This window comes from Magnolia sinica, chromosome 12, assembly GCF_029962835.1.
Source record: "Magnolia sinica isolate HGM2019 chromosome 12, MsV1, whole genome shotgun sequence".
NCBI lineage: Eukaryota > Viridiplantae > Streptophyta > Magnoliopsida > Magnoliales > Magnoliaceae > Magnolia > Magnolia sinica.
The window spans coordinates 68,583,469-68,698,388 of NC_080584.1; the positions used below are offsets into that span (position 1 = coordinate 68,583,469).

At 39.2% G+C, this 114,920-nt stretch overlaps 3 protein-coding genes, 2 long non-coding RNA genes and 1 pseudogene across 7 annotated transcripts; 4 read left to right on the forward strand and 2 right to left on the reverse strand.

The window, feature by feature from the left end:
• Positions 1-26,466: 26,466 nt before the first annotated feature.
• LOC131220207 (uncharacterized) lies at positions 26,467-26,952 on the reverse strand. The gene has a single exon (XM_058215170.1). The coding sequence runs from the start codon at positions 26,950-26,952 to the stop codon at positions 26,467-26,469; it is 486 nt and encodes a 161-aa protein (XP_058071153.1).
• Positions 26,953-29,674: 2,722 nt separating this feature from the next.
• LOC131220208 (cysteine-rich repeat secretory protein 38-like) lies at positions 29,675-38,119 on the forward strand. The gene is made up of 3 exons (XM_058215171.1): positions 29,675-29,802; positions 37,147-37,872; positions 37,924-38,119. The coding sequence occupies exons 1-3, from the start codon at positions 29,675-29,677 to the stop codon at positions 38,117-38,119; spliced, it is 1,050 nt and encodes a 349-aa protein (XP_058071154.1).
• Positions 38,120-45,302: 7,183 nt separating this feature from the next.
• Positions 45,303-46,391, forward strand: LOC131221587 (uncharacterized). Its single transcript, XM_058216870.1, has 4 exons — positions 45,303-45,380; positions 45,471-45,578; positions 45,674-46,177; positions 46,299-46,391. Exons 1-3 carry the CDS (start codon positions 45,330-45,332, stop codon positions 46,172-46,174), a joined length of 660 nt encoding a protein of 219 aa, XP_058072853.1. The 5' UTR covers positions 45,303-45,329; the 3' UTR covers positions 46,175-46,177; positions 46,299-46,391.
• A 2,672-nt stretch (positions 46,392-49,063) lies between these two features.
• Positions 49,064-50,493, forward strand: LOC131221588 (uncharacterized). 3 transcript variants are annotated; one of them, XR_009159443.1, is made up of 5 exons: positions 49,064-49,094; positions 49,410-49,562; positions 49,703-49,824; positions 49,953-50,057; positions 50,136-50,493. It is a non-coding gene; the product is annotated as an uncharacterized LOC131221588 (long non-coding RNA). The 3 variants fall into 3 exon arrangements; XR_009159442.1 differs by lacking the exon at positions 49,064-49,094 and having other exon boundaries at positions 49,103-49,562; positions 50,136-50,264; positions 50,340-50,493; XR_009159441.1 differs by lacking the exon at positions 49,064-49,094 and having other exon boundaries at positions 49,103-49,562.
• Positions 50,494-51,563: 1,070 nt separating this feature from the next.
• Positions 51,564-107,315, forward strand: LOC131221586 (G-type lectin S-receptor-like serine/threonine-protein kinase B120; annotated as a pseudogene).
• Positions 64,355-65,189, reverse strand: LOC131221590 (uncharacterized). Its single transcript, XR_009159444.1, has 2 exons — positions 65,108-65,189; positions 64,355-65,023 (listed from the first exon to the last, which is right to left on the reverse strand). It is a non-coding gene; the product is annotated as an uncharacterized LOC131221590 (long non-coding RNA).
• Positions 107,316-114,920: the final 7,605 nt, after the last annotated feature.

Sequence of the window (114,920 nt, forward strand, 5' to 3'; positions counted from 1 at the left end):
GATAACCTAGATGGTATCGTGCCCGTGCTGAGTCCTCAGCAAACCTGCGATGAAATCCATCAATATGTGCTCCCATTTCCATTCTGAAACACTCAACAGCTGCAAGGGACTAGGGGTTCAGATGATCGGCCTTAACACGCTGGCAAGCATCACACTCGGCCACGAAACTAGCGACTAGGAAAAAAAAATACTGGCTTGACAACAAAACAAGCCAACAAGCTCAACATCAGCAATACAAAACTATTCAGTGGGCAAGAACATCTCACTAACCAAAATGGAACACGATAATATCATCGGCCTAACACAGCGATCTTTCCAAAAATGTCGATACTGAGAATCCTCTACGGCAGACTCTAATAGCAATCTGATCAAACAAAAGCCCTTGGATACAAAAGGGGTACGATGCACCAAAACACAAGACATACATACAGAGACAAGAAAAATACCCATAACGACTCCCCTAATAATTAAGGGTCCTTCGAAGTCGCGCAAAATCAAGCTTGAGGTGGCTGGGGAGGTGTCTGTCCCCTTTGCATCTGCGGTCTCTGCTGTTGTGGAGGTCTACACTACAGTCTCGGCTGCTGTCGAGGTCTAGGTGGCGGGAGCCACTGTCGCTGCCGCAAGGGAAGAGGGCACTCGCTCCTCTGATGCCCTGTCTGCCCACATCCATAGCAAATGCCAGTAAATGCCCTAGAAGAAGAAGCTGCTGCATGCGATGCTGATGCTCTGGCGGCTCGATAGGCTATGCACCTCTGCTGCTGTCGACGCTGCCGGGAGCTACCGGAGGGGGCCTGCCTCTTCCGGCCTCTCCTCTGATCACGATCCCTCTGCGAACTAGTCCACTTGGCCTCGCCCTGAAGTAGAAATATCGCTAACGGAGCTCGCTGCAGAGTCGAATCTCGCAAAAGGGGACTCACACGCTCCTGTTCTGCCTGACCGGGCATCTCAGGAACGGGTTGACGAGTCTGAAGAACATCAGTGATGACCTGCATCAACTGCTGGAGATGCTCAGCTCCTATAGGAATCGTCAGATAAGCAGGGGTAGCACTAGCCTCTGGCGGAGGCACAGGTATGGCGGGAGCCTCAGGAATAAGTACAATGGGCTCCAGAGGGGAAACATGAATCTCAGGTGGTAGAGCAAAAGTCACTCGGACCGCCGGAGCAGAATGAGAACCATGTCCATGGGCACCACGGCCACGGGCGTCACAATCATGGGCACCTCGACTAGACGACATGGTCTACAGAAAGAACAAAGGTAATGGAAACCTAGGAATTAGAATCCTTGAAGGCTCAAACGGAATGAGGGAAATGCACTCGGGACACTACTTATCCTAAGATTGCAGCAGATATGTGATGTTATCCTTAGTTATTCCAAAATTACTTGCTATGCTCTGATACCAACTCCTGTCACGCCCCAGACTCGGTAACCGGATTCACAAGGAACCAGATGGCCGGTTCTGGCCGCAACAGCCTCCGTAGTACCCCATTCTCGGCTCCTGAAGCAGGTTCCGATCCTGGGATCCTACAAGGAGGATTTCCATAACAATATAACCATTTCCAATACGAGCATACCCAAGATCATAACAAGTAAACCTGAGAATAAAAAAGGCACATATCACAAAATCCACTAAGAATTTGAACTTTTACAAGTTACATAAGGTCCAAAAGGACATACATAAGATAATAAAAGAAAGGAAGGAAGTCTGCAACACTGGGTCCTCAAGCTCAGCTCTAATCCAAACTCTGCCACTGGGACACCTGCCTAGGATCTCCTGCACGCATCAATCGTGCATAAGTTTATAGAAGCTTAGAGGGTGGTGTAAGTGTGTAATAATAGTGCACAGAAGAATAATAGGAGATACAGGAAGGAGACATGCTCAATGAGAATATCACTAGCCTTACCAAGGCTTATCATGAATATGATGCAATGAGTACTGGACGCTATACCAAGGCAATGCATGAAGGGGCTTACATAACCAATACTAATGCGATGCAAGTAATGCCAGTGCTCATAACCAAACCATATGTCAAGTATATTTCCAATCATAAGGAAATCACCGGGGTCCATTACACTGCTGGATGACTGCCGCTCTACAGACCCCGCACAGTCAAACGAGCGTAAGAGACCTCACTACCCGCCTGTGGACAACCAATCACCAGCAAGGCCTGACGGTAGCGGACCCATTCACGAGCTGGTCAGACTCAGCCTAGCAATGCCCTCTTACATCAGGCGAGTAAGGCCACACCCCTATCCAACCGACTACACGACAGTGGGAGTCGCGGCCTAATAGTATAAGGCCCTCGTGCGCTCATATATTCCACTCGGTCACGGCGTTGGAGCAGATCCTTGGTACCATGGAAGTTTTGGGAATTTCACCCATGGGCATCCTATGCACCCAGTATGCTCAAGTAACATTTCCGGTGTCCAAACATGGCCATCCATGATGTATCTATGGAGGCTACAACCCTGATGAAGCAAGGGTGATAATGCTCATATTATGCAATGCCAGATGCATGAATCACACAATCAACTATGCATCAATTCCAAGCATCCAACATGCTCAAGAGGGAATATTACGTCCCTCGGGAAGACAGCATGCAATGCCCAATGGCACAATCATAACCACACACACAGTGTCATCCAAGCATACAATGATGCACATGGGCCATGAAGATGGGTCTAGGCGCATTATGCGGTGATATACAAAGTAAATTACATTCCTCCTATCCAAGAAGGAATCAAGACTAGGTACTTAGACAATATCCATAAGGAATCCCACCTCTAGTGGGGGCCCATTTACCTGGGGTAACCCACAAGACTAAGCATACAACTACGGGTCTAAGTAATATAGAAATGAGCCTAGCAACTGTCTAAGATAAGTATCCAATCACTTTTAAATACAACCGGACCTAGAGGGGTCCATAATGGGGACATTTAACCACCATTCCCCAAAAAGGCATATCTACCATGAACTATATGAATAAAAGGCCCAAGGCCTACATTTAAGATAAAAATAAAAGTAACCACATACATATATTCCTCATAATAGGCCATAAAAAGATATAATACCACTTTTAACAACATGGGCTCTAAGAGGAGAATTAAGGCCCAAGGCCCAATTCCCAATGGCCATAGAATCCATGCATTAAGTTGGACTTGGTGGGCAGCCCGCGTACACAATATACGGCCCAAAAATAGGTTTAAGTTTGGATGAAATGGGCCCCACTACATCAGCCCAATAATTAGTAATTTAAGTAGGCAACCGAGGGCCCAATACTATCCTTACCTCAGCCCACAAGTCTATCAAAATGGTGGAAGTCGGCCCAATGTATGGTTGGGCCAAGCTGGGATGTCCCTGCCCAATCTGGGCTCACTAGATGTCCCAAAATTCTGATCTTAAGATGGGGTCCTCATAAGATCACTAAAAGTGACCCAAAGAATGCACGATTAAGCCCAAGGATTATAAGAAAGCATAAGCATGTAACACGTACACAAGTTCTCAATATGGTGAGCCCCACACCAAATAAAGTTGTAACCATAAAATTGTACATTGAAGGCCCTTTGATAAACTTTTGGCCCGTTTGACTTCTTGGCCTGCTAAGGTCCAGAAATTAGTTGAGTATGTGGAAATAATCTCATGAAGGCCAACTATACTCACCGGGAAACCCCACCAGATGGAGAGTGTGTATATATATCATGAAAAGATCAAGTGGGCCTGCTACTGGATTGTGAGTCCAGCAGCAACCCAAGGCAGAGAGTGCTTCCACAATCGGGCGATCCAAGGCTTGGACGGCCTGGACCAAACATGCATTAAGGTAGGTTCTACATACATGCATATTGAGCCTTAAATAAATAGCCTAAGGTCTATGGCGGGCCTTTAACCACCCATAGAGAAACCTATGAGCTTACCTTAGGATCACCCAGGAGGACATCCAACCTCAACTGGTTTCCAAGAGGTAGCTCACCACTACCCATATAATGAAAGATCTAAGGCTTAAGCAATGTGTGGACTAGTAGGCCATACACCAAGCCCAACTCATAAGCCATATAGTGGGCCCTCAAGTAAGGTTTGGGCCCAACCACAAAGGTCATAATTCCACCTATTGTGGTGGGCTTCATGGGCAGCCTAGTAATTCATTTACATGGGCAAGTTTCACATTTAACACAAGTGAGTTGGGCCTCACTTTTGGCCTAAGTACAGGGTCAGTTTAATGGGCAGCCATGGGCCCAACTTCTTGTGTATCATTGCCCCTAAGCCCATCACAATAGATAGGAGAGTATAGGCTCAAGATCAATGGGCCTATCCAAAAGAACTGAGTCCACAAGGCCTACTTGCTAACACAAACATGCATATACTATATCACATAATGGGCCCTAAAGAAATGGCCCAAAACAAAAGTCATCCAATTCACACATTATGGTGGGCTTGAGGGCAGCCCATAAGCCCAAGAATACACATGGGCAAGGCCTATACTGACAGTGTGGGCCTTGCCACATCAGTCCAAAGACTTAGTAAGGCCCTCCACAATATACATTTATGTGGGCCCCGCAAGTCAGCCCATAATTAAGCATTTCATGAGGGCATCACGGCTAATAAATACACACGGTCAGCCTGTAGACGGCCCGTTGGGCCCGTGAAACAATAAGGTCAGGCCTTACATGATCTTGGGCTCAAGAAATAGGTTTCCAGCCCATTGGGCCTATAAACTACCAAAAATCTGGTTAAGGCTAACCCCCAACATCACCACAAAGGTGGGCCTTAAGAGGAACTAATTACGCCCAAAAATATCTAAGGAAATAAGGCAAGGAGTATGTGCAACACTCCCTTAAATCTGGTGGGCCACAAAAGCTCCAAAACAATCAACTATGGAGCAAATTTGGGCCCCTTGTTGGAATTTCAGCCCACCAACTTCCTGGGCCTGCTGGAATCCAGAAATTTATGTAATTCAGATGGGTTACTAGCCCATGGTGACCCACACATATCATAGTGGGTCCCACCGGATGAGAGGGGAATGCACAACACATATTAGAAGTGGGCCATGCCGCTGGAATACAGGTCCAGCAACAGCCCAAGGTAGGGGCGTCCCGTGATGGGTAGTCCTACGGGCATGAGTATCTGGCCCAAAACTGACCCAAGTTTGCAAGCCACACCACGATCAGTACAGGGGCCCGATGGCCATGAAAATTTACAAGATGGTCCTCCCATAGGTGGACCACGAATCCTCAAAATTTTGTGATTTTTGGACGATCAGAAGTATTTTAATTAATTTAAATAAATCAGACCATCAAGAAAGTCTGGTGAATCGGGACACCTGGACGTGGTGAGCCATTCCAGCACTTGTCACGGTGTACACAGGGCTCCATTGGCCCCAAAAATTTGTAGGTGAGTCCCACCATGGGTGGACCACCTCTCTGTAAATTTTCATGATTTTAGGATACTCAGAAGTATTTAAATTAATTTAAAGAATACAATCTATCCAGGGTGAAATATTGCTGGAATATAACTGTCCTGAATTTGGGCCATCCAATGGGTGGGTTCTGGGCCTCCAAAATTCCTGAAATTTGGACCCAAGGTCCCTCATCAAGCCTAAAACAAGTTGGCATCCACAAATATGGCCCACCTTTTTAGAAATTATTTTTTTAATATTATTTTTATGGGACTATGCTGCTGGACTGCACAGCAGAAATTTCTGGCAGTCCAGTATGTTGGCCCCCCCCTTTTGGATGCCCAAATAGGATTCCTTGGCCCTGAAATTTTGTGGATAGGTCCTACTATGGGTGGGACACCTCCCTACAAAAATTTAAGATTTTTGGGATAGTAAAAATATTTTATTTAACTCATGCAATTTATGGACAGCAAGGTCCAGATTTTTATTTTCCTGCTGTAGCAATGCTGCTGTCCCTGACTTTAGCACCCCATTTGAGTGGGCCCAGGTCTATGTAAGTTTGGAAAAATACAAGGCCAACCTTCCTATACAAGTATACATTAAGTTGGGGTCCACAAAGGTGGCCCAGCATTTCAGAATCAAGCTGATATTTATGAGTTTCCAGCAAACAGTGTAGCTGGACAGTCCAGAAAAATCTGGACCGTCCACCCTCCTTGGCCCACCCTTTTGGGTGATCAAATAGGGACATTTGAAGCTGAGGTTTAGTATACTTTTAGGTGGGGTCCATACCTCAAAGAGAAGTCTAAGAAATCAGGAAAAATGAGACCACAAACAAGGCCTACAACACATACATTACAGCATAAAAATTCCAGCAATCTGGACAGCAACATGTTGCTGTCTAGATCAGCCCAAAATTTTAATAAATGGGAAATAAATCATAGATTTCATAAGGTGGGATCCACCCTGATGTGTCACACAACTCCTAAGCCCAGCACCTCCCCAAGAAAATCCATAAAATCAGGCCCAAAGGCTTTCCAAATCAAGCAGCAAAACTAGGCAGCACAGTTGGGCCTGGGTGTCCAACAACTTGGGCCTGGATGTCCCAAAATTTAAAAATTCTGGTTGCATGGTACATCAGGTGGGCCACACAATCATTACATCCAAACCATAGAAAGTGGAGAAGAGAGGAATAAAGGAAATCTCATCAAGATGGGGTCCATGGAGAATGGCCCCATCAAGATCACATGCATGCAAGTGATGGCTAAAAAGACCTTATCCAAGGAGTGGTGGACCTTCACCATTGATGTGGTGAGTCCTACACTCTCCATATGAAGCAACAAAAGATCTATGACAATAAGAATCATGCAATCTATCCTACATGCTCACCCACTTGTTGGATCTTCAAGATTCTTCAACCACCATGCTCCTTAAGCTACAAGGAAGGAGGTTCAATGGTGATGATGGATCTTTGATGGTTAGATCTAGGGGAGAAGAAGAGGATAGAGGGCTGGAAAAATTCAGCAATGGAGGACATTTGCAAAGAGGAGAAGAGAGAAATGAAGAAAGAGAGAGGGAGATGAGAGAGTTTCTAAGGTTGAAATGATTGCTTTCTTAGAAAAAGATGAATTTTTGAAAAGAGAAATAATCATTGCTCATGGGATAAGGTGGCTCATCATTGCCTAGAGAAGCCAATCTCATCATGGTTTTCTTGAGAAAAGAAGCCATTATTGCTAGCCTAAAGGTGGCTTACATTGGGAATAGTGCACATGGGGAAATGTGCAATCAGGTGGGTCCCACCAAAAATGCAATCAATGGTCCAAATAATGCGCGGCCCATAACTTTTGATGGACACACTGGATTTACGCATGAGACGCGGCACTGGAATCGCGGCGACGATGCGGTCGGAATGGCATAGGTCTTGGGTCAATCCGAGTCGGGTCCATGTGACCAAACTCGAGGGTGACCGCAATCACTATCCGAAGGTCGCGGGTCGCCGAAATTTGACCGGTAGGACCGCGAGACCAAAATACACGAGATGCATACTCACACACACACATGCAAACATGCGAACTCAGGACAGGTCTCACAAATATACATAGCAAAATTTTGTACAAGCATTGTACAAATCAAAATTATAAACATTAGAATGTTTATATACAAAAAGATTGAAGTGAGAGACCTCAGATGTATCATTAGGAGATCAGAAAAAATTGCATCATTTTAGCAAATATCCATGTCTCGATGCATGACCTGGACTTGTTTTTCTATGCTCAATATTTCTAGGCATAGGGATCATCCCTTCCTCTGCCTTTAATGACATAGCAGTGGTTATTTGTGCGACAACCCTTCATCATTGATTTACCTGATAGGTTAAGGATTTCACATTCTTGATTGTTGAATGTAACCACATGCCCATTCTCACATATTTGAGAAATGCTCAGAAGATTTTGTGCTAATCCTTTTATCTAAAAGGCATTCTCATTTTTGAGTGATTTTATTCCTTTGATAATTCCCTGTCCAATTACTCTAGCGGTGATTTCGTCTCCATAGGTGACTATCCCATCATTAAGATCTGAATAGTTTGACAGAAGGGATTTGTCACCCGTGACATGTCTTGAGCAACCGCTATCCAGGTACCACTTAGTATCATTGCCTGTTATAGGATTTGAATGAGTAATAAGGTAATTTTTCTTCTCTCACTACCCATTTTGTGACAGGATTATTAACTACGGTAGATTTAGTTTTCTTGTTTAATTCAGCCACTTGATCACTACTTCATTCTGTTAGTCATTCTAGGTGGTAATGGATTTGTGTTTCTTCTATCCATATTCCTAGGTGGACTCTTGACATTTTGTATTTCTCTGGTTGGTTTGAATTTACCAATATGATTTTGACCAGAGTTATGTTGAGTCCTCCTAGGTGTCAAGCATTAAAACTTATAATGACCCGAATCACTACATAAATGACAAATAGGAGTAGTTCTTATATTACTACCTGAAGTAGCAGATTTTTTAGTTATTGGTGTTGCATTTTTAGTCTTTGTTTTAAATTTATCATATCCTAAGCCGCTCTTGTCCTTTTTAGGTCTTCCCATACCTAAGAGTTTTTCTAACTTCTCACCACTCTAGGAAAACTTATAGTTTAGCTTAGCCATTTTTCTGGATTCTTCTAAATCAAATAGGAGTGTATTATTTTCATTTTGAAGGAACATGTTTTGTCTTTTAATAGCTCAACCTATTTGTTTAGTTTTTCAGACTTGGATTTAAGGAAGGTGTTGATTCTTTTTAGTCTATCATTATCTGAGTGATACTGCTACAGATCATTGATTAGATGTGTATTAATTTCTAAGGTTTTATCCAAACTTTTTACAGCAATTTCTTTTTGTTTTCAGATATACCAAGTCTTTTAACTGTGTTGATGCTATGGATGTAGAGTTGATTGTAAGCATCTTGTAGTTTATTTTGTTGTTCTTCTTCTTCCTTTTCAGTTTTCTCATTGTCTGATGGAAATGATTCAGTGGCTTGTGGTTCTTCCTCGTTCTCAGTTTCAATGAGAATGATTAGGGCAGTGGAGACCATAAGAATTTTCAAAGATTTCTGATCTCCATCGCTCTCTGAGTTGCTAGATTCTGAGTTTGACTCTTTCATATCATCCCATGTGGCAGCCATTGCCTTACCCTTAGTTTTTCTATTTGGGCATTTAGTAGACAGGTGACCAAACTTCTGACAGACATAACATTGTGGTTTTTGGTCTTTTTACCAAATTTACCTGTAGAATGCTTGTTGTCCACCTTTCTTCCGTTAAATGGACGGCCACGATTTTTCTAAAAGAACTTCCTGAATCGTTGCACTAACAAAGCCACTTCTTCATCTTCATTTTCTCTTTCACTTTCAATGTCCTCATTTGTTATATTCTTTGAAGTTTTGAGGATAGTGGTTTTGGATTTAGGGGTTTGTTTGAAGTGTAGTTCAAATGTTTATAGGGAACCTACTAGTTCTTCAACTTTCATTTCATCTATGTTTTTACAGTCTTCAATGGATGTTACTTTTGGATTGAACCGTTCTGGTAACGATCTTAGTATTTTTCTACAGATTTTTTGGACCAGAACTTTCTTACCTAATTCACACATGGAGTTGCAAATGATATTCAGTTTTGTGAAAAACTTCATGAAGGTCTCATGCTCTTCCATTCTGAGACTCTCGAACTGCGATGTCAGGAGTTGTAGTTTAGATCTCTTCACAGTGCTTGTTCCTTCATGGGTTGTTTCCAACAAATCTCATGCTTCTTTGGTTGTCTCACACATACTGATTTGATTGAAAATATCTTGGGACACATCACAGTAGATAGCATTCATAGCTTTAGCCTCAGCAGTTTGGTTTTCTTTATCGAATACTATCCACTTTTCCTTGGATTTTGGTTTGGTGATAGTTATGTCATTTTCAAGTACTATTTGTTCAGATGGTGGTACATATCCTCTTTCAACTATATCTCAAACATCATGATCCAAAGATCTCAGAAATTAGTACATTCTAGCCTTTCAGTATACATAATTTGATCCATTATATACTGGAGGACTAGTAATTGATGAACCCTCTCCTTTAGCCATATTACTAACTTCAGTTAAGATCACTCTCTAGGCGGTGAAGCCCTTTAAGCGAGACCCACTCTGATACCAATTGAAATTGTGGTAATGACTACTTTAGTTGAAGTAGGAACATGCCAATATGTCCTAGAGGGGGGTGAATAGGACTTTTGTAAAATTTTATGGTTTCCTTAAAATCCTATCAAACTTATCTTGAGTAGATATGCATGAATCAGGATTTCTTCAAAATAACTCCAATGGCTTCCAACCCAAATAGAAGATTCAATCATAAAAACTATTTTGAAAGATAAACAAGATGTAAATCAAAGTTAATGATGGATGTGACTGTGTGTAAGATGTGGTCTCAGATAATCAAATATGAAAGAATATAACCACATAAGAATGAAAGATAATAACAATCATAAGCACAATCTTTTTTATAGTGGTTCAAATACTTGTCTACTCCACTCCCGGCAAATGCACTCAACCCTTGAGTGTACTGGATTTCACTAAGGAGGCTTCATAATAGGTTCAGCTCAAACTGGAGGTTTTAAATTAAGTTCACCTCTAACCAATACAACCTACGCCTAAGATGACAGTTTATGCTCCCACGAGCAAGGGTCAACACATAGCACCCGATTTTAGGCATACTGGCCAAGGATCTACTCAAGGAACCTCACTTGTTTATGCTCCCACGAGCAAGAGTCAACACAACGCACCTAACTTTTAGACCATCCTAGTCAAGGACCTACACAAAGGACCTAACGTTTATGCTCTCCACAGAGCAAGGGTCAACACAAAGCACCCACCACGTACACTCCCGCCGGAGGCCTCCTATGAGGGCATGCAAGGGGTGAGAAACACCTTAGACCCAATCCTACAAAGGAATGATCACAAGGGTCCTCTGGACTCTAATAACTTACAGATAAGCAGATGAGTCCCTTTCAGCGCATTGTTGAAGATCTCCTCCTTTGATGAAAAACTTCAGTTTCCTTGATCCATAACTCAAAAGATGTACCAATACATGGCGACGGGTTGGGTCAAGGTTATAATGGAATCCTACTCTATTGAATATTTTCCTATAAGGGAGATAGAGGGATTCCAATTATCTATGCATTTAAGGCATCCCAGCTTAATGATTTTCCATTAAGGTGGTAGCTGGAGGATCCTTCAATGTGGAAGTTCATTCCCCAATCCACTCTATTGAATATCAATGATGAGAGTGGATTGGAGGATGAACTTCCATGAGAGAAAGGGCTTTGGATATATGATCTAAGGTTAAACACTCAAAAGCACTCTCTTCTTTCTCTGCCAGCAACTAAGGCAAGCTCTCTATAAATAGGCAAAAGGTTCTAACAGATATAAAATGGTCACATTTATGACAAAGTTCAATATCATCGAGTAGGGTCGATATCATCGAGCGTATACTCTCAATTGCATCGACTGGCCACTCGATGACACAAACTCAAATGTCAAACGCTTTTGAAACATTTTGTCAACTGGTTGAGGGCATCGAAACATGTGTTGATATCATCAGATTTCAAACTCCGATTGCATCGATACGATGTTCGATTCCTCGACATTTGAAAAATAAGAGAGACTTGCCTTTGAAATATTTCAGGTTAAAAATAATAATCGAGGCACACTCGATATCATCAAAATTTGAATGTCAATGATATCGATAGTCGTGCCGATGCATCGATAAATCTAAAGGATTTTCTAGTGAAGCTTATTGGACAAATTATGTCCATTCTCGATGTCATCGACCCAGCCTCGATATCATCGATATTTAAATATCGATTCTATCGACTGACCCTCGATCCAAGATAGAACAACCTAAAAATATTGTTGGAAAACAGAGTGTCCAAAACCGATATCATTGAAGTGCTTCTGATATCATGGAAATTTGAATTTCGAGGATATCAAGGGGAACTTCGATATATCGAAGATTTTACGATTTTCCTTGGAAAAACAAGGACACATTCAATGTGTTGTCGATTTTATAGAGTCAACTTCGATAGACTTAAGATTCAAAGTTCGATGATATTGATAGGTATATCGATACATAGATAAATTCGTTCAGAAATATATGTGATTGCTGGACATCTTTTGTCCTCATTTCAATGCTATCGATTGGTCATCGAGGACATCGACAGCACTATTCGATTATTTCGAGCAGTCTCTCGATAAATCGATAGAGGAAGAAAACTTAGAGATTTTTCGCAATTTTGAAAAAAAATTTCTAACTCAAAAACCCTATGATATTCTAATCAATTTTAAGGGTTTTAGTTACTGGTGTTTTGGAACATGGGATGTGAGGCTAAGATTTACCTGTGGCGAGTTTAGGCCCACATCCAGTTGAGGCAGATGGTTGATTGATCTTCCTATAGAGCTTCTCTGTCTGGCCAACTCAACACTCACGCTAATTGACAAACCAGGGCACTTTTACTCGGGATCCTATAGATGTCTCTAAGTTCAATCGCTCCCTCGAATGTCTGCGAATATGGCAAGTTCATAATTCACATCCCAATTTAATCCAAACCATTTCTCTGATATCATCTGTAACACCCCAAATTTTCAGGGGCCGTACAGGGACTTAGCTCCCAAATTCCCAGGTGTCATAGGTGCCCTAATGGGTTTCAAACTTTAATTACATTTAGATGATCTCATAAATAATGAATAGTTTAGCAAAGCATGTAGCGTAAGCAAATCATAAAACAGTATTGAGTGCCACTAAATATAAAAGTATCTAAACCACACATCTCAAGTCATCTAAATAGGGAACTAGTCCCACCCAAACATAACCCAAAGTGACTAGAGCCCTGGCCCATACCCCGCGGTAGCCCGAACTCAAACTAAAAGGATCCGCCGAAAGTCTGGAAGCAGGGAAGCTCCTCAACCTCATCCATGCTCACCTCGCTCGGCTCGTCGAGCTCCGCCTCACCTGCATCTAGTAAAGGGTCTGGTTGGTGTTTTAAAACACCATCTCAGAGTGGGAGTGAGTAGCTAACTTAGTGGTTACTATTAGCCTTAAGTTATAACAAGCAGCATTTATATGATGAATTTGATGAAAGGCATATATTCACAGATCTCAAACTAGTTTTGTTAATGCGCGTATATGTATTATAATATGATGCATGACCTCGCAACAACACTCCCTCGAGCGACTTCATTAAAGATCGTGCATGACTAACACTCCCTCATTGCGACCTCCACTTTCGAGTCGCCAAATCCTATTTAATGCGATGCATGAATAATGTTAGCCAATTATTTAGTTAATTTCGCTCATCCAGCAGATTAGAGAAACCAGTACACCCCACGTATCATTGCCTTCAACTGGTTGCGAGGCCAGGACCTCACGATCCTTGATCCCATTGGGTTCCTCATCCCCAATTCAAGCACATGGGGAGTGCTGAGAAGAGGGATCATTCACGGTCACTACAGGGAGACTCGTCACCCTAGCGTAGGCCGACAGCTCGGACACAGTATCCCATTCCACCATGCCCAGCTCTCGAGTCAGTGGATCGATTTCAGATAGTTATCAATGGGCTTCAGTGGTTGAAGTGTGTTTCAGGTTCCATACAGGCGTGAGCAGACATTGTTAATAAATATGGTTGGTCAGTAAATGGACTAGATTGTGCGAGTTTAGGCGAGTACATGACAGACGACATCGGGTACAAGCGACCCACGTAGTCCAACTACTGTCGCCCATTTGCATCTGCCCAAATCCGTTGGTCTAGCCTTAGGATAGTCCTACCAACGAGACCACCTTCTCTCACTTTAGTTTTCTGAGCAACCTAAGGATTTGATGGTATTCAATAATACTTCAACAAATTAGAGTTTATCATCTAACACAAGTGATGTCAAGTAGTCATACATTAAATATATAAATTCAAGTTTCTCTATAAATGTGACTACTAACATTATTACGAAATAAATGTGCAAGTGTGTTGTGTGGGTTAGTAAGGAAGCCAAGAAGTTCACGTATCTCATAATACAAAATACATAAGGGTTAATGCATCATATATGTTATAAGGAAATATTGTACAAAAATCAAGCAAGAAATAAACAAATAATCATCAAATTCATACCCAATCATGTTAAGGAACAACAAACATTCTATAATAATTCTATGTTGATTGAGATACTATAAAATGTAAGGTCTTGCTATCCAAATACATCACCCAATCAAACATAATCACTAGATTCATACTAAAATTGGTGCTAGGCCACCTAAGAATAATAATCTGCACCTTTAAGAAGGAATCTCCGATTTTGAGCTCCTAAGGTTAGGTTTTTAGAGAAAATTGTTGAAAGATCTAAATAAACATACAAGCTTATAAGATTTGGGATAAACAACTATTGAAACCCTAAATTATATTTGAGATTCAACACTTACCTCCAACTATTGTCGGGAAAGCTCCAACGACGACTCCAGATATAGCGAGGCAGCTAAAGAGGGGATGAGAGGGCGGAGGTGCACCAATACCCACACCCCAAGGTCTCTCTCTCCTCATTTCTCCTCTTGTTCTTCTCCCTTTCTCCCTTTTTTTCTCTTGTTCTAGGGCATGAAATTCGTATGGGAGGATGGGGTGCCCAAATAAGGCCTTTATATAGTTTTAGATTTGGTGTAAATGGCCCTAAGGGTTGGGTTTTTGCTATAATAGCCCTATAGGAGGGATTTTCTAGCCTCTAGGGCCCAATATGGGGTATACATATTAATATACATTGTAGGATAGTTAGCCCTAATGATGATATACGTATGGACATGTTCAGCCCGTTATTTGGATGCGTCGATCGACAGATATGGTTAAAAGTCTGTTTAACGGTTACCGATGGTCGATCAAGGGTGTGGATATATAAATATGAGTAAGGAAATATCCTTACTCCATGTGTGAAGTTTGGTCGTAAACTGACGGTTCGAAATCCTCAACTTTGCATGAGAGTGGACGACCCAATTCACTTAAGTTTTAGCCTCTTCCCTTAGGGTATTTGCACTTCTCATGCACTCATCTTTTAGCTCAAATTCAACGGTTCTAGACAATACCCAGGTCTGACTCCCATGATGGACGTCAATCCTAGTAAGATAGACATTATTCTATAGTTTTGGAACTAGTGGCATAACAACGAGCGGTCTAGAGCTTGTTTGGAAAATCGGGGCATTTCTGAAATGAATTAGGTATTGAGATTTCTCGTGGGCAATAATTAGGGTTTGAATTAATTATGTTCATAGTGTGGCCTATTTATAAGTAGTGAAGTAGAGATTTGGTCATGCTTACTCTAAACCATCGATTTTAGGCTAAAAAAGTAACGGGGTTGATTTAGTCTATTAGTCAAGATTCAGGCCTTATCGAACTCGGTTTTGGTTAGATCTTTAATTTAGTTATAATTATCTTGATTAGTTAGTGATGGGTCGGTTAGATTTGGGCCCTACGTGAGTAAATCATGGGGCTAAACTTGATGTTCAAGTGATCGGGCGGATTCGTTGACTTCCTATGGTTGATTAATCGGACTTGTGCTGTTCTTTACTGGTATCACTTATGTATAAACTAACATTGAGTGTCAATGGTCAGTAAGTGATAATATAAGTTAATTACATTACAAAAAAATTTAAGGATTTTTGAAAATCCAAAACAGCGAAAATTCAAAATGTTACACCCGAGTATTGAAAAGTAGGGGGTGTTACAGGAGATGAACCTGCTTCAACTTCAATTATGGGCTCTTGTGGCTCTAGATCGAGTTGTTCTTCCACAAAATTGACCACAGAACTAGCCTTTTCTTATTTGCAAGGCATCTTATTCTATTTAAAAGTGTAATGAACTTCGTTGGGTCCCATTGGGCATGCTAGAAATGTTAATACACTGATTTGTGTACATGTTTTGTCAATCATGTGAGTCCATGTGCCATATAGTTAGTTAAGTCTTTGAAAGATGAAGACCAAAGACATAAGCGGACATGGAGTATCAAGGAGTGAAGAACATATAAAGGAGGTGCAATTGTGACCCTAACCTTATACTCAAAATAACCTTAGCCTTTAGATAATCCTAACATTTATTGATAAACCTTGATTGATTATTGCATAGCTTTATGAGCGAAATTGGAATATGATAATTTAGGCTAAAAGAGGTGCAAAGCTGCTATAAAAATTTCAGCTAAAACAACATTTTTCGAGTAAAGTCAATCCCGGACAGATTGTTGATACCTCTCAAGCAAACCATTAATCAATCGAAGATAAGGGTTCGATCGATTGAACTAAAGGCTCGATCAATCAAAGGTGCCCAGAAATGTCTAGTAACTAAATGCCTATGTTTTAAATTTTCTCGACGACAGCGAAGGCATCATTCGAACATTCGAAGGCATCGTTCAATCAATTAAGAGAGCCGTATTTTGCCCTCCTTTTTTTTTTTAACCATTGGAACTCAGTTCCTTTATATAGGGCATTCAGTTCTTGTTCATTTTAGCAAATTTTCTATGCAAATAGAGCTATGGTGATTCCCTACTCATATCCCACACCCGAACCTCTATACCAAAGAGTTATATGCCATTGTTCTTGTGATTATTCACTCTAATGAGCATTCTTGCTCCATTACGAAGATGTAAATCAACTCTTCCCTTCACTAGAAATTAGACATTAAGCCTATGATAATTCCTTGTCCAAATCACTAAGAAGACTCATCTAAGTGAATCCCTGATAGGAGCTTACTCACACCTTTAGTTATCAGGTATTTCACCATCCTCCCTTGCCTTGGTCACCTTATTCGAACATCATATGCAAGGTACACTTGTAAAAGTTAGAGGTGAACCTGATTTAAAACCTCAAATAGTAAATAGCGGTACACTCGAAGAGAGTGCATCCGTCGGGAGTGGAGTAGGGAAATTGAACCACTATATATGCTTGTGTTTACAATTGTGAATTTTTACAATTCTAATTCATGCTTATATATTTGATTAGTTAAATCACAAGAATGCTTGAATTGAATCATTTCCTAGACACTTAACTTATGAGCACACACAAGCTCACTATTTCTATTATAAACTAGTTGATTAATCGGTATACCATTTGTAGTCGATATTATTGGACCCACTTTAGTTGGAGTGTTAATCGCCTTACTTACGTAAATTGGTAAATTATTTAAGTAGGCATTTGTGTTTTTAATTATAGAATTTTTAAGTGGTCTTATTTATCCCCCACAACTTAGCCATAATTTTATAGATCCATCAAGTTTCTGCATCCACTATATCGTAGACTATTCCATGCAATTTTAAGAAATATTGTTGTACTTAATTCAATGAAATTGAACCATTCATGTGATTGAGGCTCTAGATTTTGCACACGTGTCTGAGTAAGATATGTGGGCGTACTAGAGTTTGCTTAACTAAAGGGTTGATTAAATTGTTAGTGTCCCCTTCTCTGAGATAGACAAATTAGAGATTGGGATCAGAGATCCAAAGTCCTCTTGGCCAATAAAATTGTGCTCTATTTAGATGATTAGTGAAAGGAAAGAAGCTTATTTTTCTGAATGAGTTCTTTTCGCCCTATAACAATAGATGTGAGTCTATGGACATAAGGACCTGTTCTTTCCCAACATTTTAAGTTCAAAATAATTCTTAAATGAACAAAAATACACATTCAAATAAAATAAAATAAAATATTATCAATGTCATTAGATACTGTAGAATAATGTTTATTACAATCGATAACATGCGAGGTAACCAAATGAATAAGTAAAATGAAAAGCGATAATACCTCGTATGCCTATCAGAACAGACGAATCAAGGCAGGCGTGATCAATCAAATCAAAACTTAGGTGATCATGATCTACAACTTAAGGTTGCAAAACGACTATCTTTACTCCTAAGGTACTATAGTGGGAGCCACTAAGCAATAACTATAAATTAAGCTAAGCAATAGTAGGCATGATAAAAGAAAGATAAATAAAAGATAAGTTGATGTGTTTAACATAGGGCTATGAGCACTTCTTCAATTGCTCATTTTATAAATCGTCAAGGTGGCGAAACCCTTCTTAGGGTTTCCTTGTTGCTTCTGAATCCTTTGCACTCACATTCTCATTCTAAATATGTGAATTCTTTGATTACTCTAGAACTGGTGACTTGGATTGGGAAGGACTCCAGTTAGATTCATACTCCCTGACTTCTCAAATTGTCATCCATCGCGGGGTGTCTATAGTCTATCAAGGACCAGGTTAAGATCTATTGAAATCCCTCTAATCAAGATAACCTGATTTGGGGTTGCATTTAAATCAATCTTGACCGCTCTTCATCTCTGATGACGTTCTGCTAAATGGATTTGGCCAGAGGTTACCCAAAGGTGTTGGATAGCTAAGATCAAGCCTCCTCTGGCATTCTCATCATTCACTATGGGGTGGTTTTAGATTGGGAATGATGAATCATTAGGATCCACCACATCCTGACCCCCGGGTTCCTGATCAATATGCGACTCTAGGGGCATTTGGCTACTCTCTCTATCTCTTCATATCCAAATTATCAGGTGGAATGGATCTTGCCTTTCCATCCACCCATTGCCTTTGTCCCAATTGATGGATCGCTTGTGATTATCCAATGAGAATCTATCCACCAATTTAGGTTTGGACCCAAATCAAGTTTGCTTTGACAAGTGTTTAATCTCCATATGTTTGGAAGTTTCCCAATTGCTATTGCTTCTCTAAACGTATGGGAAATCTCATACTTTGGAAGGCCTATGAGAGATGGCCTTGTCGAAGATATCATCACCTAATTCGTAATAGATCCATTCTTTGGTGGGTCTTTTATAAACACTTTCAATACATTTCCCATAAATGGGCACGTTGATTATGGCCATATGACATGCCACGATTCACCCTTTCAAAGAAGTGTGCAAGGGTTTGTAGCATCAACACGGGAAATCGACAGAAGATCTTCTTTGAGTGTGAGTAGCATCAACACATCACACGTGATGACACTAAGGGCGCCGAAAATGATTATAAACACTATGCATTGTAAAAGCTACAGAACTAGCTAATTTACAATGTCTAGCATCAGAGGGGCGCAGACGCGATGGATCCTTGACTGTGGAGCTCACTAGGATGTATGTGACTTATATCCATGCGGTCCATCCATTTTTGATAACTCATTTAAAGGCATGATCCCAAATCTCTGGTGGACCTCACATCAGGAAGCAGATCCAAATCTCAGGTGGACCATTAAATCTTCCAATGGGCTACAAAAGTTTCGGACAATCTGATATTTGTGTGGTCCTTCGTCCAGGTCTATGTGACCATATGGAAAGGTTGGATGGAAACTAAACATTCTGGTGGCGCCTAAGAAGTTTTTAATGGTAGGTTTTCCATCACTATTGTTTCTTTTGGTGCAATCCACCTCAGATTTGGATCTGCTTCATTTTTAGAATCATGCATTAAAATGATCTTCCAAAAGGGCCTGGATGGCATGGATTTATATAAGGCACGTACAACAAGGTAGGCCTGACAGTCACGGATCCACTAAAGCGGCGCCCACATTTGAGAGCGCATCCGATGACAGATCTTGAGAGCTCTGTAAAATCGTGTTTGTAAAGGATTTTCCTCAGGAACGCCGATTGTAAACTGACGCTGCAGCAGCGACCCTTCTTGTGGATGATGCTGTGTGGGCCCCACCATTATGTATGTATTTTATCCATGCCATTCATCATTTTTTTATCATGATGCCAAAAATGAATCAGATCCAATTCTTACAGAAACCACACCACAGGAAAACAGTAAACCATACCATAGGAAAACAGTGGTGATTGAATGCCCACCATTAAGAACTTCCTAGGGTCCGCTTTAATATTTATTTTCCATCCAACCAGTTGATTAGGTCATAAAGATCTGGATGATTTGAAACACAAGTATCAAGTTAATCGAAAAGTTGTGGCCCCATGAAGTTTTTAATGGTGGGCGCCACTTTCTTCTTGTTGTGTGGTCCACCTCAGATTTTGTTCTGCCTAATTTTTTGGATCATGACCTAACATAAACTGGAAAAATGGATGGACGGCATGGATAAAACACATACATCATGGTAGGGTCCACAGAGGACAGTCTCGCTACTGGCAGCGTCAATAGGCAATCTGCATCCCTTGGTCAGTCAACCGCCTGGCTTTTCTCCGGACGATGTGATTACGTAAAAGACTTTTACTAACCTTACGATAGAAATAGGAACGCGGAAATTGAACGCAGACCTTTGCCATACCTGCTTTGCGTATTGTGTGACGTCCATTGAGGGTTCACCTGATAAATATGTAAAATCCACTCCGTCCATCAAATTCCACCCTCGGTTCTAGAATCAACTCAAAAAAACATTCAGCTATATACAAACTCAGGTGGGCCACATAGTAAGGAACAATGGGGATAAGAAGCCAACCATAAGCTTGTGACAGCCAGCCATCATGCCAAAAGATAAAAGGCCAGCATAATGTATACTGATCAGGAGGATCATCCCACGTGAACTGTGAGTTTTTAGCTGCAATTTTACGTTATTTTCATTAGTGTAGCCGATAGGATTTTTCTTCGGGCCAATCTCTTCTATATACGATTAAAATAAGCATTTACAGGTGATGGGCCGAGTGGATTTGGATATAGAACGTGTGGACCTCACAGACTTGGGTGGATTTATTAAGCGGACTTGTGTTATGGGATCAAGCCATACAATAGAGAGCTCGAATGTCATAAAATCTATTTGACATGAGAACTAAGCTTTCGATTTCTGGCCAAATAATAGTCAGAAAAGCCAGCACGTTCAACGAAAATATTTCAAAGATGGTGGCAGGGTCAAGGGACATTTTTGTGGTCCATCCACGATAGCAGTAAATGAAATCCAAACGCTTGTCTTTTTTTCTTTTTTTCTTTTTTTCTTTTTTCCTTTTTGTTTTGGGTGTGTAATTAAGGAGATTGAGGAGAGAGGATAACTCGATTTGTAGTATAACATAGAGCCACCTATAAATAAAGTTTTATACATACTTAACCCGAATAAAGATTTTGAAAATCCAGTGATAGTTTTGGTAAAAATAAAAAATAAAAAATAATATAATATAATGATGATACTTTAAAAATATAATCAGATTTTAAAATATCACAATATTATCATGTTATTTACCTAAAAATACAAAAACAACGGAAGGGATTCGATCGGTCAGGGTTGACAAGAGAAAATAATGGCGGTGGATTCAACATGGTTGGGTGTGGCCAGGTTGGTGCAGTACAGGTGACATGGTAGTGGTTGGTGTTAGTGTACTTATTTGTCAATCACGTGGGTTAGTGTATCAGTGTGAGTTGTTTGAGCACTTGAAAGCTGAAAAGCGTAAAAACATGAAGACATAAGGCATCAATGAGTAAAGGAATAAGTAAATAGAGCTGCCTTGGTGACCCTAACCTTAGACTCAGAACAACCTAACCTCTACATAATCCATTTCTTAATAGGTAAACATGTAATTGATCACCCCTCAACATTAGTAGCTCAATTGGAATATGTTTAGATAGATTATATAGGTTCAAAGCTATTGTAAATTATATAGCCCAAAAACAACAAAACTCTAGGTGAGTTTGATTGATCTTTAATTAATTGAGTGAATCCTTGATCGATCTCGAATGATTGAATTAAATCGATCAAGAATGACTTAAGTCCGACAATATTTCTGGTCAAAATTAAATGAAGTTCGATCAATCGACACATTGATCGATCAATCAAATGTGCCATTTTTCTACCCATTTCATAGTCATTAGAACTTAACATTTTTATAAAGGGCATTAGAACCATGGGCATTTTGATGCATTTTCAGTGCCATTAGAGTTAGGTGTTCCCCACTCTTAATCCCTCTCTTAAGCCTCTAAACCTATGAGATGCAAGTCATCTTCCTTTGCATTACCATTCTAATAAGGATTCTAACATCTATTATGAAGATGTACTTTATCTCCATCATTTTCTAGATATTAGACACTAAACCTATAAGTATATCCTTGTTTATATCCTTTAAAATAAACATATATATAAATCTCTGTTAGGAAACAACTAAAACCATTAGTTATAGGAGATTCAACCCAACTCCCATAACCTTAATTGGTCACATTATAGGTACATCACATGCAAAGTGTTTGATCATGGAGCCGAACTCGACTTCAATGACTATTGGAGTAAATGAAAAGCTTATTCAAGCACACGTGAGTACTAAAGAAGCATCTCAAGAACACACAACAAAAGGTCTCAATCCAGCAAGTAAGTTTTCATTTCAGAGTTTGTACACTCCTTTGTAAAGGATTGATTATAGAGTTTGTGACATAAACTCTTAAATATATTCTTGTGTAAGACCTACGTTCTTGTGTAGGACCGAATGCACCAGACATGGGTACGTACGTGGTAGCCTCCAAAGAGTGTAAATATAGAGACTTGGATTTGGACCGCATTCACCGCACATAGGTGTGTACATGTTAGTCTCTATATGGATCTTTCAGTGAGAGTGTAGGTAGGTTCTTGTATTAGGACCGTAGTGATTGTCAGTTAGTTGATAGAAAATCAAGTCTCTGTGAGAGCGATCGACACTGGTGAAAACATGTTACTCTAACACGGGAGTGTACATGTGTTAGATCCTTGTGTACAGTTGTAAAGGTTAGAAGTGAACCTAATTTAAAACTTTTGAGATAGTAAAATTTAGTATACTTGAGGAGTGTATGTCCGCCAGGAGTGGAGTAAGCAAGTAGTCGAACCATTATATATGCTTATGTTTGTGATTGCCATTTTGTACATATTTTTATTCCCGTTAATGAGTTAAATTGGTTAAATTATATGAATGCTTGAATGAATTTTATGCTAGACATCTAATTGATAGAACACACGTACACACACATGATATCTATCTCATTTATGGGTTAGTTGCTTATATCTATCTATCTATCTATCTATCTATATATATATATATATATATATATATATATATTGTTGCATCTATTGTAGTATATGTGATTGGATCCACTTACCTTGGAAGTTTAAGTGTTATTTTTCTTATTAGCTTAAATTGGTAAATTGTTTAATTAGAAAAATTTCTTAAGTGGTCCTATTCGCCCCAATAGGAATTAGCCATAATTCAAAGCTCTACCAAGCTTCTTTGTGCTGTGGTACACAATTTATGAAATTTCAATTGGTTCAGCATGTATGGCAAGGTTGGGATCAGATGGTGCGACAACGGTGGGTTCAACGGAGGTGGTGCAATAGCGAATGGGGTTGGTGGCCATCTGAGTAGCGACGATTTTGGGCGGAAGGTTACTGCTACATTGCAGGGAAGATTGATGACTAAGGTGTTAAAGTCCCTTGATATACATTAATACACCATCATTTCATAGCTCAAGCTTTTAGAGAAAGTGGTTGTTTGACATGGTGTCAGAGAGGAGGGTCCTAAGAGTAGCAAATATGCCTCTGTAATATATTCTCTCACAAGGGCCAGGAAAAATCAAGTCTGGCCTGAGGACCGAGAAATCAAGCATGACTTGTTTTATATGGTGTGAGTGTTTCTCCACCCTTGCTCAGTATATTCCTATGCGGAGTTCCACCCTGAACATGAGGGGGAGTGTTAAAGTCCCTTGGTATACATTGATACACCATCCACTAATGGCTCGGGCTTTTAGAGAAATAGGTTGTTTGACCCAAATCAAGTCCAACTTATTTTATGGCATGAGTGTTCCTCCACCCTTTCCCAGTATGTTCTCGTGTGAAGCTCTACCCTACACGTGTGGGGGAGTGTAAAAGTCCCGCAATATACATTGATACTCCACCCTTTATCAGCTCGAGCTTTTAGAGAAACTGATGATTTGACATGGTATCAGAGCAAAAGGTCAAGTGTTTGAATATCGAAAGCATTAAATATGCCTACATAATATATTTTTCAATGAGGGGCTAGGAAAAATCAAGTCCAGCATAGGGACAGGGAAAACAAGCCTGACCTATTTATGGTGTATGTATCCCTACACCCTTTCTTAATATGTTCCCGTGTGGAGCTCCACCCCACACGTGTGGTGGAGTATTAAAGTCCCTCAATATACATTAATACTCCATCCTCTAACAACTCAAGCTTCTCAAGGTTACAGTGGTGTTGACGGCCAGAGAAGAAAGAGATGTTGAGAATTTTGGTTAAACTAATCATTTTCAAAATTCAAATGAAATTTCAAATACAATTTTTCAAAATTTTTGTTACATTCCAAACATATTTTGAAATTTTCATAAAAAAATGGTGGTTTTTCATTTGTCCTACATCACTTAGATGTTGAGAGTTTTTTATTTGCTTTATAAGTTATTCTATGATGTGTTTACTTAGGAGAGAGTGAACACGTGCTGGCATTGATAAGGGCAAGGGCATGGGCAATGAGGCAATGTGACTGAGTGGCTATAAGACTGTGATTATATAGGAGCTAGTGATGCAATTTGTACTTCGCACATGCACATTGTATCGCAAGTAATGGCTCCCTCGTGATATTATGCGAGATGGTGTGATCGCAATGTGAGAGGTGCGAAATGAGAAATGGCCAGCTTATATGGGTTTCTACCAAAAGTTAGATTCGCCCATTGTAGAGAACGACTAGAAAATGATGCTGATTAATAACAATAGTTTAAAAACGATTAGCCATTTAGTGATCCAAATGGTCATATTAATGATCCAACATATCCAAATGGTTAGATCATTGATCTAACTATCTGAAACATCTGGATTAATGAACCAATGGTCAAAAATGTATCTTGCAACATTCTGACCACTAATGGCCTCAGATCAACAGTTCACTCGCCTCATCTATATAAACATGGCCTCTCCAAATCCAGAGTATCAGGAAATCAACAAACCAATCATTCCACTTTTATTTTGATAAGCAAGAAATAAATTGAGTTTCGTAACTCATTTTGTTATTGAATCCTAGAATTTACTAAGTCTGTTAGAGACTAACTGTGTTAGCCAAGTTCCTACAGTGGTCCCTTCTTAATACATGCAGGACCAAAGAAGGCTTGTTGTATCCTAAGGATAATTTATCCACAACATGTGGGTGATCTCTAATATGAGAAGAGGGAGCAAATCACGCTTCGAGGACAACGTATCTAATACGTGCTTCAGCCTGATTGTATCAATTTTCTAATTATATTTTTTAGTATCTAAATTATTATTTAAGACTATTTTTCCAATGAGAGAGGGAGGAGAGTGGAGAGGGTAGGGTTACGAGGGGTTAAACTTGCTCTGATACCATGTTTACCATAATTAGGTTAATTATGGTTAGTATTTTTCCACTCCTTTTTATTATTTATATTAGTAAAATATCTGAAAAGAAATAGTAATATGCACCACTCAATGCATAATACTCTCACTTTATAATAATATAAATTTATATTCCAAAATTTTAAATAGTTTATTAATTTATAATAAATATTTTTATTTTTTCCAAATTGATAAAAAAATGTCAAAATCTGAAAATCTCTGGAGAAAATTTCTTGCCAAAAAATTGGTTTGTCATTTTTGGCTTGAGTTCTATGCTTGCTTATGACCGTTAAAAAATGGTGCTGAGTCGAACGGTAGGTATGGCATTGTTGTAAGGCAATTATGACTGTTGATGGATCATCATCCAAAAGTTAAATTAAGAATATAAGAATGACCAGGTCGATGTTGAGAAAAATCTTTGATAGTCCACCAGAGTTCAATGTATGATACATAAATACATAGAAATTAATTAGAAATTACATGTGGCATGCAAGTAAGTGAAATTAAACTAGATCCAAATAATAGGATTTCCAGCTTAAATGTTTCTTGAACCAGAAGTTATTCTCGTTAGATTATTTAATTACCGGAGTACTTGACAGTTATTGGACAGTTAAAAAACAAAATATATCCAATGATCATATTTCAACAAAAAGTGTCCACAAATCAAATGTTAGATTTTATTTTTTTTTAATTTTTTTTTTTCAAATCAATATGATTTTGGAAATTTAAATTAAGCAATAGTGGCTTTTTCCTATCTAATCTGTTGAGTTCGAATAATGATTGCCATGTGTGCAATTTCCTTGGGTATGCCTATCAAGTATCATATGCTGCTTGAATATACTATAACCAGCCTTTCTTTCTTTTTGTTTTTTTTTTTTTTTGCGCAAAATCAAAAAAATAGTTTTCCTCGAGGATTTCATTTAATTCGTCTACATATAGATTCCAATTTTCTATTTCGATATCCACATTTTGGATTCAACCAAAACAAACATGCCCAAACTCAGAATGAAAGCAGGGTAATTCACAACACCCAATTCACATAAAATGACAGGTTGTAGACATCTCTTAAGGTTTTCGGTTTCAATCAAAATGCAACAATAGCAGGGATCTTGACGACAGCTCCAACCAAAACAAAGAACGGGAAGCGGCTACATTTGTCCTCATGCTCTCTCCTTCAGATCGACATCGAATGGTATTGACCCATGGAGCAAAAACGGTCGAAGTGTTCATATGCCCTCCATCAAGCAATATTCTTGATGATATCAGCAATAACTTTGTCCATGTCAAGTGCTCTCATCTTTTCAAAAGACCGTGGCATTGCCAAAAGAGAGAAAAAGGTTTTGCCATTTTCCTCGCGTATCTCGAAGCATCCTCTCCTTGGATTCTCTGGGTTGATTTTCACAATGACTCCAGGGACACCATTTTCCAAACCCTCCTTCACTAGCAAGGCCTTCTTGAATTGAGTGCATTGTTTGCAGGCTTCGACTATGATGGTCTTGGACCCTACAGCATCGGGCACGTCAGCAACAGCAGCAGGTTTCGATGATTCTTTTGACCCATCCTCGGCTTTGGAGGGCTTGGATTTTTTACTCGGGCGCTTATGCACGGGCGCTGCTGCTGCTGGTGCTGGTACTCGGGCGGAGGAGCTTCGGGTCCTCCTCGGAGAGGCCGGAGCTGCTGCCGTCTCCTTCGGAGTTTCAGCTTCCTTTCTTTTCCTCGGCGCCATGAAAACGAGAGAAATGAAAGGAGAGAAGAGTATACTATAACCAGCCTGATTGTTTCCTTCAAATTTGCGTCGAGAATATAATAATAACTAACTAATTTATTGGAAGAGTTCCCAACCAACATGAAAGGACCCAGTATGTGTAACTCTAGCCGATTAGGTGCGGTTCGGTCTCATCCAATGCGGTGCTGCCCACACCATTTGGCCACCTTGATAGATGTATTGTATATCTACACTGTCCATACGGTTTGCCAGCTGCTTTTATGACGTGAGCCCAAAAATGAAGCAGATCCAAATCTCAGGTGGATCATGCCATTGGAAACTATGATGATTGAACTCCCATTAGTATAAGATTCCTAGGGCCCACCATAATGCCCAGCATATTTTATTTTCCTTCCAACCGTTGATAAGGTCACACGGATCTGGATGAAGGGAAAGAAGAAAGAAGAAAAAAAAACACATATCAGCATGTTCCAAACTTTTGTGGCTCACAGGAAGTTTTTACTAGTCAATCACCACCATTTCAAGTGGTGTGGTACGCCTGAGATTTGGATCTGCTTCGCTTTTAGAATATTGTTATAAAATGATCCGGGAAAACGTATGGACAGCATGGATGTACAATATATACATCAAGGGGGGGCCCACGGTCAGGGCCCATACCATTTTGGTGAACAACCAGATAGCTAGTGTCAAAGCTCTGTGGGCCATCATGATGTATGTGTTTTATACACTCAGTTCATACATTTTTGCAGCTCATTTTAGGATTGATCCCAAAAATGAGGCAAATCCAAAGTTCAAGTGGACCACACTGCAGGAAACAATGGGACTGAAGTCTTGCACAACTTTTTGCAGGCCCACCATAATGTTTATTTGCAATCCAACCTGTTCAAAAACTCACATAATCCTAGGTGAAGGGGAAACACAAATTTCAGCTTGATCAAAAACTTCTACAGCCCTAAGAAGTATTCAACGACAAGCATTCAATCCTCACTATTTCATGTGGTGTGGTCCACCTTGCACTTTGTTCTTCCTCACTTTCTGGCTAATGTCTAACCTGAGCTGGTAAAGTAGATGGATGGCATGGATAAAACGCATACATCATGGTGGGGTCCTTGGAGCTCTGGCGCTGGCTATAGCTGATGCTGGGGTCACCGGTCAAACCGTGTCCGCTGGGAGAGGCCCGCGGTCATAAAAATAACGCAGTTACCAGCCAATGCTCCCATGTGGAACACAAGACCTCGAAAAGACTACTAACAATGGAAAGGGACATTTCAAAGAGGTTTGCCAGTCGAACACGCACTTCACAGAATTGGTTACCTGTGTGAATGGACCGGAATAGTCTACCAGGTTGATTTTACACGCCCCTAAAACATCAAGCTCTATGGGACGCACTATGATATATATATGAATTCACTCCGTCCTTCGGGTCAGAATTCTTATGTATCACCATCTGTACAAAAGATAAGGCTTGACCACGCTAATGCCACACAATCTAAAATTGCACTTGAGAACTCCAAATTTCACAAGGTGAGGGATGTTAGGGCTGGGATGAATGTGACGGTCGATCACTATCTTCCTTGAGGGGATAATTACTCTGAATCCATGGAGCTTCTCTAGACTTTTCAAAGAGATTCCTCCCATCCACACCAGAGAAAATAGAAATAAAATTAAGTCATTGAAAAATTGATTGATCGATGATAAAAATGAAATTACAACCATTTAAATAGTGATATCAAACTTAGGAAGAAGTTTCATAATCAAACTCCCTAAAAAGTAAACTTACTACTTATATACAATCATGATTTCTACTAGACTTCATAGTTTTTGGCCAAAAATAGTAAGTGTCCAATTTGACCTAACCATGTTATTCTCATAAAATTTCTAAGCCCTTTCCGTGTTGGGCATCACTTCTAAAGCTCAAAGGATCAAGAGATTTACTTTTTATTTTTACACATGCCCACGCACTCACGCCAATGGGATTTCACCACCTATGGATACTCGAACCCTTGACCGGGTGTTGAAACTCCTAAGACTCTACCACCCGAGCAAGAGTAAGGATCTAGGGATCAAGAGATAAAATCGAACTAAAACTTATTATAAACAGTAAAAATGAAATTAAAATAGACTTTTTGACTGTCAATGTGATTGAATCTCCCAAATTCAGCATCAGCAACTCAGCATAGCGGGGTTGGTTGGCAAAAGTAGTTTCTCTTACCCAAAATCATATATCGTATGCCGAATAACTTATTCTAGTTTGTAAGATATGCCTTGGCTAAAGTAGCTTCTCTTACCCAAAATCATATATTGTATGCTGAATAACTCATTCCAGATTATGAGATAAGCCTGCATTGGTGTTCTGACAGTCCTAATCACTTTCGCCTTCGATCCGGCGCTCTCAGTCCATCTTGGCCATGAAATTGTCCACGACCCACTCTACATCAGATCCCTGAGCCTTGGATCATGCTGATATTTTTTTTTAAGTATACTCTCTACAGCCTATCCCTCACACATGATGAATGGGTTTGATGGAAGATACAAAACATGATGGCCGCACAGAAAAACTTATGGCTGGAGTTCCATAACGCCCATTGTTTCCTGTGGGATTTAGCCTACTTGATTTGTCTATCTGCTGGTTTTTGACATCAGGACTTAGAATTTAGAAATGCAGATCACCTATGTACGAAGTAGATTCCATGATAGTTAGTACCGTTTGTTCTCAATCTAAATGGAAAGGTCTGTATTGCACTACAAGGAGTTTAGCCTAAATTTGGCGGGCATAGCATTGGATGCTTGGCATGGAATTCCTGCAAAAGTGGCATTTTCCGGGAAAGACCTGGTTGGGGACAAGTTATGGTACCATTAAAATTTCCTTGGGGGTTACAAAAGTTTTCGATCAAGCTGACGTTTGTGCTTTTCCTTCATCGTTTTAACCTGTGAACAGGTTAGATCTCAAATAAACATCCTAGTGGCCTTAGGAAGGTTTCAACGGTGGGTGTCATTGGCTCTACTGTTTGCCGTGGTGGGATCCATGTGAGCTTTGAATCTGCATCATTCTTTGGCTCATGCCTTAAAATGTTTGAATTTAGACAGTTGCGCAATGGCACATGCACACATGTTATATGTGTGTGTCTATATATATATATATATATATATATATATATATATATATATATATATATATATATATATATATATTTGAGAACTCATCATACTAGATGTGAGGTCCACATGAAGCAGCACCTTATGAAACCTTTGAACAAACTTCGGTGGGCCATGAAAAATGCAAATAGTTTCTTCCCTTGATTTGAATTTCTCTTTGCTATGGCCCACCAGAATTTTAGATCATGGTGAAAATTCACCTCCTAAGGTTTCATGGGATTCCACATCTTATGGACCATTCGGATTCGACACCTATGACACGTGTGCAAAGGTGCGCACATGTGTAGGTTCCTAGGTGAGCATGCCTCTCTCTCTCTCTCTCTCTCTCTCTCTCTCTCTCTCTCTCTCTCTCTCTCTATATATATATATATATATATATATATATATATATATATATATATATGGTACTATGAGGGTAGACCTCATGGGAACTTCCCATGAGGTCGAGCTGTGTTGGCTCCACCAGGATGTGTGTCGAACATCTACCCCATCAGCCAGATGCACCATTCCATGGTGGGCCATGGGATTAAAAACCAAGTCAATTTATGACTTGGGTGGGCCACACCACATACAAAAGTTTAGAAGGGTAACCCTCCCATTAAAATATTAATAATCATTTATTATGATAGGTGGAAAGTTTAGAAAGAAGTCTCTAGAAGGCCATGTATTGCTGAAATAGTTACAACAACCATAAGAATGTGGGAAGCATATAGAAGGAAAGCAATTAGTGTTAAAGCAGTTATAACAACAATCAGAATACGAGAAGCATCCAGACGATCAACACAAGGCAATAAATAGCACATAAATTCAGCAAGAAAAATCATCTCATATCAAGCCAATCAAACCTAATATATCTTTCAATTATTCGTCATTTACATTTCTTAATGTAATCACTTTGCCTTTGCTGCTAGTCAATTATATTATTTAGTGTAATCATTTAATTTTTGCCTATTGTTTATAGTCCATAGTGTAATCCATAGTGTTAATCAAGTATAACACTTAGTAATTTTAGCTATAATTTAGGTTTATGCTCATACATTAGATTCAATTCTCTATTTAGGAAGGTATTTTGCAATTGCTCTCCACAACCGAGTGTAAGAATTCCTTTCTCGATCTTTTATCTGTATTAAAAAGTCCTTTTATATAAAAGGCAAAGATGTTACCCATCATCATAGGATGAACCCTACCCTCTGAATAATACTTAATCCTATATATTTACATACTAAGCGAGTGGCTGAATAGGTGGCCAATTGCATTTGATCTCAGTTATATGCTACATATCTACCCATCTCAGCGCTTAGGGTCATGGTTGTTCGTTTTGAATTAAACCGCAAATTCAATTCCAACATACCCGCACTTATCATGTGACTAGAATCGAAAGTCAAGCCACAATATCTCTTGGCACACCCGGTAGGACCCTGTCTCTAATTTATCAGCGTGACATTGCCAATTAAAATTATTAATAGCGGGGGTAATCAAATCGTTGGGGTTGAACCATCCACATCAACGGCACCACCTCTGATCGAGGACGTGTTGGTTCAAATGACCCCTGAAATTTTAAATTTAAATAGTATCCTAACACTTAGTATCGGGAGTAAAGAAGGGCTTTGACCTCTTATACCGTTCTTTCGGAAGAAATAACGGTCGTACTCTGATATATACAATCAAGTATCCAACATGTTTAAGAATATGGGAAAGCCCAAGTCGAGCAATTTCGTATTAAAACTGATAATACTAATAGATACATGACTAGTTAGACTAAGGTCATACATTTATTGATGTCTATGATAGCCAAAAGAACACCTGCGGTAACATAGTATAATGTCGAGGGAAGTTCTATTAGTAATGTAGTCTAGCCGTCACCAATGCCTCTTCCACATCGAAACTCAACACCAATTCAATTTAGGAGGTACGAAATACTCCACCACCTATTGAATTTAGACGATCAGAGCAAAAGGCTAGGAATTTCATTCATGAAGTTGGGAATTAGGGTTTATAAAGAGGGCATAATATCTAACATTTCCTTAGGAACCCACTGTTCCAAGAGGGATCAAATTAACCGATTATGTCCTAATCCATCGCCTATGATGGAACCCCTGCGAGTGGATCATGACCAAATCATATAGATGGTTCAGGAAGTGGCAAGCCAAGTGCTTGGCCATAACACTATCCCTGTCTATCATAAGCCATATATCCTGAATGGACTGACCAACAACACCCATTAGATTGGAATACCCTTCCCGTTTCGATATAGGATGGATGGAACACTCCACTGTCCATTGAATTCAAGCGACTAGAGCGAGAGGTCAAGAATTTTATTCTTGAAGAAGGAAGCTAATACACACACACACACACACACACACACACACACACACACACACACCTGGGGTAGCCGTTCCTTAGGTTACTATATGATGGAAGACGAAATTAGGTAGGGCCTGAATCACCTCCAATGGCCGAATCATGTCATGTACATCGTGACCAGATTATTCAAATAATTTAGGAAGTAGCAGACCAAGTTCTTCGCCATATTACTACCTCGGTCAATCATAAGCCTGATTCAGAATGGATTAATAAATAGTTTTCATTGTCACAATCGATTTTTTTAATTTCTAATCAGGGAGGATGAGTTCGACCAGAATGGCCGAATTTACCGTTTTTCGACCAAGACTACTGAGTTTAATTAGGATGATTAAATTTGCCATTTTTTGATCATGATGGCTGAGTTTGACAAAGATGACCGAATTTACTGTTTTTCGATTATGATGATCAAGTTTGACCAAGACAACTGAATTTACTATTTTCTTTTATCATGATACCTGAGTTTGACTAAGATAGTCAAAATTTATGTTTTTACACGACTGCACTATCACATTTATTGCGTCAAATAACAAATTAACATCTCATTTACCTTTTACCAACGGCAAAGTGATGCAAGGACAATGTTATAGCTATGGAAAAATATTGCAGACTAAAGATCTTCAATAATGCTTAGAATACTTTTTACGGAATCGTATTTAATAGGAAACAAGACATGAAACAGCTGAGGGAAATTCAAAAGAAAACCAAGCAACCAGCTAAACGACCGATAGCAATCCAGGAGGTTGGCTAAGTGGTCTATAGTTATCTAGAAGGTAAACAAAGCGGTCGATAGCCATCCAAGAGGTTAGCTAAGCAGCCGATAGTCATCCGGGAGCTCAACCAAGCAGCCGAGTGGAATGCAATCGAGTCAGTAAGGGGGTCTGGAGTGGTTACTCTGACAGGTGGCAAGTTTGGAAGGTAATCTCCAAAAAGCCATATAGTGTTGAAATGGTTATAGAAACTGTTAGAACGTGAGCATCCAGAAGGAAAACAAGTAATGCTATAACCACCATAATGTGGGTAGCATTCAGAAGATCAGCACCATGCTATAAATAGCAAATGAATTTAGCAAGAAAAAATATCTCATACCAACCCAATCAAACCCAATATATCTTTCAATTGTCCATTCAATTTCCCACCATGTCCATTCCTTTGTGTAATCACTTTGTCATTTCTACCAGTTAATTACATTCTTAGTGTAATCATTTACTTTTTGCATGTTGTTTACATTTTGTAGTATAATTCGTAATGTTAATTAAATAGATAGTAATCTTAGCTATAATTTGGATATACACTCATATGTTGGATTCAATTCTCTATCTAAGAAGGTGTTGTGCAGTTGCTCTCCATGACTGTAAGAATTCATCTTTTGATCTTTTATTTTTATTGAAAAGTCCTTTCATACCGAAGGCAAATGTGTAACCCATAATTAGAGGATGAACCCTATTATCTAAATATTTCTTAATTCTATTTATATACTGAGCGAGTGATTGAATAGGTGGCCGATTTCATTTGATCTCTCTCATGTACAATATATCTGGCTATTTCGGTGCTTGGGTCATAGTTGTTCCATTTGAATTGAGCCTCAGATCCAATTATGCTATGCTGGCAATCATTACATGATTAGAACTGAAAAACGAGCCACAACAGGCCATATGGAGCACGCCCAGCCATGTCAGTTAGTGGAGGATTCCCACCATCAATACAAGGGAAGCGGATTGCACCAACCTCAGTAGTGTGTTGAGGTCACCATGTTCTCTGAGCCTCACCAAGATGTGTGTTATATCCACACCAGTCTATACATATTTGGAGATCATTTTAGTTCATGGCCTGGCAAATGAGACAAACTAAAGCTCAAGTGGACCACACCACAAAGCAAGGGGGATTGAACGTCTACCATTGAAAACTTAATTATTGGGACCATCCGAATTTTGGATCAAGCCGATATTTGTGTTTCCCCTCATCCAGGTATGTGTGATGATGCGAATAAGTTAGATGACAGATAAACTTCATGGTGAGCCATATAAAGGTTTCAACTGTGGACGTGATTGCCAAAACTGCTTTCTATGGTGTGGTTCACTTGAACATTGAATCCACCCAATTTTGGTCCATGCTCTAAAATTATCTTTGAAAATGAATGCACATTATAGATACAAAATGTATATCATGGTGGAACCCACAAAACTTGGTGACCTCAACACACTATCAAGGTCAATAATGGATGGCAGACTAGCCAATCGGCCTCCCAATACAAGATCATTTTCCATGGAATAATTGAATGGGGACCATAATCTTACGTGGGCCATACCACAGGAAACAGTAATGATTGAATCTCCACCATTAAAAACTTAATGGTGGGCACTGGAATGTTTATTTTCCATCCAACTGATAAGGTCACAAAGGTAAAGATTTAGATGAAGAGACCACACAAATATCAGCTTGATTCAAAACTTTTATCACCCTAGAGAAGCTTTTAATGGTCAGTGATAACTTTTTCTTGTATTATGGTGCACCTGTGACGTGCATCCGCTTCATTCTTTAGACGGCATGGATGTAGTCATATACATCACAATGGGCTCCACATTCAGGGTCTCACATAGATTTAGATGACACAAATCATGGTGGTTCCCACATAGTTTATTCGGTGCGCTAGGTAGGCAATTCGCTTCCCGCAGGTGCAGCACCCGTGGAGCGAGGTGATGCCCACTGTAATGTACGTGTTTTATCCATGACATTCATCGTTTATCGCATATCATTTTAAGAAATGAACTAAAAGATGAGGCAGGTACAGGTCTTAAGTGGACCACAAAGTGGGGATTGAATGTCCACCATTAAAAACTTCTTGGAAGCTGGAGAAGTTTCGGATCAAGCTGATATTTGTGTTTTCACTTCATCCACGTTTACATGACCTTATTAATAGGTTGGATGGTAAAAAAAACATCACGGTGGCCCTTAGAAAGGTTTCAATGGTGGATGTCATCATCACTGCAGCTTCCTTTGGTGTGGTCCACTAGAGTTGTGAACCTTCTTCATTTTTAGAATCACACTTAAAATGATTTGAGAAAAGGGATGAACGGCTTGGATAAACCACTTACATCACGGTGAGCCTCACAGAGCCCTACACGGACGTAATCGGTCCAGGCGGGGTTAGGACGCAATCCGCGTACGACGAGGAATAGAGAGACAATGTGAAAAGATTCAGAGGTACCGGAATTCTTTTCAACGGACGCGGATTGGGTACTGACAGGTTGAGTAGCGAAACTCTAATGAAGTGACATCACCAAGTTCAGTGGGTCCCACCATGATGCATGTGTTGTATCCACACCGTCCATCCATTTAGAAATATCATTTTAGTGCATGATCCAAAGAATGAGCCAGATCCAAAGCTATATGGACCACACCAAAGAAAATAGTAGAGAGAGTGACACCCACCGATTGAAACCTTCCTAAGGTTCACCGTGATGTTTATTTGAGATCCAGCCTGTTGATAACTTAAAACAGACATTAATGAAGGGAAAAAATAAATATTAGCTTGATCAAAAACTTTTGTGGCCCTTAGAAGTTTTTAATGGTGGGTGTCAATCTCTCTACTGTTTTCTTTGATGGGGTCCACTCGAGCTTTGGATCTGACTCATTCTTTGGATTATGCCTTAAAATGGTCTCTCCAAATGAATGGACGGTGTGAATACAAAACATACATCATGGTGGGACCCACAGAACTGTTCTAGTAGGGAGTCTCGCTACTCAACCTGTCAGTAGCTAGTCCGCGTCCCTTTTCAACAGCTGTTTTATGCATTGTAGGGCCACCATAATGTAAATGCAAATTCTTCGCTGTCCATCAGATTTCTACATTCCATGTGAGCAAGCTCCCTGGTAAAATATCTGCTACATACAAGTTATAGATGAGCCACACCACATGGAATAGTAGGAATGGGACGCCAACCATAAGTTTATCTGTGGACCCACCATATGGTACTTGTTTCGTTAAACCTGTTAAGCAGGCCTAACTCACCAGAATGAAGAGAAGATACACAAATCAGCCTACTCAGATGGGCCATAAAACTTAGTGGTTTTGGTTGTGCGGCCTGTTGATGCAGAAATATGGTTAGTCTTCTCTGAACCGGGGAGTATGCAGGCTCACCGGTCCACAGAGCTCTAACTAGATTTACGCATCAACATGACCCGTGTGAACTTTAATCAAGCTTTTTCTCTATATAGTTTAAATAATGGTGCTTACCAAATGAATGGAGCAAATTTTATATACGTAACATGTTAGATCTTATAATAGTTGAGTATTTTATTTATAAAGCATTTGGCCGCCACATGTGGAGAAGAGGTGAAGTTGGTAAAAGATGTATTAAAAGAAGTCAGAGAAAGCGAGTCCAATCGACGTCATCCATCATGTTGTAAACTCCACTGTTCCTGTTAAGGGACAAGTCTTTACGAAGAAGGTATTTTTATTAACCAATGTGGTGAAAAATAATTACGTGGTGAAAATGTTATATATGATAGAAATGTTAAAATCCCAGGACTTGAAAGTCTCAATGCATTCTTCCTCTTATTTTCTTCTCTCTCAGCATAAACCAGCAAAGAAAAAATGCCAATTTTCACATCCAAAGCCTTGGGTTTCCTTCTCTTTCTCATGATCCAATATCTATTACTCCTGTGTAATCCCAGCAAGGCCGAAGACCCCTTCTACCAATTTTGTGAAAATACAGCTAGTTACGGAGGCAATACCACTTTCCAATCGAACTTGGAAGAAGTCTTCTCTATTCTAACTGCAAATGCTGGTACATCGCCCTTCCTTTATAGGGAGAAAGGTGAAGAGCCAGATATTGCCCATGCCCTCTACCTTTGCAGGGGAGACGTTACTGGGGAAGTTTGCAAGAAGTGCATCCATGAGGCCAGTCAAGAAATCACACGAAGGTGCCCTAACAGGACATCTATTATATGGTACGATTCATGTATGTTACACTACTCAGAAAAGAGGATCTACTCAGTTTACGATCCGACAGATAAATCATTAAAAGGATTTAACACGTCGAATACAGAAAACGTTACAGACCCAAATGGGTTCAATCTGGTCTTGGATGGTTTAATGGCTAAGCTTGTGAGAGATGCAACCGAAATCCCTTGGAGGCCTATGTTCGCGACTGGGGAAGTGAATTTTACAAGCTTTCAGACGATATATGGGCTTGTACAGTGCAGCCAGCATTTGGCGAGAGATGACTGCAAAAATTGCTTACAACATGCTCTCTCTGAGATTCCGTCATGCTGCAATGGGAAGCAAGGTGGAAGACTTTTAGGAGCAAGTTGTAATTTGAGATACGACGTCCAGCGTTTCTACGCAGCTGATGCAGCACTGCCTCCACGGCCTTCTTCCACAACTACTACAACAGGCAAGTTCTTGAGGCCTTTTTCACCTTACTCATGATTTTCTTTACTAAATTGCAGAGATTGGATGTTACCATGCATGACATGTGATGGCCCACCAAATCAACAGTTCCCTGATATTGGAAGGCTCAGGGTAATTGTGTATGGATGGTCGTCTTTGATGCCAGAGGACTGTGATGGTGGTTTCATGAAGAGTAGCTACCATGGTGTCCAACGTGAAGAATCTCCTAGTGGGGTGATTCTCATCTCAACATAGTTTTGTTAAAAAAGATTTTTCTCCTAATTTTTAGTTATTTAGGTGAAGTTTAAGGAAGAAAAAACTTTGATGAATTGGAGTAAGGCAAGAGAGGGCTATTTTAAGTTGAACGTTGATGGCTCCTCGACCGTTTGCAGATCCTCATCCCATAGGTGAGAGTGTTTAGAGATTACAAGGGAAAGTTAGTTTTCTCTTTCTACAATTCTTGTGGAAAGTGTCTTTAACACAACTGCGGAGAGGAGAGCAATTTTGGACGGATTCGTCAAACTATTGGGCTAGAAAATGTAAAGACCAGTCTTACTTAGGGTTCAAGTCATAATTAATTGTGGCTTGCCCTGCTTGGGAATTCAGGTACTAGTGGAGGAATGATCGAGCCGATCTCGGCTCTACTAATGCCAGCATCCAAGATGTGCTCAGGGAATTCAATGAAGTGGCTGACGGACTCCCTGAAATGGCCAAGTGTCTTTTTTGTTTTATTTTATTTTATTTTTTGATTTGGGAGCACACCACCAGCAATATAATAATAGATTTTCGAAAACTTACGTTACACAAAATAAGATCAAATTAGAACCCGGGAGGATAAGGGGATGAGCAATGACCTGACCCTTCTCTGCAACCATTAAAAGCCTATGTGCTGGTCTCCTTCAAAAGGCCAATTTACCCCCTAACAGCCGTGAAAGCGAAACCAGGAGAAAAGAAAAAAAGAACTGCACTGTATAATTCCTTTCAAGATTCCAAATGCCAATATTGTCCATAAACAGTAAAAAAAAGATAGAACGAAGAATGAGGACGATTCCTATCATTGGACCACGTGTACAGACTAGATGCCGTGGGAGAGCAGGCCGGTAATTTGAAGATTTTTTTTTTTTTTTTTTGTCCTTATGTTTTTTAACCAAAAAGGGAGGGAACACATCCACCTGTAATTGTAATTCTGTGAAGTCGTGACATAGGCCAAATGCCTTCCACAATGTTGATGAACATGGAAATGATTCTCTTTATTTGCTTTTCATTATTGAATGTGGACAGCGTCACCTTTTATTTTCTATTCAATTTTGTCCTTTTTCATTCTTGGTCTCTTTTGAAGCGAGGTGTTCTATAGGGAAATAAGTGTGTAGGAACGACCGCGGTGTATATTACATGAGAAGGAAAATGAAACATGCCCGTATAGTAGACGGCTACACTAACCCTTCGAAAAGTAAGCTGAGTGGCACAAAGCCTGGCCCACAATCAATTCCTCACTTGAGTCAGTTAACGATGCCTAGATTATATATCGATGACTATAGTCTGTCTGATGTATAGAGGGTCACAGACACTTTCATGTTTAAGATAGATCAAAGGAGGCCCGATTGGAGGTGGAAGTGATCAGGACTGTCAGAACCTTCAAACAGACATATCTGGCAAACCAGAATGAGTAATTGGACATACCGTATATGATATTGGGTAGGAGAAGCTACTTTAGCTAGCCACTCAACCCTACTACGCCAGGTTGCCCATGCCGAATTTGCGGAATTCCATTAGATCAATGGTCAAAAGTCCTTTTTAATTTCATTTTTACTATTTATAATAAGTTTTATTTTGATTATAACTCTTTATCTTTTGAGCTTTAGGAGTTGTGCCCAACATGAGAAGGGCTTAAAAAATTTAGGAGAATAACGTGGTTAGGCCAAATATGACACTTACTATTTTTGGCTGAAAACTAAGAAGTCTACTAGGAATCATGACCATCTTAGTAAGTCACGAGATTTAGGGAGTTTGAGTTGGAGTTTGATTCCGAAACTTCTTCCTAATTTTGGTCTCACTATTTAAAGATATTTCAATTTGTTTTTATTATCTATCAATTAATTTTTGAATTTTTTAGAATTTATTTCTATTTTTCTTATTTTTCCTCGTGGATTTGAGGAATCTCTATGAGGAGTCCAGAGAAGCTCTGTGGATTCGGAGTAGCTATCCCCTTGAGGAAGATGGTGATCAACCTCATCACGTCCATCCCTACGTCACCCTCTCACCTCTCTTATCCATGTAGTCCTCCCTTATAAAACTAGTAACGAATCACAAAGAGAAACAATTTTGATATTCCTAGCAAGAGCGGCCTATTTTGGCAAGTGAGGTTGCAACCACGTTTGGAGGAAGATTTGAGGAAGATAGTGGGCTCCATTCACTCACCCTGCAACTTATGGTACATAGTAGACTCTACATGGAGGAAGATCCGAGGCCTTAATCTTAAGCTCACCCACACCCTCCAAGAAGGCAATTTGGTAGCAGATGGGCTAGCTAAGATGGCTAGTGCACTACAAGAAAGTAGGTCTTTAGCCTCAATTGAAAAAATGGAGGCTAAATGTATTTTTTAGCCTCAATTGCATAAGAACCGAGGCGAAAGGTCTACTTTTAGCCTCGGTTCCATAGAAACCGAGGCGAAAGGTCTACTTTTAGCCTCGGTTCCATAGAAACCGAGGCGAAAGGTCTACTTTTAGCCTCGGTTCCATAGAAACCGAGGCGAAAAGTCTACTTTTTAGCCTCAGTTGCTAGGAACCGAGGCGAAAGGTATACTTTTTAGCCTCAGTTGCATAGGAACCGAGGCGAAAGGTTTACTTTTTAACCTCAGTTGCATAGGAACCGAGACGAAAGGTCTACTTTTTAGCCTCAATTGCTATGAACCGAGGCGAAAGGTCTACCTTTTAGCCTCAGTTGCATAGGAACCGAGGCGAAAGGTCTACTTTTTAGCCTCAATTGCATAGGAACCGAGGCAAAAGGTCTACTTTTTAGCCTTAGTCATATAAGAACCGAGGCGAAATGTCTACTTTTTAGCCTCAGTTGCTGGGAACCGAGGCAAAAGGTCTACTTTTTAGTCTCACTTGCATAGGAACCGAGGCGAAAGGCCTACCTTTTAGCCTTAGTTGCATAGGAACCGAGGCGAAAGGCCTACTTTTTAGCCCCAGTCACATAGGAACCGAGACGAAAGGTCTACTTTTTAACCTCAGTTGCTAGGAACCGAGGTGAAAGGTCTACTTTTTAGCCTCAGTTGCTAGGAACCGAGGCGAAAAGTCTACTTTTTAGCCTCAATTGCATAGGAACCGAGGCGAAATGTCTACGTTTTACCCACAGTTGCATAAGAACCGAGGCGAAAGGTCTAATTTTTGATGAATGGGCCATTTTCCATCTGGACATTGCTCTATCTGATTCACAGGTGGGTGAAAAGTACACTCCATATTCATCTTTAAGAAATCACAACCATTATTACCTGTTAGAGCAGAAGGTGGCCCACATGTACGTATTAACAGTCATTGATACACAGATTAGGCCAGTTAGAGCAGAAGGTGGCCCACATGTACGTATTAGCAGTCATTGATACACACACAGAGAGATTCTCTTTTTCCAAAGCATGTGGCCCACGTAATCATGGCACACCTGTGAGAGATACAACTTTCCATCAGGTGGGCCTCACTGTTTAGATCTTAAGGCCTACAAACCAGGCTGTTTCACTACTCAGGTGGGTCACATCTTACAAGCAATGGGATGAACAATGGACAGCTACAAAATTGCTATACTCCAACGTTATATCTACTCCAGTTATGCATGTGTGAATGTAAGGTTCTTTCTTTCAGATCCTTGCTTACATGAAGGAAAATCAGGACCATAAAAATCATGGACCCTGCTGCGGATGGATCACAGCTAGAAAAAATCAAACTTGTTAGATAATCCAAACCATCAGATCTGATAGTTAAATTTCTACAGCTTAGTACCATTTTCTTCTCAACCGTCTAGTTGTCACCTAGTAGTTAAATGTTTAGTAGTTAGCATCTAAACAGCTTGGCCCACCTGATGAAAGGCTCGGATCTCTCCAATGTGTTCCATGTTGGCGTGTAGATAGGCAAGGCTTCACATACATGTGGGCTTACGAACCGCATAGTTGTAACACGTGTTTGAGATCTGAGCTTTACATGAGATGAGCTATAAAAAAAAATTCCCTCGGCTCTTTCTCAAAATCCCTAAGCTCCCTCAGCTCTCTCTCAAAATCAGATCATTTCATACTCCCTCAGCTCTCTCTCAAGATCCCTCAGCTCCGAAAGGAAATTCTGTCCTCCACACCAGCAATCTCTTCGCCGATTTCAGGTACTCATTCTCTCTCTCTGTTTTTTTCTCTACTGATTTCTCAACTTAAATTCTCTCGAAAATCAGAAATCGGGGCAGAAATCTCTCATTTTCGTGCGTTTTCCCCATTTGGCCATTCAAAATCCAATTTCCACGTTTTTTGGTTCGATTTGAGGAGTTTTTTTTGCTGATTTCACTGAAATCTTGCTCAAGAAGTGGAAAATCCTGTCGTTTCTAGCTCATTTGCTGGATTTGAGCAGTTTCTACATTGCAATATCAGCGATTAGGGTTTGGTGTTCGATCTGAGAGCAAAACCCTGTTTTCTGGTGCGAAATCTGCTCCTCCATTGCCGATTTCCGTGCAGGCTAGAAAAACAAGGGGCATATACAACGATTGCAGCTCCTCACCGATTGCAAAAACATGGATAGGGTTTGGTTTTTGTAATTTTTTCTTGATTTCTGGTGCTTGATTTGTTTTGATCTTGATCTAACTTATGTCTCTTTATTCTTAGAGATTTCATTGGATTTTGTTTCGATTCTTACTGATTTAAGTTGTAATTTAGGTTTTTGTATTTAGATTTTAGAGATTTATCTAAAAGTATATCTAAAAAAAAGTTATGTCCAGCGGCGCATTTTCTATGCCAGATAAGTCTAATATGGTAGAATGTAGTGCATTTTTATATGTGCGTATTTCTGATGGATATTTATTCTAGGAATGAGATTTTAGACATATGCAAAAAAATAAATAAATAAATTAAAAGAAAAATCCCTCATACTGGTTGCTGCAGAATTTCTGTAAAATGCTATCTCTACCATGGTTTATGTTCACATTGTCTCATAGCAGAAATTGGACAGATATTTTAAAGCTGATTTTGATTGTTTTCCATTTTTCTGGGCCAAACTTAATAATACAATAATAATAACATTTATCCTTTCATATTTACCTATTAATTTGCAAATAAAACTATATTGTACATGCACATTGTAAGTACTGCAGCAACCCACATACCCTAGCATACCATGTATTGTAAGAAGGAGCTTAATATATATCCATTCTAGTGCCACATATTGGAATGACCTGCTATAAAGGTAGAAAACAAAAGAACAGTCAGATTTTTAGAATGTGATGAATTCCATTGACGAAGTTGTTGAATTTTTAAATTTTAGTATCATCATGTGGGCTCCACCATACTCGTATCTTTGTGGGGTCAAGGCTTTTTGATTTTCTCAGACATTGGAATATAAGTCGCAGGTAATAAAGCTTCAGAGCCTCATGTACACATGCTTGGACTTGTACAGCAGGAGTTTGGAAGCTGAATTTTGATGGCTTATTTTTGTTAGATCACTGTTCTTTGTGGTGTTGATGGGGTGTTTGGAGATGAGAAAGGCATGATTGTCAAAGCATCTCTACTGCCTAATGGAAGAGATGATTTCCGTAAAGGCCACTTTCTGAAGGTTTGAGGATTTTTGTGAGGGACTTTCTAGGCTCCTTGACTGTGGGGAGGGAATTATCAAAGGTTTTGCGATGGGCTACCTCTTGTGAAGTAGAAGCCTTGCCTGTCTTCGTTTTTGACAAAAACTGCCCTCTAGAAAGCCTCCTTGATAAACATATAGATTGTCTGTTTTTGCAGCGATGGTAGCATTGTTGTGGTCTCCCTGGCTAGGGAGGGTGATCCTTGTTAGTCTCTACATTGAGAATTCTGTCCTGCTTCCTTGATGCTGTTTTCCTTTTTTTTTTGAGTAAATACTTCATTCCTGAAAAAAAGTTTCTAAGAAAAAGAAGAAAAATAAATATATATATAAAAAAAAAAAATCATTTCTTGATAGATGTAGTAGTATTGAAGAGAAGGTTATCCAGATTTCTTGTTCAAAGAAGATTTGAACCATGGCAATTTATATGCTTTGAAATGGGATTAATCTGATAGTTTCCATTGAACTTTTGTGGAATGGAAAGACACATTGGGAAAAACTGATTTGTAATGGATCTTGTTCAAAAAAAAAAAAAGTGTAATGAGCCCCTTCATTAATGAGTTTGATGCTGAACAAATTGAGATCTTTATAATCCTTGGAAAGAGAATGATCAAATTGAGATCTTTGTTGTTTTAGGTGGAGTGTTGTGTCAGAGGTCTAATATGACATGGAAATCCATACATTTTTGTATTAAGCTCCTTCTTACAATACATGGTATGCTAGGGTATGTGGGTTGCTGCAGTACATACAATGTGCATGTACAATATAGTTTTATTTGCAAATTAATAGGTAAATATGAAAGGATAAATGTTATTATTATAGACACTGCAATACAAAAGCTCAATTCTTTTCATTTCTACCTCCTCATGGTTCAGGGTTCATGGTCATTTGGATTAGGCTTGAAAGGTCAAAAGCGTGTAGGAAGTTTTGGTTTCAGAAATTTGTTTTCTAATCTGTTTTTGTTGTGTTTGCTTTCTCAGCCTGCAAGGCCAGGGGATCGGATCTGAGGGTTCACTTCAAGGTACATTGACCTTCATCCTTTTACCTGTTTCTGCTTCTAAGCATTTCATGTGAATTTTAGTAATCTTTCAAAAAACATGAATTTTAGTAATCTCATATATTTTGGAATTCAGAGATCAAAAGAAATTTTATTATGTTCTTGTGGGTGGTTGAGTGTTGATTGAGAATACACATTGATCAAAATTGTTCGGCGGATGGTCAGATGTGTAACAATGGTGTTACTATGTTAGTAATCTATTATTCACTTGGCATGCAGATGATAATTCAAAACAATTAAAATTTTCGTTTGCATTCACACACATGATTAACTTTGCCTCAAGCATAAGATACAAGATAGAAAATGGAAATTACAAATAAATTTATACTAGAATATAAGATAGTAGCAGGATCAAGTCTAGCTATAGAAGTCATGGCTTATCTTCTCCAACCACTAAAAAAGTGTAGGGACAAAAGCAATGCCCTGTCTCAGCCAACTTGAAAAGTAATTTTGGCCAAGGAAAAACCATGCCCCATCTCTTATGTGAATCCCAGGATGGTATGGTGTAGCCTATGGAACCTGAACATGACAAAGCCTTCTCTTCTGTGAAATGAAGATGTATCAAAGGAATAAAATCAACCGCAGCAAGCATCGTATGGCCCACACTGCCGGCTCAAGGAGCTTTGCTCAAGTGCGTGAAGAAGAGGTAAATTCTTCTTTGATTTCTAAACTTGAAATGCCATCATTCTGTTTTAATATGATTGTTATCAACTCATTTGTTTTTACATGGAAAAAGCGGGCAAAGAATCTTGGTGGAGAGTCTCCTGATCGGGCAACGTTGTTCATAACGACCCATCGGAAGAAAGATGGGAGTGTTGTGAACGAAGAGTCGGCTCATGTTATTGTATGTAGAAATTTATCAATCATTGACATCTTAGCCAATATTTTTCATTAAGTAATGATATTGAACAACTTATTTAATGTTTTTCTACACTATAGGAAATGATTGAGGAGTTACGGGCAACTCAGACTGCTGAGTCCTCTCAGAGTAGCACTACCCGAGACGATCTCTTATCCCAGATATTGGGACCAGAGCATCTGGGTCGGGTCCGCATGATGGGGTTAGGTCCCACAGCTTCCACGTTATGGGGCACAAGAAATACCATTGCAGAACTCAGGAGGGAGACTGATGAGTTGCGACGACACATGAATGAGCGGGTAGAGCAACTAGTGGAGGAGCGGATGAAAGAACAGATGGCTAAGCATCTAGAGCAAATGGAGCAACGGATGACAGAGCGAATAACGGAGCAGATGGAGCAACGGATGACAGAGCGAATAACAGAGCCGATGATGGCACGAATGAGAGATAATATGAACTCATTGGTTGCAACAGACCAAACTTCGGGCAATGTACTAAATGTAGAGGCTGACTCAGTATCCACTCCTAGGGATAGACCTGAGGCTGAGGGACCTCAGTCGAAGGTTCCGAAGAATCAATAGGTAGTTTTTTGCTGAGATTCATTTATGTGTTGTCTTTTATATATATATATTTATGTTTTATTACATTTCATGAGTTTGTAGTTCACCATCATTGAATAGTTGGTCCTTTCTTTTTCAGGTCAAGTCGTATTTTATGTGTATTTATGTGTTTGACATGCAAAAGAATCCAAGGGCTGTCTTAAAATGAGGGTTGCAGATTGGAAAAAGGTGGGCCATACTTTTTTGCTTCATGCTTTGTTTGCTAATAAACTTGGAAATCTAGGAATGTCTGATGGTTTGAACTATGAGAACCAAATTGCTGTTGGATTCTTGTAAGTAAATCACTGTCTTTCTGTCTTTTGTAGTTATGTAGGAAAAATGTTTAGGCATTCCCATGTGTGATGCACATGCAATTTACTAGTGTGTGCATGCTCACACACATAGTACAATTCCACACACATGGGAAACAAAGCAGAATTCTTGATTCTTTTCAAGTTCTTATTTTTCAAAAACAGGTGATTCCCTGCTCTTGCTTTTTGTTTATAAGTAAAGCAGGTTTTTGTTTGATTTTCATTTTTTTACTGTGGCAATTGAAGTTATGGCTTGAAGATCATGATGCAGATCTTGTAGTCTGTTTGTCTGGCAGGCTAAGCTATACATATTCTAGGGCTCTGGCATATAAATCACATGTTGATGAGCATTCAATTTGGTAAGACGTGGGTTTTAATTGCTACATATGTTGTTGCTCGGGGTATGGACTTTAGGGGCATCAACTGCATAATAAGTTACGATTTCCCTGAATCAGCAGTAGCTTATATTCACCGGATTGGTAAGGCTACTCAGATGATTCCTGTCCTAAACTATGCACCAGTAAAACATCTTTTGTGCTTCAATTTTGTTATTTTTCCTTTTGGCCCAACCTCGGGTGTGATGAAAACCCCAATCATGTCATGGAATTCCATATAATTTCTGCTTTGATATTGATTCTATTGACACCCAACACAGCCATGTTGAGGTCTTTTAACTTCCAAGGAACACATTGATTTGACATTTTAGGGATTGAAAAAACAACCCCCAATTATTAATATTAATTGTTCATTCTTTATTCATGTCTATCTGTTTGTGCACACAAAAATCTAGGAGATATAAGTTTGACTGTTTGAATTTTCATGATTAGTGATGCTGATTTTAGTTATTTAGTCTGCAGAGGCAGTCCTCAGTACTGCTCAAAGCAAGTTCACTTGTTTTCCATCCACTTCTGCTGGCCCACAACTTTTTTGCAGCTTTCATCCACTTCTGCTGGTCCACTTATGCAACAACAAAAATATTAAAATTGTAGTAATTGTCTGTTTTTTACTGATCTTATAAACCATGGAGTTGTTCATGATTCGTGGTTCTGCCAGTGTTTTGATTATTAACTCTTTAATGATACTGTTCTGCCAGCTCTTGCTGACAGGAATGTTTTAACAGGTGCTCCACTTCCAAGAGGTCAGGTGCTTGCTAAAAAAACCCAATGGTGATCACATAGAGGATAAACCAGTAAGTTCCTCAGACTTTTTATTCTTGGATGTCATAAGACAAAAATCATACCACATACAACAGTTGAGAGGGGTTACCCTCCATTAAAACATTCATAATCATTTATTGGGCCTTTTGAGATGTGGTTTACAAATCCCGCCCATCCATTGTGTGTGTCCTACTTGGATGAGGTGTCAGACCAAGTTTCAGTCGCATCCAAATCTAAGGTGGGCTCCATCAAGTGCTTTTAGATGTTTTAGGCATGTCTTCACATGGTTTTAGATGGTATGGCCCCCATGAATTCCGTATACAACTGATTTTTGGGATATCCCATAACCTTAAGGGAACCCATCAAATGCACGGTGTTGATGTTTGACACACATCACAGTGGGGTCCACACAGCTCGACCTCATAGTACTATATATATATATATATATATATACACACACACACACATACACATACATACATACTTACGCACTGGGTTCTTTAAAATTGAGTAGGAAAAAAAAATCAAATCTGGATCTTTATGGCAGTATCGATGATCTGGCCAGATATGTCCTGTTAGAGGCCATTTTTGTGGGGACAGGGCAATACAGAATCATATTGTGTATTGTATCAGGCCGATATGAATATGATACCATCGTTTCAGCTGATATATATTATGTGGTTATTCCAAGCACAAACTCCATCCTTTTTTATGAGGAGTGATTGACTTGCACTTCTAGAGTTCTGGAAACAAAGAATAGCTGTTAGTTGCTGTTTTGCTTTGGTTAGGTCTGTAGTTTCTGTTTCTATTGGTTGTTAGTTTTAATGGGTTTTTTTTTTTAATTTTTTTTTTTTTACCTTTTTATAAGGTGTTGGATTAGGAAGTGGATTTCTATTGGTTAATTGGGGATTAAGTCAAATCCCATAGGCACCAAGCGGACCACATATGGTTGCTAGACTTTATATGTAATTTGGTATCTCAAAGAGGTTAACATAATGTCCATTGCAATTTTCCAAAAAAAAAAGCCCATTGCACGTCTAGCATAGGCAATTCATTTTTACAGAAATAATCTCTCAAAGATACGCAAGTGCAGCCCCTTAGGCAACTTTTGTTTATCTCAGGGTTCTCCCAGCAGAATAAGCCTTTCCTGGTCTGACCATGGCATATATTAATTTTAGTGATTAGCTCATTTCTATTTCTGCTAAATTAATTCACTGAAGGAATCTTGAAATATTGTGTGCAACAGGTTCCATCAAGTGGATAGTGATGATTTGACCATTGTAGTAAACATTTGGTGGCAGTCTAATATGATGGCAAATATGTCAGAACACATGGATACAACTCCATTGATCATGTCAAGTCCTTTTAACTTCGGGACATTCCAAAGAAACCTGTGAAAACAAGAAACAAGTGGGAGTTTTGTAGAATTATAAGGTAACATCATCCACCTTTTTTAATGTACCATTTATTTCAATAAATTTACCTGAAACATTGTCCAGTTGTTACTACTTTAAGGTTTCAAATTTTCTTCAGGCAATGTGTGGTTGTAATTTCACGGTTATGTCTCAGCCTTCCGTGCTTTTCAGAGTGATATTTTTATCTCGATTTTTTTTTGAAGTCATGAAAACTTTGCAAGATTATGTGAAGTAAATTTTTATGCTTCTATTTAGGTTCTTCTATGAATCAAATATGTATTTGCAAAATGGTCTTGCTTGTACATCTTGATCATTAACTCTGAGCTTTCTGCAGATTGTGGAGAAACTTCTAATTGCTGCCATTGCAGATGCTGATGTTAGTGTTCGTCAGTCAGTCTTTCTATCTCTGCATGGAAATGGAGGTTTCGATGAATTTTTGGCACAGGCTGATAGTTTGAGTGCTATCTTTGTTGCTCTAAATGATGAGGTATAATTTTTGGCACAACCTGCCAATGGCTCTTCTATGAGCATTTGAACTGTTATCTTTATTTGAAAAATGTTTATGAACGTAGGGGCATGTTCACTATCTTTTTTCTTTCTTTTTTTTTCTTCTTTTCCATGTCATAGGATTTTGATGTTCGAGAGTTTGCTATATCAGTTGCTGGCAGATTGTCTGAAAAGAATCCAGCATCTGTTCTGCCTGCACTTTGTCACCATCTCATACAATTGTTGATGCATCTTGAGCAAAGGTAATCTGAAAGATATCTACTTTCCAATAATATTATTGATTTATGGGGAGATGGATGCCCTTTTATCTGTTTCACATCATTATCTTTGAAATATTCAGATCACAACTTTTCACTTGCTATTTAAGCAGTGCAGATAACAAATGCAGAGAAGAAAGTGCTAAACTCTTGGGTTGCCGCAGCCTAATGTTGTATTAGACGTAATCGAAAATCAAAAGTAGCCTTCATATACGGAGGTTAGTTTTTTCTAGTTGAATATTTAATACAGAAATGGCATTGTACTGATGTCTCATTAGTAGGTTGCTGTCCTGCAGATGGGTAGCTATGATGCAATGATTATGCAGAAGCTTGCTGCCATGCAGCAGTTGGAACGTGAGCTTGAGGCCATCTCTGCCATTGATTACCAGGAAATTATGTTATTCCTAGTGAAGAAGTTCTTGTAGGTCTGTATTGATTTATTTTAATCACTTCATTGAGGTTGAGTTTAAATGTTGTTGGTGTTTATCTTCCTTTGGCAGGAACATTTGGAGGATCTAGCAGGTAAAGATGCCCAAGAGAAATCTGATGTTGCTATAGAAACCCTTTTACAAGAGCTTCTAGATGAAAGAAATGTCAATAAAAGACCGGATGATTCAAAACAGATACAGGAAAAGTCAAAGAAAAAGAAAAAGAGATTATAGAAGAGATAAGAATATAAATATTTGTGGAACCTAATGTTGTGTAACAGTTTGCTTGTGTTTGTTTTGAAAACTTTAAGTAGACTGTTGTTAACTATTTTGTTGGTATTATGGCTTTCATGATTGATTGTTTCATGAGTGGATTGAACAATGGATTAGTAGTTTAAATAAATATTTCTTAAATTAAATATTTTTAGCCTCAATTTGTAACCGAGGCTTGGATTTAGCCTCGGTTGTTGAGAACCAAGGCTGAAATTCCCGTGGCTAAAGACTTTAGCCTCGGTTGTTGAGAACCGAGGTTAAAAATAGATTTAGCTTCGGTTTGAGGCAATTGAGGCTAAAATTTGGATTTAGTCTCAGTTGAAAATAATGGAGGCTAAAATTTTGATTTAGCCTCGTTTCAAGAAAATTGAAGCTAAAAGGTTTTTAGCCTCACTTGAAGAACCGAGGCTATAAATGTCATTTTAGCCTCGGTTGCTAAAACTGAGGCTAAAGCCTTTAGCCACAGGGGTTTCAACCTCGGTTTAGATAACTGAGGCAAAACTGAGGCTAAAGGCTTTAGCCTCAGTTTTTAACCTTTTTAGCCACAGTTTTGAACCGAGGCTAAAACCCCCTTTTCTTGTAGTGGTGCCAGATGTGATAACAGGATCCATCTTAGCCGGTCATATCTTCCTAGGCTTATTAGGGGTTCCTTAGTCCTTGACACTTCAGGAGTAGGGATGCTCAAAGAAGATCAGTGGGAGGGGTGAGTGTTGATGTTTTGTTTCTTTTAGAGTGATGTTTCTTTGTATATGAGCTCTTATGATAGGTGGGTCCCCGGGTTTTTTGTGGGGTCCCACCCCAAAGGATGTCAATATTCTCATTCAATAAAGGGTTTTACTCATTTTTCCTGAAAAAAAAAAAAAAAAAAAGAAAAAGAAAAGAAGGAAAAAAAAGGGGAAAAAAAAAAAGAAAGAAAAAGAAAAAGGGAAAAAAAAAAAGAAGAAGGTTTCAGCCGTGATGAATGGAGGCATTCAAAGAAATTTTATTTTATTTTTTTCAAAAACGAAAGATTTCATATATGAACACACCAGATCTGACTTCGGGCCTCCTCTCAGAAAAAAGGACCGGGAGGCGGACTATTGTGAGGAAGGGCAGAGAATTTTTTGGCTTTTAGCCTGGCTTCGATAAAGACATCTATGGAAGATTCATAACTCATTTTCAAACCATGCGAGTCAGGTAGAATAATCTTTTGCCCAGGCATTCAAAGATTTAATAAGACTCCTAATCTCAATCCACTAGTTCCAGGTAGTCCATGGCCCTTCTCCACCTGCAAGGTCCCATTAACAAAAAATTTAGAATCACTTTCCACTTCAAATCTGGACTAGTCAGAAACAGTAATTTTAGTGTCTGCGATTGTTGATGGCTTTGATTTCTTCACAGCATGGCCAGCATCACCTTGTTTTGTTAATTAATCAGAAAGTTACAATCACCAGGTGTGAGGCGTGTACGTTACCCCAAAACAACCGCTAGAAATGGATAAGCCCTTAATACACCATGGTTAAACAAAATCAACATCTTAGGTAAAAAAAATTCCTCTGCCATTAAAAAAATAAAAATAAATAAAAGAGTTGTCACTTGTCATCTGCCAAACTGTCCACCATCTTATTTCCTTCTCTATGAACATGGAAAAATAAATAAATTAAAACACCAAACTCAAGCAAGTCTTCAGATGCTAATGGAATTTTAATCCAACATAAATTATTAGATTGATTCACAAATTTTTTTCCCTTTTACATTCTCTTACAAAGCATGCTTACTTATCCATAGATTATTAAAGTTATGTTGAAGGAACGGGTCTGAATCCAACCAGCTCATCTGCAGATTCTGTGTGATAGGATCACATCCATTCCAGCCCATATGTATATCTCTGTAATCTCTGTAGATTCTTCTTCTTCAACAAGTTAATGCATTGATTTTTCAATCAGGAAATGGGAACAACAGGAGGGTTGCAATCTTCAGTAGCGTTGGAACAGTGGTAGGAGTTGTCCTCTTGGGACTTTGTATCTACCACAGTCTAAGGATGAAGGGACAAAGAAAAGGTATGCGTCTAATATGGATAAACACAATTGTCTACTTTCACCACCATTTTCTAAGAATTTTTGTAGTCCGTCCTTAGGGCTGTAGGTGGACCATAATCATTGATCAAGCAATCCTAATTAGCGGCTATCATGTAGTTTGTTAAAAATAAAATGATCAATTGTCCAAGATTAATGAGAAAAATCAGATGTTTAAGATTGCTCCATCCACAATGTGCCCTACCATGCCCTGTATTCAATTAAGCATTGGCGCCATTTAAGAAAATGACATTGGAATATCAATGCCATAATAATAAGCTGGTCCATGAAAATACTCAACACAAGGTTGTTAAATATGTTGGGCTGGAGGGTGCTTCGTACCTTGCATCCTTCAGCAATGGTGGCAAATCTCCTTCTCTGCAAAATTTTGGCCTGAAAATTTCTTCGGTGATTTCAAAACTTGTTTTTGTTTTTTGTTGAAATGTTATGAGAAAAATCCCAGTAATAATTAAATATTCTTATTAAATAAATAAATTTAAATATATAGGTATGACAAAATTATTTTCACTTTCAGTTTTTCTTTTTCTTGCATTAAGACCACAAAATACTAAAAAATAAAGAAAATGAGAGACTTTAAAGTCTTGAGATATTTAGTGACAATAACTTTTTATCAATTTTCTATGGAAATATCACAATATTTCCAAAATATCGTTAGTATCTATCACATATCCTTTATGTGGGGCTATCAATGCTGGATTGGGTGAGGCAAGTCGATGTTTAAGCATCCTAAAAGAAAATGCTATGCTTGACCTTGGCTGGGACCACGATGGATAAAATCAACAAACCTTTTTATTTCATTTCTTACTTTCTTTTTCACAAAAGGTGGCGGCCTAAGGAAAAAAAAAAGGGTGGAATTTTAAATTTCTTATTGATTTTTTTATTAATTATTTATTTATTTATTTATTTTGGAGATGGGAAGAGTTATACACACATTGAAATGATTGGTGTTGCGTGTGGAGGTTGTGTATGGCATAACCATTTACAAGTTCTAAATAAACTTAACTACATCTTAGAGAAGAGAATCCTGATTAATCTCCAACATTCCTTCCCAAGTTAGGTTTGAGACATTGAGCATGCCCAACTTGCACAATGAATTGTGTAAATAACCTTACTTTTCCAACAACTTTTGTTAGACAATCGGTTAATTCGTCCTGATCAGTTCATACAAATGGAGCATAAATCACCTTAGCTTGGACCTTCTCTCTAATAAAGTACCAATATCTACTTAAATGTGCTTTATTCTCGAATGCAACACAAGATTAGATATAATATGAATAACCAACTAATTGTCACAAAATAGATCAATAAGATTTCCATCATGAAACCTCATATTTTTAAGGAGAGCCTTTATCGAGACTAGCTCATATTAGTAGAGACTCCAACTCTATTTTCTACTTCTACACTAGATCGTGAAACAATACTTTGTTTTTTACTCTTTTATGTAACTAAGTTACGACCAACAAATGTATGGATGCTAATTTTAGACCTTCTATCGAGAGGACAACTTGCCCAATTAGTATCTGAATTGCTTGTAATCTTTAAATTCCTATTATACTTTATTAGTACTCATTTTTAAGGAGAACTCTTTAGATATCGGAGGAGTTGATTTATGTCTTCCATATAGAGGAATGATGGCTTGTGCATGAATAGACTAACCAAGAAAATGGCTTAAGTAAGGTTTGGAAAAGTAATAGCGAGATATATGAGTCATCCAACCAGTCTTTGATATTTTCTTCAATGTCTTCTATTAACTTTCTCATTTCTTCTTAAAGTTGAACATTAGAGCTGTTTGGAGTATTGACAAGCTTTACAGCTAATATTCTTGTCTCCTTGAGTAGATCTAATACATATTTTCTTTATGATAAGATTTTATCTATTTATTATTATTTATTATTATGCTTTAATATCTATAGACACCCCACCCAAAAAAAGATTAAAACTATTCTTTGGCTTTTAGCCTGACTTTGATAAAGACATCAGTGGAAGATTCATAACTCATTTTCAAACCATGCAAGTCAGGTAGAATAATATTTTGCCCGGTCATGAAAAATAACCAACATACTATATTGCAGATCAGGGGCTCAACCAATCCAATCTTGATCAAATTGTTTGGACTTCTCGGAGACTCGAAACGCACATCTCTTTGATAAAACCATCTCCAATTGATCCAGAAGGCCTTAAAAATTCAGATGAATTGATTAGAAATGATCCTTGGCCTGACTATGCGAGTTAGGTAGAATAAGCTTTTGCCTAGTCACGGAAATAAGTAATGAACTAGATTGACGGATTAGGGGCTCAACTAATCCAATCTTGATCAAACTGTCTAGACTTCTTGGAGACTCAAAACGCACATCACTCAGATAAAACCATCTCCGATTGATCCAGAAGGCCTTAAAAATCAAGATGGATTGAATAAAAATGGTCCTTAGCTTGACCCAGAAAGGACTAATAGAGCAGATTGGCAGGTTTTGTTGAAACGTCCAAACCAAATGGACGGCTCAGATGCTACAGTTTTCATGGCATTTGAAACAGCCACACGTTATGGTTATTGAATTTCCACATTTTGCACGTGTTGTGGCTGGTGGATTTCCAAACGTTTGAAACTGATGGATTAAATGTAGTCAATGGTATAGAATGAGGGCATATTAGGTATTTCACATTATGTGCAAAAGCCTATAAAAGGCACATTGTGTAGCCGATTACAGCAAGTGTGTGCAGCAGAGTGCAGCAAGTGAAAAGCAAGGAAAAAAATAATTAAATAAAAAAGGTTTTTATTTTTATAGCTTTGTGGTGTGTACGGTTCTAAGGCTTTGTAAAGCCAACAAACTGGTATCAAAGCAAGACGATCATGTGGGACCAAGTATCATTTGAAGGTTCAGATCGTGTGATCAAAGTGTTGCCACTGCTACGCCAAGAAAAAGGCGTTGTTGATCCGTGGTGTGAAGAAGTGATGGCGTCCTCGATCCAGCCACAGATTCCAAAGCTATCCAAGGATAACTATGAAAACTGGTGCATCCAGATGAAAGCACTATTCGGGTCGCAAGATATATGGGAGATTGTTACCGATGGGTATGTAGAACCAACAATGGAAGAAGAAGTTCTCTACACCGCTGATCAAAGGGCGGTCCTCAAAGATCAAAGAAAGAAGGACAAGAAGGCTCTGTTTCTTGTCTATCAAGGGTTAGATGAGTCCACCTTTGAACGGATAGCTGAAGCGACAACATGCAAGCAAGCATGAGAGATTCTTAGCACAATCTTCAAAGGAGTTGATCGTGTGAAGAAGGTTCATCTCCAAACTTTTAGAGCCGAATTCAAGACCTCACACATGAAGGAAGGTGAGACCATTTCTGATTTTTTTTCAAGATTACTTGTTATTGTTAACAACTTGAAAAGAAATGGTGAAAAGATCGAAGATGTACGGGTTGTTGAAAAAGTACTTCGATCCTTCCAACCAAATTTGAACATGTGGTTGTTGCCATAGAAGAATCAAAGGACTAAGAAAATCTATCCATTGAAGAATTGATGGGCCTGTTGCAAGTACATGAGCAACGAATGCAAAAGAATGCAGGTTCAATGCTTGAACATGCCTTAGAGTCTAAGTTAACTCTAAATGAACAAAAGAATGGTCATACACAACGAGGGGGCCGTGGCACTAGTAATCGTGCAAGAGACAGAGGGCGTGGATATTATCCAAACCAATCAAAAAATCAACAAAAGACTATCAATTTCCGTAGAAGAGGAAATGGTAGAGGTTGTTCCATGTGTGGTCGTGGAAACATAAAAAATATTCAATGTTACAATTGCAACAAGTTCGGCTATTATGCTTCAGACTGTTGGAGCAAACCAGTAGATCAAGATGAGCATTCTAATTATGCAGAAGCATCAAATCATGAAAAAGAAGACTCCACACTTCTTCTTACACAAGAAGAAGCATGTGACCAACATGACGTGTGGTATCTCGACTCTGGTGCGAGTAACCACATGTGTGGAAAGAAGGAATTGTTCATGGAACTAGTGGAAAATGATCATGGCAATATGACTCTAGGAGACACATCAAAAGTTCTTGTGAAAGGTAAAGGAAAAGTTAAAATCTATCAGAAGAATGGTATGCCGAATTTTATCTCCAATGTGTATTACGTAGCAAACATGAAAAGTAACATCCTCAGTATCGGCCAACTCCTTGAGAAGGGGTATGTCATACACATGGAAAACCATTCTCTCTCTCTATAAGAGATGGACATGGGAGACTTATGGCTCAAGTCCATATGACAAAGAATCGCATGTTTCCACTCCATATTAACATAAAGGCTGAGAAGTGTCTCTATGGACTCGTGAAGAATGATTCATGGAGATGGCATCTTCGCTTTGGGCATCTCGATTTCAGTGACCTTAAACTCTTATCCTCATCGAGTATGGTGCATGGCTTGCTAGCTATTGAAGCTCCAGAACATGTGTGTGAGGCGTGCACGCTCGACAAGCAACAAAGGAACTTCTTTCCGAGTAGAGTATCCTGAAGAACAAGAGAACCATTGCCGTTGGTTCACACTGACATCTATGGACCATTGGATCCAATCTCTCTTGAAGGTAATAAATACTTTATTACCTTCATTGACGATTTCAGTAGAAAATTGTGGGTATATGTAATCAAAGAAAAGTCTGCTGCTTTTACTATTTAAAAAAATTTTAAGGCCCTTGTTGAAAAAGAAAGTGGTCTTAAAATCAAAACCCTTAGATCTGACAGAGGTGGAGAGTACACCTCAAATGCCTTTCGAGAGTATTGCAGGGAACAAGGCACAAGTAACAACACACTACAGCCTACTCGCCATAGAAGAATGGCATTGCGGAACGAAAGAACCGCACCATCCTCGATATGACAAGAACCATGCTCAAAGAGAAAGGCCTGCTAAAGAGCTTCTGGGCAGAAGCAGTTGCATGTACTGCCTACTTGCTTAATCGGTGTCCAACTAAGAGAGTAAGAAACATGACACCACAGGAGGCACGGAGTAGCTACAAACTGTGCGTAGCGCACCTAAGGATCTTTGGGTGTGTCGCCCACGCTCAAGTTTCAGAAACGAGAAGGAAAAAGCATGATGATCGTGGCGAGAAGTGCATCTTCATCGGCCATAGTGAAGTATCAAAAGCGTACAAGCTCTACAACCCACTAACCAATGAAGTGGTGGTGAGTAGAGATGTAATATTCTATGAGGAAGATGCCTGGAAATGGAATGAGGAAGATTCAGCCAAAGAAAATCAAGTCATGGTTGAAGAACATGAAGAAGAGAAGCATAAGAACCAGGAGCAAACACTTGCAACACCCTCTTCCGCTGAAACGCCTGCATACAGAAGTCCAGCGATACGTTCCATCTCCTCTGGAAGTATTCCATCAAATCAAAATTCAGCCAGCACGTCATCTTCCAGTTCTCCTTCACCCTTGACTCCTATCAAAATGAGGAGCTTAAACGATATCTACTCCGAAACTGATGAAGTAAATTTGTTTTGCTTGTATGCGGACCACGAGCCTCTTACATTTGAGGAGGCCGTAGAAGAAGAATGCTGGAGGACGGCTATGGAAGAGGAGATCTGGGCCATTGAGAAGAACAATACATGGGATCTGACTTTACTTCCTCAAGGCCAAAGAACTATTGTCGTCAAATGGGTGTACAAGATCAAGCAAAATGCTAATGGTGAAATAGATTGCTACAAGGCAAGGCTCGTAGCAAAGGGTTACAAACAGAAATACGGGGTGGATTATGAAGAAGTCTTCACTCCTGTTGCTCGCCTTGACACTGTAAGGATGATTATCTCCCTTGCAGCTCATCATAGTTCGATGATCTACCAACTAGATGTGAAATCTGCATTCCTGAATGGAATTCTGGAAGAAGAGGTTTATGTTGACCAGCCTGAAGGTTTTGTTGTTCAAGGGGAGGAACACAAAGTGTATCGACTGAAGAAATCCCTTTATGGGTTGAAGCATGCTCCTTGTGCCTGGAATGCACGCATCGACAACTATCTTTAAGAGAACGGCTTCGCCCAATGTCCATATGAGCATGCAATCTACATCAAGAAAAATACTAATGGTGACATTCTCATAGCATGCCTATATGTTGATGATCTGCTGTTCATAGAAAACAGTCAATCGATGTTTGAAGAATTCAAGCATGCTATGTTCAATGAATTCGAGATGACTGATGGTGGATTGATGTCCTTCTTCTTGGGCATCGAAGTAAAACAACAAGTTGGCGGCATTTATATATCAGAGAAAAAGTATGCCAAAGAGTTGCTTAAAAAGTTCAAGCTGGCAGACTGTAATGCCGTGAACACGCCTGTAGCAATGGGCCTGAAGCTGACAAAAGAAGCAGAAGGAAGAAGCGTGGACTCGACTCTATTCAAGAGTTTGATTGGAAGCTTAAGGTATCTCACAATCACAAGGCCAGATATCGTCTACAGTGTTAGATTTCTAAGCAGGTATATGGAAGCGCCAAAAGAATCACACTAGCTAGCTGCAAAAAGAATCCTTAGGTATGTCAAAGGAACCATGGCATTCGGTCTCTGTTATCCATAAGATGATGAGGCAATTTTGTATGGATACTCTGATAGTGATTAGGGAGGTGACCAAGATGAAAGGAAAAGCACCACTGGATATGTATTCTATCTCGGGTCAACTGCTTTCACATGGAACTCAAAGAAGCAAAGTGTTGTTGCTTTGTCCACATGTGAAGCAGAGGACGTGGCAGCATCGTCCACAGTTTGTGAAGCAATATGGTTGAAGAACATGCTAAAAGAGCTGAAACATCCACAAGAGGAATCCACCGTTATATATGTGGATAACAAGTCGGCAATCGAACTTGCCAAAAATCCGGTGCAGCATGAAAGGAGCAAGCACATTGATACTAGGTATCGTTTCTTAAGAGATCAAGTAAAGCAGAAAATGGTGAAATTGGAGTACTGTCACACCACTGAACAGGTTGGGGACATATTCACCAAGGGATTACCGACTGATACATTCAGATGACTAAGATCGATGCTTAGAATGAAGCCTGTTTTGGTTTGAAGGGGAGTGTTGAAACATCCAAACCAAATGGACGGTTCAGATGCTACAGATTTCATGGCATTTGAAACAGGCACACGTTATGGTTATTGGAATTTCCACATTTTACACGTGTTGTGGCTGGTGGATTTCCAAACGTTTGAAACGGATGGATTAAATGTAGTTAATGGTATAGAATGAGGGCATATTAGGTATTTCATATTAGGTGCAAAAGCCTATAAAAGGCACATTGTGTAGCCGATTACAGCAAGTGTGTGCAGCAACAGTGCAGCAAGTGAAAAGCAAGGAAAAATAATAATTAAATAAAAAAGGTTTTTATTTTTATAGCTTTGTGGTGTGTACGGTTCTAAGGCTTTGTAAAGCCAATAGGCTTGTGAGCCTACCAACAAGGCATGCGCAAGGACCCTGTACGAAAAGATGAAAAGATGGAGGCTTTAATTGACAAACATTAGGCACATCTCATTATGATGAGCAATCGGTATATTTTAGTGCATACATTATCATTAAAAGATTACATCCATACATATAAACTTAAACACTAGAAAATTTCAATGTAATGCATAGGTACACCTATTAATAATGAATCTGATGGGCTTTACAATGACTTAGAAATTCAACCTACTACTAAACAAACAAATGGTCCTAATCCTCTGCATAAGAGAATTAGTGATATAAGTCTTGTCGAGCCAAAAAGTTGTCATGATAAAACTTCAAGGAATAATGCCAAAGGCTGCTTGCAAGAATAGCCATTCAAATCTCATTCTCTGTACATGTGCCAATGTGGGTGTGATTGTGACCATTGATTAAAATAGATTTCAAAAAATTCTTGGCCGAAAAATAAGACTCAATAGATCACTGAAACAGGCCATATGTATACCACCAAATAACTGAACAAGCCCAATTTCTGAGCCACCTAACATGGATGGTGGGGTCCACCAGATTAGCCATACAAATCTCCAATGCATCCCATAATGGCAAGTATTCGCATGACATGAAGACTGGTTGTGTATAGTTTGTCGACAGGAAAGATAGAGCTTCCTTGTCTAGATGTATTTTTGCTACATCTAATATACATTATGGTGGCACCAAACCGAGAGAGAGAGAGAGAGAGAGAGAGAGAGAGAGAGAGAGAGAGAGAGAGAGTCCTGGAGCTATGGTTCTGTATCTTTCATGGGCTGAGGATTATTCCTACTCTGGCTAAGAGTACTTAGGTGGAACGTTCCCACCTTTGGTAAAAAAGAATTTTAAAAAAAGACTAACATCACGTTTTCTCATTTTTCATACAGAGAAAGAAAGAGTCCAGCAAGCTTCGTATCCTTTGGGCCTTTTGGACATACGTACATATGAGGAAAATCAAGTGCATACTCAAGAACTGCCCTTGATCGATTTAGCTGGACTACAAGCAGCTACCAATGACTTTTCAAATGAAAACAAGCTTGGAGAAGGTGGATTCGGCATTACAAGAAAATTGTCATTTACCGGCGGTCAAAACCGCCGGCGAAGGGCCAGAAAACCGCCGGCAAATATTTTGTCCGCGGACAGCCGGTAAGGCCTCAGTCGGTAAAGGCTTTACCGGCGGTCAGGACCTTTCCTGACAATTGTGCTGGACGCCGCTAAATCGTCAGCTTTTTATGGAAATGCTATCAATAGCTACGGTTATAGTCCGTAGTATGACCGTAGCTATAGATTTAAAAACATTTGGCTACGAATTAAATCAGTTGCTATAGAACTCATGGCTACCGATAACCCGTAGCCATAGGGCAAATGTTTTTCGTCAGCAAGAGAAAAAAAAGCAGAGAGAGAGAGAACAAAAGAGAAGGTGACACTCATTTATCTTAGTTTTTTTTTTTTTTCTTTTTATGCTGCGAATGTTATCATCCTTGCTCAGGCCTTCTCTTTCACTGGAGACGTTATCAAATGATGCAATGTGGTCGCTTGGACAACTATGCTTAGCCCTGAATCCTGGGAGCAGATCAAACCGGTGCGCTTGAGGCTGAAATTCCTCTCATTGCCCTTGTGTAGAAAACGTCGCAGTGGCCAAGGAAGGACCACCACCAGGCACAATGAATAAGGCTGGTCATGGGCCCAATGAGCATTGAATCCGTTGAAGCCTAGCAAATCTGTCTGACCTGTAGCCCAAAAAATGAGAGAAGACCATAAATGAAAGGACTAAGAAAGGGAAATGGAAATCATTTATTATATTGAAATGAATAATCATATAAATGAATAATCATATTGAAAGGACTAAGACCATCCCGCACTTGAAGGGAACAAGAGAAATCCTCACAAGATATAGCAATGAAAGAAACTCTTCAGCTTCAACATCCGTAGATTTCTGCAAAATGGAGGAAGCCACATCCCTTGGGACCCTTCAAGCACAAAACATCCATTCACGGTGATATCCAAATCCACCACCTTGCAGGCCAAATTGGGGAACTGATCTTGCAGCTTACACTCCCCTAACCAGAAATCCTTCAAAAATTGAGCCCTCATCCCATTCCCCACCCAAAAACCAAATGCTCATCCCGTTCCAAATAACCATAGTCTACACCAACAAACTACCATCCCAACTTTGAAGAGTTTGAAGTTCAAAACTGATGTAGAAATAAATACCAAAACAAAGATCGCTGTTTCTTCACAAATCATTATGAATGCTGCAACTTCCTTAGAAAAAGTGTGTGAAGAAAATTAACGGTCTTTCAACAGGATGATATTCTAGTCAAGAAAATCAGGAAATATACCAAATAGCAACAGTAAATACACATTGTAATGTTTTGTAAGCAGTGTTCAGAGTATCAGTACCATTATGTATCAATGACCGAGGATACAGAAACATGTATCAGGACATGTTAAGAGACACATGTTTAGACATGTAAAAATAAACATATCGTAAAAGACAACTATATATAATAAGTTTCCTACACTCGTCCAACCTGAATCTTCCTTTGTATATTTATTAAATCTTCGAGGCTAGAGTATGTGTTTGAGTTTTCATAATTTTCCATTTCTAGCGGTAGCTCATCCTAATAGGTTCTATAAATCTAAAACGGTTAAATAAAGGAAGATATATCAAATGGAGCATGGTTTTCACAATCTAATTTCACAAAAACCAGTACATCCTTGCATGTGGGCCCCATTAGGCCACAATCTAATTTCACAAATCATGCCAAACCAAGTCAACAAACAAAGTTGGCAGTGAAAATCACCTTGAAACATAACAAGGCGAAGATAGTTACACATTCAACTTATCTGCACAAGGGTTAATGAGAAAAGAAAAGTAAATGGAAAAGAAATCAATGAGACTAAAACAGACAAGGGTGGTTAGCATTCAGCTAGGCAAAAGATACAGATATCGTAAGGCTCTAAAAATTACTTTGTAAAATTTCCATAGACTTAGCATTATTTGACATCCTTCCAAGAATTTGAACACTCCAAAGATAGTGATTGACCAGAAGAAACTGCAGACAAGCTGGGTATGTGACCAATTTCTATTTAATTCTAAATCAGTTTTTATTTTTTTCATAAATGAGTGGCCCACCTGATGAGTTGTCGTACTTGTTTTTGTTATGATCACATATGCATTAGAACCATCATCTGGACCGCTCGTCATGAAATCCATTGTTTTGAGTACATTGTTATTGCAACATGACATCTTAAAAGACAATTTAAGGGCATGTTTGGATCAAATTTAATTACGATTACTAGTGTAATGAATGGATTTTAACTTGAAACTACCAAACTCTGAAAGCAGGGTAAAAGCTATTCAAGGGAAAATAAAAGATTAGACAATGGCAAAAAGACTCTGTTACCTTTTTCTAGTGATGATGATAAATTTTAGAAACACATTGCATAAGAGAAAATAGATACTTGCCTGAACAAGGTAAGTTCATCCACATGATATTTGTAACGAGAGGTTTCCTGAGAAAACAGATAACAAACTGTTATTCATCAAAATTATAAACAGCAAAGGCTAGGAATGATTAAAAACACTATCAATATCCTCATCCTTAATATCATATAGGCTCAGAATCTTCCAAAATGCAACACATAGAAGGCAAATTTGTCAATCTACTTTCATGAAACAACAATTTTCATCTAGCGTAGAAAAGTGAAGAAGATAACAATGATAAACAACTACAGTAGAAAGAAGTGCCAAAAAACTTCCACATAATAAGCTAAATGATCAATGCAAGTCATAGTATAGAAACTAACAAAAAGAAAACCAAAATGAGGAATGGTGCAAATTCCTGGACCAAAAAGATCACCAAAAATGAATTTTGCATGGACCAAAAAGTTAGAGAAAGAAAAAAAAAGAAAAAAAAAATGAGAAAGAGCAAAACAAGCTTACCATATCTAAAGAGTTACATTCCAACAGGGAAGCACAAGGATAGAAGCAGAATTGCCAAATCAGGTAACCATACTTGACCTGACCAATTCCAACCAGGGGGTCAGCTTAAGCCCAATCCAGCTTAAAGAGGACCTAACTGCAATTTTACATTCATGAAGAAGTAGCACACATTAGCAGTTAAAATTAGCTCACACTCCAAATAACCATTCATTGTGTTTCAGACCACCAAACAATGATTGTTGATTTGTCGGGAAGTTGTCCCGTGCAGTCCGACTTTGCAATATGGTGAAAACAGGCTGGCTGATTCCAGAATGTGATGAGACATGTTCAGAGTCAGTTCAAAGAACACAAGAGATACAGATATTCTTATAGAATTCTCTAAATACAAAGTATCTACTACATAGCTTGTAATGATACACATCTGATAAATTACAACTTTTAGCTGTTCAGAAATCCAGATTGTCCAAATTGCTGACCCAATTGTAGATGAAGCTATACATCACTGTCAGATCTTGTGGATTTGGTGGTATCATAGGTCCCCACAAAAGAAAAGAAAACTAGGGGAAAAGCGATAAAGCTTTTGATTACTTGCTGTCACCAACAAAGTCAGTGAAAACCACATCATCTTCAATTAAAAAACAATCAGTTGGTGGCCAAATATCAAGTTATGAGCTTACCTAGCAATATCAAGAGAAAATCTCAGAGCTTTAGAAGGCTGTAGACGTCCTTTCTTTTGAAGGTAATTTGCCAAATCTCCCTGAAATCCACCGAAGTACAAGAATCCATATGGTTTAATGACATACATAAATGTTACCTAGACAATGCAGTCTTCAAAATAATATTTTAAGTGATGCCATATGTATTATCAACATCGATGTAAATATAGAAATAAATAAGACAGGCCACAACAAGTGCCACCTGATGTCCAGTAAAATCGCAACCTGTTAACAGTTTGTAATATGGCTGAAATATGTACTGGCAAAGCCTTATGTAATAGAAGGTGACGAAGAACCTGTGTATATGTTCCAATCTAGGGTGAGGCTTTTTATATCAGACAAAGAAAATTATAAATCTAATCATGCAATAAAATAAGCACCTTAAAAATGATAAGAATAACAGTTGTTTGTTCTTCAAGAGCTGCTTTGCTCAACCATGTTGCTAAAATCATCATACCACCTAATTTGGTCAAAAACATGAAAAATAAATTTTAGAATGACTACATTCAGATAAGGGAACCAACTTTCTAACATCATCAACTAAAGCTCAGAAACAAGGGATGTAAGTACAAGGGAAGAAAATCTCAAGCATAAATGCAGTGGTAAAAGTGTTGGAGCTGGCCTTAAAGGTAAATGACTCCATGTACTCTGTTTGGAATTTTGCCCTTCTATATACTAGTAATATCCTTGTAATTTATTGTCTGATTGTGCATCTAGATTTTTGCATATGCATGTGGATCAAGTCAGCGAAAGTTAGCATCATTCCACTATGGTAGCTCACATGTACGCACACATGTTCAAATGCACATGCATATGACCATATGGGGCCCTTTAATGATGTGGAAAACCTAATTACACTCAAACCCAAACCCACTGGCAATAAAATCAAACCAGAAGATGATAATCCAAACACCAAATTCAAAATTTGATCTGTTTCCTATAGTGTGGTCCACCTGCGAATTGGATCTACTTCATTTTTGGCCTAATACACTAAAATTATCTGGCAAAACGGATGGACGGCATAGATTTACAATAAATATATCAAAGTGGGCCCCACAGTAAGGACCGAACCTAATCCGCTCACTATATCCACCTTTTTTTATGGATATGGGTCCGAATCCAAAAATGTGCGAGTGTGGGTCATGGTAGAGGAGGACTACCAAAATAAATACTCTTGCATATGCATGCATCTCAAAATGCAGAAAACACCCCATACACCGAACCGAAATTGCATAAAATAAAAAAACAATAAAAATAATAAAAACAGAGATTCAACACTAACACTCCGAAATCTCACTGTATGATGGGTTTGAATCCGAAAAATTAAGATAGGAGAAGGTCATGTCAGAGTGGACTACCAATGTACATAGTCATGCGCATACAAAAACCAAATTACACAAAATACCCCTTACTACATAACCGAGATTCACGCACATACACCGAAAATTCAGTGTAAATATCAGCACCTTAGATGGAAATCAGGTTTGGATAGCAAGAACGCCGTCCGATGATGAAATCTCAGATGCAATCTCTCATCGCTCTGCTATCTTAGATCTGCAAACGGAGAGAGAGACTGAGAGAGACAGAGATGGCAAAGAGAGGGAGAGTGTCGGTGATGAGTTCGAGAGTGGAGAGGGAGGGAGAGAGAGGTATAGAGAGATCGAGTGGAGACGGAGAGGTGCAGAGAGAGAGCAGAGAGTGAGATCAGGCGCAGAGAGAGAGAGAGAGAGAGAGAGAGAGAGAGAGAGAGAGAGAGAGAGAGAGAGAGCGGAGAGGTAGATCGGGCACAGAGAGAGAAATGAGGCGGCCGGTTAGGGCATTTTGCGATTTTGATTAGGGCAATTGTGATTTTAATTAAATAGCAACACTTTGCCTACAGTCGGCTTCGATTTCCGCGGGCAAAGGGTTCCACCAAGTGTCGGTTCTGCCCTCCTTTCTTGTAGTGCGGCCCTGTTTATAAGGTAATGTGGTTTTCTCTAAGGTGGATTTGGATGCACTTCAAAGTGAATTGCAAATTTAAACTGTAAATGACAAGATTGTACTTCTTTGAGAAAGAAAATGGATGGTCTAGGTTTTGAAGTTGATGCTCATTGCTTCAATGTTGCACTTGAAAAATGAGGAACAACATAGTTTGAAAACCCAAGGACTCGACTCAACGTTTAGCTTGGGTTGACTCGAAGACTCGAAAAACTAAACTCGATGTTTAATAATTTATAAAAAGTTAAAAATTGAAATAGATATTTATCATTCAATTATTAAATTAATAAGTACTATAAAATACAAAATTGTCAACAAGTCGTCAGTTTTTTTTTTTTTGCTCCTTTAATATTTTATAAGCTATTTCATTGACGGTGTTGTAGAGAGCTAGAAAACACATCTTCACATATTGTGGAAGTTTTTTTGTTTTTTTTTTTTTGAAAAGCAGAGCATTACTTTTTTTTTTTTTTAAATTTAAACTTTTTTCATAAAGCCAAAGGGCAACCGGAATACAATCTACAGTTTTAGGACAACCCCGCAACAAAAAAGGGGGCGGGCCGCCTATCATATACTAGCACTATACATGAAAGAGCGAAAAGGAGAACTAAACCTGGAGGGTGGGGAAGTCAATGACGGTTCGAATTGAACCAAGCCCGACCTTGTCGAGAAACACCAAGCCCTTTGTTTGCCGAAGTGAACTGATTGTGACAGTTTTTCACTTGCATTTCGCTCCCCACTTTCGCCAAGCTGTCAGCTGCGCCATTACCTTCCCTTAGAATATGTTGGAAGGAAAATGTGCCAGATTGCCTCAAGTTGTTGATCCTATCCACGCATGGTTTCCAATTCCAAGGGCATCGTGATTCACCTGCAAGAATGGTAACTACCATCTTAAAATCCGATTCTATAATTATCCTGTTCATCCCTTTAAGAAGACATAACTCTAATCCGTTGTAGATTGCTCGTAATTCTGCACGGTTGTTAGTTCCATACCCATAGCCAGCCGAGAAAGCGAAAATGAAGGATCCATCTTCCTTTCTACAAATTCCCCTGCCTCTTGATAAACCAAGGTTACCCCTAGCAGATCCATCGACATTTAATTTAACCCATCCTGGAGTTGGTTGTTTCCATTTAATAACTAAAGAAGCTGACCTGTTTCGCCTGGGAGTAGGGGAGGTTGGGGTGACCCTATTCAAAGTTGAAGATGTCGAACTTGAAATTGACTCCAGCGCTTGGAAGTTTTGGATTGTCTGGGAGGCCCGCCATTTGATCCGACCAATGGACCTTCGAACGTCCATTGCCTTGTCACTGAAAGTAACTTCGTTTCGAGCTTTCTACAATTCCCAGAAAATCAGCACAGGGGGAGAAGATCGGATTTGTTGGGAGGCAGCCCCTGGCGCTGATGCATTTCTCCATTGGCTGATTTTATCGACTACCGAGATCTGAAGGGCTGAGGAGATTTTGCAAAGTCCCTCGAAGTGGAACCAGATTTGGGCCGCTTATTGACCAGAAAGAAATAAGTGGTTAATAGATTCCCTGTCTGGAAGTGAATCATTTCCAAGACAGCAATAACAGCATTTTGATGTCAGGGCTATACCCTTTGCCTGAATTCTATTGTCAACTGGTATAGCATTTTGCACTAGCCGCCAGATGAAGATTGAGACTTTAGGAGGAATTTTATCTAACCATATCCAATCTCCCCAGGAGATGATTGCTTGCCTCCAAGTGCAGAGGTTCATAAGTAATATCCAGTGAATACAGGGTCGATCCCACAGGGAGATGAATTGCGAAAAGGAAAAAATCAAATGTAAAACAAACTAAGTAATGAAAACTAAACTGATGATTTGATTTTGGGATTTTTGAATGGATGTAATTCAACTGAATAAAATAACACCCAAGCTTCAAAGTTCCACACATAGGTTAATGTTCCAAAATCATGATGACTTGGATAACACAACTAGGATCTGAGCACTATGGTCAGCCTAATCGGAAAATAAAATAGTTTAAATATTTAATAAATGATATAAAAGATTAGAAAATAATGGATTTGCACCATTGACATATATTCTCAAGCGCCAGTGATTTTAAGTATTCAATATCTATAGGATAATGAATATCAAAGAAATATAACAGGTTGAGAACATCTCCTATCTAGGAAATCTGATTAATCTAGGGTAAGCCTATCCATTAATATGGATCTCATATGATGGAAACATATGGATCTCACAAGAGGATAAAAAACAAAACCTAAATAATAGATAACATGCATATACCATTCTTCTCATCATTTAAACAATCAATCATCATAATCTTAAAGAAATAATAAACCCATGTGTTTCCCTTCTAGCTTGGGCTAGAGGGAACTTAGAAAAACATAATTAAATTGCAGAAATAAAAGGCAACAAGAAAGAAAGAAGAAAAAAATCCAATAGAAAAGATCTAAAAGGAAAGAAACAACTTATAAAGCTTTAATAAAACTAAAAACTCTTTAAAAACCCTAAATTTTATTCTTGAATGCTTCTAATGATGTTTAAGAATGCCCTAGGAGGCCCTATTTATAAGTAGGGAACTCCAATTTTCGTACAAAGTTGAAAACCCTAGAAAACGCTTCAAATATACGTATTTTTCCAAAATAGACTTCTCGCTGCATAGTTCGTTTAAAACAGACTTCCTGCTGCGCAGTTTTCTAAAATAAACTTCACAGCTTCATAATATACTTTTTCAGGACGATTTCAGGATTCTTTACTTCAAATCTTCAATTCTCTTCATTTCTCACTTGGTTTTCTTGGATCTTTGGCATGTAAATTCTTCAATCTTGGTCTCCTAATATCCATCCCTTGCTTTGGTGATTTTCGAGCATTAAATTCTTGCTTTTTAGCACCCTTTTTCAATCTAAGTTCTTAAATTCACCTTGCAACACATACATGAGTAAAATAGAATATTAAGATAATTTATGTTCATAAAACCAAGATATAAATGGAAAAATTATGCAATATTTGAGTCTCAACACACCCCCCAACCAGTATTTTGCTAGTACCGAGCAAAATAAGCGAAGAAAAATAAAAATAAAAATTAAAATTAAAATTAATTATTTAAAAAAAAAAATTAAAATGAAAAAAATTCTAACCACACCACTTTCACAGGTAATCTCGATTGCATTTAGCATATGCAACAAGCTTTTAAACCCCTAGGTTTTCCCTAGTGGATGAGTTATAGTCTCGTGAGGGTTTACAGAAATGTTACCCTACAAACATTGAAAACAAGAAAAATATTTCAACACTAAGAAATTTATACAATTATACCTCCATTCATCATATGAATTCCAAAACAGAACAATACTTACCCTAAGTCTGAAGTTAGCTAGAATCTTAATTTTTTAATCCATTACATCCTTGAGTTCAGAAACCTAATCAAAATTTAGAATAGTTATGATCCAATATACTTAGGTGCTCCGTGACACTAGTCTAACTTTCAGAAATATGCATGTTCCCTATCCTAGCTCTTTTCAATCACCCAAGAATATGAAATCTCTAGTTATCTCATTTTTTTTAATAATATTTCTTCTTTTATCATTATATCCTCATTATTATAGACCACCCTTAAATGAAGATTCCCATCAGGTTTGCTTCATAACCTAAGGTATCGTACTTGTAATGGTAACAGTAATGGATACTTAGGTATCCTTGCTCCTGATTACTGACACGATTGTTATGGTCATTACATTCATGCTTTATAATAAAAATTTCTTTTTTTCATCACTCTTTTTTTTCCTTCAATATTCTCTCTTTTAAACATATATCAATGGTACAAATTCATTCAACCTTGTTTGAATCAAAAGTTGTTATTCTAGTTCACATATCATATTCCTCACTTAGTTAGATAGGGTGTATTGTGAATTCAGTACATCAAATTACAACTCACTTTAAACTAGTGATTAGATAATTGAACTCAAGTTTATAATTTTCAGTTGTAAGAATTCTTACTACTATCATCCTATAATAAATATTAACTTTGCCTTTGGAATTCGCATAATATCATGTTTACATTCTTGTATATAAAAATATTATTTTGAAAATGTTGAAATTTCTTTTTCTCATAAACCGAAAAAAAAAAACTTAAACCTAACTGAAACCTAAAAATAATAAAAATAATAATAAAATAAACTGAAATCCCCCCTAAAAAAAAACTTTCACATGGATGACTATCCACACCCCCCAACTTAAAATCTACATTGTCCCCAATGTAATGATAATGTAATGCAGAGAACAATAAAAATAAAAGAAAGGGTGGATAGTACCTGCCATGAAAAACTCACCTGCTATGTGACACTAAAAAAATTGAATATGATATAAATCATACACAAATGCTCCGTCAGACCAGGAGCATCAATCTGAATATTCTGGCTCATGAAGAAGGAATGACTCCTCTCCCACATGAAAGTTTTCCACATAAGGCTTCAATCTCTGACCATTAACCTTGTATACATTGCCATTACGTGGATTCTCAATTTCAATAGCCCCATGAGTATAAACATTCTTCACAATGAAGGGGCCTGTCCATCTTGATCTTAACTTTCCTGGAAAGAACTGGAGACGGGAATTGTACAATAGGACCTTTTGCTAAGGTTCAAAATTCTTCCTCAGGATATTTTTGTCATGAAAAGTTTTGGTCCTTTCTTTGTAAATTTTAGAATTTTCATAGGAGTCTCTCCTCAACTCCTCTAATTCATTCAACTCTAATTTTCTTTGTCCACTTGCTTGATCCATATCAAAGTTTAATTTCTTTATTGCCCAGTAGGCTCTATGTTCCAATTCCACAGGCCAGTGGCAAGCCTTTCCATACACCAATCTGTATGGAGACATTCTAATCGGGGTCTTATAAGCAGTCCTATAAGCCCATAGAGCGTCGGATAGTCTGAGGGACCAATCCTTCCTATCTGGCCTTATAGTTTTCTCTAAAATGTGTTTGATTTCCCGATTAGAAATCTCAGCTTGCCCACTCGTTTGTGGGTGGTATGGGGTGCTCACTTTATGCTTGATGCCATATTTCTTCATCAAAGCCTCAAATGTCCTATTGCAAAAGTGAGACTCGCCATCACTAATGATGGCCTTTGGAGTTCCAAATCTAGCAAAAATATTTTCCTTGAGGAATCGTATGACCACTTTGTTGTCATTGGTCCTACTTGGAACTGCCTCAATCCACTTTGAAACATAGTCCACACCAACCAATATATAAAGAAATTCAAAAGAAGATGGAAATGGACCCATAAAATCAATACCCCAATAATAAAAAATCTCCAATGGTAAAATTGGGGATAAAGGCATCATGTTGCGCCGGGACACTCTTCCAAACCTTTGACATCTATCGCAAGTAACACATGAAGTATGGGTGTCTTTAAACATGGTGGGCCAATAAAAACCACACTGCAGGATTTTTGCAGTGGTTTTCTTAGCAGAAAAATGGCCACCACATGCTTCCATGTGACAAAAAGAAATAACACTTCGAACTTCATCCTCTGGGACACAACGTCTAAAAATTTGATCAGTCCCATATTTATATAAATACGGGTCATCCCAGAAGAAGTTCCTAACCTCGGTTTCAAAACGCTTCCTATCTTGTGACTTCCAATGATATGACATTTTTTCCGTTACAAGATAGTTCACTATATCCGCATACCAAGGCAATTTGGAGATCGCAAATAATTGTTCATCAGGGAAAGTGTCCTAGATATGCATCTCCTCAGTGGAATCATCTAACACCAATTTAGAAAGGTGAACGGCCACTACGTTTTCTACTCCTTTCTTATCTTTTATCTCTAATTCAAATTCTTGGAGTAGGAGGATCCATCTCAAAAGTCTCGGCTTTGCATCCTTCTTAGATAACAAATATTTCAAAGCCGAGTGGTCCATGAAAATGACCACTTTGGATCCCAGTAAGTAGGATCTAAACTTATCCAAAGCAAAAACTACTGCAAGTAACTCTTTTTCAGTTGTTGAGTAGTTTACTTGGGCCGAGTTTAGAGTTTTACTTGCATAGTGAATAACGTAGGGCCGTTTATCTTTCCTTTGGCCCAAAACTGCCCCTATGGCATAATCACTTGCATCGCACATTAGTTCAAAAGGAAGTGTCCAATCTGGTGGACGCATGATAGGTGCAGTGGTAAGGGATGATTTAATTTTATTAAAGGCACTTGCACACTCATCTGTCCACTTAAATGGAACATCCTTTTGAAGAAGATTAGTCAATGGTCTAGTAATGGTACTAAAGTCCTTGATGAATCTTCTATAAAAACCAGCATGCCCTATAAGTGATCTAATATCTCTAACAGTTCGGGGGATAGGTAGATTAGCTATAATGTCGAGTTTTAAGCGATCTACCTCGATTCCATTTTTAGAGATAACATGGCCTAAAACAATTCCCTTTTGAACCATGAAATGACATTTCTCCCAATTTAAGATAAGATGTTTCTCTTCACACCTAGACAAGACAAGAGATAAATTGTTGAGGCATTCCTCAAAACTACTCCCAAATACAAAGAAGTCGTCCATGAAAACCTCAAGAAACTTTCCAACCATATTTGAAAAAATACTTAACATACACCGTTGGAAAGTTGCTAGGGCGTTACACAATCCAAATGGCATCCGTTTGAAAGCAAACGTGCTAAATGGACAAGTGAACGTGGTTTTCTCTTGGTCTTCCAGGGCTATCTCTATTTGGTTATATCCAGAATATCCATCAAGAAAACTATAAAAGGAGTGACCTGCTACCCTCTCTAAAACTTGATCAATGAATGGTAGAGGGAAATGGTCCTTCTTTGTGACTTGGTTCAATTTTCTATAGTCAATACAAACACGCCAACCAGTGGTGACACGTGTTGGTATGAGTTCATTATTAGAATTTTGCACAATAGTTATTCCAGATTTCTTTGGGACTACTTGAGTTGGACTCACCCAAACACTATCGGATAATGGGTAGATGATTCCCACATCCAATAATTTGATCACCTCATTTTTTACAACTTCCATCATGTTTGGATTGAGACGCCTTTGAGGTTGTCTAATTGGTTTGACGTCATCATCAAGGTGGATCCGATGGGTGCATATGGAAGGGCTTATACCTTTAATGTCAGAAATGGTGTTGCCCAAGGCTCCTTTGTGGTCCCTTAGAACTTTCAACAATTTAATCTCTTGATCCTTCTCTAAAATTGAAGAGATCACCACAGGATAAGTTTTATTTTTCCCTAAGTATACATACTTAAGCTCATTTGGTAGTGGTTTTAAATCAAGCTTTGGATCATTGGTTGGTGATGGCAGAGGTCGCAAGTCCTCGATAGATAAGATTTGAGTGCGCGGTCTCCATTAGTACATTCCAATGTCTTGGGTGGTAGTGTTCTCATTATCATCAGAAATTTCAGCAAGCACTTTTTCTAAATCAGAATTTTTCAAGTCTCCAATGACTTGAATCAATTCCTCAGTCAGACTAGGTTCTAATTCCTCTTCTTCTATCAAGCAGTCCATAAAATTCAACTCATGGATCTCATTATTATCAATGGGCTGCTTACATAGATTGAAAATATTTAGCTCTAGAGTCATGTTACCAAAAGACAAGTTCATCATTCCATTCCTACAATTTATGATTGCATTTGAAGTTGCTAGGAATGGGCGGCCTAAAATGATGGGAACTTGAGCGCTAACATTTACATATGGTTCAGTTTCTAGTACAATAAAATCCACGGGGAAGTAGAATTTCTCCACTTGGACTAGCACGTCCTCTAAAATTTCCCTTGGTACCTTAATAGAGCGGTCAGCGAGTTGGAGTGTAATCGTGGTTGGTTTAAGCTCACCTAACCCCATTTGTTTGTAAACCGAATAAGGTACTAAGTTGACACTTGCACCCAAATCTAGCAAAGCATGCTCAATTTGAAAATTCCCAATAATACAAGGAATAGTGGGACTTCCCGGGTCTTTGTATTTGGGTACAACCCTTTGTTAAATGATAGCGCTCACTTTCTCAGTAAGGAAGGCCTTTTTGTGCACATTTAATTTTCTCTTTACAGTGCACAAGTCCTTGAGATATTTAGCATATGATGGAATTTATCTAATGGCATCAAGCAAAGGAATATTGACAGTAACCTTTTGGAGCACATCCAACACCTCTTGATATTTCATGGGGACAGTTGGATTCCGAAGTCTAGATGGGAACGGAACTGGAGGCTCATGTGACTTAGTCTCTTTATCCTTTTGCTGTTGCGGCTCTTGAACCAGTTCATCATTTTCTTGAGACAGTGGCTCATCCTCCAGTATTTCTACCGGTTGCATTATCTTGTTATCGACCTCTTTTCCACTTCTCAAGGTAATGATGGCCTTAACTTGTTCATGATGTAGCTTACTTGGATTTGAGTCTCTAATGAAATGTGTGTTTCTAGGGTTTGGCACAGGTTGAGAAGGAATGGTGCCTTTTTCCCTAGAATTTAGTTGAGTCTCAATCTTAGCCACAGCTGTCTTTAATTCCTGATTTGATTGGATTAGAGACTGATTCATTTGAGCTTGAGAGTTCATGAATGTGGTCAATGCATCCTCCACAGATGATCGCTTTAGCGGGGGCACATATGGTGTATTGTTAGGTGCCTCAAAGAAGTTATTTTGTGGAGGCATTTGAGGTGCATTGGGCACATTAATTTGTGGTCCATTCCTCCAACTAAGATTAGGATGGTTACGCCAATTTGGATTGTATGTGTTTTCCAATGGTTGCATAACTGACCTTTGGTAATTATTTATAGCATTTGCTTGATCATGCTCATGCGTGATATTTTGTACAATTGAGATTATTGGACAATCCTTTGTGTCATAATTTGTACCACCACAAATGCTACAAAAATTACCTAAGGAAGTGTTTGCTTTAACCATATCAACCTTCCTAATTTTTAAGGCTTCGACCTTTCTAGCCAATGCAGCGAATTTTGCATTAACGTCGTCTTCCTCTCTTAGGACATACATTCCCGCTTTCTCTCTAGGAATGGGTCTAGTTTGGTCTGATTTAGCAGAGACATCCCATGTCTGAGTATTCTCTGCTAACATATCTAGAAAATCCCAAGCCTCATTATGATCTTTGTCAAGAAAGGTTCCACCACACATCATCTCTATGAACTGACGGGTATCCATGGTGAGCCCCTTTCGGAAAGCATCAATCACGTGTCATGGCTCATAACCATGATGTGGACAAGTAATTAGAATGTCTTTGAAGTGCTCCCAAGCTTGAAAAAATAGTTCATTCCCCTTTTGGGAGAATGACATGATTTCTTGTTTTAATGCATTTGTTTTGTGCTCGGGAAAGAACTTTTTCAAAAATTCTCTACTTAAGGCTTGCCATGAAGTGATGGTATTAGGTCTTAGAGAGTTGAGCCATGCTTTGGTCTGATCCTTTAGAGAAAATGAGAATAACCTAAGCTTAAGTACATCTCTATTGCCATTGTTTACTTGTAACGTTACAATTACTTCCTCAAAGTCCTTGAGGTGCAAGTAGGGGCTTTCAGAATCTAAGCCATGAAATTTAGGAATTAATTGAATCACACCTGGTTTAAAATCAATGTTCCCTATGTGAGCAGGGAACACTATGCAAGATGGTAAAGTTGATCTCTCAGGGTGTAAATGTTCACGTAAAGTCCGTGGTTGGTTTAACACATTCCTATGAACTTCATTTTCATCCTCAAGAGGAGGATTATTTTGATTTATAGTTGGATTTGGCAGATTTGGATTTGGATTATCAACTGGGTCTGCCATGGAATCCAAGTGATGTTAAGTGCCTCTTCTAAGTGAATGATCAAGGCCTGGAACTAGTCCCCCTTCAGAGGAGAGTCGATTGTTTTGATCCCTACTCCAATGGGACAAACCATTCACACCACACAACAAATACCATTAATTCAAATAGTAAATATGATACTAAAAATAAAAATAAAAACTCAAATCAATAACCCAGGTGGCAGGGCCAACCATGAGGGTTCAGTCCACAAAGCAAAATAAATCAACAACCCAGGTGGCAGGGCCGACCATGAGGGTTCAGTCCATAAAGCAAAATAAATCAACAACCAAGGCGACAGAGCCGACCATGAGGGTTCAGTCCAAGCAAAATAAATCAACAACCCAGGTGGCAGGGCCAACCATGAGGGTTCAGTCCACAAAAAAAATAATAATAAAATAAATAAAAGTAAAACTAATGCAGAAATTAAACTATGCTAATCTGGAAAATGGATTCAGTAGATGATCTTTGTGATTAAACAACAACTATAGGATAACCATAGCACTTGGGTGATAAAATCCCAAGCAGGGCAACCTTATGTCATAGTTAGTGCTTAAAAGACCCAACTGAATTTATTTTCAAAGAAAAAGAAAAGAAGAAAGAAAAAAAAAATCTACAGAAAATCAGGAGGGTTTAGAAGAAAACTTACCTTAGCTATCTTGCACAGATCTGATCTATCTCAGTCTCTCCCTGGCAACGGCGCCAAAAACTTGATTGCTTGCCTCCAAGTGCAGAGGTTCATAAGTAATATCCTGTGAATACAAGGTCGATCCCACAGGGAGATGAATTGCGAGAAGGAAAAAATCAAATGTAAAACAAACTAAGTAATAAAAACTAAACTGATGATTTGATTTTGGGATTTTTGAATGGATGTAATTCAACTGAATAAAACAACACCCAAGCTTCAAAGTTCCACACATAGGTTAATGTTCCAAAATCATGATGACTTGGATAACACAACTAGGATCTGAGCACTATGGTCAGCCTAATCGGAAAATAAAACAGTTTAAATATTTAATAAATGATATAAAAGATTAGAAAATAATGGATCTGCACCATTGACATATATTCTCAAGCGCCAGTGATTTTAAGTATTCAATATCTATAGGATAATGAATATCAAAGAAATATAATAGGCTGAGAACATCTCTTATCTAGGAAATCTGATTAATCTAGGGTAAGCTCATCCATCAATGTGGATCTCATATGATGGAAAAATATGGATCTCACAAGAGGATAAAAAACAAAACCTAAATAATATATAACATGCATATACCATTCTTCTCATCATTTAAACAATCAATCATCATAATCTTAAAGAAATAATAAACCCATGTGCTTCCCTTCTAGCTTGGGCTAGAGGGAACTTAGAAAAACATAATTAAATTACAGAAATAAAAAACAATAAGAAAGAAAGAAAAAAAAATGCAAATAGAAAAGATTTAAAAGGAAATAAACAACTTATAAAGCTTTAATAAAACTAAAAACTCTTTAAAAACCTTAAATTTTACTCTTGAATGCTTCTAATGATGTTTAAGAATGCCCTAGGAGGCCCTATTTATAAGTAGGGAACTCCAATTTTCGTACAAAGTTGAAAACCCTAGAAAACACTTCAAATATACGTATTTTTTCAAAATAGACTTCTCGCTGCATAGTTTGTTTAAAACAGACTTCCTGCTGCGCATTTTTCTAAAATAAACTTCACAGCTTCATAATATACTTTTTCAGGACGATTTCAAGATTCTTCACTTCAAATCTTCGATTCTCTTCATTCCTCGCTTGATTTTCTTGGATCTTTGGCATGTGAATTCTTCAATCTTGATCTCCTAAGATCCATCTCTTGCCTTGGTGATTTTTGAGCATCAAATTCTTACTTTTTAGCACCCTTTTTCAATCTAAGCTCTTAAATTCACCTTGCAACACATACATGAGTAAAATAGAATATTAAGATGATTTATGTTCATAAAACCAAGATATAAATGAGAAAATTATGTAATATTTGAGTCTCAACAGGAGACATGATTGGGCGCTCCCCTGATGAGCTTCCAAGCTGACTTAAGGGTGAAAACCCTTAACTGGTCATGCGGCCAAACACAATCCACCGGTTTGTCCATGATGGGGAAACCCCTGGCGAAGACTTCGTCGATGATTTGCTGAGGCAGAAATTCCCAAATCTTGGAAGGTGGAAGCGGGCCAGATTTCCTTAGCAGAGTTTTCAGCTGCAACTGTTTCAGTTCGTGGGGGATGGGGCCTGGGGCTAATTGCTGCAGAGGACCCAACCCAGTCCAATTATCTGTCCATATGTTTGCTTCCCCTTGACCCACTGTCCAAAGGGTATGTTCTTGAATTGTAGGAAGGGATTTCCTGATATTTTTCCACATCGGGGAAGCGTTTTACTGAACAATAGCTGAAGAGACGTCCCTCAGGTCCCTGCTGTGTTTGGACTGCATCAATTTTACACACGAGCCTCTATTTTTGCCGAATTTCACATTCCAAGCTAGCTTCATAGGAAGGGCGTGAAGCACCTGCCTCAGATTTCTAATACCCAGACCTCCCTCATCTTTAGGTTTGGTTGCTTTCTACCAAGCAATCCAATGATGTTTCCTTCTTCCTTCAGCCCATCCCCAAAAAAAATTAGTAAACTTTTTGTCTATATTTCGAATTACCTGCGCAAGAAAGTGCATAGCTGCCATGATATGGATCGGGTAACTTCCTAGGACATGGCGGATGAGAGTCGTTCTACCCGCCTGAGAGATGTGCCTAGCTCACCAACCTAAAATTTTATTGCTAATCTTTTCCTAAAGGGCTTGAAAATCTGTAGCCTTAATTCTCCCTCTAACCAGAGGGGCCCCCAAGTAACACATACCATCTCTTGCTTGGCCAAAACCAAGCACTTCCTTCGTGGATCTGATTTTGGACATTGACCATTTCGAAGGAGCAATAAAGACACTCTTGCTGGAATTTATTTTTTGACCTGTGGTAGCTTAGAAGAAGCGAAGGAAAGCCCCCATCGAGTTAAGAGAAGCTTTACCAGCATTGAGAAAGACCAACATGTCATCCACATATAGAAGATGTGAAATAGGAGGGCTACCTTGGGGGAATTTGCAAGGACTACAACGGCCTGCTACAAACAGAGAATTTAAATTGGCTGAGAAGGTTTCCATGGCTAGGAGGAACAGCACCGGGGAGAGGGGGTCTCCCTGCCGGAGACCTCTCGACGATTTGAAGAACCCTGTAGCTTCATCGTTGATGAGAATGGAAAACCAATTGTTTACCCAACATGCTTCAAGGAGTTGCACACTTTTTTCATTGAAACCGAATTTTGCCAAGGCTTGCTTGAGGTAAGACCAGTTTACTCTGTCATATGCCTTCTCAAGGTCAATTTTGAGGATAAGATTTCCTCCCCTGGATTTCCTGTTTATTTCTCTCATCGCTTCCTGTGCAAGCGTAATATTTTCTGCGATATATCTCCCTTGGACGAACGCTCCTTGTTCCTGCGAAATCAACTTGGGCAAAAGACAACTTAGACGATTAGCTAGGACCTTTGCAAAAATTTTATACAATACATTACATAGGCTAATTGGCCTGAAATCAGAGAACTTGGCTGGAGAAGAGGATTTTGGAATTAGGCATATCAGCGTGGATTTGAAGGCTCGAGGAATAGGCTCCCCAGAGAACATAGCGAGAGCGGCCTTATGGATATCATCACCAATGATACCCCAACAGCTAATGAAAAATGCAGCTGAGAACCTGTACAGTCCTGCAGCTCCATCAATAGGGATGGATTTGATGGCAGATAAGATCTCCTCCTTTTATTTAAGACCTCATTATCATGTTGCTGGAGATGCTTGGGGAGAATTTGGACAAAATCAGTCATGAGAGTAACTTATTCCTCCTGCAAAAGGCCTTAGAAAAAATCTACCGCCGCCATCTTGATTTCTTCCATGTTGGATATTGTAGATCCATCCTTAGAGGTGATGGAGTGAATAACCGATCTTCTGATCTTTTCAGTCATAAACACGTGAAAGAAGGTCGTATTCTTATCTCCTTCGTCAAGCTAAGAGATCCTAGATTTTTGTTTCTAAAAAACCTCCTCCATTAGTTCCAAATGTTCAAGCTAATGTTTCATTTCCAGGCTTTAATTAAGGAGGTCTTCGTAGTTGTCGTCCTGCATTCTGCTGTCAAGGACCTCTAGATCCTCTTCCATCTTTTTAATTTGGTGGAAGATGTTCCCAAACTGTTCTTTGTTCCAGACTCTCAGAAGTTGTTTCGACTTTTTTAGCTTGAGATAAATGTTAATGAAGGGGTCGGATGCACAATCCCCTTCCCATGCCTTTGAAATCACCGACTGAAATGATTCGTGTAAAGTCCACATTCTGAGGAATCTAAATGGTTTCGGCTTGGACAAAATCGGAGCAGGGAAATAAAGCCGGAGAGGGGCATGATCAGACCTTATCCTGGGTAGGTGCTCCACCTAGAAACGGGGAAAGTTTGTGGCCCACGAGCTATTCATCAGGACTCTATCGAGCCTGGCCCAAACCCGGGCATTTCCTTGACGATTATGCACCAGGTAAATCTGTTACCTTCATAACCTGCATCCGGGAGACCAGCCAATTGGATTGCATCAGCAAATTCAGACATTGATGAGCTGTCTGGAGATCGGATACCCCTTCTTTCCTCCATCTTAATTACTGCATTAAAATCTCTGGCTATGGCCCACACACCTTGAATGTTACAGCTGAGAGAGCAAAGGTCGCTCCACAGGCTTCTCCATTGGATCTTACAGCAGCAGCCATAAACAACTGAGAAAGTTATCAGGTTTGAAAGGGAAGCTAGGGAAGCTTTTAAGGTGATCATTTGGTTGGAGGCGGAAATGATGGATATATTCAGCTGGTTTTCATAGAAAACCCAAATTTTTCCTCCCCAATCAGCGTTAGAGATAAATGAGTGAAACCCAACCTTCAGCCCCATTACAACTCTCCTGTCTTCCCCGTGCATCAGTTTAATGATAGCTACTAGGCAAGGAGTGAATTTTTTTACTAATTTCTTGAGCGCTCGAATCGTGGGAGCGTTACCAATCCCACGCGCATTCCATATAATGACGTTATCCATCAGTCACGCATCCTGTGTTCACTGCCCGTCTCTTTAGCTTTCGGAACCTACTATACCATATACTTGGGACTTGCCTGTCTATTGTTTGCTTGTAAGCTGATTTTCTGATTTTTTATTTTGCTGTAGCGTGAAGTTTCTGTTGAGTAAATGGCAAAACTTGATTCTGTTCAGCTTGATTAACAGTGTCTGAAACATATGGCATGGAAGGATTTTTGGTACACCCTGGATGGAAATAATGGAAGAAATCAACTGATATATTCCCCAATTCGTCAGGTGAACTGATATCCTTTCGCCATCTTCTCAGTTCCTGCAGCCTTGATCCCAATTCATTTATGAGATGGTCAAACAAACCACTTGAAGGTCGTTGATGAACGAACAGGGGAGAAGCCCCTTCTGTTCTGGCATAGTGTAGGTGAGAGTACCCATCGATTGATTGATTGGTAGCAGCATGCTTGTGTTGTTGATTGGGGGAAGGGGTAACACTCTTGTCATGGAACGGTTGTTGTAAAGCTTTTTCCAATTCTGTCTTCAACGGGGCTCTAAATCTAACTTTGGCAGAGGCTTAAAATTCGTCATGGCATGAATGTCAGTTGGGAGTGGGGCTGAGGGTGTGGGGTGGTCTAATCCATTTTGAGCAAACTCCTCCATGGGAAGACGGAGGGACTGGTTGTTCTCTGAAGCATCCTCATGGTGAAGGGGTGGAATAAACTGCGGCTCTGGGTCTGGGCTGGATGAAATAGCAGTCAATCCATAATCACTGTAGATATATTGAATGGGCTGGGATAAGGCCATATGTTGGGGTATTGGAGAGGGCTCGACAGTGGGTAGGGGAGGGGGCTCAGCAGTGGGTATGGGAGGGGGTATGTGGTATTCCAGGAAGGGGATTTGGGCCTCCACTGATTGAGTAAGGATGGGAGGGGACTCAGCAAAGGGTATGTGGTATTCCAGGAGGGGGATTTGGGCCTCCACTGTTTGAGCAAGGTGGGGAAATGGGGAGGTTTGGGCCTCTACAACAGGGGAAGGCCCATTGGACAAGTTGGAGGTTAGGATGTCTACTGTTTGAGCATGTGTGGAGGGTAGGGAAGGGAGAGCCTCCACAGTTTGAGCAGGACAGGTCAGTTGTGAAAGGTCCTTGGACAAGATGGGGGATGTGGTGGGAGGTGGAGTATTGGGGGGCCTATTGGTAAGGGAGGGGGGCAAGGTGGATTGAACAACCTGGGGAACAATAGAACTTAGGGTGGCTCTGCATTTTGACAAACATATGATGGGGTGACAGGGAAGGACAGATCTCGGGGATGAAAGGTTTGGAGAACCCAGTCTTTTGTGGACCTGAGGAGGGGAGGCATGCTTGTAGAAGGAGCTTTTTGGACGGATGAGAATCTACTATCTTCTAGAATCCCAAAAACTAGTTAAGTGGTCTCATCCACTATTAAATGCCTGGAGAGATGAATGTTGTGTTGCGAGGAGAGTGATATGCGAACTCTGGCGAAACTTTGAAAATTGTCGTGGACCGATATTGAATCAATTTCCTGGAGCTTTCCAAACCTCTTGGCTAGGTCTGTGATCACATCTGGGTGCCAAGCATGGGGTGGAATTCCAATCAAATGGATCCAGGTACCTTGGAGAAGACCGGTTGATTCCGGAGACCACTGCCGAACATTGAGAAGCTTCATCTGATAGTGCAGATCACGATCCGAAGCGAACACATCCATATCCACCCTCGATTGGAACTTTAGCAGGAACTGATTAGGGGAGATTCTTGTGAAATCCACCTGTAAACCGCCAATGGCTGAGTTGCAGAATACATCAATGAGGTGAAGAATCAATGTAGACTCATCTTCTGCCGTAACCATAAGGGCATTGGAAAGCGACCACTTGAGGTGTCTCACCACCCCATCATCCGTCTGAATGTTGAATCCCAGTATTGAGAGATGGTCTGAAGATGGGGTACATGACGGCTTCAGAGGAGGAGGATTGCTTTGCACCGTTTGGGAGAAGGATCTCATCTGAGAGGGTCCTGATGGTCTGATTTCTTGTGTTTGCCGCTTCTGTGGGGGTAGATCTTTACAAACTGGAGGATTGTTTCAATTTAATTGGTGTAGATCTTGTTGTTGAGCATGCTTTGTCTGCCTTTTGTCCTGCGGTTACTGCTTGTGGGGCGAACCTACTGAAGGGGATTTTTCCCAGGTGACGGTGACGATTCTTCCATCAATGCGTCGGTTATGCAAATAGGCAATGGCATTATATGCTTCTTGTTCGTAGCGAAATCGGATGAAAGCGAAACCTCTTGGTCGATTTAGGGTTCTGTTCCAGGGGATGAAAATGTCCACCAGTTTTCCATATCTGCTAAAGATACGATAAATGTCTTCAGTTGTGGTGTCGAAAGTGAGGTTAGCGATGAAAACAGAGAAGAAAGAAGGGCTGGATCTAGGGTTTTGTCGAGCTACTGTTACCCAAGGGGATTTCAAATGCGCCCGTTCCCGCTCTCGTTCTCCCATTCTTCAACTTCAAAAAGCAGAGCATTGTCAACAAGTCGTCAGTTGGATTGCTTGTTAGGTTCACTTGTTCCTTTTCATATCATGACGGCTGTGGTGGTCCCTTCAGGGCTGATTGAGGAGCTAGAAAAAGCCTTTTTCAATTTCTTTTGGGGTTGGGAGGTCAAAAGAAATCGCCATCATTGGATGAGCTAGAAATCCATCTGTTTGCCTATATTCGAGGGAGGGCTGAATGTGAAGAGCCTCAATAGTGTTATGAAGGCGCTCCACTTGAAGATGGCTTGGACGGTTCTGTGCAAAGGAAACGACAGCTGTTGGGCTTCTTTCATGAAGGAGAAATATGCCCCCGATGTGATAGACCCAGGGGACTCCAGTCGTGCCGCATATGCTTCCCCCCTCTAGAGGAAAATCTGCTCCCTTTTCCCCTCCATCCCTGCCCACTCCAACTGGCTCATCAGTAGGGGTGATTGCAATTTCTAGGATATAGACTGGTCTGGTCTTGGCCTATTGAAAAACTGGAACCTCAAGCCATATCATCTTCAGCCTATTCGTGTCTAGGACTGGATTGGCCCGGATGGCTGGCGAGACCATCCCCACGCTAGTTAATTCTTTCCTCAGGTGGTCATTGACCACATCAAGGATGAGGGTTTCTGCACCTCTTCTTCTGATGACTGCAGGATTTGGATCCACTCTCCATCTGGGGAATTCAGTACTGCTTCAGCTTGGTCGTGCTCTCATCTCTCTAGCGCTAAACGGAGTTGGTCCAAATGGGTTTGACACTCCATCCTTCCTCCTAAGATTTCCCTCCTCACCTGGAAGCTCATCCATCACGCCCTCCCTGTCGACTCCAGGATCCAAGCGAAAGACATCTCAATGGCCTCTAAATGTGGTTGCTGCCCCCCCACTCTTTGACTCCCAATCTTGAGACGATTGACCATGTGTTCTCCATAGCCCAGCTAGCTTCTCAGGTGTGGGAAACCTTTAAAAACCTTCTCCACATCCCAAGAACATCTTCCTAGCCCTCAGCCTTTTTCAAAGCCTCCATATGCTGGTTTGTGGCTGGGTCTACTGACTGATTCCTCTCCCTTAGAGGCCTAGCTCCTGCTCTTATCCTCTGGGAACTTTGGATGGCTAGAAACGCAGCTCAGATGGAAGATCTTCCTATTGTTCCTGCCAGAGTCATTTTCAGAATCAACCACTGGTTCAGGCTACTCTTCTCTCGCCTCCCTCTCCCCAAGTTTGCTCTCAGCTCCTTCATTGCTGTCCTGCGTCAGTTGGGCCAGGACGGTGATAGAGCTAGGCCAGCGAAGATGCATTTGGTTCACTAGTTGTGGCCTAAAGCTGGTTGGATTATGATCAACGTTGATGGCTCTGCTCTGGGTAATCCAGTTCCATCGGGTGGTAGGGGAATTGCTAAGGATAGCTCTGGTTCTTTCATGTTTTCCTTTGCATCAGGTTTTGGGATTGGCTCTAATGGCCGGGTCGAGACCAAGGCTATCTGGGAGGGACTAGCCTTTTACATTAAGAGAAGTTTCTCCAAGGTGGAAATTGTCAGCAACTCCAAGTCCACAATGGACTTAATCAGAAACAAGGCCTCCTCTTCTTGGGCCCTGTGGTATTGGTTGATAAGAATTCATTCTCTCATGGACAACATTGAGGCCTCCATCTCCTATTCTCCTAGGGAGACTAATGCAGTGGCAGATGGTCTTGCCCGTATGGGTAGTGGTGTGCAGATCAACAGAACTTTCCTTTCCATAGCTGACCTCCCTCCCATCGTTCGCGGTAGGCTATTCCTAGACAAGGTCAAGCTAGGTTACATCAGAGAAAGATAGTTCATTTCTTTACTTTGCTGTTTGTTTTTTTACCTTCTTTCCTGCTGGGTTGGCTGCTCCTTTTTTATTCCCCGACCCTGCCATACTTGTAAATTTCCTTTCTCATCATATATGAAATGACCTTTTTTTTGTTTTTTTATAGGTTCATTTATTCCTTGACGAGAGGTTATCAATTTTACTTCTCATCAATTTTCCATTTTTTTAAATGTTTGCAATTCATCCCCAACTAGTGGTCCTGAGTTGGGGATGAATTGGTTCTAAAACTGATTTTTCTACACCTTGCTTAAAATATTGTTACGAGGAGTTGAATCAGGAGTTTCAAATTAGAGGAGGGTTTGGGCATTAAAAATTAAAAATAAAAATAAAAATAAAAATAAAAATGAAAGAAGTTATGTGCAGTCTCAGCTGTAAGTTGGCCTGGGAGGTGATGTTTGGAAAAGTGGACAATCTCTAGGGGTCTTTCATATGAACAAAATACAATGATCAGACTTCCGTATCAGGTGGTTCTTCATCTTTGCCATTTTGGGCCAGCATTAATAAACTTCTTCTAGCAGTTGAGAACCACTTGCGCTTGCTGGTGGGCACGGGTGAGTGCAGCCTATGATGTGATGACTGGATAGGGCTTGTCCTAGTGGGCACAAGTGAGTGCAGCCTATGACATGATGATTGGACAGGGCTTGTCCTGTTGGCATCTTGGAGCGTGCATTCCATTCCAGTCAGTTTCCAAGGGTTAAAGGTTCATGAGTTTCTTGGGCCAGATTGTCCTCTTTTGTGCCCCACTTTGGAAGGGCCTCCTGCCACAAGTGGTGCTCAATCACATTATTGAAGAAGGCTTCTGTAAGTCAATGCGAGAAGACTAGTGCTCCTAGCCTCAAAAATCCTCAGAGCAGGGGTGATTGCAAAAGCTGATCCAAATGGGTATGAAACTTGAAATTGCCTCGAAAGATATCCAACTTCATGTGGAAGCTATTGAATGGTGTGGTTCCAGTTGATGGTAGGGTACAAGTGAAGTGAGTTCATTTGGCCTCCAAATATAAATGCTGTTATGGTGATAGCAGAGCCTTAACAAATGTTGAATCCCCAAACCATCTCTTCTCGACAAGAGAATTAGCTTCCAAGGTATGGGCTTATTTTGGACCCAGTTTTGACATCTCTCTAGGGTCAGATTTGTCATTTATAGGACGAGCTGTCCATTGGTGGACGGCTGCGTCTTATGGGGATTGTATCAACGTGATTAGGGGTTTACTCCCTAGCTTGATTATGTGGGAAATATGGAAAGAAAGAAATGGGAGTGGGTTTGAAGGGATCAGGGTGAATGATAACAGATTCATCGACAGAATCAAGAGGTTGTAACTTGTAAGAATTCTATAAGGTGGACCTTATTGATCAACAGTGATCGGGTATACCAGTGGCCCCCACTAGGTTGTGATACATTCATAAATTCATGTAAGGGGTGGAGTGTTATCACTATGATACACACAGTGTTTTAGAGGAAATAAGATTGTCATATTCGTGTGGAGCCGTAGGGAGAGGAGTTTGGGTGGGTTTTAAACTCTTCTGTCCTCTGTAACTATAAAACTAGGCTGAGTCCCCAATCCAACACCATCGACTTAAATTACAGCCCCATCACAGCTTCTCTAAAGGGTATAAGGAGAGGAAGACCTCAATATCATATCTCAGCAATGGCGTCCCAACAAGGTAAGCCATTCAACCCTTCAAATCTCCATATTTGATGCACAATTTCGCATTGATATAGAACTTACAATTGGTATCAGAGCCATCTGTGCATCAGGTATGAAGATTAATTCAGGTAATTAGGGATTTGAATCCCAAATACAGATAATTAGGGATTTCAGATATCGAATCTCAAATTAGGTAATTAGGGAAATCGATTCATAAATCTAGCAACATTTAGGGATTTCCAATTTAAAGCCAACATTGGGGATTTTAATTCCCAAGTACAGATATTAGGGTTTTTCAAATTTCCCAAATAAAAAACTGGGATTTTTCGAATTCCAAAATCATTAATTAGGGATTTTTGATTTTCCATGTATGGAATTGGGAATCTCAAAATCCAAATAGGGATTTCAAAGTTATTCGATTACTCCTGAGGCCCTATAAACTAATACAATAGAAGACAAGCAATAGGCAAGGCAGTCGCACCTTGGTCATCTCGAGAAAATCCATCATACCATTGTCCATATTGATGTCATAACCTATGGTGACCACCATTGATGCTTTTTTTTTTTGGAAAGAGCTATATATTGATATGGACAAGTATACAAGAATGATTCGGGAGGGCCCAGCTAAGAAGCAAGCCACTCCTATCATATGAGAGGAACAAAACCAGAAAAAAGAAACAGGGGAACAGAATATTCAGATGAATATGGCACTGCGCCCAGCTGCTGGAGAAAAGGAGGAAGCAAAACATTTTGTCCCGAGCTGAAAGAGGTCTCCCATGAGAGCAGGATATGATCGAAGCCAGGAAGAAGAAAAAGGCAAAGGAAGAAGATCGAGATTCAGCCGATCCCTGATTTTGGTTTGACTGATCTTTAAAAGCCAAAATTTGATCTGTCCAGACGAATGGAGCCTCTGATGGGCCTGGGGAGGTCATCCTGGATGAGATAGAGCTTGTTTGCGGCACCCCCACTTCCCAATTTGGCCAGAACACCATCGATGCTCGAAAGGAGATGGTTTCTTCGAACCCTATCAGATCTCTGCAAGAAAATATAGTTGTGGGGTCACATGAAGCTCTACCATCAACATGGACAGTTGAAATAGGTGGGGATTATGGAAAAGCCGACCGAAAGCCATTGATTCCAGCGATCTGACACCCAATTGCGATAGATGGAGTAGTTGGCCCATCATCATGAACGTCTTCAGGGCTGTGTATGCCTGCAGCATCTTCTCTCCCCATCATTTCTTTTCAGCTAATGATGATTCGTGAGCTGTGGCAGTCAAACGGCCGTTGTAGAGGTGGCAGCAAAAGTGAAGGCGAGGATTAGGGTTTCGCCCCTCCTCTCATTTCTTTCTTTCAATTTGGGTGAGAGCTCCTCTCGGGCCCCTTTTTAATTAAACTTCTATTGGGCTGTTCGTTAGGTCGAATGGGCCCTCTCAGCGGCCCTGCCAAATGGATCAGAGCCCATTTAGACCTTGTGGGCCATCAGTTTGGTTAATTGGGCTCCTACCTGTTGCCATGTGAATGGGCCTGGTCCTTGGGCTTGTACCCATTTAAAGTCAGGAAGTGGGGCCCATTGCCTCATGACATGGGCTCTTCACCAGGCATAACTTTATTCGTGGGCCATCCAATTTAGTTCACATTCGTTTAATAATTTATGGGCACACTTTAAATTGGTTTTGGACCCATTTAAGGCCTGGTGATTAACTTGATTGAAATCCTATTCTAGGCCCTTACTATTTTAATGCAACTGAACTCAGGGAATGTTGAATGCACATTTAATGTTTGGGCTTTCCCTTTGGGGCCTATTTTGGGATCCGTTGCTTAGATCTGAGTTGTCTGTTTAGTTTAAAATGAGCGTATAATTTAGATTATTCACTTGATGAACAATAAAGAATATGGACCTTTCATCATGTAGAGATTATGAATTAGATTTGATTTGTCCATATTATGGACACTAATGTTAAGGATCTAACCATCCATCTGAATTGTTCCATGCTAACTGTTTATCATGTAAATCTTAAGTACTAGACTTGTAATGCTTATTACTGATGACCAGATCATACATTGTCTTGATTCGGCTTAATTATGAGCCCATCACCTATCCTTTAGGAGTTGATATAGATCGTTAGAATGAGTAAGTTGAAAACTGCCTGTCTATTTCTCTTTAAGGCTCCTCATTTTCCCAACGATCAACATCAACCGCTTTGGAGGCCAAATCAGTCTAATTTATATTGTTAATCCTTTGAGGGTAGGATTAAAATTGCAATCATATGTCAAAAAAATTTGTGGAATTGAATCTGGTTGTGTTAGCCACCACAGTGACCTCAATCAGTGAAAATCTTCACGAATCAAGACTTTTGACATTGGGAATTTCATTATAGGATTACATTCATATTTCATTCATATTTCATGCGAACAGTGACGAAAACACAAACAATCACAGTTTGGCAGGGGCATGAACGGGGTAAAGTAAATAATGCTAGTAATGTAAAGTTGAAAGACTCATCCTACTTGCAAGTGTTTAGTGTCTCAGATTTCCATCATTGGCATCGCTTAGCTTCATGTTCAGGAGAGTTACTTACATATTATCGCTACCTCTCATAGGAGGAGTAATGATGATGTAACCGACTCTCAGCAGGACCATATGTTTGGGCCCATTTTCATCCTATAAAGTTCAATTGAAAGCCCAAAATCAATTGAATTGATAAGTTTGCCTAATATTTGGTTTTATTCATGAATTGTTCTATGTAAAACAATCTTCTAATGTGAACATATTTTACAACCAGTTAAAATTCTAGTTCCCATCCTAATCGAGTCTGATTATGTTCAACGAATAGAGGACTTAGAGATAGTCATATGATGCTTACATTTAGAGATCACTTCAAAAAATTTTGAGCCATCAAAATCCTTTGAAAACAGTCAAAATATTGATTTTGTAACCTCAAGACATGTACATGGACATAATCAAAAAAAAAAAAAAAAACATGGTTCTAACGAGGGATCCTTATGACCCCACGATCCTCCTGTTGAAAACCGAACTGGGAATGGATCGAGCTGCAAGTGGGCTAAAGGTAATAATTGCTTCTTTTGTGAGAAGCCAGTCCATCAAAAGAAAAATTGCATAAAGTATAAGCAATGGCTTGTAAGGAAGGGTAATAATTTTATTCCAGTCTGTTTTGAATCTAATCTAACTGATGTGTCAATGAATTCTTGGTGGATAAATTAAGGAACCACTATTCACATATGTACTTACTTGTAGCACGTACTACAGACCAAGCCACCAACTGACACAGAACGCTCAGAATACGTAGGCAATGGTGTTAAAGTCGACGTAGAGGCAATTAGAGTCTATAGGCTTAGGTTAGAGTATAGTTATTTATTGGATTTGATAGATACATTTTGTGTGCCTTCTATAGGTGCAATCTAGTCTCTATTTCTCATTTGGATAAATCAAGATATTCATTCCAATTTGAGAATAAAGGATTCAATATTTACCTTAATTTGATTAAAGTTGGCACCGGCTATATAGTGAACAACCTATACCAGCTAGACTTGATTGCCTCACACGTCTATAATATTAATGACTTGTATGAAAATAAAACATGATCTAAACGTAAACTGGACTGTGAGAATTCCTCCATTTTGAAGCACAAGCGATTGTGTCATATATCTCGTGAGAGATTAGACAGACTTGTGCGAGAAGGGATTCTTCACTCTCTAGACTTCTCCGACTATAAAGTATGCATCATTGCATAAAAGGAAAACAGACTAGAACCAGAAAGAAAGATGCAATAAGGAGTGTAGGACTCTTAGAGGTGATACATACGGATATTTGTGGACCATTCCCTATGACATCATGGAGTAGACACAAATATTTTATTACCTTCATAAATAACTATTCTCATTTTGGGCATCTTTATCTTATCAGTGAAAAATCAGATGCCCTGGATGTTTTAAGATGTATATGGTTGAAGTTGAAAATAAACTCGATAAAAGAATTAAAGTTGTCAGATCTGACCGTGGTGGTGAATACTATAGTAGATATGACGAATCAGGTCACAATCCAGGGCCATTCGCTAGATACCAACAAGATTGTGGCATTGTCGCCCAGTACACTATGCCTGGTACTCCAAAGCAGAATGGTGTGGATGAAATGCGTAATCTCACACTTATGGATATGGTGCGAAACATAGTTAGCAATTCGACATTGCCATAATCTCTATAGGGTGATGTGATCAAAATCACAGTTCACATCCTTAACAGGGTCTCCAGCAAAGCAGTAAAGCAAAACCCCTTTTGAGATGTGGAATGGGAGAAAACCAAGTCTCCGACATGTAAATGTTTCAGGATGTCCCAGTGAGGCCAAAAATTTATAACCTGCATGAAAGGAAGCTCGATCCTAGAACCATAAGCTTTCTTTATTAGATATCCAAAAAGGTTAAAAGGCTATCGATTTTACTACCCTTCCCACTATATCGGGATTGTTAAGATTGAGAATGCCATATTTATTGAGGATAATGAAAACAATGGGAGCACGAATATTAGAAACTTTGTATTTGAGGAAGAAAGGACTGTGACTCTTGTCATAGTCACTCAAGATCACGTGGATATAAATGTTGCAGTCGACCCTATAGTCACTACAAAACACCACGTTGAATCTCATGTACAACCTACTAATGAGGAATATCAAAGTCATACCCAACAAGCTGAATCATTGAGAAGATCTAAAAGAGAGAGAAGACCTATAAATCGAGACGAATACATCGTATACTTATAGGGGCACAAGTTTTACATTGGGATGGAAAAGGATCTTGAATCCTTAGTACAATTTAAACAAAGTGTTGATCCTTCTTGTTGGTTTGATGACATGAAAGATGAGTTAAAATCCATAAAGGACAATAAAGTATGAGATCTTGTTGAGTTACCCTCTAGAATAAGGCCGTTTAGTTGAAAATAGATATTTAAAACCAAGCGGGACTCCAAGGGTAATGTCAAAAGATATAAAGTAAGACTTATTGCCAATGGTTTTTAACCAGCGTGAGGGCATTAACTTTAAGGAGACTTTCTCACCAGTATCTTAAAAAGACTCATTCAGGATCAGAATGACTCTTGTAGCTCATATGGATTTAGAGTTACATCAGATGGATGTAAAAACAATATTTCTCAATGGAGATCTGAATAAGAATGTATATATTTTACAACCAGAACGTTTTATAGCCCATGGTTCAGAACACTTGGTTTGTAAACTAAATAAATCCATCTATGAGTTGAAATATGCATAACGACATTGATACCTAAAGTTTCATGAAGTAATTTCCTCATGTAGCTTTGTAGAAAATACTAGAAATGAATGTATTTACATTAAAATTAGTGGGAGTAAGTTCATTATGATGATTTTGTATGTTGATGACATTCGATTAACTAGTAATGACATCAAGATATTGAGCGACACCAAGAAATTCTTATCTCAAATATTTGAAATGAAGGACCTTGGTGACCCTCTTATGTCATTGGAATTGAGATTTGTTGTGACAGATCTCGTGGACTGCTCAGCTTATCATTACTAAGATAATCGAAAGGTATGACATGCAAAATTGTGCTCATGGACAGTCACCCATTATAAATGATGATAAATTCGGCCAATTCCAGTGTCCCAAAAATGATTTAGAAAAGAATTGAATGAACTTCTGTACACATCAGTAGTAGGGAGCATCATATATGCCTAAGTCTGTACGCGACCAGACATTGCGTTTATTGTTGGAATGTTAGGAAGATGCTTGTCCAATCCAGGTATGCAACATTGGATAGCTTCAAAGATAGTTTTACACTACCTACAAAGAACAAAAGACTTCGGACTTTGGACTCACCTACAAGAGATCTAACCATTTGGAGTTGGTTAAATACTTAAACGCAGATTATGGTGGCTATGTTGATACTAAGAAGTCCACCTCAAGCTACACCTTCATGATAGTTGTGGGGTCGTATCTTGGAAAAGCGTGAAACACTCAACTACAACCCCATCTACCATGAAAGCTGAATTAATTACTTATCATGAGGCATCTAATCAGGCATTGTGGTTACAACATTTATTCTTTGGTTTGCGGGTACTGGAGCATATCTCGAAACCATTAAGAATATTTTGCGATAATTCAGCTATGATTTACTTATCTAGTAACAACAACCACACATTAAGGTCGAGGCATATCGACATCAAATACCTTGTTGTAAAGGAAAAAGTTCAAAATTATCAAGTGTCTTTGGAGTTCATCGACACTAAGCAGATGATTGCGAATCCGTTCACTAAAGGGCTCCCTATCACGACATTTCAAAAGCACTTTACATCCATGGGAGTCATTGATTCCACAAATATTTTCAGTTAGTGGGAGTTGAGTGTATTTTATTTTCACAGACATTAAAGAGATTTCATTTAATAAATTTATTTGATAATTCTGATATAAAGTTAATTCTGCTTCTCTTTAAGTATGGGCAACATAATTTGAGTAAGTAGAACTACAATCATGTCTCACTGGGGACATTTGAAAGCTTCGGGATCTCTTAAAGATAGATGCACATCATCACATTACGTTTGTAATCCTTATACCATACTTTCTAGTTTTAGATCTATGTCATCAAGACTCTTAGTATTTGTGACCACGCTTAGCCTCACTTTTCCTTAATTAAATGTTGTGATGACTATCGTAATTCGATACTAACAGTCTTGATGGACCAAATTGTCATATAGCATTACCTGTATTATCTAACAATGTAATCGACTAACCATTTGCATGTTTCTTCAAATCAAAACATATTTTTCAAAAGATTATCATTAACATTGTTCAAATGTGGCCCAAGTGGGAGAATATAAGAATTCTATAAGGTGGACCTTATTGATCAACGGTCTAGATTATCCTAAGGGTTGGATACGTCAAAAATTCATGTTAAGGAGTGGAGTGTTATAACTATGATACATACACAGTGTTTTAGAGGAACTAGGATTGTCTTATTCGTGTGGAGCCGTCGAGAGACGAGTTTTGGTGGGATTCAAACTCTGCTGTCCTCTGTAACTATAAAAGTAGGCTAGGTCCCCAATCCAACACCAACGACTGAAGTTACAGCCCCATCACAACTTCTCTAAAGGGTGTAAGGAGAGGAAGACCTTAGCATCCTATCTTCAGGAATGACGTCCCAACAAGGTAAGTCATCCATCCCTTTAGATCTCCATATCCGATGCACAATTCTGCATTGATATAGAACTTATATAGGTGGTTGGTGGTATTCTTCCCAATAATTACTCCCCGTAAGACTCCCCTAATGTCAGCCCAACTAGCTCTCATTCTCCTTGGGATTGAGTTGAGCCGCCCTCCTAAAAAATCCTTCTCTCTAGTTTCATGGTTGAAGTCGGGGAAGAGCTAGGTGATCATGAATGTAGATGGATTAGCTCGTGGTTATCCACGTAGCTTAGGTGGTGGCATCAACGGGGAGTTCTTATTTTCCTTCTTCAGGGGTTATGGCCAAGATCTAACAATAAAGTGGAATTTTGAACTCTTCTAGAAGGGCTCTCCCTCTACTGCAACCCGAGATACTCCAACATTGTGGTGGAGAGTGACTCCAAAGTTATCGTCGATTCTCTTAACAGTCGCTCCATGTTAAATTAGAAGATGTTATATTCTTAGGAAAAAGTGCAAAAGCTCAAAAGGGATGCCAACCTTCCAATCTCACATGTTCCCAGGGAAGTTAAGGGTGTTGCAAATGCTTTGGCCAGACTAGGTGGTGGGAACGAAGGGAACTGTTTGTTCCTAACATTGTCAGACCTATCGCAGGATATTAGGGGTATTTTATTCCTTTCTCGGGTGGATCTAAGTAACATTAGAGAGAGGAAAGGGCTGTAATGTTCTGTGGGTGTGCAGGTTTTTTGTTGTGGGTATATGATAGGAGATCCTGGGGTAGTTTTTGTTAATCCTCGAGTCCTCTTGAATGTGTGTTTCTGTATAGTTCTTTCTCCTTTAAATAAAATTTGGACTTTTCTTGAAAATAAGGGATTTTCAAATTAGATATTTCTTTTTGGAAAGTAGGAGGACACCACCTATAACTCTGTTAATAGATAAAAAGGGTATACAAACTTTTGAGTGGGACTCACAAGAAAGGCAGGGGACACACCTATCATTTGAACTCAAGCCCTCAAAGCCCAAGCACTACAAAATTTTAGGAGACAACTCAAAAGAAAAATTAAAAAACTAAGCCAAATGATTGGAGGGGCCCTTTCTCCTACTCCTCCCCAAGCCCACATTGTCATAGGATAACAAACCCCTAATGAGCAATGAAAGATCCAACTGATTCCCAAAGATCCGACTGGGCTCATCAGTGCTACCCAATCTTGCTAGACCATTAGTGACTACATTGCCCTCATGCGAGACAATAGAGGTCCTGGAGTTGGTAGAAATCCACCTCTGCTCAATAAACCCCAAGCAATATCAAATGTTCCAAGTACTCCATTTCAAGGGATTAGAGATTGCTTTTTTAACCACACGAGAATCGAATTCCACAATGAAATTCGATAAGCTCAATCACAACAAAGTTGCCCCCACCTGCCAACTTTCAATCAACTTACCAAGTTTTGGAAGTATGAGAAAAACACTCACATGGCTAGCTCAGGCACAGAAGGGTGACTCTCGCTGTTGGAGGGCCACATGATAGAACCATTTTGTGGAGGAGAAACTGGTAAGTATTTAGTATAAAATAAACTCATTTTCAATTTCTAATATATATGAAATGAGAAGAAAGTGAAATTGCGGTAAAGATCGCTTTAGTTGAAGTAGGAATATGCCAATATGTCCTAGAGGGGGGTGAATAGGACTTTTTAATAATTTTATGATATTTTAAAATCCTATCACACTAATCCTAATAACAAGCATATATTAGGATTACTCAAGAGTAACTCTACTGGCTTCCAAGCCTGGTAGAGGATCCAATCACAAACTATTTGAGAGATAAACAAAATGCAAACTAGTCTATGATGGATATGACTGTGAGTGTGTGTGAGGTGTGATCTCAGATAATTAGTTATGAAAGTAATTAAGAAAATCACATAATCAAATGAAAGACAACAGCAATCTCAAACACAATCATTTTTATAGTGGTTCAACTATTTGTCTACTCCACTCCCGGTAACCGCACTCAACCCTTGAGTGTACCGGATTTCACTAAGAAGGTTTCACAGCGGTTCACCTCAAACCTAAGGTTTTGAATCAGGTTCACCTTCAACCTTTACAACCTGCACCTAGGCTGACTATTTATGCTTCCTAAACAAGGGTGAACACATAGCACCCAGTTTTAGGCACACTGGCCAAAGATCCACACAAGGAACCTCACTGTTTATACTCTCATGAGTAAATGTCAATATAACGCACCCACTTTTAGGCACACTGGTCAAGGATCTTTTACAAGACCCTAATTGTTATGCTCTCCACAGAGCAAGGGTCAACACAACACACCTACCACGTACACTTCCGCCGGAGGCCTCCTATGAGGGCTTGAAGGGGTGAGAAACACCTTAGACCCAATCCTAAAAAGGAATGATCACAAGTGTCCTTTGGACTCTAATAACTTACAGATAAGTGGATGAGTCCCATTCAACACGCTGTCGAAGATCTCCTCCTTTGTTGACGAAGAATCTTCTGCTTCCTTGATCCGCAACACAAATGATGTACCAATACAAGGCTTCGGGTTGGGTCAAGGTGAAGACGAAATCCTACTCTATAAAATGTTTTCCTATAAGGAAGATAGAGTGATTCTAATCATCTACGCATTCAAGGCATCCCAGCTTAATGATTTGCCATTAAGGTAGTAGCTGGATGATCCTTGAATGTAGAAGTTCATTCCCTAATCTGCTCTATTGAATATCAATGATGAGGGTGGATTGGAGGATGAACTCCCTTTAGAGAAAGGGCTTTGGGTAAATGATCTAAGGTTAAACACTCAAAAGCACTCTCTTCTTTCTTTGTTAGCAACTAAAGACAAGCTCTCTATTTATAGGCAAAAAGTTCCAACAGATATAAAACGTTCACATTTATGACAAAATTCGATATTATCGAGCAGGGTCAATATCATCGAGCGTATACTCTCGATTGTATCGACTTGCCGCTTGATGACACAAACTCAAATGTCATACGCTATTGAAACTTTTTGCCAACTAATTGAGAGCATCGAAACACGTGTCGATGTCATCGGATTTCAAACTTTGATATTATCGATACGAGGATTGATTCCTCGATATTTGAAAAATGAGAGAGACTAGCTTCGAAATTTTTCATATAATCGAGGTACACTCGATATCATCGGAATTTGAATACTGATGATATCGAAGGCAGTGTCGATGCATCGATAAATCCAAAGGATTTTCTACTAAGCTTGCTGGACAAGTTTCTGTCCACTCTTGATGTCATCGATCCTACCTCAATATCATCGATATTTGAATATCAATTCTATCGAGTGACCCTTGATCAGAAATAAAAACTACCTGAAAAAATTGTTGAAAAGATTGTGTCCAAGACCGATATCATCGAAGGCTTTCCGATATCATCGATATTTGAATTCTGAGGATATCGAGGGTACTTCGATATATCGAAGGTCTTCATGATTTTCCTATAAAAAACAGGGACACAAATACTCTGCTGTCGATTATATTGAGTCTACTTCGATAAACTCGAGATTCAAATATCGATGATATTGATATGGGAATCGATACATCGATAATTTCATCCAGATGTATATATAATTGCTAGACACTTTATGTCCTCATTCGATTTTATCGATTGAGTTTTCGAGGACATCGATAGCACATCTCGATTTTATCAACCCTTTTATCGATAAATCGATAAAGCAAGAAAACTTAGAGATTTTTTGAAAAAGTTTTCTTAACTTAAAAATCCTATGATGTTCTAATTTGTTTTAAGGGTTTTATATACCTGGTGTTTTGGGACACGGGATGTGAGGCTTAAATTTACCTGTGGCGAGTTCGTGCACACATCCAGTTGAGGCAGACGCTTTGATCAATCTTCCTATAAGGCTCTGCAGTCTAGTTGACTCAACACTCACGCTAATTGACAAACCAGTGCACTTTCAGAAAGAAGTATATGCTTTTTTATTTTAGAATAGTACCTTAGATTGTATTCGTGCATGTATCCACCCTATTCATGGCACATCTTTAAGTCTCATAAGAATTATGCGTGCTTAGTATTTTGTTGTCAGGATGTCTTCAATTTGTGCAGGAATATGGTATCTCGATCGATCAAACAAGCTACTTGATCAATTGAGTAAGCCTTGGATTAAATAGATTGGTCTTTGGACAATTTTGAATAGATTTGATCAATTGAAATTTGAGGGTCGATCAATCGACATGTTTCAGAAAAAACTAAGAAAATTTTCTGAACACTTTTGAGCGTGTTCGATTAATCGAATATGAGGGCTTGATCAATCAAGGGTTGCTTGATCAAAATCGATTGATTAATGCTTAGATCGACAACGTGCATAGTTTTACATAACTGCATGAATTGTTTTTGCCTATTTTAGGTGTGATGCTATATATATATATATATATATACATGTAATGTAGAATTATGGTATTCCAAGGAATCATTAAGAGATAGGAGCTTATGCTATAGAGAGGCTAGGATTTTTCGAAGGGTTTTCCATATGTAAGTCGATCTATCTCTTATAATTCCTTTTTATAGTGGATTTGCTTATCACTTTGTATCGTGATTTTTTCCCACAAGGGTTTTCTGCGTAAAATCATGTTTTTCCTAGCATGCTTTGTTGCATTTATCTTTCGTTTGTTTGATTCAAATTCAAGGTTTGCTTTTGTGGCTCATAACAAGTGGTATCAAAGCCATACATTGGGATTTGAGTTTGAATATGAAACATGAAGATGAAGATATTACATGTTAAGTATGAGAGAGAGATGTTCACCAAGAAAAATAACTTTAAACTATAGAAGGTGAAGATAAGAGACCTTCTAGTTCATCAAGAATTGCAAAAAGTACTCCTTGGTACAGAGAAGCATCCTACGACTATTATGGACGATGAAGAGTGGAAAGAACTACATGAAAGAGTGAAAACCTCGATTCAATTATGCATGTCCAATGAGGTCCTTTATAATGTCTTTGATCAAAAGACTACCACATGTCTTTAGACAAAGTTAAAAAGCATGTAGATGATTTCATCACTCTCAAATCGTCTGTATCTAAAGAATCAATTCTTTAATCTAAAGATGACAAAATGGTCAGATATTAATGAACACATCAGCATATTTAATCAATTACTTTGAAAGTTGACAAGTGTGAAAGTGAAGATTGACGAGGAAGACCAAGCCCTAATTCTATTCAACTCTCTTCTAGAGTCTTACGAGAGTCTCGTAGAAACTATGTCACGATAGGGAGAGTATTGACATCGAAACTATCATATAAGCCCTTCATTCGAAGTAGTTGAGAAAGAATGATAGTATCGGTGGTTCCTTTACGCACACGTCGGTTGCTAGGTGAAGAAATTTTGAGTAGGAGAAGGAAAACTCATGATCTCAATCCAAGTCCAGGGGAAAATGAAAGATAAAGTATTGGAATTATGGAAATGTGGGGCATATGAAGAAGGATTATCAGAAACCCAAAGCCCAGAAGGGAGATAAATCAAATGAAACATCGAAAGAGTCTAATGAAGTTGAATCTGGTGAGGTAGCAGGTGGTTGTGACGTTATGACCGCATTCAAATTTGGATATCTCAACAACGAGTGAATTTTGAATTTGGGGGCTTCATACCACATGACCTTATATAAGAGTTGGTTTACTAGTAGGAGCGAGTCTGTGGGGCTCTTTCATGAGCTCCAAATACGCCAAAAATTTCTCGCCTGCCCCTTCCCCATTATGGAAGAAAGTTTGAGCTTGGTTTCCCCTTCTAGAGGCCACAGTTCAGTGGAAGCTTGGGTCTGGCAACTGCAACCTCTAGAACACCAACTGGACGGGCCTGGGCCCCCTCCAAAGTCTAGTGATGACTCAAATTCCTCCCTCATTTCAGTCCTAGTAGGTGAATCAATTCCTGGGCATAAATGGCCCTCTTCCCCTGCCTGTAGCGTTCAATTTCCTTCCCCAGGATGTAATTAACTACATTTTCTGGCAAGGCTTTTATTTATCAGATGGCCCAAATGTTCCCTTTTGGCCACTTACCCCGTCAAGATGCTTCTCAGTCAGCTCAGCCTGGTCAGTTAGCAGAGAGCCTCGTGCATGGAAAGGCTAGGAAAAATGGGTGTGGCATGTGAAAATGCCCCCACGGATATTGTTGTTCCTCTGGAAGGTGCTGCATAGGGCCATTCCAGTTGATGACGCGGTATAGGTTTGTGGGATCCAGCTCGTGTCAAAATGCGTTTGTTGTAGTAGTAGCTCAGCGGGAAGAACGTCGGTGGAATCCATCAATCACTTCCTATTGGAAAGTGAACTAGCGGGCCAGGCTTAGAATCGGTTGAGCGTCATGTTTGGGATAAGTGTTCTGCCAGCCACGTCGATGGAAGCTAGGATTTTGCAGTGGTGAGGTGCGCATACTGCAGACAGCAAGCCCTCCCTGGCTCACAATCTGGCCCCGAGATTTCTTCTGTGGGAGGTCTAGAAATCCAAAAATGTAGCATGATTTGAAGGGAAATCCACCTCCATCACGTCCTTGTTGGCGCGAGTCCACTAGTGGATGATGGCCATCCACGGCCCCTCTGCCAGCGGGCCCCACTTGCATGCGAGTCCTGTAGGTGTCTCTCTGCAGCAGAGGATCGCTCTTGGTGCTGCTGGTGTGGCTTTCAGCAACTTAGGCCGGTCCTCGGTCCCCCCTTGCCAGGGCCAGCCCAAGACAACGCTTGGTGGTGGTGAAGTGGACCAAGCTAGCTAGCCATTGGGTGAAGGTGAACGTGGATAGGTCCACCAGAATGAACCTCGGTTTAGCGGGTGGCGACGGAGTTTGCAGGGGAGACAAGGGGCAGTTCTAGTTTGCATTCTTGATGAGTTATGAGATAGGATCCAACTCCTATGCGGAGCTCCAGGCGGTGCACGATGGGCTGCTTCTCTACCTCTCTAAGGGCTTTAATCAAGTCATTATTGAGTCAGACTTGATGCAAGTAGTGAATGTGCTAAATGGACTATCCCACCCGGGTTGGAAATGGAGCTACTAGTTATGCAAGATCATTAGACTGAAGAGCAGGGGTCAGATAGTGTTTTCCCACATCTTTAGGGAAGGAAACGACCCAATGGATGTCCTGGCTCACCTAGGTAGTGAGAATCAAGGTTCCGTCTTCCTCGAGCATTTTGCTGATCTCCCTCCCCAGATCAAAGGCCTCCTATTCCTAGATAAGGTGGGCTTGGGGCCGATCAGAGATATTTAGTGGGGTTGCACAACATCCCGTGGTTTCGGCGCAGAGTTTTTTTGTTCTCCCAACGTTTTGCTATCTAGCGATATGATAGGCTTCCCCAGGTCATTTTTTTCCTAGAGATCCCCAAAATCAAGGATTGTAATTATTTTCTTATATCAATGAAGCACATTTTCTTGAAAAAAAAGAGGTGTGTATGAGTAATGACTTTGCCTATAAGGTTGTTGGTATTGGATCGGTGTGCATCATGATATTTGATGGAACCGATTATATCCTGACAAATGTGAGAAACGTTCTTGAACTGAGAAAGAATTTGATATATTTGGGAGCTCTCAATGTACTTGGGTGCCAGTTCACTAATCCAAAATCATTCATTTTGAATACGTAATACAAAATTTTTTTTATTCCAATTATACCTTTTATTTTATTACTTATTATTAACATGTCATCAACATACAGACAAATAATATTTATACACTTACCACTAACTTTAGAATATATGCATTTATCAGTTACATTATATATGAAATCATGATATAATATTATTAAATCAAACTTCTCATGCTACTGTTTGGATGTTTGTTTTAATTCATATAAAAATTTAATCAGTTTACAAATTTTCTTCTCATTCCCTGGTAGAATGAACCATTTGAATTGTTCCATATGTACCTTCTCATTAAGGTCACTATTTAGGAAAGTTATATTTACATCTATTTAGTGGACGTGAAGATGACGTATTGATGCTAGAAGGAATAAAATCATAATGGATATTATTCTAGCTAATGGAGAATATGTGTCAAAATAATATATTTCTTCTTTTTGTCTAAAGAACTTGGCTACTAATCTAGCCTTAAAGGTTTGGATAGTCCCATCAGTATTATATTTTTAATTAAATACCCACGTACATCTTATGGGTTTAGAACCAGGAAATAATCCATTAGTTCCCATGTTTGATTTGACACTATGGCTTCATTCAGTCCCATATCGACACCAAGTATCACTTCATTTAAGAATGGCTATAGAAAAATTAAGTTCAGTTCATATGCTATATAACAAAAGATCAAATTGTAGATATCTTCACAAAATCATTGATGTGTTTTATCATATAACAAAAGATCAAGTTGCAAATATCTTCACAAAACCATTAAAGACCAATGTGTTTGAGAAGTTTAAAAAGAACTTGGTATGACCTCAAGATCAACAAACTTCAGTCTTCCCCTGCTAGAAGATTCATCAAAATTAATTGGACTAAGCCCCCCATGGCTGGTTGAAGATGAATGTTGATGGCTCCTCGAGGGGTAACCCGGGTCCAAGTGGGGGTGGCGGAGTCTGCCGGGACCACAAGGGTAATCTCATTTTTGCCTTTCATAGAAACTATGGCCACTCTACCAACACAATTGTTGAGGCCCAGGCCATGTTAGATGACATCAGGATATGCTTCAACATGGGCCTTTCCAATATTATTGTGGAGATGGATTCGATGACCATTGCTAATTCGGTTAATGATCCTCATAGGCCCAGCTCTTAGAAGATTTGGTACAAGCTGAGTGAGATTCAGCAATACCGGCAATCCCTCAACCTTGCGTTCAACCACATTTATCGATAAGGGAACTCAGTTGCGGATGCATTAGCTCGCCTAGCAAGTGAGGGATGCCCCAACAGGTTGTATGCTACTCGCGCGGCCCTTCCGAGACTTGTGTGTGGTTTTCTTGTCATCGTTAATGTCAGCATTAGGAACATTAGGCTTCAGTAGATGGGGACTTTTCCTTTGCTTCCTGTTTTTCTTTTCTTTCTTCCTTTCTCAGGCAGTTCTTGTGCAGTTTGGGGTTTATGATGGGAATGATCCGCCCTTTTTGTTGGGATACTCCTGAATGGATGTAAATTTTCTGGTGGAATGAAATTTTTGGGTTAAAAAAAAATAAAAAATAAATAAATAACTTGGCATGACCTATCATGTTTAAGGAGACTGTAGAGTGTTGGAATGCGAACTCATTTTGGGGACTCCTAGAAAATAGGGGTCAATGGGCTCTTCTGAGGATGTTTTAAGTGGTAACTATAGTTGGTGTCTCTCACTTAATTGCTTGCAACAGCTCATTGTATATAGGGTTTGAAGGAAGGCGAGTGGAAAGAGTATGGAGAGGTGTAAGAAGGAGAGTTTAGAGTGTGGTGTTTGTAGTGAGCTTAGCGAAGCTCATAAATGGTCTCCCTTAGTGTGATGAGTTCTAAAAGCCTCGTCATTTGTGTTCATTAGTGTACAAAATTGTCTTGAAGAGTCATCCATTCAAAAGATAAACAAGTTTTTATCGTTGTCCATCACTAGTATCTATTGAAGGAGAAACACTAAGTTATCTACATAGAAAGCTCTAGAAGATATAGTTAGTTTTTGGCAACAAAACTTTATTGAACATAAAGGTGAGCAATTGAACTCAGTTTCAAATATATGAAAAGCAGCCTAAGAGTAGTGGAATTGAACAAGCCAAACACAGTATAAATCCATGGACTAGCTAATTATGTTTTCTAATCGACTTTGCATGGGAATCATTTCAGGGCAGGCTACCTGATGGGAAGGAGATAGCAGTGAAAAGGCTTTCAAAGAGTTCGGGGCAAGGTCTAGCAGAATTCAAGAATAAGGTGACATTGATTGCCAAACTCCAACACAGGAACCTGGTGAGGCTCTTGTACTGCTGCATAGAGAGTGGAGAGAAGCTTCTCGTATATGAATACATGCCCAACACCAGCCTTGACGTCTTTCTCTTTGGTTTGACTCTTTCCCTTGTCTTCAATTTCTAAATTCTATGCATAGACACATTCACAGCTCAAGCTGGGCCGTTAACATGTGAAATGAGCTCTGAGCAAATGGCAAAACTCTCCCACAACTGTTCTGATTGTTGTGGATATGAGGGTCTAAGGTGGATGCCACTGCGATAACTGATGTTGTGGGTAATCAACCAATATCAAGGCAATGGGCCAGTCTGTTTTGATTGGATAAATTAATAGATCAGGTTCGGGAGGACATTGATGTCAACTGACCACCGTTCAAAGATGTGACACCTAAACATAATCTAATTCAATGTGCATCTATTTTCTCTTAATTACTAGATCCCTTCAGGCGTGCTCTATTGGGCTGGAAAAGACGTCATGATATTGTTGTTGGAATTGCACGGGGCCTTCTTTACCTTCACGAGGACTCAAGACTCAGAATTATTCATCGAAATCTGAAAGCCAGCAATGTTTTGTTGGACAATGAGATGAACCCCAAGATTTCAGATTTTGGAATGGCACGATTTTTGGGTGGAAATGAAAGTCAGGTCAACACAAATCGAATTGTCGGAACATAGTAAGTTGCCAAACAATATTCTACTTCAGACATATATTCTTGTCCCATAATCTCTATTACCAAGGTATGTGCCTCACCATCCCAAAAATCAGACTGGACTGCCAAGCAGGTTCCAGTTGACCTCACATTTCCAAAAGAAATAGATGTGTGTGGGAATGGATGCAGTTTGGCCTGCCTGATTAAGTGTCTTTAATCGTGTACACATGTGACACATTAGCAAGTGCCCGTGGAACTCACTCAAGTCCTGTTCACTTCTACTCTTTTCTAGTTGTTTTTTAAAAAAAAAAAAATTAATTAATTAATTAAATTAAATAAATAAATAAATAAATAACTTCTAATCTTTCTTGCATTATTTTCATTTATAACAGCGGCTACATATCACCGGAGTATGCAATGGGAGGATTATTTCTGTGAAATCAGATGTTTATAGCTTTGGAGTTCTAATGCTAGAGATAATAAGTGGAAAAAGGAACAGTGGTCTCCATCTTCCGGAATACTCTCAGAGCCTCCTAGCTCACGTAGGATTCTCCCTGAAGCCTGAATTAAATCCACCTTCTCAATCTCTGCTTCTTGATATAAGCATACTACTAATGCAAAACACTACATGATATGTGACATTATAGGCCTGGAAATTATGGTGCTCTGAAAGAGAATTGGAGCTGATAGATCCTGTGATAGCGGAGTCATGTCCAAAGACTGATGTTCTCAGATGGATTCACATTGGGCTATTGTGTGTTCAAGAAGATGCAGCAGATAGGCCTAACATATCATCGGTTGTCCTCATGCTCGGAAGTGAAACTATGACACTTCCAAAACCTACACAGCCAGGATTTTTTGTCGCGAGGGCTGTTGTTGAATCAGATCAATCTTCAGCCGATGCTAAAATCCGCTCAAAGAATGAATTAACTGTCTCGATTCTGGAAGCCCGGTGAGTGGGTGGAACCAGGGGTCAGCTTCATGCCCTAGAGGGTCCAGCTGTGAATTTCACCATGTTCTTGTAATGGCTTGACCTCATCTTACAACATAAAAAATAAAAAATAGTGTTATAATGTTACCTTTTACATACACATTTTCATTTGGAGAATTAATCACTTTTTTCTTTTACAAGAAAGGTGGAAGCAGGCCACCCGAAATTTTATGATATGAACATGAAATGTGCAACCATTTGGGTGGGAACCGAAAAAAAAAAAAACAGGCCTCACCTCACCTATCATATAGTCTCCGATCTTCAACATCTGAGACAGAGAGAGAAGAAGAAGAAGAAGAAAATAACAGCAGAGATCAACTCCTAGTGGGAAAAAAGACACTCATGCAATCGCAACAGGAGCACACAGCGGCCCGACTCAAAACACTGAATACGCTGAAAAGAACTGCTTAAAGAACATCAGAGGATCAACTGAAGCCAACCAGCGCCATTTGGCTCCACAGCTTCTCTCTCTAACAAAACCCCCTGCCTCATGTACACTCCATTGGAAAATAGGCCTAGAAAACGTCCAACTGGAGCTACAATAGCAACGAAAGAAAACACAGCCTCTACAAATGGATCCACGCCAGCTAAATTCTGGGCTCACCTTATCAAAACCAGCAGCTATACAACTCAACAGAAGCTAGCTTCCATTGGTGCCATGAATCATAAGGACCGCAACACAGGAAACACCAAACATCACCACTATCAACACCCAAGACCTGCGTAGGCAAATCCATGGATAAAAGAGGGAGGAAGCACGAGACAAAAATCAGGTACAGAGAAAAAGAACATAACTCCACTGCACCACATCTACCTGACCTACTGTTTACGTGAACATTAGGATCTCCCATCATATAGAAAGCAAGAAAACATATCCAAAATGACCAGCAGTGGCCCTCTGACAAATCACCAAAGCAACTTCTACTCAAGCCAACTTCTACCATCCAAACCCTTTCGAGGGTCACGGAAGTTTTGGATCAATATCATATTTGGTTTTCCTCTTCATCCAAGTATGTGTGATATTATTGACAGATTGGATGGAAAGTAAACGTTACAGTGGGCCCTACAATTGTTTTACCGGTGAGAATCATTGTCCCACTACTATTTTTTGTGTGGTCCAGTTGAGCTTAGGATACGAATCATTTTTGGGCTCATGCACTAAAATGATCTCTACAAATGGATTAACAGTGTGGATATAATAAATACATCGCTAAGATGATCTCTACAAATGGATTAACAGTGTGGATATAATAAATACATCGTCATGGAGGCCATGTAAGTTTGATCTCCTTTGAACCGTTGGTGCAAGTCGGACCCACAGCAAAAACAACGGGGATTGAATGCCTACCAATAAAAACTCCTTTGGGCCATAGAAGTTTTTGATCAAGATAATATTTATGTTTTCCCTTATTCCACGTCTGTATTAACTTATAAACAGGTTGTATTAACTTATAAACAGGTTGAATCTCAAATAAACATCGTGGTTGGATCTCAAATAAACACCGTGGTGGGCCCTAAGAAGGTTTTAACAGTGGGTGTCACTATCCCACTCTTTTCTATGGTGAGGTCCACTTGAACTTTAGATCTGCCTCATCAGTCAGATGTACCATTCCATGGTGGGCAATGGGCTTAAAAATAAAGTCAATCCAAGACTTGGGTGGACCACACCACATACTATATCTGAGAGGGGTTACCCTCCCATTAAAAAATTCATAATCATATATTGGGCCCACCTAGATGTGATTCATAGATCCAGCCCCTTATTTATGTGTGTGGCCTAGATGAGAGGTCATACCAAGTTTCAGCCGCATCCAAAACTCATGTGAGCCTAATTTTTGGGATATCCTATGACCTAAAGGGTATACATCAAATGCACAGTGTTGATGTTCTACATACATCATGATGGGGCCTACACAGCTCGACCTCACGGGAAGTTTCATGAGGTCGACCTTATAGTACAATTTTCCTATTTAGTTAATTCGTTCATGGATGTTACCCTAATGTGTAGGGCCCACCTTTATATATTTTTTGTATTTCCACACTGTCTATATGTTTTTCCATCATATTTTGGGATGTCATTGCAAATCATAAGATCTAAATCTCAGGTGGGCCATACCAATCAAAACAGTGATGAATGACCGTTAAAAATCCTCCGCAGGTCACAAAAGTTTTGGATTAATTTGATCTTTGTAATTTCCCTTCATGTAGATCTTCTCTATATTATCAACAAGTTGGATTGTAAATAAACACTACTAAAACAGTGGTTTTTTATAACAATGAGTGGAGATGTGGATTCCTTACAGAACTGATGTGTCCAAGTTTTGTGGGACCCACCATGTTGTTTTGTTGTATCCACACCGTCCATCCAGTTGGAGAGATTCTTTTAGGGCATGAGCCAAAGAATGAGATAGATCCAAAGCTCTAGTGGACCCCACCACATAAAACAGTAGGGACAATGACATGCACCGTTGAAACCTTCTTAGTGCCCACTATGATGTTAATATTTAGATCTAATCTGTTCATAAGTTAACAAATACATGGATGAAGGGAAAGCACAAATATTAACTTGATAAAAAACTTCTCCAACCAATAAGAAATTTATAATGGTAGGCGTTCAATCCCCACTTGTTTTTTCTGATGGGGTCAACTTGACCTTTGGATCTGCCTCATTCTTTGGCTCATGCCCTAAAATTATCTATCCAAATGGATGAACGGTGTGGATACAACACATACATCATGGCGGGGCTCATAAAACTTAGCGAAGTCATTTCTTGGGTTTTCACAAGGTCAGTAAGTTGTGGCACAATTTTGACCTAAATATTTGGTCCAATTTAGAAATTTGATTCATTCACTCTATTCTACTAATCAAGAGCTTTGATTTGACTAGCCACTCGCCGCGATCAGACTTTAGATAAGAAAGATATTAGGCAGACAAGATTGATCAACAATATGGTGGACCATATCTTGTGATCCAACGATCAGATTTGAGTGAAATATAATCTAAACATCTGAAGTTATATTTACTCTTTAATATGGACTGATCAGATTGTCCAAGATCAGTTTAGATCTAAACAAACTGATCATGCCTATTTAAAGAGTGTTTTGGATGGATCTGATTCATTTAAGGTCATATTCAGTCGATTTTTGTTCTCTATCTTAATTAGCACATTTCGAACATATCTGAGCGTTCAGATGAACCTTAGGATGGCCTGAACATAGAATTTGATCAATCTCATCATTATAAGTTATTCTTGCAATTACACTTCCTTATACTTGGGCTATCATTTGTTCACACGTGAATGTTTCTCTGCATAAAGCTAGTAATTTAGTAAAAAAATATTAGTTTTTTTCAAAGACAAATATCAATCTTTTTAAAAATCTCTTCTTCTTCTTCTTTTTTTTTTCAAAACATTTAATAAAATCTCATTTTTGTTATCAAATTTTTCAATTTTTTTTTTCAAAATACAAATTCTGAATTTTTTATTTTTTATTACCAAAATGACAATTTTTCCCTGTTTTTTTTTGGGGGGGGTCAAACTTAACAATTTATTCAAACTTCTCAAAAATTTCAACATGCCGATATTATTTTATTTTTTCAAAAGCACTACATTGTTTTCAACTTTTCAATTTTCTTTTTCAAAATGATATTATTTTTATCAAAATTTTAGTGTTTTTTTTAAAATCACTTTTTTTTTTCAATATGTCAATTTTTCTCAAACATTTTCAATTTTTTCTTTTTCAAATTCATAATTTTTTTGAACTTCTCAAATTTCCTTTTCAAAATGTCAGGTTTTCATCAAAATCTAAATTTTTTAATCTCATTATTTATCTTCAAAATTTCAATTCTTTCAAGCTTCTCTATTTTCTTTTAAAAAATATTTCTTCTTCTTCATTCTTATCAAACTTTTCCAAAAATAAAAATAAAAATTCAAAACACAATCTCATTTTCTTTTTCAAAATATTTTCTTTTTTCGAAGTTGTCAAAATTGTCATATATTTTTAAATGTTTTCAATTTTAATTTTCAAAATATCATTTTTTTCAATATCTATTTTTTTCAAAATTATCAAAATTACTCTATTTTCTTTTTTTCTTTTTTTCTTTTTTCAAAATCTTGATTTTTATTAAATCACTTTTTTTTTTCAAAATCTCAATTTTTCTCAAACATTGTTAATTTTATTTTTAAAATTCTCAATGATTTATTTTTTCAAAATCATAATTTTTTTAAACCTCTCAATTTTCTTTTTCAAAATGTTAATTATATATTAAAATATTTATTATTTTCAATCATAAATTTTTCAAACTTCATTTCCTAAAATACAAAGGATGTATAGTGGGATTTTGTGTGATGTTCTAAAGCATTTAATTATTAGTTCTAAAGCAAAAAAAAATAAAATAATAATAATAATAGTTTCCAATCAATTGATATAAAAACAAAACAAAAAATCGTTGCATTCAATCACTTTATACAAAATAATCTTAGATACAAATAAATACAATTAGAGCATTGAAATTCTATTAAAAAACACTTATTAGACTTCAATGAAACAAATTTCCACCATATTCTATACACACACACACACACACACACACACACACACACACACACACACAAAAACATGTGCAAAAGTAAATTTACTACGGACCAAAATCCGTCGCAAAAAAAGTGCAGGGGTAAAAGTCAATTTACGACGGACCATAATCCTTAGCAAAAGCAAATAAAATGTCGCTAGGGGCGGTACTTTGCGACAGACCAAAATCCGTCGTAAAATCTTAATTTACGACAAACCAAAATCCATCGTAAAATCTTAGTTTACGATGGGATTTTGGTCTTTCGCTAAATCCCGCTACTTAACCACCCCAATTTCCCTAAAACGGTGGGTGCAACAGACGTTTTCTGTTAGAGACGAACTAAGTCCGTCGTTAAAGCAAGGCTTTTTTGTGACAGAGCAAACCTATCGTAAATTCACAATTTGGCCATAGTGTCATGACGTGTAACTGTTTTGATCTGAAAATGAATGTAAATGAATTCGGGCACCACAAAAGATCTAGGCCTAGCCTATCATATAGTCATAACTACGACCAACAAAGATAATTTACAATAAAAGGGAAATTGCCCTTGACAAAATCTATACTTTACCAACAATCTAAGGCTATGCCAACAGGTTTTAGCATCCAAAGCTATGGATTAGGGCAGAGGAACAACAACATAAAGAGCGACTGGGTCACCTGATGCATGCCAAGTGAGCTCAAACATCCACCTCCACGGTGCCGACACTACTCAGAATCTTCCTGAACATACATTCCAGCAGATTGAGTAGACTGCTACACCAAAATTGGAGAATTAGTAACTTACATGTGCCTACACCAATCCTTGTTTACACAAAATAAAATGCTACATTAATATGAAAAGTAGAGGGAGTGAGGGATGTTACCAAAATAGAGGAACAAGAACTAGAAGTAACTTATAAACAAAAACAAGCAAATGATGTTAGTAATGCTAGAAGATCTAAATAATAATAATAACAAACCCTGAAAAAAAAAATATGAAATTAGAAAACCTATAAGAAACCCTAGGTTAGTAAAATAGAGAAACCTAACCTAAAATAAAAAAGCAAATCTAGAAAACTTAAAGCTAATTTTGTTTGTGCCACTCACTGGAAACAACACCAAAAACTTGATTGAACCCAAGGGTTGACAATCCCACGTGCAGGGCTGCAATGTAGTAATAACTTGGTGAGATCGAGTTCTAATCCACAGGAAATGGGGAACAGAACTTAAAACTAATCTAATGCTAATAGTTTGTCTATGTTTTTAATCTAGCAAGGTAAAAAATAATTTTAAATTAATAAAAAATTAAAGATTAAGGATCCAAGAATCCTCTTATAGTAATCATAATATCTCATTCATTGATAAAATGTATAACTCTGTTGAAATTGAAGTCCTATACTATCTAATTGGAAGATAATTCTATTAAACTAATCATTGACACAAATACGAATATAGTTTTGATTGAGTGATTTTCTCATGAAGCAGTCAGTTTTCAATCGCACGGATCAATTCTACAATTTAATTCCTTCTCTGATTTAGGCTAAACAATTGTTAAATCAAATCATTAATTATGATTTAATTTGTTGAAGTATTAAATCATAATTAGATTTAAACATAGAACTATGTAGTGTTGGGTGCATAAACTGCATGAGAATTATGTTAATGTACCAACCTAGATGGGCCGTGTGACCCTAGGAACACCATAAGAATGTCTTATGTCATGGGAATCCATGAATTCATTTAGGTCGGTGAGTTAACTCATTGAACCGAGCTAACCCACCAACTCTTGGTTGGTGCACCCATTAGGGTTAGACGTGTGGACCTTATACAATGTGGTTTTGGTTTGGGACTGTGTGTGATGTTTGTACATATTATAATTGTACTTTACATGAGGTAATTATGGTGTTTTATTACTGGAATTTTTGTTGATATTTATCATGAGGTGTATGTAGATGTTTAGAGATGAAATCATGCATGTAAACATGCATATATGGAAACTATGTGGAAACCATTATGACTTAGTTTCATGGCTATTATATGCTCATGATGGATATGATGTACCATGTGTTGATGGATATAAAATTATGTATGTGGATGTCACGTCAAAGGAAGCTCGTTGCCCCGTAGATGATGAAATCATGCTTTGAAAAGGATCGAACATGTAAGAGTTATGTTGTTACATAATGGGGAATACCAGCTTGTATATAATTTTTTAGAATTGTTGGAGGATCCAATTGTTGGACGTGTTTACCTATGGTGGATTCATGAAGGATTGATATGGACATGATCCACGTAACACCTCATCTTTAAGATTTGGGGTGTAATTCATTAGTGTGGCCCACACGAGCATCAAATTTACCCCATCTCTGGACAGATGTCATAATAGGACAAATAGAATCATATGGATGGTGTATATTGCATCATGCATCATTGTGGTCCCCACTTTCATTATGTGCGTGCACTGGGCACTACAAGAAATATAGGCTTAGCCGTCAGTTGAGGTTACCCTTTGCCGGCCGCCAGTAAAGGGGCCCTATAAATTGAAAACACTGGATGCCCTAATACTTCATTTGCAAAGCTCACCTTAATAGATTTAGACTCTCTCTCTCTCTCTCTCTCTCTCTCTCTCTCTCTCCCTTTATCCGCCTACTATCCCTCTCGCGTCCGAACGCCCCTTTTCCACCAGCTAGCTGGGTGGCAGCCAGTGGTGTTTTACTGCAACCTAGCGGTGCATCAGCCGCATCGTGATGGAGATCCGACCATAGCTCAGCATCTAACGAATAGGGTTTCTACCCTAGAAGGTAATGTTTTTTTTCTTCATCTTGTTTTTTTTTTAATACTAAAAAGTGATATTCATTTCAAGGACTGTACTTCAGGAAGACCCCAGGCACCAAAATAAACCTAAGGACCTTCCTATCGTAAAGAAGACTATACATTATCTACCAACCTAATGGCCTCCAGGCCAGCTTTATCTAACAACAGGAGACCATGGACCTCACGTGGGAGGTCCCTCTGAGCATGGAAGACCGTATTGGTTTAGGTCGAACTGCCAAGACGGGCCAACCCATTCGCTGGCCCGTTCCTCTCTATAAGAGTGTGATGAAGCGGACAACGGCCGTAGAAGTAACGGAGGCGATCCGAGCCAACCAATGTTGCCACTTCCAGCCTGGCCGAGTAACCTGATTGAGCATGTCAACGACCAATTTTGAGTCTGACTCGACCCAAACATTCAAAAGGCCTAGATTCGCACAAAGAGAAAGGCCCTCATACACTGCCTGAAGTTCCGCCATGTTATTGGTGCCGAAGCCGTAACTATGCGAGAACGCAAAAACCAAATCACCTTTCTCGTTCCTACAAAGCCCTCCCCCACCTGACGGACCTGGGTTTTGAATGGAAGACCCATCAATGTTAAGCTTAACCCACCCCCGATCCGGCCTCCTCCAAACCACTATTTCAGCTCTCTTGGCCTTAGGGGTTGCCAACGGTAAATGGAGATTCCTCAACTGGAGACGAGTTAGCCAGGAATAGGGAGTGGAGTGGGCATCGCCGCCCCCTTTGAACATCCTGTCTAACCACCAATTGGTTCTAGAGATAACAGCCCCGATACTCAGCTTCTTGCCATCGAACCTGGACCGGTTACACGCCTTCCAGACCTCCCACATTAGGAAAATAGGAGTCAGGCCACGGATATGGGTCAGGTGGCCACTAGGCGGCGACGCCCCCCACCATAAAGCGAGCCTGAATTGAGGGGGAAACATGCTCGGCAAGAGAAATACCAAAAAATCCTGCTAAAATGCCGCCACCCCACTAATGCCAACTGCCCCGAGATGAAAAGATGGCCCGCAGATTCCTGGTGAACAGTGAGAGGACAACACTCACAGCGCGAAACTATCAAAATGCCCTTCGCTTGGATGCGATCATCCACAGGAATCGCCCCCCCTGGAAGCCTCCAGATGAAAACTAAAACTTTTGGTGGGACTTGAGCGTGCCAAACCCACTTTGACTAGGCCCTATTTGGTCTCCCCTGCCTGAGAATAGACCACGCAGATTGAACAAAAA

What these genes read in the sequence shown, in the direction of transcription:
- LOC131220207 (XM_058215170.1), bottom strand. Translation starts at nt 26,952, where the DNA reads ATGGCGCCGAGGAAAAGAAAGGAAGCTGAAACTCCGAAGGAGACGGCA.
- LOC131220208 (XM_058215171.1), top strand. Translation starts at nt 29,675, where the DNA reads ATGGAAAGGTCTGTATTGCACTACAAGGAGTTTAGCCTAAATTTGGCG. An exon ending in CTGGTTGGGGACAAGTTATG is followed by an intron (nt 29,803 to 37,146) that starts GTACCATTAAAA and finishes GTGTAATCCCAG; the next exon opens with CAAGGCCGAAGACCCCTTCT. An exon ending in ACAACTACTACAACAGGCAA is followed by an intron (nt 37,873 to 37,923) that starts GTTCTTGAGGCC and finishes ACTAAATTGCAG; the next exon opens with AGATTGGATGTTACCATGCA.
- LOC131221587 (XM_058216870.1), top strand. Translation starts at nt 45,330, where the DNA reads ATGGCCCACACTGCCGGCTCAAGGAGCTTTGCTCAAGTGCGTGAAGAA. An exon ending in CTCAAGTGCGTGAAGAAGAG is followed by an intron (nt 45,381 to 45,470) that starts GTAAATTCTTCT and finishes ACATGGAAAAAG; the next exon opens with CGGGCAAAGAATCTTGGTGG. An exon ending in AAGAGTCGGCTCATGTTATT is followed by an intron (nt 45,579 to 45,673) that starts GTATGTAGAAAT and finishes TCTACACTATAG; the next exon opens with GAAATGATTGAGGAGTTACG.